Source organism: Nilaparvata lugens, chromosome 5 (assembly GCF_014356525.2).
Source record: "Nilaparvata lugens isolate BPH chromosome 5, ASM1435652v1, whole genome shotgun sequence".
Lineage (NCBI taxonomy): Eukaryota > Metazoa > Arthropoda > Insecta > Hemiptera > Delphacidae > Nilaparvata > Nilaparvata lugens.
Window position 1 is genome coordinate 31858572 of NC_052508.1, and position 144179 is coordinate 32002750.

The window sequence follows — 144179 nt, forward strand, 5'->3', positions numbered from 1 at the left end:
GCAGCTCACAAAATTTTTGCCAGTCTCCATTTGGTGACCTATAGATACCTAACACTGCTACCTCAAATTGATCATCAATTTTTAACCTTAGTCCCGTCACCTCTAAATCCATCTCAACAGAAAATCTCTTAACAAAATCCAGTTCATAAGTTTGGATATGTTTAGCATTGCTAGTGAATATACATACACCACCACTTCTATGAGCTATTCTACAAAATTCTGATCTCAGTGAATAGCCTGGAATCCTAACTTGATTTATTTCCTTTATTTTTAAGCCATGCTCTGTGAAAATAACAATGTCAGGATCCTCCTGTTTAAGAAATACTTCTAATCTGTCAATTTTGTTGCGAAGATACTGAATATTTTGATGATAAATACTAAAACCTTACCATCTTGTGCTACTCTATCTCTAGCATTTGTAGCTATTTCCCTTTCCCTGTTTTGAGCCAATTTACTAAAAAATCGTTATTTGTTTTTTTGACTGTTTTTAAACCAGAGGATTGCAAACGGCTTTCAATCAGCTCTGCCAATCTATTACAAAAGATTACTTTGCCAGATCGATTTAGATGCAACCCATGATTAGTGAAGTTATGTCTTTTCAGCCTTTCATTTAGAAAACAAATCCCCAGTTGTTTAGAATTCTTATTTTTTAGGCTGTTGATTGTAATATGGATTGATTTGTTTGTCGAATTGATTGCTTCATTTAATTCTGGCCTATCAAACCTATTAGTAATAGTACTTATTATTAAGTTTGTTTTTTTGCTGAGTGGCACGATTTCCTTGATTTTTTCTGTTACTTGAGGAAGATGATTCAAGTTAGGTTCATTTATATTATTTGAGCCACCCAGTACAATTAGATAGTCATTTTCATCAAAGTCTTTAGTTTGTTCCCTAGCTGACTCTACAACTGCATTAATTGATGCACTTGGCTTGAAAAAACATTGGACATCAAATTTATTTTTTAATCTTTTATCAAGGAGATCACTGCAATCATGTCCATGACTGGACGTCAGTAGCAGAACTCTCCCTTTCCTATCTTTATTTCCCTCAGCTATATTTTTGGTTGCTGTCTTCAAAACCTCACTGTACGTTTTATTTCGACCATTTTCAGAGCATTTCCCATCATTTAGGTTAGATTCTATTTTTTTGCATTTGGACGGAGGTTCTATCATACATTTAGTATTATCAAAATTAGATTTTAGTTTCTTTATTTCCTCCGACATTAGACTACATTGATTTTTTAGATTTAGTATTTCTTTTTTATGGTCTTCATCTTGTAATTTTATAATCAGTTCCAAAGATTTAATTTCTTCTACCATCCCTAACCTTTCTTCCTCAGACGTTTTTAGAGTTACTTCTAATTGGTTTTTTAAATTAGTGTGGCTACTTTGTAGTTGAGCAACTTTTTCGGCTAAAGTAGTTTGAGGAACTGGGGTTTTTGGTTTTGGCGTTTTTGAATTTTGGTTTTGGGAACGCGTAAGTACTCCCGCAATGTGTACATTTCTATTAATAACCTTCGGTGTTCTATTTGAGCTCATCTTCCTATCTAAGAGATTATATTACTTGCAATAATAATAATTGTTTTATAAATGATAGGATTTCAATTTGGTTATAATTTTAGTCAAGTAAACTATCTATGTTTATTTTTAAATCTCGAAAACCTAACCTCAAAATAACCTCAAAACGATGTTTGGCTTATAAAATAGAAAATTAAGAATTAAAATCTAAAACAAAATGATAAAACGTGATCAAGAAACAATTAATAATGAAATTAATACAAAATTTGTACTTATCCGTGACTATTTATAACACAAAATCTTCCAAAACCCAGGAGCGAAATTATGTATGACTTTCATTCACAACCTCAAGGTCATGTATTAGCTAATCAGCTAATTAGCAATCAGCTAATGATGTTAGATGCAAAGCTATAGCTCAGTTGAAAAAGCATATTGCAGGAAAAGGGTATTTTTTGAAGCATTTTCCTCAAATAACTAGTGGGGGGAGAGTTTTAATCCCACCCCCTTTACCACCACCATCATCATATGGAGTGAGTTTATTCTCCCAAAAACAAGTTAAGAAATGTAGAACAACAAAGAAGAGTAGGAAGAAGAAGAAGAAGATATGAATATTGGAGGAGAATTGAGTAATTATGATTTGATTGATTGGTCGAAATTATTACAGATTCCGCTAAGAGGTATATATATGCTAGATGCATTACCCAAAAAAAATTCTAAAAAACAAGAATGCCATTGTGAATTTAGCGAGGGAAAGCAAGGATGGTACACATTGGGTTGCATATAGAAAAGTCGGCTCCAATGTTTGGTATTTTGATCCAATTGGAAATTTACAACCGCCATACGAATTGGACAAATATTGGAAAAAATAAATTGGAGTAAATATATTTTATAATGTAGAGCACATGCAACCATTAAATAGTGATTTTTGTGGTCATCTTACATTATTGTTTCTTGCAAATCAGTTGTAATTAAGTGTTTGTGGTGAACACACACACACACACATTACAAGATGGTTGTTATTACATTAAGATCTAACACAAGTAACCTCTACGAACATTTACAAGAAATTATAGAATTGGATAAAAATTGTGAATGGGAAATTGGATTGATTAATTTTTGTAGCTACAATAGTATTGCAAACGTTAACAAAGGAACAAATTCCAGCTTCAAATATGGTGATAGATTAATTGAGCTGGATACGGGTGCATATGAAGTTGAGGATATTATAAAATCTTTGAATAATAAATTGAATATTGATGAGAAGAAGAAGAATAAACTTATTATACGTGCAAATGCAAATACTATGAAGATTGAAATTCATTCTGATAAAGCCATTGATTTAACACGTACTGATTCGATTGGTAAGATACTTGGTTTTGATAATGTTGTTTTGCAACCAAATAAATGGCATTATTCTCAGCATTTGGTTAACATAACAAGCATTGGTAGTATTTTTTACTCAAGTGTAATTTAGCATGTGGTAGTTACTCTGACGGAAAACAAAAACATATAATCTATGAATTTTTGCCAAACATTCCTAGCAGCTATTTAATAAACGAAGTACCATCCCCGATTATTTATGTACCTTTGAATACGCATCGAATTCAAACTATTAATGTAAAGGTAACAGACCAGAACGGATCGTTTATTGATTTCCGTGGAGATATAATGACAATTAGGTTGCACATATGTGAAAAACAAAAGTAAATGTAATGGGTTATCTTGTTTTCAATCCACGTTCGAATAAGACATGTACACACAATGTTATTAGAGAGACGAACGTGAGAGCGTCAACACCTAAAAACAAACGTGCTTTGTCGGCTAAAAGTGCAAGAATATTAGAAAAGTTAGGTTTTATAGTTGATTGGCGGAATGTTAGGAGGAGGAGGAGCTGCAATTAGTGAAATTCTGGACGTGGAGAAAGACCTTCAGTTTTATAATGATATAACCAAATTCCAATTTCACACTCATACAGTTTATTCGGGACAGAAAATAAAAAACTCTGACAAGGCACATATTGGCATAAATTCTTTAGATGTCTATTCTTTACCTTGCAAATCATTTATATTTATTGAGGGAACAGTTAACTGTACAAAACCGGGAACAGACCCGGCTGATCCACCAGTTGTGGCAGACTATAAATTAAGCAGTAACGTAATCGGCAACCTTTTTGACAAAATACGATATGAATTAGCAGGTTAGCAAATTTATAAATCAAGATTGATTGGATTAACATCCACAATTAAAGCTATACTAGTGAAGAATACGCTCGATAAGAACACATATCACTTGGCTGGTTTTGACAGAGCAGGATATGAGCTAACGGATAATAAATTCACTTTCTGTGTACCGCTGAAATTAATCCTCCCGTTTTTTGAAGATTTTCAAAGAATAATTTTAAATTCGAAACAGGAACTCATCTTATTGAGGTCACCGACAGACCTAAATTGTGTTGAGTCCGCAATTGGAACAAGCGTTAGTGTGAAAATTACAAAACTGCAATGGAGAATGCCCTACATAACTTTAGAAGATCACGTGAGACTGAAATCTTTGAGACTGCTCGATGCTGACACTCCACTGAAATTAGGTTTCCGGCATTGGGAAATTTGTGAATTACCAAATTTGCAAAATTCACTTAACCATTCTTGGGCAGTTTGCACCACATCGATTTTTGATAGTCCAAAATACATTATAATTGCATTTCAAACCAATCGTAAGAATAAAATTAAAAAATCAATATCTAATTTCGATAGCTGTGGTATTTACAATGTTAAAGTATATTTGAACAGCGAGTATTATCCATATGAAAATCTGCTAGGTAAAAAGGAACTATTATACCGGATGTTTTTGATGTAGAAAAATCAATGCAAAACAAAATCATTCAAGTTTCAGATAGGGTCAATGAGGTTAATGAAAGAGTAAATAAAAATAAGATCATTGTTGAGCAACAAAATATGACACAAAATGCTATCAATGTAGAAAATAATGAAAGTATTAAGCATGTTGAAAAAGAGGTTGTAAAATTAAACGAAAAAGTAGACAAGGAAATCAAGGTATTATCCTCTTTGAAAATAGATTGTCAAGAAAATACAGCTGCTATAACTGAGGTTAGAAAAAACATACCTAAATAAAATTAACATGTCAACAAAACCGATGTGTAATCATACTGGTAACAATAGTAATTTCGATAGGTTTGAATTCCAAATGCAAATTGACAAAAAGAATCCAATGCATTTCTTAGTAAACTTGACCGAGTATCTTGAGAGAAATGAAATCACAAACTGGATCAAAATTAAGGGTATTTTGGAAAACAATTTTAATTCAAATTTTGCTCATCGTGATTGGTGGATTTTCATCCGTTTTGATGTAAATAACTTTGAAGAATTTAAAGAGAAATTCATTGCTAGAATGTGGTCAGACGACATTCAGTCATCTGCTAGAAATGATTTGAGATTTGGAAAATATAAGCCAAACTTATCTAAGAATCTTACTGAGTATTATATTTCTCGTTTCAACATTGCTAAGAATCTAATTCCAGCCTTAGATAAAGATACTATTTTCAAGTTTTTGAAAGGTCATTTTGATGAAACCATATCTACAGCTGCTATTATTCGTAACATTAAGACTAGTGATGAGTTTATTTGTTTGTTGAATGAGTTTGACAATACTGACACTTACAAAGTAAACAGACAAATGCCCCGTGATCATAACAATGCTCAAGCTGGAGGTCAAAATAAAACAATAAGTTTTCATCAGAGTGAACATAGGGATGATAGAAATAGGTCTCAGAATTCAAATGGTGTGATTTTTCATGATAATAATAAGCAGTATCAAGGAGGTAGGAATTATTTCCAAAATCGACGGTACCAAAATGGACCAAACAATAATGGTCATAGAGATCAAAATTTTCAGTATAATTTCAGAGATAATAGAAATCATCAACTTGTGAATTCAAATCAATCAAATCCAAATCGACCAGCTAACAACTACCAGTTAGATTTCAGCTTCCCACCGCCAGGTTATATGCCTGCTCAAACTTCAAATCAGACGAATGCAAATCGTCCAAGACATAATGTTCCTTTAAACTAATAATGGGACGACGAAACGACAGCCCTGCTCTCCCAGTTAAGGAAAGGTCAAATTTTGATATAGCTGTAGACATGAATAAAATAAATTTTGAATCTGAAACTTCAAACAGGTTTGAAGTAAGAAAGCCAGAATTAATCAGTCAAATTCATGTGCAAGAAAATAGTTGTAAGAATTTAAGTAATGAAGTAATGCCGAGTTATCAAGAAAGTCATATTAAAGCATCAAGTGTTAATATGGTACATACTCCAGAAATTCAGGTAGATGAAGATATGAGTAAATATGAAACTGCTTGTCAAGAAGAACCATACATGATAGGTTGTATTTTTAATGAACTATTGGAGGAACAAGAGAATACTCCACCTACTGGATATGATTTAGCAGAAATAGAAGTACAAATTTTCAATAAGAAATATCAAATGATTATTGACACTGGCTCTGAGGTAAATGTAATTAATGAGAAACTTGTCGATGAAATGAAGAAAAACAATCTCAAGTTGAACTTAGTACCAGCTCCTAATGTAAGTATAGTTGTAGCTACTGGTATGAGACATAAGAAGGTAAATAAACAGATTATGTTAGAGGTATTTTTTGATAAGTTAGAATTGCCAATAGTTTTTCTTATAGTTCAAGATTTAAATTTAGATATTTTGGTGGGTTGTGATTTCTTAAAAGATGCTGGAGCAATTATTGATTTTAATCAAAATATGATATCATTGAAAGATTGTTGTTTTCCATTTATAAAAGAGGATACATTGAAGTACAATAGACTTTTTCATGTTAACATAGTAAGAGACCAAGAAACGTTTGATACTTTATGGAATCAGCAGATTGATAATTTAAGATTACAGCTAAGCGATGAATCTCCTGAATTGGTAAACAAATTAATTGAAGTATTTGAAAATAACAAAGATATTTTCTCTGATAGTCCTGGATCTGCAAAAGACTATTTATGTCAACTTAAAATGAAAGATGATGTGAAATTAGAGAAGAAGAGTTATCCGATTCCATATCAGTATAGAGATCAAGTCAAGAAAGAATTAAAGAAAATGTTAGATCAGAAAATCATTGAACCAGGTAGCTCTGAATATACAAGCCCTATGGTAGTAGTGAAAAAGCCAAATAATGAAATTCGATTATGTTTAGATGGAAGAGAAATAAATAAGTACATAATAAGGGATTTTACAGAAACTGAACCAATAGATAACTTGATCATTCGTTTCAATAAGTGCAACTACATTAGCAGTTTTGATCTCACTCAAGGTTTCAATCAGGTAAAATTAACTGAAGATAGTAAAAAGTATGTAGCTTTCAATGTTTTTGGACAGACTTATCAATATACACATCTACCATTTGGTTTGAATATTAGTGGTTCTGAATTTATCAAGTGCTTGTACAAAATGCTAGGTGAAGAGGTTTGTGAGTTTACTATTGCTTATATTGATGATCTTGCCATTTCTAGTATATCTCTTCAACAACATATCAGTCGAATTGAATTATTATTCAATAAGTTAAGGGAAAGTAATTTGAAGTTGAAACTGAATAAATCGAAATTTATTGCAGATAAGATAAAGTATTTGGGTTATATTATAAGTAAAAATGGTATTGAAGCAGATGACTCTAAGCTAAATGCTATTCAGAAATTTCCCATTCCTCAAAATTTGAAACAATTGCAGTCATTCATAGGTCTCTGTAATTTTTACAGAAAGTTTCAGAAAAATTATTCATACTTGACAAATCGTTTTAAGCATCTTCTATGGAAGAAAAATAAATTCATTTGGACTGAAAAAGATAATGATACCTTTCAAGAAATTAAAGATAGGTTCATCGACTGTGTGATCTTGAAACATCCTGATTATAACAAAAATTTCATTTTGGCCACTGATGCCAGTGATGTAGGAATTGCAGCTGAGTTATTTCAGGAAGGTGAAGATAAGGAACACTGTGTCATTGCATATGCTAGCAGAAGCTTAACGAAATCTGAATTAAATTACACAATATGTGAGAAAGAATGTCTAGCTGTATTATTTGGCTTGATGAAACTTCAAAATTATTTTGGTAATCAAAAAATAGTTGTCCGTACAGATCATAAAGCTTTGACCTTTTTAAAAAAATGTAAAATAGGACATGGTCGTTTGGGAAGATGGATTCTTGCATTACAGAATTTTAATATTGAGTGGGAATTTGTAGCAGGAAAGGATAACATTGTGCCAGATATCATTTCTAGAACTGATTATGAAGGTAATTTAGAAAATCGAAATTCAAATGAATTCAAGGTATTAAATATCATTAAGAGTGATAACAAGTTGATCGAAATAGTAAAGAAGATCAAAGAAATTCAAAAAGATGATGTTTGGTTAAAAAATGTAAGAGAAAAGTTAGAGACAGGTAATTTGAATATCAACAAATTTTTTAAAGTAAATGATGATCTTTTGTTCACTAGAAAATCTGGAAAGAATAGTTTTTGGAAAGTTTGTGTGCCTTCAGCACTGTATGAAGAATTGATAGTTGAATTTCATGAAAGATTAGGTCATGTAGGTATATCAAAAACATGCAAATTTATTGAAGAAACTTTTTACATAAAAGATTGTTACAGACTTGTTACCAAAACTATAAGATACTGTAAGTATTGTCAACTTGTAAAAACATCAAATGAAAAGAAATTATTAGAAATGCATACCATAATTTCTGAGAAAAAACATCACAAAGTGTTCATTGATGTTTATGGAGAATTACCAGGTGGCAAGTACAAATGGATGTGCATTATTCATGATGGCTTTACTAAGTTTACAAAGTTGTATCCTATAGTTGAGGCTAACGCTCATAATTTAGTAAAAGTTGTTGAAAAATATGTAAATGAATTTGGTAAATTTGAATATATAATCAGTGATAATGGTACTTGTTTTCAAAGCAGATTGTGGAAAGAATCTATGGAAAGATTAGGTATAAAATATTACTACATTTCAGTTTATCATCCACAGGCAAATCTTAGTGGAAGACCATTGAAAGAGGTCAATCGCATATTGAGAACTTACGTTCCTGTAAATAAGCATAATATTTGGCACAAGTATATTGATAAGGTTGAATTTGTCATCAACAACAATTTTCATGAATCAACTGGTCACATACCCATGGAGCTTATGATGAATCATAAATTGGCACATCTTGTTTTTAAGTATATCAAATATCCTGTAGAAAATAAGTTTGAACTTGAAGAAGAAGGTATCAGAAACAAACGAATACTGTACAGAATAAAGAATAGAGGTGTCATCAGAAGATTCAAACAGAATATACATAATAAACCCAAGTATAAATTCAAGGTTGATGATCTAGTTGTAATTCAAAATTACATTTTGTCGAGCAAGCTGAAGAAGTTTTCTGCCAAGCTATGTCCTAAATATCGTGGACCTTACATAGAAAGAGATGATCTCAATAAAGGGTGTTTCAAACTTGAAGAGATAAGTACAGGTAAAATTATGAGTCAATCAATATATGATGAAGAAATACCATCAGAAAGCACACAATGATTAGGAATCCTGTGTTATGCCAGGATTCAGAATAGCATAATCACTACGCAGTGTATGGTAAGAGTCCATAATTGTGTCTTTTTTCTTTCCTGTAGCCTATTTTTCTTGGCCCTTAATCTTTTCAAATTTCGATTCTTTCCTGTCTTTGTGTAATGTTCAGTAAAATTCTTCTATGATGCATATCTTAACCAATCTTGTCCATAGTCATCTAAATTTGTATTCTTCTGAAATAATTTTGGAAGTTAAAATAGTAGCTTATTTACCTAATCTTTAAATTGTTGATAAAACTTAACTTTTCTAAAATCTATCCATTGTAGTGTAAATAATTGTTTGCTTGCGGTATATTTTTTCATCATGTATTACATATTTTAATCATGTCTATTTTTTTTCAGGTATCATATTAGGTAATTAGGTTTTTCAGAGCAAATTATGTCCCATTTTCTCATCTTTCATTGCATATCGTGCCATAAGCCATATGTAATTAGGTTATAGTTTTCTTCTGGGCTTTTAACCCATTTTGCATTTTATTTTTTTTGCTGTCCAATACTTTGGATTTTTGGTAGACAAGTAGGTGTGATTCTTTTAGAGGTGTGGGCGTGAACCACATATGGCTGGACTCGATTATCTGACCTACTTGTTTGCGATATAAAAACTTTAAGACTGCAACATCAAATGTTTGTAAAAACTTTTGCATAGGTACTTTTGTTTTTGTGGTCTGATATACTAGAGTCTAGTATACTAGTATACTAGTATAAAGTTCAGTACTGACATGTAGGATAGGCTCTAATTAATCTTTCTCTTCTTTGTATTATTTAGGAAATTTATTTACCCAATTTTCTTTTTCTCTTATTTGTATTTTTTAGGGAATTTATTTACCCATTATCCATCTTGATCATCTTTGTATTGTAACCTTGAAATGTTTGTACTTATTATACAGTCTTCAAATTATGAAATTATTTAAAAAATAAATGGTTCAATTTAGAACATGCTGAAATCTATTCTTATGTATAAATTATTTTGTTATAATAAATAAATTTTAAAATTTGAAAGTATTAATGAATTGTGTCACCATATATATGAGATGTATTAATGAAAGTTAACTTGAATAATAATGTTTTCATTAAATAAAACCCATTTCCATGGGATATTTACCCATTATCCATCTTGATCATCTTTGTATTGTAACCTTGAATTGTTTGTACTATTATACAGTCTTCAAATTATGAAATTATTTAAAAAATAAATGGTTCAATTTAGAACATGCTGAAATCTATTCTTATGTATAAATTCTTTTGTTATAATAAATAATTTTAAAATTTGAAAGTATTAATGAATTGTGTCACCATATATATGAGATGTATTAATGAAAGTTAACTTGAATAATAATGTTTTCATTAAATAAAAACGTCTTGTTATATTATTAATTAAAATGAGTTAAAGGTTAAAATTTCTCTAAAGTTTTTGTAATTGATGTCTCCAAATTTCACAATTTATGTATTGCTGACTGTATAATAAGATGTTAACAAATTTCATTTTATATTGATTATATACTTAAAAATAATTTTCATGTGTATTAGATTGTATTGATAGCCTAATCAAAATTTTCCTTTTAGTTTATAAGCATTTTAAGATAACAGGTACACAGCACAGACATTAACATTGAAATAATTATCACGTGAATCTCGAAATCGACAACAAGTGAACGCCATGAAGAGTGTTAAGAACATTTGGGTGATTTTCGAACTAGTGTGACTCATCAATTGAATATCTACACCAATATCTACGCTGATGCCTACAACAATGTCAACGCCAATATCTACACTAATATCTACACCAATAACTACGCCAATATCTACGCTGATGCCTACAACAATGTCAACGCCAATATCTACACCAATAACTACACCAATATCTACGCTGATGCCTACAACAATGTCAACTCCAATATCAACGCCAATATCTACACTAATATCTACACCAATAACTACGCCAATATCTGCTCTGATGTCAATATCTACACCAATAACTACACCAATATCTACGCTGATGCCTACACCAATATCAATGCCAATATCTACACTAATATCTACACCAATAACTACACCAATATATACGCTGATGCCTACACCAATATCAATGCCAATAACTACGCCAATATCTACACTGATGCCTATGCCAATATCAACGCCAATATCTGCTCTGATGTCAATATCTACGCCAATAACTACGCCGATGCCTGTGCTGATGCCAATGCCAATATCTACGCCGATGCCAATGCCTGCGCCAAATCTGATGCCAATGCCTGCGCCAATGTTGATGCCAATGCCAATATCAACGCCGATGCCAATGCCGACACCAAAGCATACGCCAATGACAATGCCAACGCGTATTGCTGACCTTGTATCTCAAACTTCAACACTACCACATTACCTGGAGGTAATTGCCATCCATGTTCACGTTCGCAACTTTGAATTCAGAATAACAGTCACAGTATCATGAAAGAATTGATTCAAAAATCCTCTCCTAAATTATTCCTGTATGCAGAACTCTAAACCTTGAACACTGAAAATATCAAAAAACCAAACCTTACCTAAATTAATCCTCACCTAAATTAATCCTGTATGCAGCGTCTATCTCTTTTCCAAAAAACAAATTACATTGTCATTTCAAGCCTGAAATGTACATTGTATAATTACAAATATGATACAAAATTTACGTGACTCTGTATCGAGTTTGGTATGCAGCCATCTACTACAAGCATGAGGCAATGCTAATTGAGATGTCACCTGTATCGAGTTTGGTATGCAGCCGTCTACTACAAGCATGAGGCAATGCTAACTGAGATGTCACCTGTATCGAGTTTGATATGCATCAGTCGACTTCAAGTATCAGCCCAACACTACATGCATCCAGATCAGCCCAACACTACGAGTATTCGGATCAGCCCAACACTAACGTCATCACACTGGAGTCACACTTAACTGAAAATCATACTGAGTGCCTTAACGGACTGTTTTCCAAAATTTGCATCGATAAAATCAACCGCGTCAATAGTGAAAGAAATGAACATTTTTTGATTTATTGAAATTTTATGTGAAAATTAAATGTAACAATTCATCAATTCATTTAAAAAAAAATATATAATAATAATTTTTTTTATTCAACATACTAAATTTCTTTTATGCAATAAAAATTGAATTTTTCTATCTATTAAATTTATGTGCAATTTCAAAAAACTATTCTTTATATATTAAACTTTCTGTTGAGATATTTTCCTTTAAATTATAAAGCTAAATCAAAAGTAATTTTGATACTTTGAAATATTGTTTGGAAACATATAACAAATGCTATTGATGAATTTTTATAATAATTTTCAATTATAGTTGACATGTAATGTTTTTATAGAAAAATTGTTACTGTTCTCAAATTTAATTTCAACAATTTTCAAACAGTAAAATTTTTTATGTCAAGAGGGGGGTATTTGTAATATTACATTTTTTCTCGATTGGAATCGAATCTTCAATTCGAGATCTATAAAACTTTATAGTAAATATCAGAGTCATCGATATACGGACAACTTTTTGACTGAGAATTTATCGTAAATGATTGTGTTGCATGTTCAATGGTATCACTGAAAAAACAAACTCTGTAAACAGAGTTAACAGAATTAACAGATAATATAGATGATATATAAAATTTAAAATAACAGTTTCAAAATAAAGTTTTATTGAGAACAAATATAAAATGTGAATTCTAAACTTGTAATTTATAAATTTTTTGGTGACGTGTCCGTGACATCGACACTGATTTTGAGATGTGGTTTTTGTCCTGACTTGTAGCTTGGCTTCCTCTTCTCTCTCTAAAAATATGGCTGGCTATGTGTGTTGTAATTTGTGCTCTCTGAATATTTTTCTGTTTAAGTGAATTATTAATGTTTTTAATTGAGTTTTGAACAGTTTTATGGTGTTCTAAGTTTGTGTATTTTGATTTGTGTGTATACAAGCCTCTAGCCATTGTTTTCAACTATATAAACTGGATAAGTATTTAGCTCGTAGTGACTAGATGGACTGTGACCATTAATAGCATCTTAATATTAAATAAAACTGTTTTATTTCATTTTAAATAATATTAATTATTATTAATAATAATAAATTATTATTATTTAGCTCGTAGTGACTTTAGATGCTTGAGTGTGTAAGATATTGTTCTTTGTGTATTTGTGAAGTATATTGCCAAAATTCTTCTGAAGATTATAAGTTCATTTGCTCTAAAAACTGGATTTCTCATTCATAGGCGATAGATCCATTCATAGTTTATCAAGAATCTATTACATTGGAGCCGATAACTATCCTTAGGTTAATAGGTGTGAAATGCTATCCAACCGATTTAGGAGAAATTGGTAGCACGGCAACAGGTATATTCCTTTTTAAATTGCGCGTCGACGTATATACAAGGTTTTTGGAAACGCATTTCAAGGATAATATAAGAGGAAAAAGGAGCCTCCTTCATACGCCAATATTACCGTAAAAATCAGACTATAGAATTTATTCATCATAAATCAGCTGTCTAGTGGACTATAATACTACCCGTTCAAAAACTTCGAACATCTTGAAAATGTATCTTTCCATCAATGGTTGAGTTCAAAGCCACTAATCGGTGAGTCAACGATGAAATCGGTGAGTGAACGTGGCTCTGAACGAACCACTGATCGTTCTAACTCATCAGGAAAAAAAATTACATCACATCCGGTTCATTCACTGATCTGTTCATCGCTTTTTTCCACCGATTACTTTTCTGTTCTTTCTGAACGTAAACAAACATCATGGATGAATTTGAAGTTCTCTATGAATCGAATGGACTCTATTATAATGTTATTGGAACCAGAGAATTACATGATTACTTAAAGTCAAGTAAGTATAGTACATTGTTTTTTATCTCTACACAAAATATCTCTATGTTTTTCAGTATCATGTTATTTTTTATGGTTAACAATGCAGGCCTATAAATGGGGTTAAGTGAGGCTATAGTCTGTTAGACCTATTTTATTATTTTAAAACCCATGGTAAGACATGGACTGTGACCATTAATAGCATCTTAATATTAAATAAAACTGTTTTATTTCATTTTAAATAATATTAATTATTATTAATAAATATTAAACTTAAACTCATATAGGTCCTACTATTCTATTTATTTTACAACAAATCTCATTGCCAATGTTTTTTGGGTGAAATAATATTTATTATTATTAATAGATATTAAACTTAAACTCATATAGGTCTAGGCCTATATGAGTTCTATTTCTTTTACAACACAGCTTATGGCTAATTTATTTACCATGTTTAATCTATGATGATGCTATGCATTTGTATAAATGTTTTCTGCAATAAAGAAATCTTGAATGTTTTTTGGTTGAAATAATATTAATTATTATTAATAAATATTGAACTTATATAGGTTCTATTATTTTATTTCTTTCACAACACAACTTATGGCTAATGTTTTTTGGGTGAAGGCTATTCTTAGGCTATGTACACATGGTACCGTCGTACCGCGCGGTGCGACGCGCGTCCAAAATTCTGCAGTTGTACACATGCAAGCGTTTTATACGCGGCGTCCACCTCCAGTTTAGCAATGGAAGTTGAAGAGGTAACATGTATGTGGCTTGTGTATCGTAGATAGAAAGCGAGAAAACGAAGGCAAAGAAACTTTTGTGTTCACCCTATTTTGACCAATAGATTAACGCATGGTGCTTTTGTGACACTTTACCCAACTTTACCATGGCACTTTTACCTAACTTGAGGAAATACAAACCCAAATTTTTTAACTATTTGCGAATGTCGATTTCATCTTTTGACGAGTTGTTGGAGATTGTAAAAGACGACTTGGCATCAAGTTCTTGTTCTGTTCTTGTAATCAGGACCTGCCATATCCCATATGACACGTCGACTTTTTACTTCTTCTATAAACAATTCTGTGTCGAAATTGTTCATTTCCATGACTGCACACTGAACAGAGTTGCTGTAAAATCACTACACAAAACAAGTGAACTAGATCAAAACTGGCGTCCGACTGCTTTCATGTGTACAGTCCAACTGACTGTAGTGTACTGGGAACTGCGCTGTCGCCGCGCGGTTCAGGTTGAAAGTTTGGGCGGCGCAGTGCGCGGCGCGTCCAGATTTGAGTGAGCTGTGCATGTGGACGCTGCCATTATCTCCATTGTATATCGCACCGCGCGGTCGGACGCGCGTCTCAAACCGCGCGGTGCGACGCTACCCCCCAAGCTCATTGGTCTGCTCTTTCTAAGCTGAACATGTAGTATTTTGGTCCTTGAGTCGCCAATGGCTTTCACTTGTTTCTCTATTAAATGAAATCATCATACCTTTGCTCGAATCTTCAACACCACCCGTGGACCCAGCAACACCCTGCACCTCCAGGTTTCCAACATTTTCCTTAAAAAATGTTTTTGCATTCTCAGGACCTAGAGAAAAATAACTCTAAGTCAAGGCGGGTCTGGGGGCCCTCCCCCGGCCAGTTTTTAAACCTTGTAGATAGAATTGTAAGTTTTAAGATTGTTTTGACTACACGTACATAACTAATGTTAGGACTCTGCAACCGAGCATTAACAATAAATCTATTATTATATAAGTCTTTTATTATTATTAATATTATTAACAAACGAAGATAATTTCAAACATTTCTTAAAACTCTTACCGTCTCATATTCTTCACTTAATTGTTGTTTGACTTACTTAATTGAGGCTTGATTGCTTTATCTTTGACCAGCAGAGCTGGATACTGTGTCAAAATTTGAAATTTGAAACTAGGAAAGTTATAGCCTATATTTGCAATTTAGTTTGAAAAATTTGAAACTGTGTAACACATCTTAAATTTTGCATTCAAGGCGTGGATCTAGTGGAAAATCCAGCACTGGACACTAACCATTGTTACTTTGTATAGAACCACTGTCGGTCCCGGCTGAAATATGACAGTTGTAAGGCCCATTGATGACTTGTTTCAAATGTAAACTTCTATCCAATTTGAAAACTCACCATTTGTATTTATTTCAGGTTCTCCAGAATTCAGATGGACGCATGAAAAGATTACCCTGCTCCTAGCAGGGTATAAGAGAAGAAAAGCGCAGTTTCACGATCCGAAACAGAAGAAAAATAACCTTTGGAGGGACATTGCCGGAGAATTCCATGCTCTTGGGCACACTTCGGTGACCCATGACATGGTCGACAACAAATTTCGGAATTTGAAAAGAACTTTTACACAGATAATGGACAATCAAAACAAGACAGGACAAGGTGCGATTAAGTGGGAATTTTTTGACATGTTTCTAGAAATTTTTCACGAGGACAAGTCTGTCAACCTGGATAGGTCTTTAATAATTTGTTTGTTTGTTTGTTTTTAAAGCTTCCCAGAGACTCTAATCAGAGTATAGGAATTGTCAAAAATTTATAATACATACAGTATTACATAAAAAGAAGAAAAAAATCACACAAAGGAACCCTCTCTACACACAAACTCTTCTGTGGTATAGAATACTCCAAGCATCAAAAAACTTTTTAAATCCTTTTCAAAAACATTGACATCTTCACAATTTTTCAAGTGAGTAGGAAGCTTTCTAATAAATTTAAGGCCCATATATGTAGGTTTCTTCTCAAAAAGAGCTGTTCTGTGATACAGTGAAGCATAGTCTCCTCTATTTCTAGTATTGTATCCATGCGAATCAGCATTTCTAGTCATTGTCTGTCTTCTAACATGCATAATCACCTCATAGATATAAATAGAGGGAACGGTTAGTATGCCTAATTCTTTAAAGTGGTTCCTACAGGACTCTAAAGGCATAATACCTTTGATCGCTCTAACAGCTTTTTTTTGGAGCTTGAACACCCTCTCCAAATTCTGGCACGACCCACCCCACACAATAATGGCATAGCGGATGTGTGACATTATGAGTGAGTGGTAGACTGCCATTGTGAGTTTGGTATCATTCAATCTTCTTATTTGTCGGAGTGCAAAGACTCCAGATGCAATCCTCCCACAGAGCTGATCAGTATAGAAATCCCAAGAGAGATGCTGATCCAGAGCAACCCCTAGGAATTTCACGAAATGAGGCTGGTTAACATTTTTTCATTTATCTGTACATTAATAAGTTGATCTGGCCTGGAATTATTTCTATGTTTAAATAGTAAAAAATGGGATTTTGATTCATTAATTCCTAATTTGAGTTGAGAGAGGTACTGGGCTATGGCATTAATGTTCAAGAAAGATTCTATTTCTAACACACTCGCATCCTGAGAGCTGCAAATGTATGATGTGTCATCGGCATACATTAAAACTCTACCCTGGGATATAACTTTTGGCACATCATTTACATATAGCAAAAACAACAAAGGACCAAGTATAGAGCCCTGTGGTACACCAGCCTTCACTGATACTCTATCCGATAAGTAATGAATTATCTTCCCTTTCACTTCCCTTGTTATTTCCACACACTGAGACCTATCCAGGAGATAGGACCTGAACCATTCCAGTTCAACATCTCTCACACCCACCAACTCCAGCTTCCTTAACAAAATTGAATGATCAACGCAATCGAAAGCTTTGCTTAGATCCAGAAAAATTCCAACAGCTTTCTCACCCTTATCCATCATATCAATTATATCCTCAAAAATGGATACAATTGCCGTCTTTGTGGATCTTTCTTTCTGAAACCCATGCTGCTCCTTGGCCAGAATTTGATTTTCAGCAAGATGTTCAACAAAGCGAAACATCATACACTTCTCAAAAACCTTACCAATAGAATTCCCAAGAGTAATAGGTCTGAAATTATTTGCAACGTTTCCCTCACCGCCTTTGTGAATGGGTACTAATTTTGACTCTTTTAATTTATCAGGGAATACACCGTACTTCAAAGATTCATTTACCAAATGGGTGAGTGGATCTAATAAATATTCTTTACAAGACTTCAACACCATAGTGGATATCCCATCCAGACCAGTTGACTTTTTACCTTTTAGACTATTTAATATCTTATCCATCTCCTCTCTTGTAAAAGGAGCAGCTATGAATTTATTCACAATAATTGTTCTGTCATCATAGGAGTCAGAGAAAATGTTGTCATTTAATTGTACAGAGACATTATTCTTTATGCCAGCCTCCTGAAAAAATGTATTAAAATAGTTGGAAACCTCAAAACCTCCTCTCAAAACCGTTCCCTCTTCTGTTACAACTTCGTCTATATAACAGTTCTCATTCCTCCGTTTCAACACACCCCTCTCTTCATTTATCACCCAGTCATAAAATAGTTAATTTTCCACACTTGACTGTCTCAAAAAGTATTCCCTTGCGAACCTGATTGCATCAATAAATTTGTTTTTGATTGAAAATTTACTATTTTATGACTTTTTAAAACTGTCCTTCCTCTTTGCCGCACCCGTTATCATTGATTTGAACTTCAATTAGCTGATTCAGTTAAAAGTATACGGAGTAAGACGAATCCCCGAGCAATAACAATTTCTAAAATAATTATTTCATCTCAATTCCGGTTTCAAAATTATGCAAATATTTTTCCCCCATTCGACAGTAAAGACTTTCTCTAAAAGCTATCCTGGTTGACAGACTTGTCTTCGTGAAAAAATTATAAAACATGTGAAAAATCGCATTTAATTGTCCCACTTGGTATTAGAGAAGATTAAACTTTATAATTGTAACTTTTAAAAAGCATGAAGTATGGAAAATAGCTCGAATAGTTTGACCAGATAAATTCACCAAGGCCCTAAATTGTAGAGTGAGTTAGCAAATTCTTGTTCAAATATTAATTATGAATCATTGTGATAAAGTCTTAGTTTGAGAAATATTAATTGGAATTTCTGTCTAATGATGTAATTTTGAAACAAGTAATTGAATAGGTAACCGGATTGTTTACAGTGAATATTATGATAAATTCGGCCACATCATCAATTGAATGACTACTGCGATCTTCTAAGCGAGCATGGGCTCAGACTCTAGATAATAATCCAGATACATCTTATGACACCTTCTTATCAACTTTAAAACATCATTATACATGCATAATAATATCAAGTTTCGATTCAAATAAAAGTTTCGTCTTAATTAAAATGTTTTTCTTCATTTTTTCAATAAATTTCCATTGTTTTATTGAAAATTTAAAGCTAATTTTTGCTTTACCATCAAATGCTTTGCAACTCACAATCTTACAATATTCCCATCTGGGAACTGGTGGATCATCCACTTTTCCAAATTTTAGAAAACATTAAGCTATATTATTTAGTGGCCAAACTTGTTTAATAGCAGTATTATTCCAAGTAAGTATTAATACTGTCATTGAATGAAAGTGCACTTCAAATAATATAAGATAGTTTTTAATAATAGCTAATTATATATTTTTTAAATTATGGTGAAGGCTCCATTACAATAGAGGTGCCTTTCATTATTACAGTATACAATTTAATGAAATTCAACACTGAGAAAATGTACGGTATTTATTATTATTTCCTTACATAATATTCTATCTTTTTAAACAAAAATTTCCAAACACAAATCCAAACAAAACTCTTCCTTCACAATTAACTCTTCCTTCATATGCTTAAGGTAATGCCTGAGCAATAGCATTTCTTTTTAAATTGGCCTGGATATGATCATGTTGATGTTCAAGGACATTGGGTTGTTCATCTTCATCGTTTTCATACTCGTCATCACTTAATCCATCATTTTCTATAACAATGTTGTGAAGGATACAGGCTGCAATGATGGTAGTGGTAATCAAGCGTGGAGTAGTCAATTCTAATAAATTCAATCTCCTGAATTTACCTTTCAATCGTCCAAAAGCGCGTTCTATTGTTGACCGAACAGATGATAATTTTCTGTTGTAATTATGTTGTATGTCATCTAAGTGTCCATTGTCTTGAAATGGTGTCATAATGTACGGCAACAAAGGGTAGGCACAATTGGCAAGTAGGTGGCGTTCATCTGAGAACACCAGCTGGTGATGATCGTTGGCAAGAGCTTGCCCTAGATCACTAACTCTAAATACCCTTGCATCATGTAGTCTTCCAGGGAAGCCAGTGGCTACATTGATAAATTTACAATTTTGATCACAAACAGCTAACAAATTAACTGAATGATATTTGTTTCTATTGTAATAATCATGTGCATTATCTACTGGCTGTTTAATTTTGATGTGTGTTGAATCCATGACACCAATTATTCCAGGAAATCCATGAGATCTTACTTGAAATACCTGTAAAAGGCCCAGTATGAGAGTATCACACACACAACATAGATGCTTAAACAAAGTCAGAAAAAATCTACAAGTTAAATTATGTTTTACAAATGTCTGAATTTCAAACCACTAATTAATATTTTTTTTCAAATTATATGTAACTATTAACAAACAAATCAATGCAATAGCGCATCCGAAAAAGATAAATACAGCCTTTAAATAAGGTACCCTCACATACGTTATGAGCTGTTAAAAAGCTTCAAGATGTCATAAGCCCTGTCAGTGAGTGATTTATCTGAAAAAAAAATTATATTTTCAAGTGTAACCGTTGACTGAAAATGCCTAATAGACGTTTCTCACTATTATAAAATGGAAAGCCAAAAAATGTTAGGCCCAGGCTATTTTTGAGGCGAATAGATAGAGCGTCTATTAGCAGATATCTGTGATCATCAGTATAACTTGTGATGTTTCAAACTGTTTTTCTGGATTAGGCCAAGTAATGTGGTTATTAACTATTCCAGAAAGTGCAGATACAATCTCTGTGTAAATTTGATGTGCGGTGCTTTTGGAAAAGCTGAATCTGTCACCAGCGGCCAAGAAAGATTCAGGTTTGCTTAGCATCCAAACAACAAAATGTACTTTCTTTTGAAGAGGAACAATAAGCTGATGCCCTCGGAGAACTTGCCCAACTTCTTGGATTAATACCTGCAACGTAAAGCTCAAATAAAAGACTTAGGAAACCTACAATATTATTTATTTTGAAATAGGATGTAGGGGACTGTTTGTGGGTCACTATTGTGTTAGTGTTAAAAATATGCCAGAACAAAGAAACGATCCACAAGTAAGTTAAGTAATTAAATGATGCAAGCAATATTAATTGATGTTAAAACTGAACCTATAGTAAAAGAATACCGTATATACTATCTAATAATTTTAATTCATATTGGATCTTGGACTATTGAAAGGTAAGCATAACATCTTTTTATTGGTAAATTTTGAAGTATCATTTATGTGAATTGTATTAATAGACGTTTAATATGCTATAGTGTACTGCTTTCATTACAGTATTTTACCAAAAATGCTTATAACTTTACCTCCATTGTTTGCGGAGACATACGAAAATGACTTTTAAAATTGTCAAAATTGTATAAAGGAATAGTTTCTTCAAAATAATTGTCGTTTCTAGGTCTGTTCCTTCTAATATTATGAAACAGATTCGGCTGTTGCAAAGGCATAGCCAGGTCCAATACTGCGGGAATAACATTTAAAATATTATTAACATTATTATCTTCCAAAGCATTTAAAACAACTCCAATCACTTGATGGTTTTCCATTTTAATTGATTTTACAAATGAAATAGGTTAGGGTTCTAGTTTTGTTTAGAAATATAAAAGCAGAAGAGACATCAGCTGTCATGATCATGAAAACCCGTTCAAAGCCACTAATCGGTGATCACTGATCTGTGATCAGGTTTTTTACTGAATGTAAAAAAAACACGATGGAATTGAACAGTGGCTTAGAACTCAACCATAATGTTGTAGACAGTTGCAGCCAGACCTGATAACAGCGCTCACACTCACATTCCGGGACGACACGTCACGGTTCGATAGGACAGAAAGCTCTTTATTTATTTAGGATTTTTTCTAGACATTTTAAATTGATAAATTTTTATGAATTTTTGAGAAAACATAACAACAGGTCAATGTAACTTATTGAGCGGGAGGTCTACTGTTCACAGAACTACTAGTATTTGTTCAATGTAAAAAGCATTAAACGGTGTACACACGTACGTTTGCCTCGGGTATGGGCTTGCATTCGCACGTGTGGACACTGTTCGCTGAGGCATGTGGGCGAACCGGAACCCTGTCAGTATTTTGGCGTGCTCAAAGGCGCCTCGGGCGAGCATTGAATGTACGTGTGGACGCGATTTTGCCATACGGGTGAGGCAAAACGTAAACATTGAAGGCGTCATAACCTAATTCCAATGAATTAGGTTAATGAATGACAAATCAAATTGTGATCCAATAACTAATTTTAAATTGTAGGATTTTTGTAATTTTGTAGGATATGTGGATTGTCAAATATTTAAATAGAAACATGCATGGAGTATATAATTCGTATCATGATTAACAAATTTAGAACTGCATAATTTAAGTGAAAAAAGTTCCTCTACAGGGTTCCTACAAGAAAGTATAGCTCAAATATTATTTTACTGTGGCTATCAAATCATCTTGTGTTTGTTTCATGTTATCAATCAGAGTTGTTAATTAAAATTGTAATCTTCAATATGATATTGTACGTTTTAGATAGCTAGGCTATCTATAGAGAGATTTATTCAAACTTTGAACTAGTATTCCCTTGAAGGTAAATCTTGAAGCTAATCTTCTGGAGAATCTTGTTTTGTCATGTGTATGAGCAGAGTTAGTTTAAAATGGGCAGCAATTTAGTATTTGATTCAATTTATGGCTAATTTCCTTAAAGAAGACTGTCAATTTTGTGAGACAGTGTTAAGTGCTTTGATTAAGTCATCAAAACTTCTGGAATTATTGTAGAAATTTTCTTTTTTTGAGATTCAGAATAGATATTGGAAACCAACAAATGAATCGCCTAATGCCAAGAATCTCAAAGTTAGAGCCAATCGTTCTTGTGGAGTTATTGATTCCCTCATGATGATATCATTATTGTTTAGATAACTAGTTGAATTAGATTCAGTAACTTATATTAACAAGATAATATTTTGACAACCTAATAAAGTTTGAACTGTCAATCTTATGTCATGTAGCAATTTATTTCCTTACTTCAACCTACAATCGTTTAACCCACCAACATCGTTTGTCAAGTTTTATTTTTGATTTTATTATATAAGTCATTGAAATAGAATGATACTGCTGCAATTTGTGATAACTATCTTCAATGATGAAATGACGCCATTGTTGTCATGTGGAAAATCTACATCTACCATGTCTTCGTTTCGTCTGCAAGCTTTTTGAATGCCGAGGCAAACGTGGATCGCGTCCACAAGGACGTACAGTGAATGTTGAGGCATATGTACATACGATTGTTCGCGCGAATCTGTACGGACGTGTGTACAAGGCTTTAGTTGAATCACAGAGAAGAAAGTAGTCCTTCTACTTTGTGGTTGGATAGGCGTTTGATTGCTAGTTTCCACTCTGTATCTATCTATTCTGTGACGATAGAGCAGAACCGAGCCACCGAGCACTAGATTTACAACAAGAGATTCAGTTTTACTTTGTGGTTGAGTTTTAAATATTGGTTTTTATTTCTTTAAATCTTACTCAGACTCTGCTACATTGTATATTTAAAAAAGTTTTTTGTTTTTTATTTTATTTGACTTCAAGAATTCTCAAATGTGTTTCAATGGTAACATTGACCATTTTGTTGTCAAAGTGTGGAAACAAACACATTAACTCTGATGAAAAGCTTTCAATATGAAAATGCCGGAGGAGTCCGAGTTACTTTTCTTCGATACTTTTTCCCATGAAAGTTCTGAGGTAATATTTTACAATCACTAATACAAATTCTAATTTATTAACTTGAAATCTCAATCATCGGCTTTATTTCCAAGTCCATTGATTGAAGCTGCCACATTTGTTTAATTTAATTTGTTAACATTCATTTAAAATTACATTTTGTTAGATAAATTGAAAGAAACATTTGTTTTAAAAAATTTAACTAAACTCATTATACAAATTCATGTTTGTAGCCTACTAGCCTAGCCAAACTTTGGGTTTATATAGGTTTTATAAACTTAACTATTCAGATAAATGTTACTTGATAGTTAGGCCTACTTGAATCTAATCAGATCTAACTTATATTTTAAATATCTGTAAGCTTTATAGTTTATTGCATGTAGTATGTAGCATGTAGTCTACTGTATTATATTTTATATAAGGCATTTCTGTTGTACCTAGCTTAGTACATAGCTTAGTTAATTTTTTAACAACTCAAGGCCTTACCCAATGTTTTTTGTCACGTCTTTCAAAACTGTACAGCTGAGCACTTGTGCACTGAAAAGATATGCATTTCACTTGCATCACTTCCTTTTTTTGACTGTCGTACCGATATCTTTAAGCGCCAGTTGGATAGCCTACTCTACCATTGAGAATTAGCCTATCAATGAGCATCAAACCATTGCTTCACTTTAAGAAATTTTTGCAATAAATCCACTAAGTGAGATTCACTTTAAAAAGTCAGTAAAAAGTTAGGGTTAGTGGAAAACGATTGGTTTCGAGGTCGCACTGATGAGCTTTCGATAAAATAAGTAAAGCTCTATTTGTCTGCTACTCCCGTTGTAGGGTATTCACTCTTGCCGATTACTTACAAATTACGACGAGCGCAAGAATGTGGATTGCTATTATGCCACCTCTTTCTTTCACTCCGATGTTTGTGGAGAAATAACGAGTGTAGACGAGAGACACTGTACCACTGATCTTGATGAGGCGCTCGTCTTTTCGTCACATTGCAGTGTGGATAGGAATAAATGGAAGTCGCTCGTGTTGGCAATTTGGCGAGCGACTCTTCAACAGTGTGGCCTAGGCATAAGTGGTCATTAATTAATTTATTCAAATATGAAGAGCCGATTGCCTCGAAATATCATTTATGAGTTCGAAGATCGCTTCCTGGTGGCTCAAACCCCATCTAAAGCTGAAGGTCCAATCATCATCATCATCCCACGCACAAGTCTAGCTCATGTTTACATAATCCTAAAAAAATAAAATGAAAAATAGGAACACAATGTTGCCACTTTCTTTTCTACCGCCTTCTTATACCTTATTCTTCATTCATTACCCACACTTGTGGGATCAATGGCGTCATGTCGTAAATAAAAATAAAATGGATACTGATTGATCAAGATTTTAGTGATAAATTTAACTCAAACTTAGTTATCATTCAAGGGATCTTTAACTAATGGCAATTCAGCCAGAACGCATCTGAAACAGGTCATCACTATAGAACTCCTAAACCTTATAATAAACCGTGGCTCGCAAGAAAACTGTCACAATTCTGTGGAACACGCTAAGATCCAACTGATTTACTCGTGCAGGCAGCCTGTTGATGTTGCATACTGCTGACTCCTATAGCATACCCGTGATCTCCGGAGGTGCACCCTGGGGATGTCAAACAGCTCTCGATGTCTAGTGTTCTGGTCATGTACATCAGTCCCAATAAACAAATTGTGTTGATTCTTCTTGACGTAGGCTAATTACATAAGACAGAGAAAAAGGAAGTGGCTGACTACTGTTAGAATACCAGCCAAACAAAAATGGGCTTTCAATGTGCAAGAAGTTTGCTTGCAGTAATCATCCTAGCAACCCGTTTTGTAACTCAAGCACGTCCTCAACCTTGGCTGAATAACCCCCACATTAGTATAGGTTACCATATATGGATATATGGCAGTGGAAAAGTGCATGTATACATCATAACTAGGTATGCTCCCGCCACATATCTCATCAGCTTGTGCAAAAGGAAACAGATTTGGGACAGTCTCTTATGTTATGTTAAATGCTATGTTTGAAGGGACGGATTCAAGGATCCAAAGGTTCAAAGAACGCCACACGTCAATCGGAGCTTATTGTGTTCCCAAGTACGTTAGTTGGGCAAACCAATACCTGTCTGTGTCCTTTACAATATACAGTAGTTTTTCTCTATACTAACATCCCATTTATCACCTGGTTGGTTGTAGCCAAACAGAGCCCTTTTTCATGCCCCTAGTCTCTCGCAATCCAGTGTGATAAGCTTGGCAGTCTCTTAAGACTGATTGGTCTTCGTGACCTACGTGAGTTCCACTCCTGGCCTTCTTTGTAGGTCCTTCCGCTTAGTGAGGGGTCGCCAAATTGCCTCTAGGGCACCTCGTCACCCTCGACTCAGTCTCTTGGCCTACATTTGTGCCTGGAGTTTCGAGTTTCATCCACCTCTGGTGTCTTGGGGTTTTTCTCCCCCCGAAACTTTGCAGGGCCATAAGACTCACCTCTACCAAGAAGTTTTGCATGAAAGACCGCCCTTCCTTGAGCAGTGGTGAGGTTTGGTCTCTCCACCCGCAAACTCGTGACATATGTGAGTTCCACTCCTGGCCTTTTTTGTAGGTCCTTCCACTGAGGGATTGGTCACCAAATTGCCTCTAGGTCACCTGGCGACTGGCCACCCTCAATCAGCCTCTTGCACCTCCGAAACTTTGCAGGGTCAATAAAGCCTCAACTTTTACAAGAAGTTTTGCCTGAATGGCCGCCCTTCTTCGAGCAGTCGTCTGAGAATCTTATCCTTCCTCTTTAGTTTGGGTGGTGTGATTGAGCTTACGTCATCCATGTCGTGATCAGTAGTAGCCTTTTCAATATTGATAGCCTCTACATAAGAGTGCAACGGAACCTCCTGTGTTCCTGAAGCATCAATTTCAGGTTGAGGAACCTGCCCTGTTGGTCAGATCCCGATGGATTTGAAGGCAAGGCAACTTCTGGTTTGTTCATGTGGTTCCCATGAAGAGCTGGGGAAGTGGAGTCAACCCAAACAGAGCCTCGCATGTCCAGGCAAGGCTAAATACTACAGGAGGGCGCCTGGTATGCAGCAGGCACCGTTAGAGACACCATATAAAAGCACAACCCATCAGCACGGTCGACATCACACCTTGGGTTGGCCGAATAAGAATATGACATTGTATCAACATATTTTACAATATTTCTGAAAACTACGGGAGTGATGTGCACATTCACTCTACATGTTTTCTTTCACAATAATTTTTTGAACTTATTCACTGCGCATTAATTAATTAAAACTAATAATTTTTGTTTGTTTTACAGGAATTGAACTTGGATCTTGTCCAGTTCACTAAAAATGTTTGCATAACTGAAGTTCGAATTATACCGCTGGGTGCACGAGTTCAAGCAGATTTTCCCGGAGGCGTGAGACTTGGGTAGGTTTTATAATTTATTTTATGTTCTGTAAATTTGGCAGTAGAATAGAATTGAACATTTGAATATAATCCCAATCATTCAATCACCTCATCAGTGCACCAGAAGAACAATTTTTACAAGATTATTTTTTCCCACAGAGCCACCAATCCATCACAGTTTGAGATTGAATTTTTCGTGAACGATTTGACAAAACCAGGAGCTTCAGTATTTGAGAGTCTTGGTGGTGTAGAGTACAACCAGAATGGGAATATTCATCTGGATTGTGAACTAAGGGTAAGTATCCAAAAAACCTTTTTGATACATAAAATTTTTTTCACTCATTCTATGTCCAAAGTCCAATTTAAAATCTCTTAAAAAAGTCTGATTGTCAAAGAGTATTTTTAAACTAAATTCCCTTTCGTAATATATGATTTGGGAAAATCAGCTGGATTCCACCTATCAAATTATACAGTTTTATGAATTATTGTATTGAGAGTCAATCTTTGTACAATCTTGAGATTCGAAGGAACCACATGTTTCACCACTGTTGTATCATAATCTGAATTTCAGACTAGAAACCATTTTTATTAATAATCAAATGTAAGAGTTCAAAGAGAATATTGATTGTGCTCCAGTTTACAGCGAAAAATATTTCTTTTTAGGGCCGGTTTCCGAGCTCGGGATCTATAAGTTCTGGACTTACAGAGTCCGGGACTGAAATAAGCTCTCGGGTTTAAATCAACTTTCTGAGTCACGGGTTTATGTTCTAAACTCCTGGGTCTTTTGAGTTCTCGACTTATTTGAGTCCAGGACTTTAAGGCAGTAAACATGAGGGAAGTTCTCAATATTTTGCTGTTGTATTGTTGGCATTAGGCCTATAGCAAAACAGCTGATTGCAGCGGGATAATTCAAATGCTCTCCAAACTGTTTTGTGACAATTATTTTGTGAAAATACGTTTCGATTTCTTTGCATTGTGTAGATCTATAAATTCAAAGCAAACCTAACCTTTTGAGATATGAATAAAAAAATATGCATTTAATTTACGTTATGCTATTATTTATCATTGATCCTTGCCATTGATTTTGGAATAAAAATTTAAAGTATGTTTTGAAAAAAAAACTGGAATAATAATCTATTATTGTTTTATTATTATGTTGAATATGCCATTGATTAATAATATTCACATTGGGAGATGTGATGATGGCCATTCCAAGGTAATCCTTGTATTATTTTCCTTGAACATTTCTAGGTTATGTCATACAGTCGTAAAATAAGGTTAGTGAGGTTAGTTTTTTAAGCATAATATTATGAAGAACTTTATACCAAAATAAACTTGCAAACTATAAATTATGAATTTAGATGGACTAATTCAAATAATTTAGGTATTCCATGACATTTATTTGTCCATTCATCTACTCCAAAACAATAACTGAATTGTGTTTGCTCAGTTAAGTCTAGAACTTGAATTTAAACCCTACCCCAGTCGAGGGCTTAAAATCACGCTGTTTTAAGTTCTGGACTTGACGATTTTTGATAAATCCTTGACTCGGAAAGAGGCGAGAATCTAATTCAAGTCCTGGATTTATGAGCCCTTCACTCAGAAAGCGAAATTATAAACTCCAGGGTCTAACGTGATCTCTAAACTCTAGGGTCTATTTGAGTCCTCGACTACGTTAACGCTCTGACTCGGAAAGCCAATTTTCTGACTCCAGAGTTTAAAGTCTAGACTTAACTAAGTCTAGTCTAAACTTAGCTAAATCCCGAGCTCGGAAACCGGCCCATAATAGAACGATGGCAAATATTGAGAGGCTTCAGTAATGAAGTGAAAATGAATAACAGATTGAACATAAGTTTCTTTTTTTTCGAACTGCTTTGTTACTCGTCGCCAGCACACAAACCAAAAAGGTTTTGTGGTAACGCAAATCGAATTAACAAAATTCAATCAATTATTATTTTTTGTAATTTTAAGTGATTTTTTCAATATATTATGAATGTATATATCATAAATGGTGAAAAACAAAGTTTTATTTTTGTCACATCCACATTTATATGGTTTATAAATCTTTGATTGTTCAATTATGGAGAAATAATCCAAAATGTGAATTCGTATTAAATAAATTTGATGAAATGAGTGGTTGTTAGGTGCCGACGGATGGGCTGGTGCTGCGTGGTTGGTACACTACGATCACACTGGCCGTGTACGGCTACCTGGCGAAGGCAGTGATCCCCGAAGTGCCGGCAGCAGGCTCGCGCCCCCCGCCCGATGCTGTCGGGCCCGCCTCCAATGCGGCCACCGCTGAATGGGTGCAGCAGCATGCACAGGTAAATCCACTAGCCTATCAAAGTCACCATTGCACAGGTAAATCAACTAACCTAATCAATCAAATAAATCAATTGCACTTTGCTCAATATTAAGGATCCAGTTCACCTGCAAGAAATAACTGTGGGCAGACTTGATTTGTTATTGAATTTAATATTATTGTTGAAATTAACCTCCATTATTGGACTATTGTTCTAAATATATTGTTATGAATTTAGTTGAAAAGTAACGAATTTCTCATATCAGATATCATCTGTATAATCTATCAATTACCATTTTGTTGAATATGAAATTTCCAATATAATCAAGATTCATTCAGCTGTACTCATAGTAAGTAGGTTTGTGATTTTATTTTTATAATTTTCAAATAAGTGCAATATTTCTCAAGTTTTCTTACTTAATAATTATTTATTTATTTTTACATTGATAGATACAATATAATTCTTAACTATGAATGATTGGGAAAGTATCATGAGGCTTAAAGCCTTAAGTCCTTTTCGAAACTTGGATAGAAATTGTCTAAAAATAGATTATGTTCATCACTTAATACGTTTTGTCCAATTTTGAGTCCAAATAAACTAGGAATTCAAATAAGTTGAGAACCAAATTAAATAAAAACAAGTTTTCAATGTATTGGTTGATTCTTATATTTGATACATTCATACACTTCCATACATTCTATTTCTTACGTCAACCTTCAAAACTCAAAATTTTCCAAAAAATTTCAAATTTTATAACCCAATATTAGACAACATTAGCTTTTTGTCAAATTTTGGGAGAGATGGTACAGGCTCAACCTAGTTTTTCCTCCATGGTCATGATCATTATATTATGATAATAGTGCTTTGTACAATAAATAAACAAATTTTTGTCAAACTTATTAGTTAGATTTAGAATTTCTGAATTGATTACGCTCTGCGATATTAACATTTGTTTGTTGATTCAACCGGGCAGCCGGTCAAGTGAATAGCCACTGTTGACAATGTGACAACTTATAAAAGTTTCTGTTGACAACTGAACAAGAAATATCTAGAATAACAAGAATGTCTAGCATGCTTCATGCTATAATAGCATATCATAATAAATAGTCATTTTACTATATTTTTATAAACGTTTCAATCTTCTACTGTGTGTTATTCCAGGTTGGCGAACTAGCGCCAGATCCGTACATGGTTGAACCTCCAAGAGATCCGTACAATGCCTCTTACAATGATGACAACTATGCCCATCCCCATCAAGACTACCCTTATCAGGATCAGTGGTCTCAGGTAAGAAATATCTATCATAAAGAGCAGTGGTAACGCAGCGAATCGGCAACCCTACTGTCCTATCTTTTCTACTGACTATTAAGTGGATCTCAATATAGTTTATTTTATTCCGATACTAGCAGGTAACCCGTGCTCCGCAAGGGTCTATTTTAAAACTTGACAAACTGAAAATTTGACGTAATGAAATCTAGAAGAATTGGAAATAGGCTTATAAGAATCCTCGGTTGATTAAGAATCTATATGCAACATTTCAATTAAATCAGTCCAGTAGCTGAGACGTGATTATGTGTCAAACATAATTTCCATATTCCGTACGTGTATAAGCCAGTTCTTTCCTTTATTATAGTATAGATTATTATGTTGCTTACGCCTGTGATCTGTATAAATGTCCTGTAACATCTGTTAAGCTCTCTATTTTTCATGCGTTTTGTATGTAATTAAGATTATTTTTTTTAAGGTTGCGTTTGCCTATTATAGATTTATTCTACATCTTTCTCTTCGAAATTAAATTTTCCACAAGTTCTGTAAAAAAATATTTTGTGTTTTTTGCACATCTAACTTAGTAAATCTGCTTCAAACCTTAAAGGAGCTTGTTTTTCGGGACCAAGTTTCACGTATTTCGTCACATATCTTGAAAATTACTGAAGCTAAAGGTTTGGAAACGGTTTTATTCAATTTCTCAGTTCATTTTACAGAACGCACGTTAAACTGTACATCTTAACAGCTAACAAATAGGCTTACCCGTAGGGCTTCGTTTCAGCAGGGGCACAGAGATTAAGACGAAATCTTCCACACTGTATAACTTGGTAACTAAGCATTTTCGGACCTATGTTAAATAGAACTTTTTGTCTTCTTTTGATGTGAGGAATCACGCCCTGACTTATGGGCACCTTTTCAGAACACTCTGTATAGATGAATCTGAAATATCAATAACCGTATTTATGAACGATCCTTAATCTTGGTTGCTTGCAGGCTTTGGTGGCTTGGCAGCCATCTCCTAGAAAAGTTCTGATTGGTTACTAGTCAGTAAATGCGTATTTGGCTTAGAAAGTTCTGAAAAGTGATTTCTAAAAATACTGTATCTTAATAATAATATTTCTGATAATTGTTGCAATGACGTTTTTAAGGGAGGACACGCAGAGCCGGGCTACGATGGAAGCAAAGATGGCTACGAGGGAGACAGCATGCTGGCGTGGGAGGCGCGGGGGGGAGACGAGAAGATGCATTGGACGGGGGGAAGTGGGGGGTCGGCAAGTGGAAAGGACAGAGAGTCCAGCAGGCATCGTGGCGACCGCGATTATAGGTTGGTAGACACTAATTTTATAAGGATAATGACTTTTTTAGAAAATGCTCATTTATTTACAAAATATATTACGGTTTTAGTCATAAAACCAAACAGGCTGATTGCGAGAAGATAACGGACAGTATTAATGTTTGCATCAGCGTGTAGAATATCGTGATAGGTCTAAGGAAGTGGTTCTCAAACTTTTTACTTCAAGCCCCCCCTGCATAATTCAGCTGTAAGCCGGACCCCCTACATGTATAAGCATAGACTTCTATACATACATATTTTACACTCAATTTAGTTGAGTTTTGCACATTCTATACATAAACAAATGTTGCAATAGTTTCAATCATAATATAACAACAAATTCTATACAAACAATAAATTATTTATTCAGGTACTACAGCTACTATAGTACATAGTTGTTATTTTTGTTTCTCATAGAAATTAACAATACAAAGAGCGTCAGTGTGAAGGATGAGCTTGTTTTTTTCGCACAGAGCTTGTTGAAACGAGGTGTCAGCTCCGATAAGGCTACTCTGAGTTCCTGGGTCACATCCAGTCTTGGTCTATATTCACTTTTCATGGCAGCTAGAGCAGAAAACCCAGTTTCATACGGGTAAATTGTAGCAAATGGAGTCTATATCTTCAATGCCTTTTTACTCAAAATTGGGTGTTCCTTTTGCACACCAATCCATAAGGATGTAAGAGAATATCCTTCAAACTTCATTTCAAGCGCAAAGTCACTTTGGAGATCAATGAGGTTGATCTTTTTCTATCATGTTGAGGAAGCACTTATTGATTGAGAATTTGAATTTGACAATACGGTTGATATAAATATTTTATGAGTAAAAATTACTCGCATATAATTTAAAAAATAGAAAGATTGCTTATCGTGATTATTTTAGAAATAAATTTAAAACATTTTTCCAACCAAGCTTTGCGCCCCCCCCCTGAGCATTCATCGCGCCCCCCCCCTTGGGGGTCGTGCCCGACTCTTTGAGAACCACTGGTCTAAGGTGTTAGGTTCCTGGGACAACTTTTAGAAGCGTATACTAATGGAATAATGGCCCATATGAATAAAACCAGAGCAAATGCTCATGAGCAAGAGCATGGAGCATAAGGTTTTGCTCATGAGCAAAAGGTAGAAGCAAAAGCATTTGCTCATTTTGATATGAATAAGCTTTACCTTATACTCTTATCTTATGCTCCTGAACTCTGGTATATTATACGTGAGCTCACGTATTTTAAAGATTTTTCATCAGCTGATTCGCTTTTGTAGCCTTAATTTGTATTTATAGCTCACGGAAGCGCTAAATATGCAAGTAGGGGGCACCGCTTTTGTTTGCGTCGTCTGCTCTGTTTTCTATTTAAGAATAGAGTTTTAGGTTAGTTGAGTTTAGAATTTTGAAATAATAGCGTGAAAAATGTCATCTCTATAATAATCTTCAGCATATTCTTATAATATCAATAGCTACTTATAATCGTCTACATTCTCATCTTCTTAAATGCCTATTTCCTATTTTGTGATGGCTATCTTTTGTATTTATTCTTTTGTAGGGATAATGGTGATATATAGCATGGTTGAATCTAAAAAGAGTTTTATAGTTCTCAACTATTGGCTGTGATCGCCATTTTACTATGAGCAAAAGGTGATAAGGTCATGCGGGAGATGGACCCAAGAGGCACAATAATATATAAATCAAAGCAAATTCATGCCTATGCTGACGATATCTTGTTGGTGACCCGGAATCTGGCTACACTTAAGGAGACTTTTTAAAGATAGAGCAGGAAGGAAAGCCACTAGGACTTAAGGTGAACGAATCTAAGATTAAGTATATGCTAATGTCAAGTGTACAGGCCCGAAGAAGAAGAAACGAACCAGTTAAGATAGGACAGTTCTTGTTTGAAAATGTGAGCAGTTTCGTTTACCTAGGCACAGAGCTGAATGTAGAAAATAAAATGTCTGAAGAAATAAACAAACGAATAATCAGTGGTAATAGAGCATATTTTGCAAATGTTAAAATAATTAAGTCCAAGCTGATAACACGTGACACTAAAATAAAACTCTATAAAACAGTAATCAGGCCAGTAGTTACATATGGCAGCGAAGCATGGACATTTACTGTATGCGAATAGTGCCAGGAATGCTAGTCGAAGTGGAAAATTTGAATCGATCTATCGGCGCGCCAGTTTTTCAGCTGTAGATCGTGAAATTACCTACGATTCTTTCCAAGAAAATCTCACTACACTATCGATAAAATGAAATATTGAATGATTTAGCTGAAAACTGACAAACATATATAATTTCTCTTCTGAACATTCAGTAATCAATCAAAATCTTTTCAGATACCACAATCTTTCCTAGACACCGATTGGGTTTTGATATTTTTAGACAATTATTTCTATTTTTGTCAACTTTATTATATTCCAGTATTTTCAAGCATTTCTGGAACAATTCTGTACTCTATAAATTTGGTCTTGTCGGTGATATTTTTTCATAAGACACGTAATTATAATTCAATATCGGCAATAATTATAACTGCAGAAAATTTTTTCAATGCGAGAGGTTTTAATAAAAGCAGCGAATAAAACAATCTCTCTCTCTCTCACTCTCTCTCTCATTCTCTCTCACACGTTTCACTCTCTCTCACACGAGTTTTCCCTTCATAATAGCCAATTCGATGAATCATTGATTTGAAACAGAGCCACCGTTCTGTATTATTATTATTGTTAATAATAGTATTATTATTCTTATTCAAAGAAATTCAACAATAGCATTCGAAATAGATATAGTCAATTCTTCATCTACCTTTTTTCACACATCTCTTACAACTTCCCTTCACCACCAACTTTCTTATGTAACTTATTTTAACTATCTATTTTATTTCAACTATCCTCCAACTTATAGGAAATACTGACAAATTTTAGTGAATCACACTCCTCTTCCTTCTCTTTCTTTTTTTTCTTCTGTTTTTTCCTTTCTTTTTCATCCTCTAATTCTATTTCCTCTTAACTTTTTTGTTGAACTTCTTCATTATATCTTTTCCTTTTCTCAACTGCACTTTCACTTTCATCTTTCCAGTGGAGTGTTAGTGAAAATTATATCCATGATAACCTTTTCCAACGATCATGAACGGTTTAAACTTGGCCGATTCAAGTAAATATAGAAAAATATTGTATTATCGAATAGATTGAAGATTTGGTGTTGAAATTGAAGTGAACATAACCTACATAATATTTGGACGATTTGTGACAAAATCAGGAAATTGAATAAGTTTTGGGCAATAGCCTGTTTTTTCTTTTCCGACTATTGTATTATTCGCTCTATCTAATAAATAAATAATAAATAAAATAAATAATAATAATATTACAAATTGCATTTTATCTTCCGACCGTTCATTCATTTTTGTTCTGTGAAGAATTAATTGAAGTTAGCTGTATCGTTGATATTATGAATAATTATGAACCAACGATGATGATGCTACAAAAATGATTACGTGACAGCTGCAACCCTAAACTCTAGACTAACAATGAGAAAGAAAGAAATGTACAACACTATTCATTCATTTATTTTGTTTGGGTCATCTAAGGACCACAGTAATCCACCATTAACCATTATCATAAACGCTATAATTATTATTATTATTATTATTATTATTATCATCTACGTTGGTCTCCCGCTTTCGCCTCCAATACTCTTTCATCCTCGCACTCTGAGCGATTCGTCTTTCTAACGACCAAGTTTCAATTCTGGGTTCTTCTGGGAAAACATCAACTTTAAGCTGATTCCGTAGCCCTGCTCTGATTAGTAAATATGCCACTGTTATATTTAATTTTTGCATATCCTTCTTAGACTCTAAAACCCTTTTCAAGTTGTATCTCCACTTATTTTCTTGGGGTTCATGGAAGCTATTTACAGTTCCACCACATGACAAATTGAAGAAAATGAGAATATTATTTTCCAAGAAATATCTTTCTTTTTCTGGGTCATTGTAAACTGATGGTACAGAATAGCATTGTTCCTGACTTGTTATTTTTCCTGGGGAAGTGTCACCGAAACCCTTTTATTGTCTAGCTTTACTGCTCCTACACATGTCGTTTATTGTTAGATGTCTCGGGAATTCCCCAGGTTAGTTAGGCACATTTTCAATGTCTGAGTTGATGTACAGTACAATACATGTCTACTCTATTTGTATCATGAAATTCAATTTCAAACAATGATGAATTTATCATTGATGAATATGAATTCTCATCTGAATTGATAAGAACATATTATATAAACCCATTCTAAAAAACAGATTTTACATTCCCTATAATCGCAATTACGGTTAAACGCTTTTAGACTATTGAAATTGAAATTCATGATCCAGATAGAGTAGACATGTATTTTTACTGTATATCAACTCAGACATTGAAAATGTGCCTAACTAACAGGATTAAGGATTTATATTATCTGAGCTAATATCACGACGACTCAGGTAACGTTTCTCTTCTCGAAATATGAGCAGACATGGTGAACTTGAAGACTGCACAATACCAATACAAATGAATTTATTCTGCTAACTGACAACATCAATCTAATTATTATAGACTCAAAGAACTGGGAAGAACTGAGATGTGTTTTGATGGTTAAGTGCAGTTGAATCTATCCAAAAATACTATCAATACTCTCTCTCTCTCTCTCCAATGGCGCTTCAGCCCAAATCGGGCTCTGGCCTCAACCACAAATACGCCTCCATCCATCTCTATCTAACGCCGCTCTCTTCCATCCCCTCAATTGTAACATTTCATTAGCATCCTTCTGCACTCTATCCTCCCATCGCTCCCTTGGTCTCCCTACAGATCGTCTTCTTCCAGGCTGACCAACTAACACTTTCCTTGGCACTCGTGTTTCAGGCATTCTTTGCACATGCCCTGCCCATCGGAGGCGCATCAATTTTATGTGGGCCGATAATTGGGGCTCTGCATAAAGCTCTTTCAATTCAGCATTCGTACGTATGCGCCATTGTCCATCCTCGCAAACCGGTCCATAGATTCTTCTCAGAATTTTTCTCTCAAACACATCCAAGATACCGGCTGTTCTGGCTGTGATAGTCTAAGCTTCACTACCGTAGCAAACCACCGTTCTTATTATACTCTTATAGAGCTTTATTTTACATATCCGGTGTACATTTTTATTCTTGAGTATGCTCAGTAATGAGAAAAATGTGCGATTGGCGGCAAGGATACGTTTTTGAATTTCTTTTTGCTCCTCATTACAATTGGTCACACAACTTCCTAAGTACGTGAAATTGTCAACTACTTGGTAATTCTTCCCACCATATTCCAGAAATGGCCCAAGCCAATTCCTGTTACGTCTTGATTGGTTGAATACTTTAGTTTTGTTGACATTGATCTCCAGACCAACTTCCGATGCGCTTTGCTCCAACTCCAATGCTATGTTTTTCACGGCTGCAAGAGACCTTCCAAGTATGCCTATATCATCCGCATATCCAAGAATTTGTGTTGTCCAATCTATCAATACTATCAATACCGTTCCAACCTATTCCGCTTCATTAATTCCATACACTTAACTCTTTATTATGCATCATCTTCATTGTTGATTGTTTATCATGCATTGTTTATTATGCATCATCTTCATCTTCATTGAATTCGTAGAATTCTTCATAGAATCTCTTTTGGTATCATAGAATTCGAAACAGAGTTTGTGGTAACTATAATCACAATCAAGAAGTTAGTCTTGACGCGGAGTTGATTTCTAACCATGGTAAGTTGGAACATTTTTCAAAACCTAGATTTGAATACCGAAATCAGTCTAAAAATTTACAAGCATTTAATCTGATTCCTTGTAATGATAACTTGTCAAATCATTGCAGTGAAGAATTATTGAGAATTGATGATCAAAAACTTGAAAGTATTAATGGTTATGTCAGTTTAAAATCTGTACCCCACAATCATCTGCACATTGGAAATGGTGAAAAGAAGAAGGAAGAGGGTAATGATGGAATAGTGTAGAGGAAAATGGAATTGAATCAAGTTATGAAATTAATGAAAAACTTGGAGAACGGAATGAGAATTTACAAAAAATGAGGAGGGATGAGAAAGATGTGGAAATTGAAGAAAGTCAAGGTATGAATTTAGAAAGAAATGAAAAAGAAATATTGGCTAGTATTGGAAAAAGTGAAATTGATAAGAATAATTATAGAATTAAGAATATGTATGAGTTGATGCATACTCAACAAAGAGAAGAAAAATAATGAAAAAGCAATTCAAAGTACCTCAACAGCCACAGAAAGTCAGTTCTATCAAGCAGTGTTGCGTGTAATGCAGTGTTATGTTTTGTTCACGTTCGTTTCATATTGTGTGTTTTGTTTATCTTTGTTTTATTTTCCATGTTTTGTTTATGTTTGTAATCCTTTTCATATTCATTTATTTTATGGCTTGAGGGCAAGCCAATTTGTCAGAATGGCCGAGTGTTGGATATGAGATTGTAGCGATGGTAATTCTATTTTGAAGTATCATCATGTGATTAATTCCATAAGTAACATCGTTAATGAAATCACTAAACAATTTAGTTTTTACGAGAAAAACTCAATGTATAGATCAAGAAAATGTAAAATGTGAATGTGTGAAATTAATAAAAGTTATTGATTTGTAACAGGATATTGATTTTTAGAATAATATCCTACATCTATAATGTACTGAGAATTTGACATCCAAGAATCATAAAGGTATTTTCGCCACACTGCACAGAAAGCAGCTTTTTTCCAGTCCCTACGTAGATCTGAAAGACCTTGTTTGCAGACGACTCTCGTCTGACGTCAGAAAAGGGTTTCTTTTCCGGTCTAGGCCAGAAAGTGGTCTCTTTCCAGCCGGTCATGGAAGTCCGTAGTTAAGTCATCCGCTAGATCGGGCGAGTGTCCACTTCAGCTGAAGTCGCCATGATTTCAGTTCGAGTTTCAAATCAAACAAATCCAGCATTCGCTTCGCAACCAGTTTTATTCAATTATTTATTGTTGATTAGCGCATTCCAAATTTTAAAAAATGCTTGAAGATGACGACGCCCGTGATATTCCAAGTGAAATTTTAAAAGAATCTGAAATCCTGACTGCAAATCTTCTACCACTAAAATCGAGAGATAGGTACGATAACAAGTATTCTTTATTTTGTATTCTTTATTTATTTTGTCAGCAATACCTGTAGTGTGGCGAAAAATATCGTTCGCACCACGGGCAAAAATGTTTTTCCGGCTCTCAATCTTTTCTAGTCCTCGGCCTACGGCCTCGGACTTAAAAACCGATTTCGAGCCGGAAAAATCTCATTTTCTACTCTAGGTGCGAAATATACTATTACGAGTTTGAACATTTCGTATTTTATGAAGAAGCAACTAAGGTATATTTACAGTTGTAAAGTTGCAATACTTATTCATAAGATGGAAGGAATAATGAGATATAATATATTATTCAATTGCTGGTAAATCCATACTAATTAAATGATAATTCTTTTGGTGCTGTCTGCCATTCTGGAGAGCTTAGCGCAGGCGACAGTTGAGGCCTCTTTTTCAGGAGTCCTCTACGGTCGCAGGTCTCGACTGTCGAGTCTGTACAAAAATTTAACGCAGGCGACATTTGAGGCCTCTTTTTCAGGAGTCCTCTACCGTCGCTGGCCTCGAATGTCGCAGGTCTCTACCGTCGCTGGTCTCGACTGTCGCAGGACTCTTCTGTCATTTGCCTCGTTTGACATCGACCCGTTTATTGATACAATTTTGAGTATAAGATTTTACTTTTGAGCAAATGCTCAAACTATTTTTTTGATGTGCACGAGCAAAAGGTTTTGCTCACGTTTATTCATAGAAAATGAAGCAAATGCTCCATATTTTAGAAGTATAAGCAAATGCTCAACTTTATTCAATGGCCCAATGATTGAAGAAATTGGCAGTTATCTAGAAGAATATTTGTGTGTAGTAGTGTTGATCGAGACTCCTTCAACTATTTTTGTTAGTTGCTAATAATTTAACTTGTGTATTGCGGCCTCAGCTGAAGCTTCAACACGGATACGGATAACATTATTTATTTATAGCCCCCCCCCCCAAATTGTAAGTAACTTACATTGTAAAAACCTCGGATTTACCGTCGGTAAATTATAAACCCTCCTATATAACGTCAAGAAAATTGAATCGAAAACTGATAAGACATCAACATCTTTTAAACATGACGGATGAAAAAATTATTTGAGAGGACTCCAGAAGAAAATTAGAGACTTCTTTGTACAGTAGGACTTCTTTATGATCGTGCTTATAAGTTGTGAATTATTGTCATTTCCACTTTCGTACTTAGACATTAGGGCCTATGTTCGTTCATTTTATACTTTATTTTGATTTGTAGACTTGAGATTTTAGATAAGATTCAGTTAATATATATGTTAAAGTATGTATTTACTAAATAACCTTTTCAATGTTTTCTCGGTTTAAAATCAAGATTTTAAAACCTTTTTTGTGTCACTCTGATATAGCGTCATTAAACGTTTGGCCCCTTAAATGACCGTATAATCAAAATTCCACTGTATTTGGTTTGTTCTTCATAGCATTACATCTAAGATCACTAATTAGGTACTGTATTATATTTGTTTTCAGAAAAAACTTGTTCATTGATTGTTCAACTTTTATGCTGCAGGGATCACAGTCGCGACCGAAGTCCGCCGTACGAGCGTGGAGGCGGCTATCACCGCGGTGGTGCGGGAGGGGACATGTACCCCGGGGGCAGTAGGGGGGCGAGGGGTGGTTGGCGGGTCGACGGAGGCGGCAGTGATTGGGGAGGGGGGAAGAGGCCGCGTTCCCCTCCCCATCCCCCGCCTGGGGGAACCCCTCGAGGTGGGGCGCACACCCCGCCGCCCCTGCTTCATGCTGAAGAGAAGGGAGACGCGAGGTCCGAGCATGGATCCATGAAAAGAGGTAATATTCGTTAATTTCTGTAGTAGTCTGTTACGGAATAAGCATATCTGTTTCTGTGGGGTGGTCTAGTGGAGAAAGTGCTTGCCTAGCAGCCTGCAGATCCCGGGTTCAAACCCAAATATGAACAAACGTTTTTAGTCAGGTAACTCCCATGTTATCGGATGGGCACGTTAAGCTGTCGGCTCTTGAGGCCTATTGATGGCTCCAATTATATACTCAGGAAAGGTGAAACTTCCGTCAGGGAGTCCCGACCAATACAAAAGTCATACGAATATTAGTAAATTTAATTTTCTACTTTTGTTGCTTATGATTCCCACAACTCTACCAAGGTTCTAACCCGACAATGTAGGGTTACCTTGGTAGCTTGAGGGAAGGTACTGAAAATGTCAGATCTATTGGGATCAAACCCATCACCGATACAGCAAAGCAGACTGAAGTTATGACGCTTCAGTCAACTAGGCTTCGTCGGCTTACCTATTTGGGCTATCAAATTTTATTGTAATACAGTATTATAAGTTTTATTTGAATAATTATAAAAATAGAAAGAAAACATAACATAAAAACATAACAGGTTGCTTCAGGACACCCTACTAATATTCTAAGGACACTGTTCCTGGGTAAGAAACATATCTTAATATTTTCATACTGTCCGAGAGTTCCCAGTTACTCACACAGCCGCCATTTTGTTCTTTCACACAACATTTTTATTCTAAAAAATGGCTGAACATACATAAGTGAAACTTCTCACAAACATTTTTGACTAGTAGACAGAGCTACAAAAAATGTTTGACTTTTTTCAAATTCATAAAACAAATGACCGCCATCATGTTTTAAGAATTTGAAAAATTGTCATATTCTATCTAATCTATCTAATTGGCAACTGCAAAAACAATCCACTTCTGTTTTTCTGATTGACAAAGTTGACACAATGGCCAAAATATCTCCAGTTAATATGCACGTTTATAAGAGTGTTTCTATTTTATGTGTGATGTGTTTTATATAAAAAATACATTATGGTAAACAAAGCTTTTTATTTTTTAAGAGCAGTTTAAAAATCATTAAATCCCAATGTTTTGAAGTTTTCAACAAGCTGTAGAGGTTGATTCATTTTTCATATTTTCATCCTCTCAACTGTATATTTTTATGTTGTAGAACCAGCATCATCGCCAGCTTTCGAAACGTTTTCGCCGGGCGACGTTGAGTCGATTTCGGAGGGGGAGATCCCCGAGCCGGAGGGGGTGGAGGGGGGTGTCCCCCATGCAGCAGGAGGAGGAGGAGGGGGCGCCGAACTGGGAGGGGGAGGGGATGCTGGCGGCACACCGCCTCATCATCCACATCATCCCCATCAGCTGATGCACAGTCCGCCGTCACATGACGAGCCGAGTGTCGATGGCGAACAGTTCGAGCCGATCCTCAGCGACGAGGAAATCGCTGACGACTGCGACCAGCAGGTATGTCTCAACTTCTTCTTCGATGGCGCTACAGCCCAAATCGAGCCCTGGCCTCCTCAATACTGCGCCTCCATCCATCACGATCTCTTGCCTTCATTCTCCAATTCCTGATACGAAGAAGTTATGCAGCATCCTTTGAGATCCCATCCACCCATCTCAGTCTTGGCTTTCCCACCGGTCTTCTGCCTCCCGGTTGTCCCATATATATTTTTCCGGGAGACCGAGTGTCTGGCATCCGCTCCACATGCCCTGCCCATCTTAAGCGGTTCAGTCTGACATATACAGACAGGGGCGGCTCTTTATAAAGTGCAGCTAATTCATTGTTGTTTCTTATTTGCCATACACCCTCATCACATACAGGTCCGTATATTCTACGCAGCATTTTCCTTTCCCAGCGGTCTAGATTTGCTGCAGCCTTGGATGATAATATCCACACTTCACTTCCATAAGTGACCACTGTGCGTATTATAGTTCTATATATTCTGATCTTTATGTTCCTGTGGACGCTTCTTGACTTGAATATCTGCAGCATAGAGAAGTATGTTTTGTTTCCTGCATTGAGCCGTTTTTGTACTTCTTTCATCTCATTACTGTCATCCGCTATGTCAACTCCCAGGTAGGTGAAGTCATTCACTTTTTCAAAGCTATACTCCCCCACTGAGAGGGTTCTTCTGTTGTGATGACGTCTGCTTTGGTGCATGAACTTGGTTTTTTCACAGTTTACTTTTAGCCCTAGCTCATGAGCTGCCCTTTCCAAGTTCTCAAACATCTCTGTGACTGCCGCTACCGATCTTCCCGCTAGGTCAAGGTCATCTGCATACCCTGAGATCTGTTGGGTTTATTTATTAATGTACCACTTGTGTCAGCCAAAGTCTCCCTTATCACCCTTTCCAATGCCAGGTTGAAGAGCACTGGTGCCAGGCCGTCTCCTTGTTTCAGTCCTGTCACCTGACAGGTGGTCTTCTTCATTGTTGCTCTGATAAGTCTTACAAGTTTTTTTGGTATGCCGAGATCAAGCATTATTGTGTAGAGCTTTTCTCTGTTGATACTGTCATAAGCCTGCTTGAAGTCTATGTAGAGATGATAGACATCTATGTTAAATTCCCAGAACTTTTCTGCTATTTGTTGGGCAACAAAAAGCTGGTCAGTAGTTGACCTACCTGATCTGAAACCAGCCTGATACTCTCCTAATATTCTCTTAGCATACACATCTATCTTATATTTAATGATTGAGGTGAAGGTCTTATGAGCTGTTGATTGATTGATTGATTGAGTACTTTATTTATGTAGATTACAATATATACTGGCTTATACACTTATATACAATAGCTTACAATACAGCAAAATTATAGATGAATTTACATAATATAGACTAAGAAAATAATTATTGAACTATATATGATACTAGCAAGAACCCGTGCTTCGCAAGGATCTATTTTAAAACTTTACAAAATGAAAACTTGACGTAATGAAATTTTGAAGAATTGAGAATAGGCCTATAACCATCCTTGGTTAACTAAGTATCTATAAGAAAAATTTCAAGTAAATTAGTCCAGTAGTTCAGACGTGATGATGCGTCAAACATTATTTTCCTATCCCGTACGTGCATAAGCCAGCTCTTTACTTTATATAATTATTATAGATATAGTTGACGACTGCAAGAGATAGGACTGTGGAACAGAATAGTGGTGAAACTATGATAGCGCCAGAAGTGTCTCAAACACAATAGTAGGTACTACATGATTTTTTTGAAAGTGATTTGAAAAAATGTTAAAACAACAGAACTGAATCCTTATCATTCTACCTTCATTTAGAGAAGCTTTTGTTTGAGCCGAATGGAAATCTATTTATAAAAAAATGATTGTCTGTTTGTGTGTTTGTTTGTATGTTTGTTTGTTCCCTGTAGACTTGAAAACTACTTGACTTACGGCATGAAACTTTGGGAATATGTTGTGTGAATATTGGGGATGGTTCCTGAACAGAAATTTTAATAGGGGGGCTAATAATAATTATTTATTAATCCAATTTACAGACAAATATTTTCGAAATTTTCGGCCGAGCGGCTACTGAAGAACGAAAAAATGATCATGATTCAAGATCATATTGTGATAATATGATTTAGCATCTAAAGTTACCAGCTGTAATAAACATATCACCCTGTGATAAATTATTGTGTACTGGTATTAAAACGGTAGTTTGGAGTTGAAGTGTAGTTGATTGGTACCAGCTGTTGATAATGGTTCCTTAGAAGACCTATACAAATAATTATCACTCCCCTATCATTGAGAAACTGGAAAATGTTGAAAAAAATTATTCACCTAATGAAAGAGAGTATATATATTGTATAGTATATATGTATAGTATTCATATTGCATTCATTAATTACTGAAGAATGAAAGAATAATTTAATTTTTTTTGAATTTAGCTTAGCTTATATTTATCCTAAAATGGAAAGAATATGGAATTCTGTGTGATTCATCGTACATCGCATATTTCCTGGACCATATATCGACAATCTACAGCTATGAAAACATTGAATATTTTTCTTTGAAACACTGATACTGTATAACCTTTTTTTTAATTGAAAACTTTACTGATAGATATTACTACCAATTGATTGAGAAGAATATGTTTTGGGAATAATGAATGCTGCATGACTAAGCACATAGGAAGTCCGTATTGAGATGTAAATGAACATGTTGATTGTCAGATAAATTTCATGATTCACCAAATAAAGTCAAGTGTAACATGAGATACATTGGCGGTACGAAGTTCGCTGGGTAAGCTAGTTGTAAATTAAGCTTTATTATTAATAGACAACGCTCAATCACCAGGAATATTATAAATCTGTAAAAATCTGTAAAAATCCACGTAAAACACGTGGTAAGCTCGCGCTCTCAATCAACGCAAAATCAATTCGATCAGCAAATTGATGAAATTGTTTCAAGCTTTCCAATGATTACAACATATGTTAGAATATCATGTGTCAATTATCTCAGTTCCATATGGAGTTCACCTTACCATAAGCTTACTTAATAGGATCCTTTTTCATCCTTTGAAATCCTTAGAGGCAAAATATCTCAAAATTCGTTCTTAGTGCGCATCTAGCATGTTTGAAGAATATTTGTGCAAAGTTTCAAGTCAGTAGGCCAATTAGTTTGAGCTGTAGTGTGATTTTACATCAACATTTTCGAAAAGTGCCCTCTCCTGAACCCCCCTGTGCTCCTGATTGGAATTTTTCTGCATAGATCTGATTTTTTCCGTACCTGAACGAAAAAGTTTCTCATGACTTTGCTGTTCAATGAACGGTTAAAAAGTGAAAATTTTGGGGGGCCCAGCTCCCTCAGGGGGGGGGGCAGATTTCTGAAAATCCTTTTGTAGTGGATGTTTTGAGGCTACAATAAACAATTGTGCGAAATTTCAAGTTTTTAGGCTTAGTAGTTTGGGCTGTGGCGTGATTTCAGTTTGTCGGGGCTTAGCCTTTTAGATATAGGTGGAAGAAGAAAAAGAAGAAGAAGAAGAAGAAGAAGAAGAAGAAGAAGAAGAAGAAGAAGAAGAGAAGAAGAAGAGAAGAAGAAGAGGAGTAAGAAGAAGAAGAAGAAGAAGAGAAAGAAGAAGAGGAGTAAGAAGAAGAAGAAGAAGAAGAAGAAAAAAGAAGAAGAAGAAGAAAAAGATAGATTATTATGTTGCTTTGGCCTGTGATCTGTATAAATGTCCTGTAACAACTAAAGGTGCGTCCACACATGCCGAACCGAACCTCGAACCGCGCAGCAAACCGTGCATTCCTCCGAACATCTTGCCTTCCAACGAACATGAGCATATGTTTCATAATGTTAAAAATCAGCTGTTAATCATTCGCCGTACCGAACTCCGAACCATTCGCCGTGCCGCTTGCCTCTGTTCTAACTGCTCGCCTCACCTAACTCCGAACGCTGAACATTTCAGCCAATCAGAGCCCTCGATTAAAATTCGCCGTGCAGCTCGCTCCACAATATTTTGGCTATCCATCACAAGTAGAAAACATGCGAACATGAATACAGAAGTATGGGCAATTTTTTATTTGATTAAATTCATGTTTTGAAGAATTCATTGTTACGAATGATAAATTGATAGGAGCTTATAAATATTTTCTAATTCAAATGAAATAACTTCTGAGAAAAATAATGATTGGATAAATACCAATATTGAATTATTGTTGACCAAGAACTCAGTACATCGACAATTCATTCAACTAATTCTGTATTGATAAAAAAAAATTATAATCATTTTCTCTATTGATAATCAATTTCATCAACTAACTGAAAAAATATTTCAATTTCCATGAATTTATTAATAGAATTATATTAATAGAATTATATAAATCTAAAGTGTAGGTCATATCTAAATTCACAAAGAGTGCGATTCTTGTTGGCAAGATAGATGTTATTCAATGCAGAAATCATTGTTATTTCACTAAAAGATAGGATAAAATGAATAGTTCTCTTTCAGGGGGAGTTTTGACATCCCACAAAACTCATTTTTCATTTGAAGAAATAATATCAAAAAGGTGCATAGGACCTTACTTTTTTGTTCAGCTTGCCAAAATACCCCTCATTTCAATATTAAAATTTTCGACTGACTGTACAGTGAGTCAATCATTCTATCAAGGCTTGAATAATTTTGAAATTTTAATTGAATAAAAATGGTAGAGAATAATTATCATGTAGATATCAACACCTTTATTTAAAGACATATTAACTGCATGCGTTTTCATATTGCCGATACAGCATTGATAAAACTGTAGACGTTTATTTAGCAGTCACAAAAAACTGTTCTAGCTGAAAAATTAATAATACATGCCACGTGTACGCTTATACATTGCATCAGGAAAACGATGTTCAAAACTATGGTTTTCCTAAACATATGTTTTTGAGATAATTCCTTTGATGCAGCTGTTTCACATTCACCATTATAAATTATACAGAGTTTGTGAAAATAAAAATATTTATTGATTACCAAAACAATACTATTATTATATTAATGATAATAATTAATTATTAAAACAATACTTTTATTATATCAATAATAATAATAATATTATTAAACATATTTATCAATTATCAGAACAATATTATTGAGGTTGAGCGGAATCAGGTAGAAAGCAATAATAGAACAGATGTTCTTTTTTGAATTTCTATCATATTATTTTGTCATTTCCAATGATTACAACATATTTTAGAATATCTCATGTCAATAAATAAATTATCTCATTTCCATATGGCACTCACCTTACCATGTTCATAACCTTACTTAATAGGATCCTTTTTCATCATTTAAAACCCTTAGAGGCAAAATATCTCAAAATCCGTTCTTAGTACGCGTCTAGCATGTTTGAAGAATATTTTTGCAAAGTTTCAAGTCTGTAGGACAATTAGTTTGAGCTGTATTAGTTTGAGCTCAAATTTTTTTTCGTAGCTGAACAAAAAAGTTCCTCATGACTTTGCTGTGCAATGAGCGGTTAAAAAGTACAAAATTTTGGGGGGGCCCCAGCTCCCTCAGGGGGGCAAATTTCTGAAAATCCTTTCTTAGTGGATGTTTTCAGGTTACCATAAACAATCGTGCAAAATTTCAAGTTTGTAGGCTCAGTAGTTTGGGCTGTGGTGTGATTTCAGTCTGTAGGGGCTTAGCCTTTTATAAGTATAGAGAAGAAGATGAAAAACAATTTGTAATATAATAACTATAGATAATAATCATATTGTTATGCATCTACATAAATTGGCGGAGCTTTGGACATATCAATGTCCATTCTTCGGAAAGAATATTAAAAATATCCTCCCCACTAACTCTCTACCAAATAGAGTTGATAGGAGAGATATGCCTCTGTAATTTTGGGTTCAAGTCTATCACCCTTTTTATAGATGGGGCATATGATGCTCATGTGCCAATCCTCAAGGAGAATTTCAGTTTCCCCACACGGAGTTTATAAGATGAACCAATTTTGCTGTTGATGAGTCACCTCCATACTTGAGTAATTCCCCTGGAATTCCATCCATCCCTGGGGCTCTGTTACTTTTTATTATTTCCAAGGCCTTGACAACATCATCAGATGTAGGTGGTTCAATGATTATTTCTTCATCAAGGATTTCTAGTCTCTGGTCTGACAGACAGCTCATTGTGATCTGGGTTGGGACTAAGCAGCTGGCTGAAATAGGTCTTCCATCGCTCCATAATGCTATCCTTATCTCCAATTATTTTTCCATTCATACCTTTACAAAGAGTTGTTTTTGGCTTGTATCCTTTCTTGAACAAGTTCACTCCTCTATATGCTTCACGAGGGTCCTTTTTCTCAAAATCCTGTTTGATTTTGGTGACCTTGATATTGTAATATTCTCGCTTTTTCTTTTTTATCACACTTTTAGCCTCTCTTCTTAGAATTTCATACTGTACTTTTTTTGCTCTGGTTGGGCTCTCGGGCCTCGTACAGCCTCCCTACATTCATCATTGAACCAATTTTCCTGTCTCACCCGAGAACTATATCCAATAGTCTCCTCTGCTGCCTGACTCATAGCCTTGTTTAGATCCTGCCATTCCTCCTCAATTGTCCTATTTCCCTCCTGTGCTTGAAGGATCCTCCAGTGCCTGTTGATATTCCTGCCTTTCCCCATCCTCTTTTAGTTTATCTATATTCAGCTTTGGTGTCCTCTGCTGCCTTGTTTTGTCTCTACTTGGGATTCGGCATCTGAAGTCGATTCTCACCAGATAATGATCCGAGTCGCAGTCTGCAACTCTTGACGTTTGTGATGCTGGAAGCTGCTCTTCTATCATCCAAGACATGATCAATCTGATTATGATGCTGACCATCTGGTGATGTCCATGTCCACTTATGAATGTCTTTCCTTGGGAACTGAGTTGAGGCCACTATCATATTTCTTGACATTGCAAAATCCAAGATACGCATTCCATTATCATTGCTATCTTCATGCAGACTATGTGCTCCTGCCACTTTTCTGAATACCATCTCCTTACCAATTTTAGCATTCATGTCCCCTATAACCATTTTAATATCATTTGAAGGGACGCTGTTGTATGTCTGTTCCAGCTTGCAGTAGAATTCATCCTTAACAGCTTAATCTTTGTCTTCACTTTCGGCATGCACATTTATGAGTAAGAGGTTGAAAAATTTTGTTTTCAACCTTAGGACGCATAATATTCTCTCGTTCACTGGCTTGAAATCTATTATATTAACTTTCATGCTATTTTCGACCACAAATCCAACTCGAAGTTCATGTCTATCTCATTCCTTTCCACTGTACATAACAGTGTGAGACTGGGTGTCAAACACTCCCTTGCCAGGCCATCTCATTTCCTGTACAGCAAGTACTTTCAATCGATATTGTTTTATACATTGGAGTAAATCTTTCAAGGCACCGCTCCTGTACAAGCTTCTCACATTCCATGTTCTAATAATCAAGTTCAAGTTCTTTTTCCAAAATTGTTTTCCAAGTATCCTGTCCGTCCGAGGCTCATTTTGAGGTTTCGTAACAAGCTGATTTTTTTTACAGGGTAGGGTCGTTGGCCCCACGCCCAACCCCCAGCCAGGAGGACCAGGTAATTTTTTCGGGTGTTCTTCCCTAGCCTTTGGCAGCCCAATGCCGAACTACAAGGCAGCAGCTGCTGGTTTTGGTCCGCCCCGGGTATTTGATTTCCCCGGTACTCCCTATATCTAGGAGGCATTCCCCAATCCGCCACCTAGGGAGGCGCCCGATGGGAGACCAGCAACTCCACACGTGTAGGCCTCAACTATAGACTACTAATTCTATACTTTCAATCCCACTAGAATTTGTTGACTGCTGGGCGATTCGAAAAAACTGCATTATGCTGAAACCTTTGATTTTTGGTTGTAATGTTACATAATATTGATAACTGTGTGTTAAGGCTGTGCATAAGGTTTTTGGGAAACTTTTACTAGTGATTTTTTTCGATTTGGATACTAACAAGAACAAATTATGAAAACAAACAAATTTTCTCTGGAAAAACATACCGTTTATCATCACTTTTATACCACTTTTTTTTAGATATAGTCCAGTCAATATAGACATAAAAAAGGGGATGTGCTTGCAATTTATATTGCAGTTCTGATTTCTTAATATATTACTTGGGTACATAAGAGAAGTCCAGAACCAATTTCTCCATGCAAAATTTCCTTGTGCTAGATACAGGGTGGCCCGAAAACCTCGTATTTTTGGCTCAGTTTCCAGTTTTCAGCTATTTCTGCCAAATCTCGTAATCGGACAGAAAATTTGCTCTCGCCTTTTCTTTGGATTATAAAATTCTGAATAAAATGAGATCATTCGGAACTCTCTATCTCCTATGAGTACTGAGTAATGATTTTTCAAAAATGAGTGAAATTTGAAAAAAAAATCAATTTTGACGAATTTTAGTTTTTGATCAACAATATATTCCGATTGTTACCATTTAGATGTATAATTCAAAATCCCTCTGGGCGTATTTTTGTGCTCCACAATCTGAGATCAGGTAGAGCGCTCTATCTCATATAGATTTCCAGGCACACCTGACAACAATGTCCTTGTATTGTGAAAAGCACCTAATTTTCAGCTTCAACCATCATCACCAACTACATTGTCCTACATTGATATTTCGCACAATGACATCAGTTCATGAGATTATGTTCTATGAGAATTACCCGTTAGATGCACTTCATTTCAGTATTTCCTAGTTGAGAGGCGCGTTTAAGGACACCTCAAGGATTAAAATTGCAAACACTTCATTCTTCTCGGATCGTCAAGGCGGTCCAAAATCATGCATCCTGATTCAAATTTGGTCGAAAACTTTGAATCAGGATGCATGATTTTGGACCGCCTTGACGATCCGAGAAGAATGAAGTGTTTGCAATTTTAATCCTTGAGGTGTCAAACGCGCCTCTCAACTAGGAAATACTAAAATATCTAATAAAAATAGATAAAATATATTAAAGTTGAGAAAAGAAATACAATACAAAATAATAAGAACTAAAAAATACAAAAGAATAATCTATCCTGAATATAATTCAAAGAACAAAAGTACTGATAAAAATCGAGGTAGTCAGGCCAAGTTAACCAATAGTTTAAATATAACAATAATATAAACAGATTAAAGCAAAGGCAAATGAATTAGGCTTACATAATTTAGCCATTTGATTAAATTTAGCAAATTGACGATCTTCAATGAATGAATGATTTTCCAAGTGTATATTTGCTTTTAGAGATATATCGATGTTTTTATAAGGTATACTCATAGACCTTAATGATTTTCATTGATGTATTTAACAAATTTAATAATTAACAATGCTTATATCTGTGGTGATAAATTATAACCAATTCTTCTATAAGGTAATATACTTCAATTGTTTTTGTCAAAATGAATTAAAAGTGTACCTACTGGATCCAATTTTAAGTATTTGCTCCAATTAAGTATTTACTTAAACAGTGACGTTGTAAAGATCTTCCAATCTCTCAGGGCTGAAGGAGAGAAGACATTTTTTCAGGTTTCCTTTTATTAGCTGTATTCTATTGCAGTTATTGTATAAATTTTTCATCGGAGAAGGTAGAACATTGAAAAATTTAGGAGTCAGGAAAATAAAAGATTTTTTAAATAAAGTGCAGTTTGGTCTGACACCTCGGATACTCATCAGCCTGCCTTGTATGATGAGGGTCAGTTACAGTATCACTATAATCTATTGACACGCCATCATTCATACTTATCAAATAGAATATAGAGTGCACCTTACATATATATAGATGTCTTACCGGGAGGATGCCAAGTTTATCGAAAAGCGGGAAAGAACTGTCACGAGGCCCCACTCCAGCAACTACCCTTATAAATGAGTTTTGAAGCTTGATTATGGGTGACATAGTTGTGAAGTAAGTACTGCCCCAGCAGCTTAAACCATAATTAATTCTAGCATGAGCAAAATAATAATAAACCTCTTTTAATGTGTTGATATTGCAAATACCCTTCAATTGATACATCGTCCTGAGGTAAAAATGTAAAGATTTTTTAAGACTTGAGATGTGGGCCTTCCACGTTAGATTATGGTCAAGGAGAGACCCAAATATTTAATTGTGGTCTCACCACCAACTATTGGGCAATTGCAGCAATCATGGCTGCAGTTGCTGGCGTGAAGGCGAAGAGGAACAGCAGAACTCTGAGTACCAGTGAGACTAAACAGGATGTAGTTGGTCTTCTGGACATTCATGGATAGCTTATTGCAGGTGAACCATAGTGTCAATTTATTAAGGTCATGCTGAATATCCTCCCTAAGCTGATCCTGAGTGTTTGTGTAGGCCAACGCAGAGTCATCAGCAAAAGCAGTTACTTGACCTCTAAATTCACCCTTGGACAAGTCATTGACGTAGATGAGAAATAAAATGGGTCCAAGTACTGAGCCTTGCAGTACTCAGTGATGGATATATAACATGATTTTTGGGTATTGGTCTGTGTGTGTGCGTGTGTGTGTGTGTGTGTGTGTGTGAGAGAGAGAGAGTGCGCGTGTGTGCGAGTGCGCGCGCGCGCGTGTGTGTGTGTGTGTGTGTGTGATTAAATTTGTTAAATACATCAATGAAAATCATTAAGGTCTATGAGTATACCTTATAAAATCATCGATATATCTCTAAAAGCAAATATACACTTGGAAAATCATTCATTCATTAAAGATCGTCAATTTGCTAAATTTAATCAAATGGCTAAATTATGTAAGTCTAATTCATTTGCCTTTGCTTTAATCTGTTTATATTATTGTTATATTTAAACTATTGGTTAGCTTGGCCTGACTACCACGATTTTAACCTAAAATTGAAAATAAGCTCCAAATTCGAGAAAATGTGATTATCCAATTGCAAACTGTTGGCAACTGTTGATTCTATTAAATGATTCACTATGAAGAGATAGCAGATCTCGTGTGTCTCCAGCGTTATTGACCTGTCACCAGCTGGCTCAAATCTTTGAATAGTATACTTGAGATGCGCGGGAACACTAGCGTCAGGTGATCAATTTTCATAACGGCAAGGAAAGTTGTGTGAGTGCGCCACACCAGATTTTTGCTTTTTATGCCAGCTGTTATTAGCTTCGATTTCAATCATGTTTGACATTTTCGCTTTTTATATCCTTTGTTATTATATGTGAAATAAACTCTCATTAAATGAAATCAGAATCATTGAAGTCAATATTGTACCAAGCGAACAATTTCTGTTTAAATAATAATTATGTGTGTTTGCGGATATGTAGTATGTATGTCTGACGAATCTCGAAAACGCCACTAACATTTTTTTATTAAATCAGGAATAGAGTACGTTTGCGATAAAAAAATTATTTTGGAACAGGTCTCAACTCTGGGAAAAATCGCTGAAGCTCTTTCAGAAATGATTATTTGTCCCTCAAGTAGCAGCTGATCATAAAAAGTTTCCATACTTTGTTGAAAACGTGAGAAAAAAAGTGAGCAAGTGAAAAAGATTATAGCTGATGATAATAGCTTACTAGCAGGGCACCCGTGCTTCGCTACGGGAATTAAAAGATTAAATTATCTTTGTTAAACATTTATAATCTAAATCCTACCAAAATTGTTATAATCGTTTTTGAGACTACGCCACAACTTGGCATGAAAATAATTGAGTCAAATCATTCGAATAATTAATTAATGTGTTGGAAGTGCTCTGTAGAAGAGTAGTATAATTGCAGCGAATTTTGTAGAATATTGGGCGGGGCTTAAGAGCCGACCCCTACTTCATTCATTGATAATTAATATTCCCCGTTGACAGTTATCAAATTAGCAGTGATCATGTTATTTTTGTTTTTGCTTGATGCAATTGAACATTAAATTCCAAATTAAGTTGATTCGGAATTTGATGACTCTGGTAGCATCTGGTGGTGAAACATGGATCTCTTGCTTATTCTTGGATTTTTGGCATAGCTTGTCGCTTACTTTTCGTTTCACTTATCCAAAAGTGTAAAAGCAGCCAATCCACTGATTCTTTCTTCCATGGAAGTTCATTCATAATAGTTAGTATAACATATTGTGGCTGATTTCTTATGTCCTAATTTTTACTATAGTAAATATTAAAGTGGGTTTATTTTTATGTGAATTTGCATAAATCTGAATAGAGTGTATTCAATCACTTTGATTATTGACCACCATTATATGATTTCTTTCTTTGATCTTAGCTTAACCGGAAGCTTAGGGATGAAAATTTGAATGTAAACTAACATGCAACTCAATTTAATTTCTATCTAAATTGACAACTTTAGTATTTACTTGTGATCTATCAAAATCAATAGGTTTGTCTTGTACCATGCAATGACATCACGAAAGGAAATAGGAGCAGCTGATGGAATATTATGTTTTTTTTTCGATTTAGTTTTTAGTTGATTTTGAAACATGAAAATATCAGGCCCAGTGTTAGCACAAAAGCCTGTTCAATCGGGATTGAATTTCATGAGAATTAATCAGAGCAGGGTTTTTTTTTTTAGAAGGCCTCTCTTATTGGTTCTCGTGGTATTTAGTCCGGATTATGAATTAACAGACAGTGCAACTGGCTCTCTCAAGGCCATGGCTGCGTACAAACATAGAGCAACATAGGAACCAATACAATAGAAGCTGAAAAAAATAATCACCTCATTAATTTATCACCTCACAATGAACATCACATTCAACTGCCATATGTTTGGAGAGACCGATTTTAAATTTCTTTTACTATCATCCGGTCAATTTCTGAATATATTCTTCCAGATGTTCCATGAATACTGCATTGTTTTAAAAAGGTCGTCAAAATTGGTAACTCAACTACAGCTATTTTAATCTTTTTCATTTGCTCACACTCTCTTACGTTTTCAACAGACTATGGAAAAGACTTTTTCCTGATCTGCTGCTACTTGAGAAACCAATAATCATTCTCAAGGAACTCCAGAGAGTTTTCCCAGAGTTGAGACCTGTTCAAAAATAATGTTTTTTGTCGCAAATCCACTATATTCTTGATTTAATCAAAATCGTTGGAGCCGTTTTCGAGATCTGTCCGACATACATACATATCCGCAAACACACATATTCAAACAGAAACTGCTTTCTTAGTATAATTGACTTCAATGATTATGATTTCATTCAAGGAGAGCTTATTTTACATAATAATAACAGCTGGCATCAAAAGCAAAAATGTCAAACATGATTGAAATTGAAACAGTAGCGATAATTAACATTATTATCTTCATCTGATCTAAAGTAACCAGATTATAGTAAGATTCACATCAATGTGTCAGCATTGTTTGAATGGGGAGCATTGATTCTATAAATGAGGAATACTGACAGTCAACGAACTGTTATACATATTCTCCAATATTTTTATCGAAAGCTACCTTCATCTATTTTCTTCGGTAGAACAATCAATGTTTGAGGATAATTGATTCATGGGAAAAGCGCCTTACTTCTATGGGAGATACTTTCACATTGGGAAAAGCAACAACAGCTATTTGATCGTTTTAATAAATAACCCATTTCTTTCGCCCAAGTTGAATTTTGGCCGAATTTCTTCATTCTATGCAAACAGATTCCACAACGGAAACTTCTGAAGTTTTAAAAATATCCTCCATATATCATACTGAATTATTAAAATTTCATCAAAATTGTTTAAGTAGTTTTCGCGATCTGTCGGATATACAAACAAAATTAGTCTTGATAGAATAGGATCAATTGATAGAAGCAACTCTTGTCATAAAAGTTTGTTTTATGAAAAATAATAAAAATCATCCACACTCCCAGGAATAGCTCTGATTAAAGCAGCAGTGCCCAATCAATTTGTTCTCGATAAATGCATTTTAATTAGTTCTTCAACTTGGTGCCAACCTAATGAAGTCATCTCAACTTAATGCCAACCTGACAAAATTATTAATTTAATTGCCAGTTAACAACTGTTTTGAAGAGGTACTCTCTCTAGATTATAGTTCTATGGTAACATATGATATGGAAATTTCAATTATAATTAAGAGATCAGGAGAAGAAGAATATACATGCTAAAAGACGAACTTTAAACCCTTAAAAACCACCCTTAGTGTTGAGATATCGCCAAAATATTTCTTAGTGAGCACCTAGGACGAATAAGGAAGCTATATTCCAAGTTTTGTTGCAATCCATCCAGTAGTTTTCCAGAAATCGTGATCAGTGAATCAGTGAGCCAGTGAGTCAGTGAGATAAGAATTTTATAAGTATAATAGCTGTAGTTGAGTTACCAAATTAGCGATCTTATTTTAAAACATTTTAGTATTCATGGAACATCTGGTAGAATAGGTACAGAAAGTGACCGGATGATAGCAAAATAAATTTAAAATCGATCTCTCCAAACATGGTAGTTGTATGTAATGTCATTGTGAGGTGATAGAAATGTGACTAATTTCTTCAGCTTCTGTTGTATTGGTTCCTCTGTTGCTCTATGTTTCTACGCAGCCATGGCCTTGAGAGAGCCAGTTGTCCTGTCTGTTAATTCCTAACCTGGACTAAATACCATGAGAACCAATCAGAGAAGCCTTCTATAAAAAAAATCCCTGCTCTAATTAGTTCTGATGGAATTTAATCATGATTGAAATTGGACAGGCTTTTGAGCTACTGGACCTGATATTTTCATGTTTCAAAATCAGCTAAAAACTAAATCGAAAAAAAATTTCATCAGCTGGTCCTATTCCCTTTCATCCTATACTATTAAACGAGCAATTTCTGTTTATATGTTTAGATGTTTAGATGTTTGGATGTTTAGATATTTAGATGTTTATATATTTGTTTTTACCAGATCTCGAAAACGGCTCTAACGATTTTCACGAAATTCAGAGCATAGTAGGATTATAATATAAAAATTCGATTGTACTAGGTCTCATCCCTGGGGAAATTCGCTGAAGGACATTGGAAGGATAATTATTATTCATTCTTGGAAAAACAGTTGATAATAATTATTTCGTCGTCTGTTGATGATGGAAGTGAGTGAGCGAGTTCATGTGTGTGGGACTGTGTCAAAATTATGACTCAGCTGTTGAACTTTTGTAATCATTCAATCAGGTACTTGGTGCCGGTTGCAAAAAAAGCCGGATTATTTTCAATCCTGATAAATTCCAGTGGATCCATCTTTTTGAAATGGTCTTCTCTGATTGGTTCACGTGAAATTAATCAGGATCAAAATTCAACCGGCTTTTGTGCAACCGGGCCTTTGTGAGGGAAAATTTTGCATTCTTCTGGGAATTAATCTTAATTTACTGTGATTAGATAGAACATTTCTGTATGAACTATGAATGATATTATAATTTCTTCTTTCGTAATAATTTTTTTATGCTTTTGTACTCCAGAGCTAAGCTCGGTCCCCGATATTGATGTCATTACATGACACAAGACAGACCTATTGATATTTATATCAATGAATCACAAGTAAATACTAAAGTTCTTAATTTAGATAGAAATTAAATTAAGTTACATGTTAATTTACATTCAAATTTTCATCCCTAAGCTTTTGGTTTGAAGCTAAGATTTAAGAAAGAAATCATATAATGGTATAGTCAATAAACAAAGTGATTGAATAAACTCTATTCAGAATTATTCAAATTAACATTAAAATGTCCACTTAAAAATTCCCACTTTAATATTTATGGTAGTAAAGTTTGGGACATGAGAAATCAGCCACATTAAATGTTAGACTAATTATTATGAATGGACTCTTATATATAAATGGACTTCCATGGAAGAAAGAATCAGTGAATTGACTGCTTTTACACTTTTGAATAAGTGAAACGAAGAGTTTACACCAAAGTTATTAGCAAAATGTGAATATTTGATGAACATATGTGTTAGTCAAGTTCCGTTCAATCTAATAGAGTCCATAAGGATTAAGCTATCAACATTTTGCCAATAACTACTCTGCGTTTAGAGAAAGATTTATTTTCAGATGTAGTGGATCTATGTATTTGCGCCTTCGGTGTAAACCAGCTTGAGCGGTAGGCTATGCCAGAAATTCCAGAATAAGCAAGAGATCCATGGAGTCAACCAATCCCAAATAGATTTGATTTGGAATTCTATTTTAAATTGCATCAAGCAAAAGCAAAAATAACATGATCACTGCTAATTTGATAACTTTCAACGAGAAATATTAATTGCCAATGGATAAAGTCGAGGTCGACTCTTAAGCCCCGCTCAATATTCCACAAAATTCGCTATAATTAGTATACTATTCTACAGAGCACTCCCAACACATCAATTAATAATTCAATAATTAATAATTAATGATTAGACACAATAATTTTCATGCCAAGCTGTGGCCTAATTTATTTATTTATTACCGATAGAGGGCAGATCATAAGATGCTCCTAGCAAATAGTAGGCCCGTGATACAAACATTTGAGCTGAGTCTCATCTCTGAGATAACTTGAGAGGAAAATTTGATCATCCAAGTGGCAGCTTTTGAAACAGAAATTTTCATCGTTTGTTGAAAACTAAAGAGAGGAAGAGAGAAAATTAACAGCTGTGGTTATAACATTCAGCAATATAATTTGAAAACATTGCATGATTCAATAAAAATATTCCCTGATGTCAAGATGAGTGCATAAGAGCAACTGGGTGACACCAAAAGGCATCGCTAACTTTTGATTGCTTTTTACTTTCCTTGCCCTATTACCATAGGTAAGGAAAGTATTGCTTTCCGAAAAAAACTAAGGTACCCCAATTCCTGAATTTCTATACGTTTTAAGGTCCCCTGAGTCCAAAAAAGTGGTTTTTGGGTATTGGTCTGTGTGTGTGTGTGTGTGTGTGTGTGTGTGTGTGTGTGTGTGTGGTGTGTGTGTGTGTGTGGTGTGTGTGTGTGTGTATGAGTGTATGTGCGTCTGTGTACACGATATCTCATCTCCCAATTAACGGAATGACTTGAAATTTGGAACTTAAGGTCCTTACAATATAAGGATCCCACACGAACAATTTCAATCAAATACAATTCAAGATGGCGGCTTAAATGGCGAAAATGTTCTCAAAAACAGAGTTTTTCGCGATTTTCTCGAAAATGGCTCCAACGATTTTGATCGAATTCATACCTAAAATAGTCATTGATAAGCTATATCAACTGCCACAAGTCCCATATCTGTAGAAATTTCAGGAGCTCCGCCCCATCTATGCAAAGTTTGATTTTAGATCTCCAATTATCAGGTCTCAGATATAATTCAAACGAAAAATTTCGAGTGGAAAAGATTGAGCATGAAAATCTCTTCAATTAATGTTCAGTAACATTTTCACCTAAAATTGAAAATAAGTTTGAAATTTGAGAAAATGTGAATATTCAATTGCAAACTGTTGGCAACTGTTGATTCTATTAAATCATTCACTATGAAGAGATAGCAGATCTCGTGTGTATCCAGCGTTATTGACCTGTCACCAGCTGGTTCAGATCTTTGACTTGAGATGCGCGTGCACGCTAGTGTCAGTTGATCAATTTTCATAACGGCAAGGAAAGTTGTGTGAGTGCGCCACACTAGATTTTTAAAATACGCAGTTGAATGACGTATATTTCAACAGAATTGAATGTGTTGTTCAAACTGAGGTGATAGCAGCGTAACTAATCATCACACTTACTGACAACGATTTTTGGGTAACTAAGTATTATAGAAATGTATTTGAATGAAACTTGAAACGGTCCTATATACAATAACATTTTCATCGAGGGAGTGCACCTTTTCGGATGCAAAATTCTATGACTGTGACGAGACTATATTAATTTATTATTCAAGTTATATTAAATTTAGCAAGCAATTTTTGTTTGTATGATGGATCTCAAAAACGGTTATAACGGCTTTGGTAGAATTCAGGTTATAAATATTTTACTAAAATAATTTGATCATTAAATTCCCGTAGCGAAGCACGGGTACCCTGCTAGTTCTTTATAAGATTCGGTAGTTGAATCTGTATTATCTGGTATAGTAGATTAGTATCAAATATCAACTGTTCTTAAGAGCGTATCAGCCTTGATAACATTCAATCATTTTATTGCTCAACTAATAATCGAAATTACCCCAAAAGATTAACAAATTATTGACTTTATATTTTATCATCGAGTAAGAAATTGACCACTATGATTCATCAGGCTATAATCTTATCAAACTCCATATCTATTTAAGAACGTGTCTCATTTTTATAATTTTTAACAAGTCTCAGCACAATTAATTCCAATGTTAATGAACATATCAATTTTTATAAATATTATTACTACTATCTCAAATTTTTCGAATAAAGCTGCAAGTTGAAATTAATTGGATTATTAATTTAAACTTGAGTTAATCTTGCAAAGTCATCAGCAATTTATCAACTAAGTTCCATAGCTTCAATTTGATGTTCAACAATTTCAGTTGCTCAGTGTCAGTTTTCTCAATTTCCTGATTTCAAAACATTGTAAACTATTATTATATGTGAATTAGGATGAGTGTCAACTGCAATATAAAAAATAGTTTTTGTATCGAATAATGTTGCATCTCAAGTTTCAGGATATGGATTACGACTTCAGTGATTACCCTGATGATCCTCTAAAGCCATTGAATCCCTACGCTTTCGAACTGCAACCTTTGGCGGTAAGTTTTCAATAATTATTACATACTCTTCCATTGCCCGTTAATTGGGCGTCATCTGTTATCAGTTGAGCTGCTGTACTGCTATGCAGTACTCTCTACTTTTACTACTTTGAAGATGAGACCCAGTGCAATGTAAGCGCCCGGACTGTACAAATCATGTAAGCACGGTTGTAAAAGTCCAATTTGATGAAAAATACTGGTTAAAATTATTTGAATGGAACCTCAATATAACATAATCTCAAGGGATCAAAACCAAAACTCTCTGTATCGGGTTTTATTCTCTAGAAAACGATATTTTATCTCGAGGGCTATATTTACAGACGATTCTTAAAAATTGTTCTCAGCTAAGCACGCTTCGGTAAACCACTGAGATTCTAGTAGTCTGTTCAACGGTTCTGATTAGCTCCTGAATTTTGTTGCTAGAAAGCAAAGCATGGTACTTGACAGAGACAGTTCTAAGAAATTGTTTATAAATACGTCCCTGAGTGTTATGTGAGAATTAAATCAATGATCTCTGAATTTAATATTTCAACGAATTAAAAAACATATATTGTATTTGTATTGTATGCATAATCGCACAGGCCTAGTTTTTTCATGTGTTTTATTTTATGTATATTTATAATTATTATGTAATAAAACATCCTGTCTGTGTACTGAGTAGATTATTGTATGTTTTGCAAATATATTCATTAATAACAATTATTCAATAATATTAATAAATTAATTATTAAATTAACTTTCTAATTTAAATTTATCAATTAATTTATTAAAATATCACTTTCTAATAGAGATTTGCTTTTCGTGGTTCAACTTACTGTGAATGCAATCGGTTTGTATACTTTTCATATGGTTTGTTTCTATTACAGTGCATGCCTGACCCATCAGTATCAGCGGTGGAGTGGGAAGAGAAGTCGTTAGCCGCCAAACAGTGTTTGACAGAGAGAGAGCGCCCGCAACTGGAGAATGTGATCGCCAACGGACCTGCCACTGAGGAGGCCGTCATGACGTCATCCGCCACTAAGGAGGAGTGGCTCCATCTCGCTGAATCGGTTACCACCTCCCTTCACAGCAGTCTGCCTCACTTTCATAATAAATCTGGTGGGTACAATTATTTGTAGCAATTGTTGTGCAAGTGTGCTATATTCTTTTATTGATTCAATGATACAAAATTATTATGTAAAATAATTTGGATGAGGATCAACATGCACAGCCCAAAACTGTTTCTCCCTCGAATTTTGACTCATCAAAATAGTCCAGAAAATTGGTTATGTTTTTTCACTCTATATAATTTTGTCTAATTTTCTCTCCAAACATTTGAAACAATAAATTTTGAATTTAAAAAGATTAAGATCCAAATTAATAACAAAATTCCTTTTACTTAGCACTCAAAACTGTAGAATAAATATTAATTTGAAATATTTTGTTCCGAAAATTGAAAACAATCTTCTGCACTAGAAGCACAGCTGTGCTGTATAATATGGAAACTCTGAGGTAGCGGTTGCACCAAGCAACACTGTAGAGTCTGAGCTACAATCTAAAAAATGTAAAAAAATGAAAGCACTTATCAAACAGATGAGAACTCCAAAGATGTGACTCCAAGTCCCGATTCCACAAACGCCTGTTAAATTTTAATAATGAATAAATGCCACAAGAACCAATCAGGGAAGAATTTTCTGAGAAGAAGGCTTCTCTGATTGGTTCTCGTGGCATTTAATCATGGTTCAATTTTAACAGGCTTTTGTGCATCAGAGCCCAAAATATTTAAATGGTAGCTATCATGATAAACTTCAGGAAACATGTATTTTCTAAATGTCAAACGTTAATTGAGCATGCTCAATTAGAAGAAGATGAAAGCACTAATGAAACACATGAGAATATTGTGGATTCAAACTATTTTCACAGTAATCATCTCGGGCAATTTGAGTGATCTTGTGTTAATTTTTGAATGTCTAAAATTAATAATGTAGGAATAAATTCCTTGTATTTTACCATACTATATGAATTATAGACAATAAGGTATCTTATAATTATAATGTATTAATTAAAAACTATAATTATGAACTAGATATGAATTGATAGCCTCTACCTTTGACTTTGTTGGCTTTGTCCAAATTCATTTCTACTCGGAGAATTATTTTAACTACAACTAGTTTCATGAATTACCCATTCAAAGGATCCTCAGGCCGTATTAAATTATGAACAGGTCAATTTGCTCAGGCTACCTTTTGTGACCTCAGCAAGGCATTCAATTGTGTCGACCACACAATCCTGCTGAATAAACTTGGCTCTACGGTATGAACAATGTAAGCCTCATGTTAATTGGGTCATACTTATTTGACCGTAAGCAAATAGTCTATGTAGGTCATACTAAATCTAAGGTAAAAATGATCAAGTTTGGTGTTCCTCAGGGCTCTATCCTTGGACCTGTACTGTTCACCCTGATGATAAATGATCTTCCATTATCAGTGACATCTCAGTCAATGCTTTACGCAGATGATACCACTTTTTTCAATTCAGACTCAGATTTTCAAAAACTCACTTTAACGATGGAACATACTTTAAACCAAGCGAGCATATGGTTCAGGGCAAATGGTTTCCTATTGAATAAGAATAAGACTCAACAAATGATTTTTAGCTTGAGAGAGATTCCAACAGATAATAGCGTAAATAATATCAAGTTTCTAGGTATATATATCGACGAAAAATTAATATGGAAGCCATATATTGAGTATGTAAATAGTAAATTGTCTAGGGTTATTTATTTGTTGAAGCAATTAAAAAATTATGTACCTGATAGCTATGTAAGGTCAGTTTATTTTGCATTTTTTCAAAGTATTCTTTTATATGGCGTGTTGTTTTGGGGTAGCCATGTTAGCAGTGTGCTTTTACTTCAGATAAAAGCCATCAGGATATTAGCAGATGCGCGTAATAGTACTGAGCATTGTAGACCTTTGTTTATTAAGTTGAGAATCTTAACAATAATAAATCTTTACATATACACTGTTTTAATACATGTAAAAACAAAGGTAGAGAAATAGACTGAATAGACATAATAATAGACTGAATATACCATTCCAAAGGCTTTCAAAGTCAATGAATAGCTACAATATTATAGGTCTGAAACTGTACAATAAGTTACCTCTAAGCTTAATAAATGAGTCTACAGATAGATTTAAAATGAAACTTTTCAACTGGTTAGTGAAAACACCAATGTATTCTATACAAGAGTTCTTGGATTCCGATATGATTATTGATGTTTGATTCCTTGATTGCTTAAAGCTTTTCTTTCTTGTTTTAACATTTTGACAGGGCCTTGTTTGTATAGTCATGAATATTTGAATTCTTCTGGGTTTACTTTAGATGTAGTTATGTTTATGTGTTTATATATGTATATCGTATATTCTTTCAATTATATTAACTTATAACCTTCTGACTTGTATAATGTTAGTATAGTTTTGACTTTGTCTCTTGCCAACGTTGCTTAATGACAATAAAAAAATTTATTATTATTATTATTTATTACACAAGACTTGGTCACATGTGGGACACCAGTGGTGTTCGTGTGCAAAGCAAGATGAGGCATCAATGAGGTGTCTCCATTGGTGACTAGGCTGGTGGCCCTAGGGCTATAAGAACTTGTGACTCGCTCGGACACTTGGTGTTCACAGCCTGGTGCCCTAATGTAATTCGGGCCTAATTAATATTCTTTTACCATCAATCCTCACACTTCATATCATACTAGGTTCATTTTGAGATAAAATGGTATTAAACAATATTCATCCAAAATACATTTCCATAAAGTATATGACCAATGTAGAATGTAAATAAAACTGTTGATTATTTTGTTTCAGACGTGGTGACTAAATTATTGACATGGGTGGACATAGGCTTGAGCTTTGAAGCAGCTCTCAGCCAACCACAGCCCGGCTATAAGGTACGACACATAAAAGCCGGCGTCCGATTGGTGGAGGCGTTGGCCCAGTGCAGCGAGGAACTGGTCAATCGTATGATCAACGAACACAAAGTTCATAGAAAACTTATAGACCTATTCCATAAAGAGTACATGGCGCTTTCCATAAAACTCATGATACTCAAGTCACTAGATGCCACTCTACGTTATGACAAGTCAGTTGAAAAGTTCTTAAATGAGAAACTAGGGGAAGACGAATTGACAGGTTATCAAAAACTGCTAAATATGATACAGGGAAAGCAACTGGCTCGCGTCAAGTTCGCAATCACTTCAATACTTCAAAAGTTGCATGCTTATGAGGTGCTTGATAAGCTGGACACCACCGCAAAAGCCTTGGAGGAACGTTTAAAAATGTCTGAGGATGATTCTCAGATGGACACGTCGGAACTCAATATTGATATCGATGATTTAGTTGTGTCCCTAGAAGAAGTTGTAAGGATCTATCGCGATGCACCGTTCTTGATCTCACAACCGAAACGATTCATGCCTGTTTCGGCACAGTTCGATATTGGCGCTACCATCAATTCAGCTGATTCATATTCATCGCTTTTCACTTACTTTAAATATCACAATATTCTTGTGACTTTTGTAACACTACTCACGCATCCAGCAACTGCATGCGATTGTAATGTGGTGATGCCCATACATGAGATGTTGGGTGCATTCTTGGAAACCAATAAGGGTTTGAGGTTTTTGGCTTCGAACCCTGAACCCACAAACCAGTTGGCTCGTATTCTACTTGGGCCTTCACCCGACAATAGTGATGAACACACTGAGGAACCTACTTCACATCTTCTCGGATTGCATTTTGTCAACCGTTTATTCGCATTGTCGTTTATTGACAGCCTTCAATCACACTACAATGAAAATGTGAATGTTGATTGTGATGAGATTTTTCATAGCTTACATTCGTTGTTTTGTCTCACATTTACTGCTATCGGAAAATCATCGGTTGTGCATGTGCTAAGTCAAGATGACAATTTTGATGTTTTGTTAAAACTAATGAAACTCAAGGTTGAGAATGAAACTAAGATTAAAAAATCCCCCGGTAAGGCTTATATTTTTGATTTAATTGTGCTGACTGTGAAACATTCCGAGTATATGCCGTTCCTACAAAAATATTCTCGTGATCTTTTGGATTCAATCAATAAAGACAACATTCAAGAGTTGAATGAGCTAGTTTCTTGGTTGAAGCCTGTAGAAGATTCTTCAGCATTCTCGTACGATGATATTTCCCCACTTTGTGAAATTTTGAAGAGCAATGTCGAAACTGCCACATGTTTGTCAGGAGAGCTAGTCACTACTGTGAGGATGCTCAAGTATCTTGGCATACCACCACGCGACAGTGATCTGTCTCCTTCAGTGCCCGATGCTTGCGATTACAATGAGTTGAAATTCAAGTGCGTGATACTGCAGTTGTTTTCTAAGGAAGGATTGACACATTTGATTGGGTGTTTGACGAAGATCTGCGAACACTACGAACAACCTGCTCTACATGCGGCGAAATTAGTTGCAAGACAAGGATTGGCACTCACTGATTTTTTATTACCTGCTGTGCAATTGATAAGGCGAATCCTAACCTACGTTATCAAGTGTCGCAATACAGAATTCAAAGATTTAACTGCGTTGCCAGTCTTATTGCAGACGTACACACTAATGCATTCAATACCTGTGAATGCACATATACATAATGATGCTCAGTGGGTCTGTAGAGACATTATTGAGACGCTACTAGCGTACACACAGCCGGTGTCTTCGGAGTCGGCCACGGAGAACGAGTCTTTGACAAAGAGTCTGTGGACGTCGATGGCTGGCGAAGTGTTGAAGTACGCGACAGCTTCTCCATGCCAGTTTCTGTCGGGGCTTTCGATTCTGTCGGAACTGGTGCCGTTGCCACTGCCTGTGCAATCGCGGTCGCCGTTGCCTGCGGATGAGATCTCGGTGGCAGTGAACTCGCGCAAGCTGTGGTCGGCTCACCTGCACCCGCTGAGTGGCCTGCTGCAGGAGCTGATCGCGACGACCAGCGGCAGCAGTCACAATCAGCTGTTGCATCAGCTGAAGACGGTGTGTGTGCAGTTGGCCGACCTGGCCGCCCCAACTGCCCTCACCGTCGCCGGTGCAGTGCTCGATGCCATTGTCTCCGCACTCACGCCACCCGACCGGCCTGCTTCGCCCAACGCTGTCCAGGTAGGTTCATCCTATTGTAGAAAATTTTATTCATGCGTGTTTTATTCGTGTCTAGTATTTAAGAATATTGCAAAATTAAGTTTTATTTTAAAAATTAAATATATATTACTATGGTAAATTAATTGCCCTTTCTTAGACACACATAGATTGTAAGGTAAAAGCATTCTACGAACATTAAGCCATATTAGGCTGGCCACAAACGGCAGAACATGCATGTACATGCACTCATACACATGTTCATCGTGCATGTTTTGTCATCAGCGAGAGGCTTTTAACATAAAATGAACAACCAATAACCATAAATAGCCTACTGGTAAATTACAAATTATAATTATATGAAAATAATTCAACCTTAAATAGAGCAGCAAAGAGAAAATAAACAAAACAATCGGAGATACAAAAACCTAACTCGTTGTGATGTCGCAACAGTGTATGACGACACGTGTGTATCAACAATGTATGTTCTACCGTTATTGGTTAGCGTTAGCGAAGAATAATGGAGACTATTATTATAAGGTAGAAGCATAAGGTCATGTTAGAAATAGTAATTTCTAGTAGCTATTGTTGTCAAATTGTATTTATTCAATCTTTGTCATGAAATTTATATTTATTTGTCAAAATTTATTCACATTGGGTAAAATAAATCAATGTATTTGAATTCAGATTTGCATTGAGTGATTATGTGGATGAGTCAGAAAGCAGAAAGTTTGTATTTCTTAGCTGAATTACTTTGGATATTTCATAAATCAGAATTTTCACGATATCAGGGATTATTGAGTTCAATAATTCTTGTAGATTCGGTTTTTAATCCGTCTAAATAGACATTTCTGGTCTGGTTTGGACTAAAAATTGGACTCAAATCGAATTCAGATGAGATGAACAGTTGAGATGTTTTGTGTGTTATTGAATAGATAAATCTAATTCAGTGACAGCACACATACGCTGCGCAGATTGAAACGGACCAAGCCCTTGGAATTGTGTTGTGGAGTGAAAGTGCCAAAAGTTAATAGTGTGAATGTGTATCTATAATACATGACAATTTAGTTATATTTTTATTTTAATATTTGTCAATTTCAAGTTAGTTGCTAGAAGTAGTAGTCCTTGTGAGAACTACCTATCTCATTAATTTAACTCTCTATTATATTAGAAAAAGAGCTCATTAGTCTTTTTAGACTGGATTGCAACGTATAAAAAAAGTTTCCAATGATTGAAAATTATAACAATAAGCACGACAAAAAAAGCTGTATATTTGCTAATGATAATTTTGCTGATAATATTATGCTAAGGAACTGAATTTCATCATGTGATTGATATTGCTGATTATCATCAATGGTTTTTAGCCTGGTCACTCCCGTCTTATCGGAATGGCATGTTACATCGTCGATCCCGGCTGATCTCATTAGTTTCGTTTTTGTATTATTCTGTATTATACATAGTCTTCCCCTTTCTATTATCTCTACTATATTGTATGATTTTTATAATTATAAGCAGTGTATTACAAGAAACTCTCGCTTCATCTCCAGCATCATTATAATTATCCAGCTCTTACTATAGTGAGGTTCTCGTTATAATGGCAGTGAAGAAAGATGGGAGAACAAGGTTGCCAAATCTATACAAGCCTATTATTTGATTTGAGATTTTCATGCTTAATCTACTCCACTTGAAATTTTTTGTTTAAATTGTATCTGAAGCCTGATAATTGAGAATCTGAAATCAAACTTTGCATAGATGGTGCAGTGCTCCTGAAATTTTTACAGATATGACTTGTGGCAGTTGATAGAGCTTATCAATGACGTTTCTAGGTATGAATTTGATCAAAATTTGAGCCGTTTTTGAGAAAATCGCGAAAAACCCTGTTTTTGACAACATTTTCGCCATTTTAGCCGCCATCTTGAATTGCATTTGATCGAAAATGTTCGTGTCGATTGTGATTGACTTATGCCAGTTGATAGGGCTTATAAATAGCTATCCATGGTATGAATTTGAAGAAAATCGTTGGAGCCAATTTCGAGATAAACGTGAAAAACATGGTTTTTTAGTAATTAACCGCCATTTTTTCCGCCATCTTGAATTGAATTTTATTGAATTTCTTATTGTCGGGTCCTCAGGGTATAAGGACCTTAAGTTTAAAATTTCAAGTCAATCGGTTAATTAGGAATGGAGTTATCGTGTTCACAGACATACACACACACACACACACACACACACACACACACACACACACACACACACACACACACACACGTACAAAGAAGATATATTAATCAATACACAGTCGCTATAAGTCGCTCCAGCCAGCCCCCCTCACAAAGCTCATGACAGCCGCACTGAACTGGGATTGGCGCTGAATTGCCCTCAACTCCATTGGTAGCGAGTTCCACAGTCGGCAGGCAGTTACATGAAAAGACCTGTTATAGACCACCGTACGATGCCTAGGCACACTCAACACAGACAAACTATTTCTAGTTCCACCTCTCCCAGAAATCTAAATTTAATACTCAAATAATCAGGGCTCTTATTGGCGATTAGTTTAAATAGAAACATAAGTATGCGGTAGGATCGAAACCTTTTGAGCCTGAGCACGTTAAGCTGAACGAAGTAGGGAGTGATATGTTCACCTCGATCTAGATTATTAACAAATCTTAAGCAATAATTTTGAGCTCTCTGAAGCCTATCAGACAGTGCCACAGTCATGTCATGGGAAAGGTCGGAAAGATTAGGGTCTTTACCAGCATCAATCTTACCTGAAAAGGTAGAAAAGGGCTGATCTTCTTCAGAGAATGTATGCCAGCAAAGACCCTATTACAAGTGCTAGTAATGTGTTCGGTCCAGTCGAGATGTCTGTTCATTAAGACACCCAAATCTTTTACTGTATTACAGTACTCCAACTGTTGGTCATTTATTGTATAATCGATTATTATTAAATCGATCTGGCAAAGTAATCTTTTGTAATAGATTGGCAGAGCTGATTGAAAGCCGTTTGCAATCCTCTGGTTTAAAAACAGTCAAAAAAACAAATAACGATTTTTTAGTAAATTGGCTCAAAACAGTGAAAGGGAAATCGCTACAAATGCTAAAGATAGAGTAGCACAAGATGGTAAGGTTTTTAGTATTTATCATCAAAATATTCAGTATCTTCGCAACAAAATTGACAGATTAGAAGTATTTCTTAAACAGGAGGATCCTGACATTGTTATTTTCACAGAGCATGGCTTAAAAATAAAGGAAATAAATCAAGTTAGGATTCCAGGCTATTCACTGAGATCAGAATTTTGTAGAATAGCTCATAGAAGTGGTGGTGTATGTATATTCACTAGCAATGCTAAACATACCCAAACTTATGAACTGGATTTTGTTAAGAGATTTTCTGTTGAGATGGATTTAGAGGTGACGGGACTAAGGTTAAAAATTGATGATCGATTTGAGGTAGCAGTGTTAGGTATCTATAGGTCACCAAATGGAGACTGGCAAAAATTTTGTGAGCTGCTCCATACACTTTTGGAAATTACAACCGCTCGTTTCACAAATGTTATAGTAGTAGGAGATTTCAATACCGATTTTGCCAGGCAGGATAAAATGACAGAGGATATTAGAGATATTTATTATTAATATGAATAATTTAGAAATTAAGGTCCACGAATATACAAGAGTAACTCGAACTTCACAGACAATTATTGATAATATCCTCACAAATATAGAAGGTTGTAATGTCAGGTTAGGTAGCTCAGATCTATCAGATCATAACTATCAAATTTTAGATGTTAAGTTGCAGGGCCAGAATCCAAGCAGAAAAAAACTTTTGTGAAAGAAATTCAGCAATATGAGTTAGGAAATATAAATTGTTTGAAGCAGGAACTGCTTCAAGAAAATTGGAGTAGTGTTCATAACAGTTGTAACCTAAATTACAAATATAAGCAATTCATTGATACTCTAAGATTTCACATTAGTGTATGCTGTCCGATAAAAAAAGTCAAAGTAAAAAGTAAATTAAACAAAGTAGATGAATGGATAACTGAAGATATTCTTACTCAAATAAATATTGTTAGGGAAGCTTATGAGGAATTTAAATTAGTGAGGGATGTTCCGAGTGAAGTCAAATACAAATGTCTAAAGAAAAACTATGCAAAAGAAGTGAGGAAAGCTAAGTGTAAGAAAACAGCTGAAATATTAACAACTAGTACCAATTTTAACTCTGCTGTTTGGGAGGTAATTAATAGAAATAGGAGAGCAGCTCAAAAAGATACAGTTACTAATGTCCCTAGGATAATCGATGAACATGGAAATTATATGGATGATAGTATAGATATTTGTAACTTTTTCAATAAATATTATCAACAGGTTGCATATAATTTCCAAAAGTCACTGAACACTAATACTTATAATACAACTACATTAAATGCTGAGCCAATTGAAAAGGTATTTAAATTTCATCCATTATCAAGAGATGAGTTGTCAAGAATAATAAAAAATTTGAATAACAAAAAAACAGTAGGATTGGATGGGGTCTCAAGCAAAATTTTAAAAGAATGTGAAAATGAATTACTGGACCCTTTATTGCATCTCCTTAATACTTCACTAGAGCAGGGTATTTTCCCTGATGATCTGAAACAAGGAAAAATTTTGCCAATTTTCAAGAGCGGTGATTGTGAAAGAGTTGAAAATTATAGACCCATTAGTATTCTAAATGTAATAAGTAAAATTTTTGAAAGAGAAGTTTTAAATAGGTTATTGATGCACCTGGAAGAAATTAATTTCATATGTGATGAACAGCATGGGTTCCAGAAAGGGAAATCCACTAAGACTGCAATAGTATCCCTTGTTGAAAGACTAATAGATATAATAGATTCAGGTGAGAAGGCAGCCGCAATATTTCTTGATTTGTCCAAGGCTTTTGATTGTGTGAACCATGGAATATTATTGGAAATACTAAGAACTGTAGGTGTAAATGGTATAGAACTAAAATGGTTTGAATCATATCTCATAGGTAGAAACCAGTGTGTTGAGCTTACCAAGGTGGATGGGAATGAAATAGTAAAAATTAAATCTCAAAAACTGGAGGTCCAGGCTGGAGTACCTCAAGGCTCAATTCTGGGTCCCTTACTGTTTCTGTTGTATGTGAACCAATTACCAAAAGAGTTAAAAGATCACAGAGCTCTGTTGTTTGCTGATGACACATCGCTTATCTTCAACAATTATTTATTAGATAGTCTAGAAATAAATGCTTTTACTGGAGTACAGTCAATTGTCCAATTCTTGAAGCAAAGGCAATTAACAATAAATAGTAAGAAATGTCAATTCCTACAATTCAAAAGTAAATATAATTCAGTAGAGGATAGAGAAATAAATGTGTTTGTAGAGGAAAATGAATTAGACCAAGAAGAGAAAGTAGCATGCTTGGGAATTTTATTGGACAGGAAATTAACATGGCATCCTTACATTGAGAGGATATGTAATAAGATATCATCTGGGGTATTTGTCCTGCGGCAGCTTGCTAGGCTGAATGATAAAAAACTACTGTTAACTGCTTACCATGGACTTATACTATCTCATATTAGGTATGCTATTTTAGTATGGGGTAATTCATCTCAACAAAATATGGACAGAGTGTTTAAGATTCAAAAGAAGGCACTCAGATGTATAGAGAAAGTGAATAGGTTAGACTCTTGTAGGCCTTTATTTAAAAAGCTTGGTCTATTAACTGTGCCATCTTTGTATGTATATGAAGTTGTAATGCATGTGAAAACGGGTGGTGTGATCCAGAATTCAGATGTTCATGAGTATAATACGCGAAACAGAGCAGATTATCATATAATGGGTCACAATAGTAGGTTATTTGAACAAAAACCAGATTATATTGGTAGGAAATTTTATAACAAGCTACCTCAAATCTTGAAAAGTAATGATGATTTGAAAATTTTCAAAAAACAAATGAAAAAATATTTAGTTGATAGAGCTTTTTATAGTGTACAAGAATTCCTTTCAAACCTAAACTAGGTTGAACTACTTAGTGTTAGAATTATTATGTAATAACATGACTTGTCTTATACTCCATGACTGGAGTCTTTAGGACGTAATCTAAAAAAAAAAAAAAATTGTCACAAAAGGTCCATTGGCATAGTCAAGGTTAGGTAAGCGTCTATTATGTCCCATTACTATTGCTTTTGATTTGTTTTCATTAATGTTTAAACCATGTTGTGATGTCCATTCCGTGATGCTGAGTAAGTCAAAGTTCATTTTGTTAACAGCGTTGTCAAAGTCGTCAATGTCAAAATGCAAGTAAATTTGCAGGTCGTCAGCATACATGTGATATTTAGTATTGGTCAGGCTGTCAGGTAAGTCATTAATGTATAAGCTGAATAACAGAGGGCCCAGCACCGATCCCTGTGGCACACCCCTATTTACCACCTACCACCCAGATTGTCCTCCATTTGCCAGTACACACTGCTGTCTATCTGCTAGATATGATCTAATCCAGGCAATGCTGCTGGCTGAAAATCCCAGATTAATCAATTTTTAAGAAGAAGAGGATGATATATTGAATTGAAGGCCTTACTCATATCAATCAGTACCATCAGAGTAAGCTGTCCATTATCCATAGCCAAGCGTATATCATCTGTTACACATAAAAGGGCACTCATAGTACTGTATCCCTTCCTGAAGCCTGATTGGAATTTATTGAGAAGGTTGAAAGTTGAAGCATGACCATTAATTTGTTCATGTGCATATTTTTCTAGCCCCTTGGACATGACAGACAGCACTGCAACTGGACGATAATCAGATGGAGAGGAAGGATTGGAAGTTTTATTGAGAGGGATGATTTTGGAGGTTTTGAATTCAGCGGGGAAAACAGAAGAAATGAGTGAGTGTTATAGAGATGTGTGATGAATGGAAGGGCAATAGGCAAAATAATTTTGATAAATTTCATTGGAAGCAAATCAGCACCAACAGCTTCACTCTTGATGGACAAGATTGCATTCAGTAAATTGGCTTCAGTGTCCGCAGCAAAGTAGAACTCATCCTGCCTTCGAGCTGTTCTGTACTGGTCTGTATACTCTTGTGCCATATCCAATGTCCCCGGAATATCCACAAAGAAATCATTCAATTCATCAGGTCTGTGATTCAGTATCAACCTGTTCCTATCCTTGCCAACTCCGAGTTTCCTCAGTGTTCGCCATTTGGATGCTGTCGATCTACCAACTCAAGAGTGCTGCGGAAGTATCGGCACTTGGAGTTTCGAAGTTGCTGTTTGCAGTGATTCCTTGCTCTTTTATACTCGGCAAACAGCAGCGGGTCACGTGAGCGCCTGGAAAGTCTACATAATCTGTCTCGCTCCTTCATCAGCCGCCTGATCTCAGGACTAATCCATGGCGCTGGTACTCTTGTTACGCGCCTCACCTTAGGAGGTACAAACTTGTTGAAGAGGTAATGTGTATACTCATAAAACATTGTCAGCATTACATTAACATCATTTGTAAAGTAAAAATAGTACCAGGGCAGACCAGACGCCTCTCTAAAAATGTTCAGGATAGTTAATATTCTTGAAATCTCGATAATGAATCAATCTTGGCTCAGGCTTGGGAACTTTGATGGCATAGACACAGTAAATAAGGTCATGGTGTGACAATCCTGGAGCCGGCATCTGTCCAAGTGTTCTGACCGCATCCTCATCTGAAACAGCAATCAGATCCAACAGGGTGTGGGAGGCTGAGGTATGGTGAGTGGCCTTCAGAGGCAACAGGGATAAATTACAGGAGTTGAAAATTGTCATTAATTGATTTTTCTCAGGTGAATTGTGTCTAAGTAAGTCCGTGTTAAAGTCACCCATGACTATGATATGTCTGTAGGCAGCCATACTCTCAATGAGGGAAACTTCAAACTCCTCCATAAACCCAATGTGCGGAGGTCTGTAGCACACAGCACATAATGTGATGCTTGAAGAGCTTGATGAGTTTCTGTTTTCCGCCGTGTCTGTTCAAATGAAGCCCATGTCTTGTATAGTCATTGATATCAAAGTCAGTCAAATCTAGAGGTGTCACATTATCCCTTCCATTGATTTGTTCATGTGATCATGAATTCATTTTTCTGATATTGACGTTCAAGAGGGGTCTATCATATCTATACACGGTATATTGGAGATAACGACGTCAGTGTAACTAGCAGTATTGAATACTTTTTCCAATTTCAAGTCTGTAATTTGTAATGATTTATCTGTTACATCGTCAGTACCAGCCAAAATGATAACCTTATCATTCATGTTAAAATCTCTCGTTAAATCATCGATGTAACAAGTTACGGTATTGAATGAACATCCCGGTTTTGAGAGTACAGTCACCTCATATCCATTATGCCTTACTTCTTCATTAAGATCCCAACCAATATCTCTTCCATGACTATCTGACAATATTGATACTCTCTTATTTTTAGTTTTCCTTTTTACTTTCCTTGCCCTACTACCATAGGTAAGGAAAGTATTGCTTTCCAAAAAAAATTAAGGTACCCCAATTTCAAGTTTTCTATACGTTTCAAGGTCCCCTGAGTCCAAAAACATGATTTTTGGGTATTGGTCTGTGTGTGTGTGTGTGTGTGTGTGTGTGTGTGTGTGTGTGTGTGTGTGTGTGTATGTGTGTGTGTGTGTGTGTGTATGTCTGTGAACACGATAACTCCATTCCTAATTAACCGATTGACTTGAAATTTTAAACTTAAGGTCCTTATACCCTGAGGACCCGACAATAAGAAATTCAATTCAAGATGGCGGAAAAAATGGCGGATGATTACTAAAAAACCATGTTTTTCACGTTTTTCTCGAAAATGGCTCTAACGATTTTCTTCAAATTCATACCATGGATAGCTATTTATAAGCCCTATCAACTGGCATAAGTCTCATTTCAGGGAAAATTTCAGGAGCTCCGTAATATTCTTGAGAAAAATGGCGGATAATGACTAAAAAGCCATGTTTTTCACGGTTTTCTCGAAAACGGCTCCAACGATTTTCTTCAAATTTATACCATGGATAGCTATTTATAAGCCCTATCAACTGACATGAGTCTTATTTATGAGAAAATTGCAGGAGCTCCGTAATATTCTTGAGAAAAATGACAGTTACTAAAAAATAATTTTTTTTCACGATTTTCTCAAAAACGGCTCTAACGAATTTTTTGAAGTTCATACCCTGTATAGTTATTTATTAGCTCTATAACTGACATGAGTCTTTTTCCTGGGGTACTAATGAGGGGTTCACCCAATCCTTGAGAAATGGACTTTGTAACCTCCTTCTCGTGCATGAGGTAGGTTGGTACACGGTTTTTACTTTTTCTTCTTCCATATACCGTGGGTAGGTAGAGCAGTTTATAAAAAAAGAACATAGTCATAGTCAAGATATTTCATCTGTAGAACAGCTGTTTTGACGAATTTCAAAAAAAAAAATCATCGAATTTCACAATTTACATAAAGGAAAAATTACTCTGAAAACAATTGTATATACACTTATACAGTAGTCTGATCGTAGTTGCAAATATGTTGCCGTCAATCGTCATTATGTTATTCCCCTAAATTATTCTCGTTGTATAATGAGGCTTATAGTTCAATGAGCAAGGAAAGTTGTGTGAGTGTACCACACCAGATTTTTTATTTTGTAACTCTATGAACTACTTTGCCCATCACAGCATCTTCACCACTATTCATAACACCACATTTTTCAGTTTGTTTCTCCATAATTCTGTCATTAATTTCTAAATGCTTTGTATATTTTTTACGGTGATGAGAGCTTTTCAGGTCTCCAAGCTCCACGTTCAAAGATTTATTCTCGATTCTTAGAACAGTATTTTCCGCCTCCAGAACCTTCATATTCACTTTAATCTGATCCATAACAGTAATGTGTTCCATTAATTTCTTGTCAACATCAATGAAATGATTTACTGCATCATTCCATTGCTGTTTCATTGTACTCATTTTGTCATTCATATAGGAAATTTCTTTTCTTAGAGAGTCTAGCATTTCATTGTTATTATCATGAGGTTCAGTTGGGTTGTGATGGACGGGAGAACTCGAACCTATTGGGGTGCCAGATGTGCTTACATTGAATACGCTTGAAGCGGTCAGTAACATATCAGAATCCTCCATGTTGGAAGACTTGTCAGGTAGGGAGATATTCTCAAAATTAATATAAACAGAATCATTGTCAAGAGGTCAAGTGTCATGAAGCCCTCCACTATTAGAAGAATCTAGTGAACTAGATTGTTGATTGTGTTTCAGGTTTGGGCCGGTTGTTAGATTCAGCATTGAGTCAGAACGTATAGAAACCTTACACTTTTTGACCAGACATTGCCAAATTATTTCACCTGCAGTTGAGGTTCTATCCTTTCTGAATTATAATTTTTTAAATAGACAGCAGAATCACCCTTGTTGGTAGTCGTTTCCTCCAGTTTCATGATGAATAAAAAAAATGAGTTGTCTTTTAGGATTTTAATATATCAAATATTGGGTAAATATATGTGAATGATTGTGACTTGATAGATACTTAATCCTATAGAAATATACTAAGCTAGAGCTGCGGAGGGTAATAAAGAGGTATAGGTACGGTTGTTGGTAAAAGTTGCTGAAAACAGTGAATGACAGTAATTCTAACTAAACTCAAAGTTAGGAAAATTAGGATATACCTTACAATTAATAATTAAATGCTTTTTCTAAATCCAGAACATAAGTGAATGTCTAAACGTTAGTTAGAAACTATACTCCTTTGAAGATCTATTATTCAACAATTTATGTTATATATAGATGGTTTTTTTTTAAATTGTTTATTATTTATTTACTTATAACAACTGAGAGCAGTGAGAGAAGAAGGTATAATATCCTGCTGTAGAAGAAGAGAAAAATTATTATTCGCCTTTTGAATAACCCCAAAATAATATCTACCGGCTTTTCAATCAGAGATAGCAGAAATAAAATTCCAATCGTTCACAATTTTTGGTGAATCGATAAATGAATTGAAGATAACTATTTTTCTTATCAAGGAAGTCTGATATGGAATTACGAGATGCTTTTCTAAAATGATAGAAGTACAAAAGACAAATGAAAATGTGCAACTGGTAGTGATATATTTCGCCTTGCACAATTATAATTCGCCTTGCACAATTTTGTTACACAGCCAAATATGACTGATTGAGTTTAATTCACAATTAATAATGTAAAACAGGGTGCCTACAAGGAAATCCGACCAATGCGAGTACCAGGTAAAACAGCACGTGTGTAGACAAATAATCTATCCTGAGACGAATAAAAGAAGAAGTGAAACAGTTGATTTCCGAAACGAAAACAAGTAGTGTAATCTTATCTGAACAGCAACAGAGCTCAATCCAATACAACCGTCCGGCACCACGGCTAATCTCCGACACCAATTAAATACTGCCATTATAATGTGGACCTCACTGTAGGCTTAAAATGCTCATGTCAACAAGTTGTATAGATTAAATAAATGAATATCGTGGTGGCGATCGAAAATGTATTTGTAATTTGCAAACCTGTTTGTGAATTGTCGTAGGTTCTGAACTTGCTGGCGTACCTGGTGACGCACGCGTCAATCAAGGCGGCGTTGATGCACCTGTTGACGGTGAGAGCGGCCTCGACCACCAAGGCGGCCGCCAACAGTGAAGAGCACCGCTATGCCTCTGTCGTCTCCTCCTTCTCTCACATACTGCGAGCGCCCTTCATCCTACCCACCCACGTTCAGGTAACTTGAATTACTTTGCAATCCACCGCTAAAATACTAAATTAAATAGTTTAATTAAACATTGTGATCACAAACAGACATTATCGTAAATTCCCCATTATCGTACGTCAACATATCGTACATCGTACAAGAAGCTTATTTGTCGTACAAAACAGTAATTATCGTACATTTGGCAACACTGTAACTCCTTTCACTCAACTTACTGTAGAATCGATGCTAGTTAACGGTGACAAATGAAATGTGCAACTGGTAGTGATACACCGTACACAACCAAGATCTAGTTGTTGAAAAGAGAATGGATGCTAGTTAGCATGTGAGCAATTGAAATTAGTAGCTGGTAGCTGTACAACGTACACGACCCAGATCCAGTAGTTGGAACCTTTCTAAGAGAATGAAAAACAAATCAAGTTTCCTGAGTTGGACTAACGCTTTGTTCTAATTTCAAAAAAAATTACGGTTCTGTATTGTATGTAATGAAAAATCAAATTCATCCTACAAAGTTAACTTTCAAAAGACAAATGATTCACACAAGCTTTCAATGGTTTACAACGTTAAACTATAGGTTGCAATAAACTAATCAGAAGAGACTAATCTTCTAGAAACTAAGAAGAGAAGCGTGAAGAGGAATTGATGGTGTATATCTTTCATTTTGAATCTTGCACTTGAAATTTTTCCTTAGTAGACGAACTAGGAGATGGCTCCTGACCAGCATTTTTGTGTCGACATCTAGACAAACAAAAAAAAACATCTTTTTGTTTTTCTTTTTTCTTCGTTACTTTGAATTATTCATGCAATTCTCACCAGCGAGCAAAAGAATTATTTTGTTAAAGACTATAGGCTAATAGTTATTTTCTTTTCAAGTTTCACTTCTAAACGGTAGACTACTATAAGTTATCAGATAATTGTTTTTTGACTGAATAAATGAATAAGTAGGGTGTTATGGATCTGTTTTTCAATCATGTATTACGCTTTCTACCAAAATAATATAGCTCATCTTATGGAAGGATGGTCCGGTTTCTAGGATACTTGATGAACCTTTAGATTTAGCATGGATTTAATGTCCATTAGATTCAATAATGTCCAAGAAACTGGACCTAAAGGTAATATGATGATAAAAGGATGGAAATTGAAAATTCAGTCTGTATCATTTGGAAATAGCTTGATGGACTTGTATTTTCAGGCACAGGAGTGCGTGATATCGATTATCCAATCGCTGGTGGACCCCGACCTGACACTGCTGCCCCCGCCGGTTGGAGGGGCGGCACAGACCACGCCCACCGAGGTGTACCTGGCCAATGCGCTGCCGCCTCGCGACCTGCTCGCCCCCCTCTGCGTCGCCATGGTCGAGCACCTTACCAATGAGAACCAGACTTCCATTACCACGCTGCAACCTGTGCTCAGGACGTTCATCATGCTCGTCGAACACGACCTAGGACTCTATCACTTGAAATCGTCAGTATACTAACAATTTCAGTTGAATAGTTATTTCCAAAATAAAATATGAATTAGTTATTTGTGCAACTAGTGTGCAAAGTGACAGTTTGCTGCTCCGAAAGAAACGTTTACGCACGAACCGTAGACGAGTGCGGAATGGTTTCTTGAGTGCAGCAAAGGAACTTTGCACTCGTCTTCCACATTGAATTTTTCCTAGTTACCATTGAATATGAAAAGTGAGTAATTATGGGTAAAATGTCCAAATTGTAATTTTTTTTCAATAACAACCTTAATTTATTAAAAAATTAATTTCAATTAATAATTAAACTAATCCAATCAATTTGAAAATTTAAATAAATTTCAATTTCTAAATAATTCATCAACCAGTCAATTTATAAATAGAAAAATATCATTCAAAATAATGAATAATTATTTATAATTTTCAAAATGTATAACTGAATATATTATAATATTCAATATTAATATTTATAATATTAATAATTTATTTATTCCTCATATATTAAATTAATTTATTATTCATTTTAATAAATTATATTATTTTGAATATAATATAAGTATTTATTATTAATTACCGTATCCAATTAATAATTCTACCAATTTAAATTTTGTAATTTTCAAATTTTTAATAATTTTTTAATTAATCTTGAATATTCATTTTTGTCAAAATTTCATGAATAATTTTCATTGAAGTTGAAAATTCTCAGCAAAAGTTATCATTTTTATTTATACAAAAATCAGAAAAGGATACAGATAAAACAAATTTGCATTCAAAATACACGCCAACAATGACAACAGCTGAACCGACAAGTGCGCGATTTAGCGGAAAGAATCGTACCTAAGTTTGTTTCATCCAGCTAAACACATGATTCAGAAATTTAGACTCATGATTAACTCAAATTACCGAATAAATGCTCAAACTGAAAAAAAATTTTATTCAAATATATTAGCCAACAGAGGATATTTATTGTAGTATTCCAATGTTTTATTATTATTCTAATAAAGAAATGAATTTTAGTTTTTGATCAACAATATCTTCCGATTGTTACCATTTACATGTATTGTTCAAAATCCCTCTAGGCGTATTTTCGTGCTCTACAATCTGAGATCAGGTACAGCGCTCTATCTCATATAGATTTATAAGTACACTTGACAACAATGCTCCTTGTATTGTGAAAAACACCTAATTTTCAGCTTCAACCATCATCACCAACTAAATTGTCGTCACATTGATATAAGTTCATGAGACTCACTTCATAAGTTCTATGAGAATCACCCGTTAGATGCACTTCATTTCAGTATTTCCTAGTGGAGAGACGCGCTTAAGGACACCTCAAGAATCAAAATCTCAAACACTTTTGAAACACATTTTTTTAAACACATCTTTTTTCCAAACACTTTTGACACAATGCTCAGATTTCATCGTACTACACTCCATTCTTCTCGGCTCGTCAAGGCGGTTCAAAATCATGCATCATAGGTCGAATCATAAGTGAAATTCGGTCGAAAAATGGAAAATTTATTGTTCAATAATTAATTTATTTGAGCGGGTTGTTTGAATTTTCACAACTGGTATTTTATTTCGTCTTTGTTTCGGCAAATTGATGAGATATTGAGATATTTTATATTTTATGTGTTGATCATATATATTATCTATCTGTGTTTTTCATAGCCAACTTGTACTTATGGTTTCAGTTGCTTGGACCGGCAGCAGAGAGCGCTTTGGCAGGCAGCGACCACATTGTGCAAGTGCTGGACAAGGGACGGCGAGAGTCTGGCCACTCTCTCGGCGCTGCTGCAGCTCACTCACTGTCTGTTGCAGCCGTCTACAGACGGCAACTGTACTGCTCTGCAGCCGCCTGCAGACGGCCACTGCACCGCCACTGCACTGCCTCCGCGTACGCTCGCTCTCACCACTCGTCAGCTGGCCGGCTACCTCGGCTGGCAACACTCGGCAGCATCTGACCACAACTCCAACTCCAACCATCCACTCTCTCAGCTCGACAAACTTGTCAAGGTGTGTTCTATTCTATGATCAGACATTTTTTCATTGAGAAAATTCCTTCCAACGACACATGAGAAATTCTCATACATAAATCTCACATAAATATACACATGAAAACAAAAAAAAACTAAAACATGATCATAGGCACCGTAAATTAGATTAGGCTAGTATACGTTACAATGAGGATGATCCTCACATGACCTCTAGGCTGGTGCGTGGGTAATGAAACGGATGATAAATACACATATACTTGTGTATTGATGCTTGTGTACAGAAAATCTTCTTTTACACCCTCATGTCAGAAATAATGAAACTTTTAAACAAGTTTTTCTAATTGAAATAATAAGACGTTGATGTTATCAATACCACTATATTTGTTCAAAAATTAATTCACACAACATTGACAACATCAACGTCTTATTTTTTCAATTATGGAGAAATAAATGAATGTTTATTTCCCAAAAAACCTAAAACTACAACATCAATTACACAACATATTAGATAAATTTTATTACAATTACATACAATAGTTACAAAAAATTCTTATAATGTGTCCTCTACTTGTTTAGTTTTTACTTTCCTTGCCCTACTACCATAGGTAAGGAAAGTATTGCTTTCCAAAAAAAATTAAGGTACCCCAATTTCAAGTTTTCTATACGTTTCAAGGTCCCCTGAGTCCAAAAACATGATTTTTGGGTATTGGTCTGTGTGTGTGTATGTGTGTGTGTGTGTGTGTATGTGTGTATGTCTGTGAACACGATAACTCCATTCCTAATTAACCGATTGACTTGAAATTTTAAACTTAAGGTCCTTATACCATGAGGACCCGACATTAAGAAATTCAATAGAATTCAATTCAAGATGGCGGAAAAAATGGCGGATAATTACTAAAAAACCATGTTTTTCACGTTTTTCTCGAAAATGGCTCTAACGATTTTCTTCAAATTCATACCATAAGTAGCTATCTATAAGCCCTATCAACTGAAATGAGTCTCATTTCAGGGAAAATTTCAGGAGCTCCGTAATATTATTGAGAAAAATGGCGGATAATGACTAAAAAATCATGTTTTTCACGGTTTTCTCGAAAACGGCTCCAACGATTTTCTTCAAATTTATACCATAGATTCATAAGCCCTATCAACTGGCATGAGTCTCATTTCTGGGAAAATTTCAGGAGCTCCGTAATATTCTTGAGAAAAATGGCGGATAATGACTAAAAAGCCATGTTTTTCACGGTTTTCTCGAAAACGGCTTCAACGATTTTCTTCAAATTTATACCATGGATAGCTATTTATAAGCCCTATCAACTGATGACATGAGTCTCATTTCTGTGAAAATTGCAGGAGCTCCGTAATATTCTTGAGAAAAATGACAGTTACTAAAAAACCATGTTTTTCACGATTTTCTCAAAAACGGCTCTAACAATTTTTTTCAAATCCATACCCTGTATAGTTATTTATTAGCTCTATCAACTGACATGAGTCTTTTTCCTGGGGTACTAATGGGGGGTCCACCCAATCCTTGAGAAATGGACTTTGTAACCTCCTTCTCGTGCATGAGGTAGGTAGGAACACGGTTTTTACTTTTTCTTCTTCCATATACCGTGGGTAGGTAGAGCAGTTTATAAAAAGAACACAGTCATAGTCAAGATATTTCATCTGTAGAACAGCTGTTTTGACGAATTTAAAAAAAAACATCGAATTTCACAATATTTACATAAAGGAAAAAGTACTCTGAAAACAATTGTATATACACATATACAGTAGTCTGATCGTAGTTGCAAATATGTTGCCGTCAATCTTCATTATGTTTTTCTCCTAAATTATTCTCGTTTGATATTGAGGCTTAGGTTTATTTAGCGAACTATATTGGAAATTTTAAGGTAGGGTTATAAAAAGGGCACTTTGTTCCGTGGATGTTTTTTTACAAGAGAAATATTTGATCAAAATAAGGGGAAAGGTTTTTAAACGAAAATAGATGTAAAATTTTAAATAGTTCAATGAGCAAGGAAAGTTGTGTGAGTGTACCACACCAGATTTTTATTCTGTGTGGAAATTGACCTACTCCACTATGGCGTATCATGTTCTAGAGTAGGTTTTGTTTGTTTTTTTTTGGGCGTATTATTAGTTAGTGTTTAGTAAGTCATTAGGTGGTTAGTTGTTGTTTGAAATAATATTTTCTATGTTCTGTCTTCCTTTGCTCATCAACCAATTGTGTACTATTGTTTTGAACTTTCTAGGATGATTAATCTGTTTGAAGTTTGCAGGAAATAGATTATATAATTTTGGTGCTAAATGATTGAAATTTCTCTGGTATAGTGCGTTCCTTGCAACACTGGTGATGAGAAGATTCCTGTATCTGGTGTTGTGGTTGTGGTTTCTGGTTTGAAATGTTGAGTTCTTGTGTAATCTGCATAGTATCTCCTTGGAGTAAAGCTGTCTTGGATCCATTACGTCAAACTCATTGAATAGCTGATCTGATGAATATCGTGGAGGCTTCTGGTTGATGACTCTCATGATCATCCTTTCTGTACCCTGAGGAGCGGTTCGATGTGCAAGAAGCTTGCACCTCCCCATCCCACAATCCCATACAGCATGTGGGACTGTGCTAGAGAGAAGTAGATAACTCTTAGACATCCCTTGTCGACCAGTGTCCTCAGAATCCTGAATCTGTAGATGGTCTTCCTCAGTCTCCCGCATAATTCATTGAGATGATGATCGTAGCGCAGGAAAGAGTCCATTGTAACTCTCAGGTATTTCTGTGACTGTTTCCTGTTAACTGTGTATGAAGTGTCATTCCGTTGATTCTTGATTACTATCTCATCTCCTGTTGGCTGTCCATGTTGAGTCGCCGAAAAGGTCTGAAAGAAGGTTTTCTCATGGTTCAATGTTAGCAGATTTTCACTCAACCGAGACACCCTCTGAAGTCCAGTCTCGGCTTCTCTCCAGGTCATCTCCCAGGTCGGTTCAGAGAACACGAGAACAGTATCATCTGCAAAGGTGGTGATTGATCCATTAATTTCCATGTTGCATAATGGATTTATGTAGAGAAGAAAAAGAATTGATCCTAGTACCGTTCCTTGTGGCACTCCAAACTTTACAGTCAGCTTGTTGCTTATACATCAATTGACTCTGACACATTGTATTCGGTTTGATAGATAGCTCTTGAAAAGATTCCATGCGACTCCAGCCTTGAAAGAAGAATGCCAAAAGAAGATACGCCCAAAATCAGCGTTTTTCTCAGCTTTTCTGCGTTTTCTCAGTCCTTTGACTTTCTGATGGAATGAAGCATGCTCAAATGAAAAATGCAGGCAAGCGAAGCGAGCCCGCTGATCTCATTTTTGGACGATACAGTCGGGGGTCCAAGGGGTGGAGCCCCCTGGCTAGATGGATATGGCGAGCGAAACGAGCCTGACGGCTAGTACGCTAATAATAATAATAATATCAAGTAACGTGTGGCTGGCTCGGGTCTAGTGTCAAAATTCTGAGGTCGCACTTGATCAGTTTCAGGGCCTCTGACATGACCTAACGACTGTTTTTAGACCTACGGCTTCAAGTGTCTGAATATTAATAAAGCCAGAATTTTCTCATACCATACAATCAAAAGTTTTTCTAACACTACAAATAATAGGCTAATAATAATAATAATAATGACTATTAAGTATGTATAGTATATATTTTGCAATATTATTTACATGAAGAAGGAATTATCAACTTCTGATAAAAAAGTGAAGAATGTTAATAACTTGCAACGACAAGAGGTGGCCAACAGCCACAGCACAGCTATTTGACAAGAAGACATATGGTGATATATGTGTGTAGATGATTCAAGCTGTTTGTGGCGCTGCACAAACATATTTGAAAACAAGGTTTAGAAGTATTGTGTTATGGATTGTACATAGTCACTCATTGACTAATATTGTAGAAAAATGCATGTAGATTAAACCTCAATACATATTCCCTATCAATTATTTAGTAATTTAATTATAAAAAATAAAGATGTAAAATTAGCCTAATTAGTATGGAAGTAAGTTACATTATTAAGTAATTAAACCAGTGGGCATTTATTTTAATTTTTGATGGTGATGTCACACTTGAAGATATTTTTCATCAGTTTGTATCATTTTATTTTCTAGTTTATTTATTTCTATATTTCGATTCATATTAAGAAATGTATTTTACTTTGTTGAATTTTTATATCAAAATAAATTTCTATTCGATCATCTCCTGAAACAGTGCTCAAGTCCTAATTTTCTTTTATATTTGCATAGAAATTTGTCTAATTTTTATTATTTACTTCTTATTTGTGTTTTAGGAAAATATTTCAACTGATGAAGAGCAATTGGATAGTGTACGTGATAATTTGACGGCTCTTATCAAAATGATCGATGAAGAGGATGAAAATCCACCTGAACAGAAAGGTAAGTAACGCTCTCTGAAAAAAAAACAATCCTAGCTCTCATTATTTGTTTATTTATTTATTTATTTATCACATTGTGTACAAGTACTTAACATGAGGAAAGGCACAACAGGTTCATGCCCAAAACTGTCCTATTTCCAATTTATACTATAATGTCCAAATCAAAATGTTGGTTATGTCACTTTCACTTTTCAAAATACAATTTACGCTCTTCAATACTCAGATAAACGAGCAAATTTTGAATCAAAATCATATTTAGTCTAAAATATCAAAAAAATCTAGAACAGTAACTTATTAATTATTTAAAAATTTTGAACTAAAAACTTCACACTACAGAAAAAATCATATCTGTTTCATATCTTTTCTCCACTTTTAAAAATTAATGAACAGCATGACAGTCGCACATTTATCTCGTTACTCGTACATTTATGTTTCATTTTTAGGCTAAAGTATTGTGCGAGTCGCAGATGTGTGAACATGTCTTGAGTCTGTGGTTTATTAAATGGCTCATTTTATTCAGTATCTCATTATAAATTTAATAAGCTAAATTGTATTTTAAATATAATAATGCTGTATTGTATAATAATATTGTATTGTATAATAATATAATATTGTATTTTAAATTTCCAATATAAATTGTATTTTATCCTATGATTGTCCATTATAGACATGAACGTTAAATCATTTAATAATTTAATACATTGAAAAAGTCAAAGAATGAAAAATCAGTTTTTTAATGTAAGTTACGTAATATTCTAACTAGAATAATTAACTTCATAGTACTTACTTACTTACTTTCATTGGCGCTACAGTCCGATGTGGACCTTGGCCTCCTGCACAATTCGCCTCCAATCGTCTCTCCTCTCCGCCACATTCTCCCATCCTCTGATGCCCAAAACACGCAAATCGGCACTCACATCCTCCAGCCATCTCCTCCTGGGCCTTCCTCTTCTACGCGTACCAATCATTTTACTTTTTAACAACTTATGCGGTAGTCTGCAGTGCTCCATTCTCTGGACATGCCCCAACCATCTCAACCGTTGCGCCTTTATAACTCGTGAAATTGGCAATCTCTTCATTATTTCTGATGCGCCACCCTTATTCTGTCCTGACTGGTCACATGATACGCCTTACAATTTTTCTCTCAAAAACACGCAATGCTTGCTCTTCTCTACTAGTTAGCGTCCACGTCTCAGCACCATAGGTGGCCACTGGTCTGATCAGTGTTTTGTATAGCCGCAGCTTAGACATGCGTGATAAGAGCTTTGACTTCATTAGTTTCATGTGGACAAAGTACGCCTTGTTTGCAGCTAAAATCCTGCTTTCCACGTCCACTCGTACCTTGTTCTCACTATTGAGAAGCGAACCCAAGTACTTGAACTGCCTCACATTTTGAAGCCAAACTCCTCCCCCACATTCCAGATCACCAACATGTCTTCTTCTCCCGTTTGCTGACATCATAAGATATTTAGATTTTTCTATATTAATCTCAAGACCCAACTTCTTACCTTAATTTTTTAGAGTTTGGAGCATGTCAACCACACCAGCTTTGCTTCTTGATATAAGCACCATATCATCTACGTACGCATATGCTTGCTTGGACTTAGTTACAATACTGCCGCTTGTCTGCAATGCTTTAAGAATAACATCAAGTGCCAGGTTAAAGATAACTGCCGAGAGTGCATCACCCTGCCTTACGCCTCTATTCACTCTAAATTCTTTACTTAACTTGTTATCTATTCTGACACAAGCTCTTGCACCTTCCATTGTGAGTAAGGCCATTTTTACCAACTTTCTTGGTAAACCACACCTGGTAAGTACTGTAGGTAACTGCTTCCTGTCTACACTGTCGAACGCCTGCCGGAAGTCAACAAATGCAATGTGCAAGTCTACATCAAACTCATAGCACTTCTTCATTGTCTGCCTCATTACAAATATTTGGTCCGTTGTCCCTCTGTTGTTTCTGAACCCACACTGAACTTCACTGAGTTCTTCCTCTGCATATAACGTCACTCGCTTAAAAATAATTGTGGAGAAGATTTTATAGGCTATGTTGAGCAGTGTTATTCCCCTATAATTATTGCACATGAGTTTGTCCCCTTTCTTAAAAATAGGGCAAATTATTCCTCTTTTCCATTCATCCGGCATTTCCTCACTTACCCATATTCCAGTTATCAGTTCATGACATAATCTTGTTAGTTTTTGTCCCCCACACTTATATACCTCAGCAGGTATATAATCACTTCCAAGTGCTTTATTACTCTTCAGCTTGTCGATAGCCTCCTGCACTTCCCGCATGGTCGGCGGCTCCACTAGAGGCTCAGCAGTCATTATTTCCTCGGCAAACTCTCCATTATCTCTCTCTATACTCAGCTGCTCCTTGAAATATTCCTCCCACGTTTCTAATACTTTATTTTCTTCTCCAATTATTTGTCCCTCTAGGTCTTTACATAACTTTAATCTGGGTTGATACCCTCTCTTTATTGTATCGACCCTCTGATAGAATCCTCCTACATCATTCCGCAGGTACGCCGTCTCAATGTCTTCTAATCGCTTCTTTTGCCACTCTCTCTTTTTCTTCCTGCATATCTTGCTTGCAGTTCTTCTGAGTTCCTTGTATCTCTCTCTTTTAAGCCGCGTTTCCCTACCCATCATATCTCTCCATGCTTCATTCTTTCTTTGCAGTGCCCTACTACATTCTTCATTGAACCATGCTCCATTTCTTTCAATTCTTTTTTCTCCCACAGTGTTTTCAATCACCTCTGTCATGGCGTGCTTCATATCATTCCATGCTCTGTTAATTTGCTAGTTTTGTTAGTTTGCTATTAAATTCTTCAGGGGTTTCCGATAGTTTATTTGGGAGCCGTCTTTCCATTTCTTCCTCAAACCTTGTCCGACACTCCCCCTGCCTCAGTTTTTCCACGTCCCACTTTATCCTTCTCTCCCCCTTAGTAGCTTGTGCAAGCGCCAATCTTTGTCTGAGAACTGCTCGCACCAAATAATGGTCGGAGTCACAGTTCGGGACTCTTAATGATCTCACATCTGTGATAGATGAAGCATGTCTTGCCGATATTAGCACATGATCTATCTGGTTCACATTTTGTGTTCCAGGTATTCTCCATGTACCTTTATGAATATTTTTATGAGGGAAGCATGTGCTCTTGATTATTAAGTTCTTCTCTACCGCAAATTGAACTATTCTTCTACCATTCTCATTGCATTCCTCATGCATTGAGTATTTTCCTGCTACTGGCTTCAGATAAGTCTCCTTTCCTACTTTTGCATTAAAATCTCCCAGTATTATAATGGTGTCATATTTCGGTAGTTTATCATATTCTGCGGCTATCAGGTCGTAAAAACTATCTTTGCCTACTTCGTCGCTGTCCTCCGTAGGCGCATACACTGATACCAAAAAAATATTTCGGAACTTTCCTTTCAATCTAAGAAGGCAAATTCTTTCGTTAATTGGGGCCCAACTTAGGATGCTCTTTTTCCACCGTCTGGTAATAATAAAACCTACTCCACTCATTCCAGACCTTGCCTCTGTTCCACTATACAGCAGAGTGAGATCTTTTTTGTCTATCCTACCTTGCCCTTGCCATCTCATTTCCTGTATTGCGACAACATCCAATTTAAAATTCTCTATTTCCTTGGCAATTTCGTGCATTTTTCCCGGCTGTAACATAGTCCTAACATTCCAAGTTGCAAGTCGTATATCCATGTCCTTAAATCTTGTTTTGGCTTTTCCATTATAATTTCCGTTCATCCTGTCCGTCCGTGGCTCATTGTTTGCTTTCCTAACAACTGTTTTTTCATGGGTTGGGTTGCTAGCCCCACGCCAACCCCCAACCTGGAGGACCAGGTCATTTTTTCGGGTTTCCCTCCCTAGCCTTTGGCAAGCCAATACCAAACTACAAGGCAGCAGTCAATTATCTGTTGGGGTTTTCTTCCCTTAGCCTTTGAGGATCCTCTGATCTCCGTCTGCAAGGCAGCAGCCGTGTTTGCTGGTTTTGGTCCACCCCGGGTATTTAATTTCCCCGGTACCACCTATATCTAGGAGGCATTCCCCAATCCGCCACCTGGGGAGGCGCCCGATAGGAGACCAGCAACTCCCACGGGAATTAACTTCATAGTGAGTTGTCATTTTTGTGCTGTGCAAGTAGTATGATTTGCTCGTTTCGAAACATATTTATTTTTAATCGTTCTACTTCATATGCTTCATCATTAAAATTGATATCTCATCGATAAAATTAATCGCTCTCATTTCATCCTAAAATATTATTTTAAACAATCCTTTAATGTTATCCTAGAATATTCCTGAGTCTTAGCTGGCATTTTATTCCACTCAAGACTCCTATTGTTCTCTCCCCATTCATAGATATATGATTTGTAACTGTATTAATAAATTAAAACGAAGAAAGTGTTGAAGATGAGAGAGTGTATGTTGGCAGAAATGGTGGAGCCGCAGCTGCCAGCCGCCGAACCAATGCTGGCGCAGTTCGCAGCCCGTCCCGTGTTCGTGGTTGGGGAAGTGGATGAGGAGCGAGTGAGCGCCACCTACTACCTGGCAGCGCCACCGTTGGACGAGCACGATGCGGCCACAGGCGACCAGTTGCACGCAGTCTGCGACTTGCTTGAGGTGACACGAGCCCACCTGCCCGACTGCAACCTCGTGGAGCGAGTGGCGCAACTGTGTCGCCACAAGCCGGCACCCGGCGACCTGGTGGCCGCCACTGCGCCGCCACCTGCCGCCACCGCCGCAGCCCAGGCCAAGAAGCGCCATCACGCCACCCTCGCACAGCCCGAGCTCAACGCAAAACGCCCGTTCGGTCAGTGTGCTACTTTATCATGTTATAGTTTAGCTTCTATTATAGTTTTGTACTTGAATTTATTGTTTCAATAATATGGCCTTTATTCTTTCTTTCTGTACTTGAATATATGAAAAATGGCATGGGTAAATGGACGGTCAAGGGAGAACAATACAAACTTGATGGGACCCTTTGGTAGGTAATGGGTGCTGATACATAAGCATCTCTTGTGGTTCAACTTTGTTGGTGAGGAATATAACACAAGTGTTTCCTATCTACCTAGCACACTATCAACCTGTGTCGTCCTACAAGTGATTTTCACTTATGCCAGTTGTTTCATTTCCTCTACTTATGCCTTAGTTGTTTTGTTAGAGTTAATAGAAGTTATTTATTCTAGGTTAAGGTACATCTCTTCTCTTCTTCTCTATATCTATAAAAGGCTAAGCCCCGACAGACTGAAATCACACCACAGCCCAACCTACTGAGCCTAAAAACTTGAAATTTTGCACAATTGTTTATGGTAGCCTCAAAACATCCACTAAGATAGGATTTTCAGAAATTTGCCCCCCTGAGGGAGCTGGGGCCCCTGAGAGATGTGAGTTATTCCTTATATTTGATCCAAATGGTTATTCATATTGTAGTAGTCGGGGTCACTGCAATCAAAAGTTTTTTATTCTGTAGCTGATAAATTTCATACGTATTTTTGAATTGAATTACTAAAACGTATTGATCATTGATTGTCCATAATGTATCCAGTGTCCATAGTGGAAGTGATTGAACTACTCAAAATCAATGGCTTACTGGTCCCTCACAGAATTTATAGTATTCCTGGTGATTGAGCCTGTCTTTTTTCAGCGTTGACTATTAATAATAAAGCTTTATTTACAACTAGCCTACCCGGCGAACTCCGTACCGCCAAAAGGTCAATGTATCTCATGTCACACTTGACTTTATTTGGTGAATCATGAAATTCATCTGACAATCAATATTTTTATTTACATCTCAATACGGACTTCCTATGTGCTTATTCATGCAGCATCATAGCCACCTCTAATACAAGGCCCCGGCCTACGATATTGCAACGTTGCAGAGTAGGCCTAGAATCTAATACATGATTGGTGGAAAAGATCAGCTGGTATTTTTTAAAATCTTTTTCACCAATCATGTATTAGATTCTAAGCCTACACTGCGACGTTGCAATATCGTATTAGAGGTGGCTATGGCAGCATTCATTATTCCGAAAACATATTCTACTCAATCAATTGGTAGTAATATCTATCAGTAAAGTTTTGAATTGAAAAAAAAAATAAAAATAGATAAGGTAAATCAGTGTTTCAGAAATGAATTCAATGTTTTCATAGTTGTTGATTGTCAATAGATGGTCCAGGAAATATGCGATGTACGATGAATCACACAGAATTCCATATTCTTTCCATCTTCCATTCTTGGATGAATATAAGCTGAGCTTAAATTAAAAAATGTTCAAATTATTCTTTCATTCTTCAGTAATTAATTTATGCAATATGAATAACTCCCTTTCATGAGGTGAATATTTTTTCCAACATTTTCCAGTTTTTCAATGAAAGGGAATTTTCATTATCATTTTTCAATGATAATTATTCGTATAGGTCTTCTAAGGAATATCTACAGCTGGTACCAATCAACTATACTAACTTCAACTCCAAAATACCGTTCTAATACCAGTACACAATTTATCACAGGGTGACGTTTATTGTACAGCTGGTAACTTCAGATGCTCAATCATATTATCACAATATGATCTTGAACCATGATCATCTTTCCGTTCTTCGGTAGCCGCTCTGTCGACAATTTCGATAACATAGGTCTGTAAAATGGATTAATAAATAATTATTATTATCATCCCCCTATTAAAATTTCTCTTAAGAAATCATCCCCGATATTCACACAACATATTCCCAAAGTTTCATGCCGTTATGTCAAGTAGTTTTCAAGTCTATAGAGAACAAACAAACATACAAACACACAAACAGACATTCATTTTTATGTATATAGATTTTCATTCGGCTCAAACAAAAGTCTCTTTAAATGGAGTTAGAATGATAAGGTTGACAACTTTTAGTTCTGTTGTTTTAACATTTTTTTAAAAATCATTTTCAAAAATTTCATATAGTAACCTACTATTGTGTTCGAGACACTTCTGGCGCTATCATAGTTTCACCACTATTCTGTTCCACAGTCCTATCTTTTGCGGTCGTTAACTATATCTATAATAAAATAAAGAGCTGGCTTAAACACGTACGGGATAGGAAAATTATGTTTGACGCATCATATGTCTAAGCTACTGGACTGAAACTAACTTGCAATTTTGCATGTAGATTCTTAATTAACCAAGTATGGTTATAGGCCTATTTTCAATTCTTCAAAATTTCATTACGGCAAGTCTTCAGTTTGTCAAGTTATAAAATAGATCTTGCGGAGCAAGGGTTTCTGCTAGTACTGTAATAAACTTTGTACCTGTTGAATTTTGGATTGAATTGATTGTTCTATTGTGTTGGATGCGTGCAGTGGAACAAGAATAACCCGATTACCACAGTTCTACCACAGTTGACAATATCATCTGGACAAAGTTTGAGACCATAGAGCAAATCTTCTCAAAAACAAAATATTCAGAAAATGAAATTTGAGATATTTGAATTTATGCTATCACATTCTACTTGACTTTCTGAATCTCAAGAAATTTGATTTTCTCCTAGGACGAAATTTAAGCTTCATATCGTATTTTTCTATCAACTGACCTGCAACGGACAAATAATTAGTTTTATTCATGCTTCACTGCACTCACCCAACAAAATAGAACAATCACAGGTTGACAGTGTGTCAGGTAGATATGAAACTCTACAGTAACTATATAACCATAGTAAGGCCATTGAATGTCACGCTTTTGATTGACTAGCTCGACGTGGTACAAATCCGTCATTAAGACTCCAAACAATCTTTATAATCCTATCTTATTGCATTGAAAATTTGCAACTTATCACTTATTTACTGATTGGAAACCTATTTTAAACTTCCGATGAGTTTTGTATAACATTTTCGAAGGGAAATTGATTATACTTCAGTATACAGGTAGATCAATAAAGGTAATTTTAAAAACAATAATCAAGCTTGAAACAACAACTTTTTTCCCTCGGGCTTCTCGCGGACCACTTCCAGAGTTTTCGCGGACCATTTATTAGGAACCACTGATCTAGATTAAGCAGAAAGGTAGATTTCAATTTGAATATTGTATTTCCTCATCCAATTCATTGGATCGAGCTTCTTATAATATAATTTCAATTTATTTTTGTGGCTCAATTGAGTATAACATTTTATGAAATTTTAATCGTGATTAAGTGCTGATTAAAGACGTCTTGACTTTTATGATTTATTCTCCTCAGTCCTGAGAACCTTATCCATAACATGCTCAATCGCTCAATAGCTGTTGATATACTATGATTTGCAATACCACTAGCAGTAGTCAAGATTTGAAATATCACTTTATTTTTTCTTTATTATTTTATTGATTCACAATCATTTTTTCAAATAATTTGATAGAGGATCAACAGGCACAGCCAAAAAATGTTTCTCCCCCGAATTTTGATTCATCAATAGTCCAGAAATAGTCCAGAGAATAGTCCACTTGATATCTCTATATATAAGAATGAATGTCTGTGTGTTTGTTTTTTGTTCCCTATAGACTCAAAAACTACTTGACAAACGGCATGAAACTTTGGGGATATGTTGTGTGAATATTGGGGATGGTTTCTGACCGGAAATTTCAATAGAGTGGCTAATAATTATTAATACATTTTACAGTCCCATGTTTTAAATTGCTGGCCGAGCGGTACCGAAGATAATAATGTTTGACATTGAACATATATGATAATGTTTCAAGATCACAAGAAATTAGCCCTCTTTTTCCAAGCCTGAATAACCGAGTGCATTAAGACGTCTGTACCTGATGCTGTAAGTTGCAGGTTCAAGTCCCGTCAGTCAACTTTATTTGCTCTAGGTTTTCTACTTTATTAATCGTTCCTATTTAATTTTTATCTTCCAATATTTTAGGTTGGACTTCTATTAGAAGTCAACAACATAATAATGCTGTTTCCCGTATGTTCTGTGTTTGACCTGCGAATAAGTTGATACACATGCTATGACAACATAGTAATTAAAGTTTTGTTGCTTTTAGAGACATTCAATTTGTGAAGAAAAAATCCATCAACGATGCAACATCAACAGAGAAAATTAATTTCTTCATGAAAGTAGAGAATTTAATATATATATATATACATATATCAAAATGTATGTCTGTATGTGTGTTTAATATTGCATGAATTATACAGTTTTGATGTATTAATAGTATTTGAAAGTTTATAAAGTGATAGAATTGGAATTGATATTATTGAAAGTCGCTGTTACTCAAGGTTGGTATGGAAACAGCTATATCTGATATTTAAATTAAATTTAATTGTATCAAAATAGGCTAGTGAGCTTTATTTTTTCCTCCTCTTCAAAAAAGTCAATAACTTCAATAATCTATATTTATATAAAAATGAATATCAATTTTTTTTAATTCAACACTTTACTGATATATATGACTACCAATTGGTGAGAAGAATATGTTTTCGGAATAATAAATGCTGCATTACTTAGCACATAGGAAGTCTGTATTGAGATGTAAATGAAAATATTGATTGTCAGATCAAATTCATGATTCACCAAATATAATTCAAGTATGACATTAGATAGATTGACTTTTTGGCGGTACGAAGTTCGCCGGGAAAGCTAGCTAATAATAATGGTTATGGGTTTTGTGTTTTCTTTTTCAATTGCTCACTTGGTGAGAAGAATATGTTTTCGGAATAATAAATGCTGCATGACTGAGCACATAGGAAGTCTGTATTGAGATGTAAATGAAAATATTGATTGTCAGATCAAATTCATGATTCACCAAATATATTCAAGTATGACATTAGATAGATTGACTTTTTGGCGGTACGAAGTTCGCCGGGCAAGCTAGTTAATAATGATGGTTATGGGTTTTGTGTTTTCTTTTTCAATTGCTCACATGTTTATTAAATTAATTTAATGAATGACTAGATCAGTTGGCTCTTCCACAATTTATGTTCAATGTTGTGCTTTAATATTATCTTCAGACTTCTTGGCTGTCAACTAATAAAACTGACTATTATGTTATCCATTGTCATGTGAATTTCATCATATTTCTATGTATGAGAACTTCATCATTTTTTGTAAATGGAACAAAATTTATTACGGTGACATAATATTTCAAAAGTTTATTGCTTATTTTTTGGAGATTCAGCTTTCAGCTTACGTTACCTACCTTTCATTTTTACTCGCTATTATCTACCATTTACTATTTCAAAGTTCCAAAACTAAATTGGGAATATAAAAAAAAAACTTGAAAGAGAATATATCAAAGTTATTCAAAGTTATATCGAAAAAGTTACATTTATTTTAAAAACATACATTTCAAATGATGGTTAGCTCAAAGATAATGATTAAATAAATAAAATAAGTAAATATTAACGTATATGACCTAATCCGTGCCACAAATTGTTTAAATAAATGAACAAAACCAAACGTTCTATCTTATTAAAATAGTCTTAATAGTTCTTTTTCGTGAAGCTTTGAGACGCTGGTAGTCAACAGTAATCTGAGTTAACAAACATCGGCTTAAAATTTGGAACATAAATGACCCATACCTTAGGATATGCTCTTATGATATCTTCTCTCTATGAATATACTAAATGAACTAAATGATGATGATAAGTTTGGTTGAAAGATGAATGAATGGAATGTTTGTTGTGTTGTTGCAGTGACACCGATGCGAGGCCGCGGTGCTTTGAGAGGCGGTGGCGGTGGAGGTGGCGGGGGGCCAGGTGGCGGTGGAGGAGGTGGCGGTGGGCCAGGTGGTGGTGGGGGCGGCAGTGGACCAGGAGGTGGTGGAGGCGGGGGGCAGCGCGGAGACATGTTCCGGTCGCGGCCGCCCAACACGTCGCGTCCACCGTCGCTGCATGTCGACGACTTTGTCGCGCTGGAAACATGCGGCCAGCAGCCGACTGGCCCCACCGGATACAACAAGATATCGATGCGTGCTGCACAGGTACCAAATTCAATCATTTACACACACATACACAACATACTATACAAATGAATACATGCAAAACAATAATAACAATCATATTTTAACAAATTGAGAACTGTACAAAAAAAGGGGGAGAGGATTGAAGGTTTTTCCAACTATGGCTATCCATGTACTAGGAAAACCTTCAATTCTTGAGAGGGTAGAAAAGGTACTAGTATAAGTGTAAAGAATCTTGGCATGAGAGGATGGGATGAAGGAAGGTAATGATGGGATGGGGAAAACGATAGGACCAGGTGGTAGAAGATAATTTGAAAAACTATAGGATTTACTAAGGAAATATTGCCTCCTCATCTTCAACTGGTTGACTCAGTCGTTAAAAAGCTAAACAACCCCCGAACCACTCTCCTCCTCCAACCAGACCTTAGGATTATGGCTAGGTTTAGAGATGAGTTACTTGATTGAAGGTTTAAGGTTAAGTTAGAAGTTGTTGCTCTTCAAATGTCAATATGCTAGTATTACATCTATTATCCGATCATTTAAGAATTTTGAATAAGGGTTTTTATCATTGTAGTTGGCAAAACGCCCTCTGGAGCGTTAAAGGCTGTTCCCCATTTGCATTTGTAGTATCTCGTTGAATAAACCAGTCACTACAATAAATTCAGCCAGATTTAAAATCTCTATTCTATCTAAGGCGCACAAATTTCATTCACACAACGTGTGTCGCATAGGGTATTATCATTGCAGATACATAGTTCCGAAAATCAAGTGACGAATCAGTGTGTGACAACATTAACATTTTATCAAAATTTTTGGAGAGAAATAGTACAGGCTCAGCCTAGTTTTTCCTCCAATGTCATAATTGTATTATGATTGTAGTGTTTCATACAATAAATGAATAAATAAATAAAGTTGAGTTTATTTCTAATATTAGCTGATTCGTTTGTTGACTTATGAATTACAAATAATTTTATATCTTACAACAACACGTAGTATACGACCAAACTGCTTCAATTTCTAATTCTAAGCTTCTAAATTGGTTTGTGAAATCATCAATTTGCTGTTCATTTTTAATACTGAATGGTGTAGTATTGAGTGTTATTCAATAAAGGTAAACTCTTTGTGTGTGTTATCTTTTTCTCTTCTATTATTTTTCTTCATCTTCCTTTTTAAATATGAGAGGTTTTATTGCTGGGCCTATAAAGATTAACCAAATTCAATTAATTTACCATACTTTTATACAGAGTGACACAGAATAACGGAAACTTTTAAAAACGCCATAAAACATTAGTGGGAAGGGCAAAAATGATTTTATTCAAATTAATGTAAGGTTCAAGACTTGCCATTTGAGAATTATTAATAACATCTACCACTTTTTGACAATTACTTCTTCAAGATGGCTTCCTCCTGAACTAATACACTCTTGAAATCTGTATTGAGATTCCTGAACGATTAGTAATGATTGAGAGCTCGACGAGAGCGGTCGTATCGGAGTGGTTGCTGAGTCAGCTGTGCAAAGTTTAAACGTTCCGTAACAAAATATTTCGTGCTAGTGAACCGTGCTGTAGTGAATATTTTATTCGAAGATTTAAAAATGTCTTGTTTTATTTGCTCTAAATCCGTTCGGAATTCAGGTGAGCTGATTTCATGTGTCGACTGTGAAGCGAATTTTCATATAGGATGTGTGAAAATGACCAAGGACGATGCGGACTACATAAAGAGAAACAAACAAATTTGGAGATGTAGCAGCTGTTCCTCTACACGTCGCAAAAGTATGGTGAGTGAATCGACAACAGGAAACAAGGACGTGACTCTCCAAGAACTCGCAGGAGTTCTTGAGGTAATTGCAGGAAATCAGACGTCGATGAAGGAGAATATTAAGAAAATGGAGTTGGAGCTTGGGAAATCAATTGAATCATGTCATCAGGCGATTAACGACATAAATAAGAAGTTTGATGAACAAAACAAGCAAATTAGCACATGCCTCATCAACATCGATAAGCTTTCAACAGAAGTAGCTAGCCTCAGGAAAGAAAATGCAGAACTGAAGGAACGCGTCGAGGATATGGAACAATACTCAAGATCGAACATGCTGGAAATAAATGGTATACCCAAAAAACAGGATGAAGATGTAACAGAAATCATTTGTAGAATGAGCGAAGCATTAGGACACAAAATAAAAGCAGATGCAATCGACATTTGTCACAGACTTAAACAACGAAATGAAAACCTACCTCCACCAATCGTTGTCAAGTTCGTTCGTAGAACAGACAAACAAGTAATATTGAATAAAAGGAAAGTTACGAGGCAGTTTTCTACAAAGCAGATGGGAGAAACAACGGACCATCCAGTCTATGTGAATGAAAGTCTAGCACCTACTCGAAGAAGGATTTTCACCATGGCGAGAGAGATCTTCAAAAGAGGCGACATCAAATACCTATGGATCAAGGAAGGGAAGATTCTAGCTAGGAAAGAAGACGGAACACCAGTTATTGAACTCAAGAACAGTGAACAAGTGAAAAAGTTGAGCGTCAAATACCTATGGATCAAGGAAGGGAAGATTCTAGCTAGGAAAGAAGACGGAACACCAGTTATTGAACTCAAGAACAGTGAACAAGTGAAAAAGTTGAGCGTGATAAGTGCATCTAAGCAGCCAGGTAACCAAGAAAATAACAGTGTCAGTACCGTAAATAAAAATGTCATCAGAGATAAGTAGCAGAGAAACACTAATTATTCATCAAAATATACGCAGTCTGCGAAGTAATTTCGATTTATTCTTAGTGCAAATGAGGAAATTAGAAAACAACCCGCTAATAATAGTCTTGACAGAAATATGGATACTAGAGAATGAAATAGACTTATATCATATAGAGGGCTATTCCGTACATGGTAATTTCAATCATAACTACAGAGCAGGAGGAACTTTGGTTTATATAAACAGTGAGATAACGTTCAAAACAAAGACAATAGTTTTTATTTCAGCGGACTGTGTACATATATCTTGTTCATATAATAATTTTGAATTTCAGTTGTTGGCTGCTTACAGGTTGCAATCAAACTCACCCAAAATATTTCTTAACGAATTAACCTTGTACTTAGAAGAAATATTTAATATTAACGAAAACAATGAGGTCCCTTTCTTTTTCACGGGAGATATAAATATAGATCTTTTTCAGAACACCAGAATTATTGACGATTACAAATATTTAATGAATAGTTTTGGATTTGAATCACTCAATACTGATTACACTCATAGGTCCCGATTTTCCAACTCTTTAATAGATCATCTTTACTTAAAATCCGGCAAAAATAGAACAAAACTGAATAAAATTAATCTAATTCCAGAAATACTACATTTAGATATAACTGATCACAGTACAATCATACTTAAAGTTGAAGGATTGAAGAGATCCAACGAAGAAGCAGATACAAATTATAAAAAATATGCCTAATCAATTACCGGAAGTTGAATAATATTTTATCATCGATTGATTGGGATAGAGAAATACCAGCAGTATCAGTTGATGAGGGATGGGAAAATTTCATTGGACATTAAAAAGCGCTATCAAAGATTCACAAGAAAATCTTCTTTTAGAAAATAACTTGACACAGAAATATAGGTCGCCATGGATAAATAGTTATCTGATCAAGCAAATAAACTTAAGAAATGAGTTATACAAGAATGTTATCAAACAACCTAATAATGACGACTTAAAACAAATATACAATACATTCAAAAATAACTTACGTAATGAACTGAGAGAAAGAAAACAATATTATTATTCAAAACTGTTTAGAGAAAGCCAGGGAAACATTAGAAAGACGTGGAAAACAATTGACGCGTTAATAGGATTGAAAAAAAATAAAGAACCACTAAAACTGATTGTTGATGAGCAGGGAAATAGCATACATGATAGTAATAAAATTTCTAATTCGTTTAATTCTTATTTTCTAAATGTTGTGAATAAAATGAATGATGAATTAGAACAAACCACATTGCAAACTAGGGAAGAGTCTGCTAGAATATCAAAAATAAGGTTTCCATACAATTCTCCAACAAATTCAATTTTTCTCCACCCTACAAATCCGGAGGAAGTAGCAAGTACAATAAGAAAATTGAAAAATAAATCTTCGCCAGGTGTAGATGGGATAAGCACAAGCATGATTAAAAAAACTTACATGAATTATTTGAACAAATTAACCGATCTAATTAACCTAAGTATTGCCAAAGGAAAATTCCCAAGCATGTTCAAACACAGCGTAGTTATACCTATTCCTAAAAAGCCAAATTGTAAAAACATAGATCAGTTCCGCCCAATTTCACTTTTACCGGTTTTTTCCAAGATTTTAGAAAAAATATTCAAGATTAGACTTGAAAACTTTTATAAAAATAATAACTTTTTTAGTGATAACCAATATGGTTTCCGTGAAGGAAGAAGTACAGAAGCGGCAATTAAAAATCTCATTTCAAAAATAAATGACAGTTTTAGTGTCAATAATAAGTGTGCAGCTCTGTTTCTTGATATATCTAAAGCATATGATGCAATTGATAAAAACATGCTTCTAAAAAAACTTGATTTATCAGGAGTAAGAGGAATTGCCAATGATTGGTTAAGATGCTACCTATCTAATAGGAGTCAAAGGGTCAGAATTAACGATACGTTGAGTGAACCCGGGGACATTACCATAGGTATTCCTCAAGGATCAGTGTTATCAAGTACTTTATTCCTGGTCTTTATTAACGATTTGACGGATGGTGACTTACAGGGAAAGATTACATCTTTTGCAGACGATACAGTTATATTTTATTCGGCCAAAACAAATCAAGAACTTAAAAATAAATTAGAAATGGATCTTAAGCACCTTAGGTGGTGGTTTTGCGAAAATAAATTAACTATCAACACAGACAAATCTAATATAATACAATTTAATCTTCAAAACACGGATCAGGAGTTAACTAGTATTTACTTCCATAAATTAGATTGTGCGCAACAGGTGAATAATTTATTGTGTAACTGTGAAACTATAAAACAAGCACGTACAGTTAAATATCTGGGCCTCATATTGGATAGTAGGCTCACTTGGTCAGATCATGTACAGAAGATAAAAAATGAGTTATTTGTATACATAAGGAAGTTCTATTACCTCAGACAGTTATGTCCAAAAGAAGTATTGTTACAATTATACCATGCAATTATTGGTTCTAGAATAAATTATGGAATAATATGCTATGGGAGTGCATACAATGTTCATATTAAACCTGTGATTACGGGTCAGAAACATATATTAAAAATAATTTGTAATAAACCTAAACAATATAGTTCAATGATGCTCTTCAGAGAACTGTCAATATTATCAGTGAGACATTCTTTTCTATTCAAAGCATTGCTGGATTTAGCTGAAAATAATTTCGATATTCAACAGATGAGAGAAAGAATAAACCTCAGGAATTCACAGGACATTAACCTCCCAAAACCAAGATTAGAACATTCCAGACGACACTTCAAATACATAGCTATAAAAATATTCAATTCACTTCCAGTAACAACAAGGAAAATAACGTCACGTCAGTTATTTAGAAAAGAAATCAAGAAATTCATTTTACAACTAGACAACCCGAATGATTTTTTTACTAAATTAATATAGGTCTAAATTTAGTATAATTTACACATTACACGACATGAACACTGCAACAATCAAAGATCATTGAACTCACAAATCCCGTCCGGTATGCGTAAACAGTAAGACAGTATCAAATTTCAATCACTGTATCTTTCTTCAAAACGCATTCATTTATGGTATAATTACATCAGCACTTTGAAAAAAAACGAAACGTTAACTATGAATAAAATTGAACTAAATATGAAAAAAAACAGCAACCACTCCGTACATAGTTTTAAGTTTTGTGTAAGTGTGGAAGTTGTGAAAACGTTTGATTTGAGATAGCTCCGTAAACAGAAAATCGCAGGTTGTCAGATCATGGGACCAAGAAACGCAGATGGTGCAGCGATCAATGAGGAATCGTCAACACAGATTTCAAGAGTGTATTAGTTCAGGAGGAAGCCATCTTGAAGGAGTAATTGTCAAAAAGTAATAGATGTTATTAATAATTCTCAAATGGCAAATCTTGAAATTTACATTAATTTGAATAAAATCATTTTTTCCCTTCCCACTAAAAATGTTTCATGGCGTTTTTAAAAGTTCCCGTTATTCTGTGTCACCCTAAAGTATGTAACATTACATATTGTGTCCCATTAAATGCTGTTCTAAGTTTATCAAGTGACATAATTCAAACTTAGTGAATTTACTTTGGATTTGTTTCAGGATATGATGGCGACAAGAGCTCGCGGCGGCCGTGGAAGAGCATCCTATGGAGGAATGGAGCGTGGTGGGGGCCACTTCTTTGGGCAAGCTCCTCCCTACAGACGTGAAAATGGTAAATAGATCATTTCTACCGTATTCATATTAGTCGCTTGTTTACAATGTTCATGCTGTACTATATTTCTTTATGCACAATGTTTATATATTATTTATCAGAATTCATATTTTTATGGCACTTAATAAACATTGTACGTCTTCTAATTATACTCTGAACGGAAACGTGTCTTTAGACAGTAATAAGCGATTTAATTTTTTGTAGTTCAACAAGATTATATATTAGTATGTAAAATTGAGATAAATTTATTTTATTTTTCATAGGGTTATATTTATTTCATTTATATAAAATAAAAATCATATGTAGCCAAAATCATATTAATTCAATATAAAACAGTGAATTGAATATTTGAACTATTTCTTGGTATAATTAGATTTAAATAGAAGAGAATCACATCAGAAACCAACAAATGAACTAGAAATATCCTATTTTAATATTCGAAGAATTTGTAAACTATGATTTAAATACTGTAACACTGATAACTTATAATAATTGTTTAATTGTGTTTTGGACAATGCCTTTCCAATTTCTGTATTTATTTAAGAGTTGGCGGTAGTAGTCGGTAGTATTACATTTTGTCCCTCAAGATGTGTTTCCTAAAAATCACGATTTGACTGTTTCACATTGCTACTGTGCAGTCTTCAAGGCTGAAAAACTATTGTTTCTCCCTTATCATATATTAGAAAGGGGTTAAGAACATAACAAATTAATATCAATACTGTTATTTTTAAAAGACATCACAAATTCTTAAATGGTTACTTTTTATTTACCCAAGATACAAGGTCCTGTTTGAGAGAGATCCTTTTGATGAGGAGACCATCAGAGTAAGGAGAACAATTGATGGAGACAATTTCAGAGAATCATATTACTAAATGGTGTGCAATGGTAGAGAGCCTTGATATGAAAATTAATAGCAGACGTGCTTGGAAGCTCTTCAAGAATTTGAATGGTGATGGGACCCAAGCCAAGACCTCTTTCTTTCTATCCTGTGTCAGCAGACCAGGTGGCGAGTCAGTTGCTTTTGAATGACAAGACAGGTGGGAAAAAGGATCATATCCTAATAAAAGCGATCGAACAACAGAAACTCACCTTCTCAGGGAACCATTCACTTAAGATGAACTGCCGCAAGTCATAGCTTCCTTGAAGACAAACCGTGCTGCTCTGGAGTGGATGATTTGAGGAGCAGATCAGAGCAGATCAGAAATTTTGGCCCTAAGGCAATGGAGTGGATCACCAGGCTCATGAACTGCTGTGTGAATAGACTCCAGATTCCTAAACTGTGCAGAAAGTCTATGGTGGTAGCACTGTTGAAGCCGGGAAAAATGCCTGATAGTCCAAAAAAATTCCGTCCAGTGTCTTTGTTGTGTCATCTCTTCAAGATTCTTGAGAAACTCTTGCTAAGAAGAATGATCGAAACTATGGAAGGAAAACTAATTAAAGAGCAAGCTGTTTTTCGGGCTGGAAAGTCATGCTGTGGCCAGGTTTCAAACCTCACCAAACACATTGAGGATGGTTTCGAGAAAAAAGGTATCACAGGGGTGGCATTCATTGACCTCACTGCAGCATATGATACAGTGAATCATCAGAGACTAGTAAAAAATATATATGATCTTACTGATGATTTCAAACTTGCCACACTGATCAGATGCTTCCTTCAGAATAGGCGATTCTCAGTCAGCCTCCAGGGGAAGAATAGTAGGTGGAGAAATCAAAAACATGGTCTACCCCAGGGTGGTGTACTCTCTCCAGTGCTGTACAATAAATATACAAATAATATTCCCAGGCCTAGAGATACAAGGCAATTTATCTATGCTGATGATACAGCAGTGGCAGCACTGGGTCAAACATTCGAGGAAGTGGAAAAAAAGATCACAAGTACTCTGGAAGAGCTTTCCAGATATTATGAAAGTAACCACCTCAAACCCAACCCAAGTAAAACTCAGGTCTGTGTTTTTCATTTGAAGCACAGTGAAGCTGGTAGAGAGCTCAATGTCAATTGGAGGGGAGAGCAACTACATCATGCAACACCAAAATATCTGGGAGTAACCTTGGACCGCACCCTGACATTCCGGCAGCACTGCACCAGCACTAAGGCTAAGGTTCACACAAGGAACAATATCATCAGGAAGCTTGCCAATTCCAAATGGGGAGCTCAACCAGCCACACTAAGAACATCGGCAATTGGTCTGTGTCTGTCAGCAGCAGAATATGCAGCACCTGTTTGGAGCTCCTCAGTGTATGCTAAACAAGTGGATACAGCAGTAAATGAAACAATGAGGATAATAACAGCATGTCTAAGACCGACACCAGCGCACAGGTTGTACCCTCTTGCGGGAGTAGCACCACCCAATATCAGAAGAAAGGTTGCTACAGACATTTAGAGGCAAGTGCTAAACAGGCAAGTGACCCACGCCATCCATTATTTGGGCATCAACCTGCAGTTGGACGGTTGAAATCAAGGAGAAGTTTCTTGGCAACATCCCATGTCCTGCAGGGCTCTTCTGAAGAAAATCGTGTGGAGCAGTGGAGGGATTGCCATTTCGGGAAGAATTGCCTCCTGGTCATGATTTGGCTTTTCTGACTTGGAAAGCTCTCAATCGTTTAAGGGTAGGAGTGTCCATATGCAAAACAAACCTGCAAAAATGGGGTTTATTGCCAGCTCATGATATCTTCTGCGAGTGTGGAGCAATTCAGGAGCAGGAGCACTTGCTTGTGTGCCCTCAGCTTGATGTCCAATGTAGAAAGGAGGATCTCTTTGAAGCAAATGACAAAGCCCAATCGGTTGCAAATTTTCGGAAACATGCAATTTGAAGATAATGTTTGATCAAATGTTTATATATATTTTTTATTATTATTGTTTTTTTTCACATGGGACCTGAGTATCTAAAGGTGCGTACAGATTTACGCGCCGCGAACATGAGCAATTCACTTTTAATCAGCTGATGCCAAGCTTTTTACTTTCCTTGCCCTATTACCATAGGTAAGGAAAGTAATGCTTTCCGAAAAAATTTAAGGTACCCTAATTTCATGTTTTCTATACGTTTCAAGATCCCCTGAGTCCAAAAACATGATTTTTGGGTGTTGGTCTGTGTGTGTGTATGTGTGTGTGTGAGTGTATGTGTGTGTGTGAGTGTATGTGTGTGTGTGTGTGTATGTCTGTGAAAACGATAACTCCATTCCTAATTAACCGATTGAGTTGAAATTTTAAACTTAAGGTCCTTATACCATGAGGATCCGACAATAAGAAATTCAATAAAATTCAATTCAAGATGGCGGAAAAATGGCGGATAATTACTAAAAAAAAAAAACATGTTTTTCACGTTTTTCTCGAAAACGGCTCTAACGATTTTCTTCAAATTTATACCATGGATAGCTATTTATAAGCCCTATCGACTGACATTAGTCTCTCTTCTGGGAAAGCTTCAGGAGCTCCGTAATATTCTTGAGAAAAATGGCGGATAATGACTAAAAAACCATGTTTTCCACGGTTTTCTCGAAAACGGTTCCAACGATTTCCTTCAAATTCATACCATGGATAGCTATTTATAAGCCCTATCAACTGGCATGAGTCTCATTTCTGGGAAAATTCCAGGAGCTCCGTAATATTCTTGAGAAAAATGGCGGATAATGACTAAAAATCCATGTTTTTCACGGTTTTCTCGAAAACGGCTCTAACGATTTTCTTCAAATTTATTCCATGGATAGCTATTCATAAGCCCTATCAAATGACATGAGTTTTTCTTCTGGGAAAATTGCAGGAGCTCCGTAATATTCTTGAGAAAAATGGCGGCGTACTAAAAAACCATGTTTTTCACGATTCTCTCAAAAATAACTTGACCGATTTTTTTCTAATTCATACCCTGTATAGTTATTCATCAGCTCTATCAACTGGCATGAGTCTTCTTTCTGGGAAACCAATGGGTGTCCACCCCATCCTTGGGAAATAGACTTAGTAACCTCCTTCTCGTGCATGAGGTGGGTAGGTAGCGCAGTTCATAAAAAGAACACATAGTCGAGATATTTCATCTGTAGAACAGCTGTTTTGACGACTTTAAAAAAATGACGACTAAAAAAAATCATCGAATTTCACAATTCACACAAAGAAAAAGTACTCTGAAAACAATTATATATACACATATACAGAAGTCTGATCGTAGTTTCAAATATGAGCAAGGAAAGTTGTGTGAGTGTACCACACCAGATTTTTATATCTGTATCTTACCCTTTCTGTAAAAATACAGATATAGTCAGCTGATTAAAAGTGAATTGCTCATGTTAACGGCGCGTATATCTGTACGCACCTTAATGATTGCTTGTTTGGACACGGAAAGTAAGTATTTACCCAAAAATGTTTCCAATAACTTCAATTTCATTTTTTTATTCAATTATTCACACAGACAAGGCAAATACAAAGAAACAAATATACAATAAACAATTTGTACCAGTCTTGTGTTGTACTATGTACCGGATTCGCCACATTGTCTAAGGTGGGTACTGGATTGCAGATAACCAGCAGGCGTGGCATGGGGAGGGAGGATCGGTGGTGAACACAGTGAGCGGTGGACCCCCTGGACCCTCAGGTCCGCCTCTGCACCAGTTCCGGCCGGAAGGTCCACCCCGCTTCCCCCCGGGTGGAGGCGGCGGCGGTGGCGGCGGAAGAGGCGGAATCCGCCCGCCGCACAACTGGGAGCGGTTTCCGGGGCCTATGCGCGGCCCGGGACGTCATATGCGATTTTTCACTAGATAAACTGTAACGTTTCTGAACTGGACTTGATGTATAGCGTGTGTGTGATGAACTGGACTAAATATTACCATCCTTGAGTGAATTCCATTTAAGAGAGAAATATTTCTGTAAGTTTGTATCATATTCATCAATACCCTTATCTTTCATACTAAACTATTCAGTTTAGTTTTAATATTCAATTGCGTAACTTAGTTTTACAAGATTTCACTTCTGACTCACATGTTGCCCTTGCCAGAAGGGTCTTAGAATTGAAAAATGTATTTTCCGAGCTCACACTGATAAGTAAGCATTCATAAAGTTCATGGGCATTCATCACATTCATAAGTCTCACATTGATATCCCCTTATAATGTTTCTTGGAAACTTGAAGCTGATGTCAGACAATGTAGGTTGGCATTATGACTGATCTCGTTTAGAGTAGTATAATTGACTTTATATGTATCAGAAAATAAAAAAGATGCTAAAAGGTAATTGGTCACTACATTGTCACTAACTGTTTGTTAATAACTGGAAATTTATAGTCAACAACTTATCAATTTACAGTTATTGATTTTTGTGACCAAGTCCATTTAAATATTATATTATTGTATTTATGAATGATTACAGAACTCTTAATAATTTTTGTTGTGAATGAATTACTATAATTTCTGCAGTAGTCTGTGCAATGATGGTTTGAGTAATTGGCTCAAATATGAAATAAATGAGTAAATTTTGGAATTCCCAAGTCTGCCCTGAAGTAAGACTTTCGTCCTTATTCACATCATCAAAATAACCTTACCAGTATTGTTATATAACACAATCTGCTTATTATAACACCACCTCAAATACAGACTGGTTGCTGAGGAATCATCTACGAAATGACTTTACATGGCATAGCTTGTAATATAGTAAACTGAATGACTGTGGTGCAATATGAGCCATTTTGGTAGCCTATGTGAGATTCTAAACATTCAGTTAATTTTATAATTCTTACTTGTATTTCCTTGTATTTACTTACAAGTAGTATACTTGGGTTGTTCAGAGATTTATTACAACTTCTCAAACATTTTATGTGGTGTCTAATGTGTCTAAGCAGAATACTTGGTAATTTATAATTCATTATAACATATTATTGTAACAGTCATAATGAGGTTCACTTTGAGTTGGGTTGATTGAGGGCTCAACAAATTAACATACCGCCCACAGCTTAGCAGACACAGCAAATATTGTTTATATTGAAGTCTGCAATATTCAGACTTCTAATACCAAGTCTTTAGACGTCCAAACTGAATAATACTGGATAGTGTTAACTATTCAGTTTATACTCATTTGAAGTGGTACGAGCTGGATCATGGATGGAGGTTGTGTACGATGTTTCTATGTTGTCTACTACAGTATACTGTACATAACTATTCCACCTCACCATGTAGTCCAGATTCCCTATATTTATATTGTAAATATTGTTGTCAGCTACTTAGTTTTAAATATTTGTGATGAAATATTGAATATTACCTGGATGTTTGGTAGTGCGAATTAAATTTTTCAACTACTAACAAGTATCTATTTTTATTCAGTTTTATAGAATCCTTTGTTTCAGAGTTGCGCTATTCCTTGAGAATGATATGTTTACAATCTCTTATCATATTCTCTCAACTTGAATCCAGTAACTGTGAGACTCATCTACTATTGAATGTACGTATATTTTAGTTGGGAAATTGAGTAATCAAATGTATGATTCTATTAAGTCAATCGTGAACTTGATCATTATAAAATTATATTTTTCAAACTTTCAAGCAAAAGTTACAATAATATATAAAAATAAATTTCAATCTTACTCCGAAATAGACTAGGTTAAGATTGAATAGAGAAAATGGAGAAGTCTGAGGTACCGTACTGCATTGAAATATACGAGAAATATACTCAACTTCTAAAAAATTTCTTTTACAGGTAATCTTACTTTGAAATCTGTAAGTATGTTGAGCAAACGTGCCAGACTTGACTTCAAAACACGATTTTCAATAAATGCCAAATATTAACAAAAATTATGAATAAATCACAAAACATTAAGGATCTGAAGTTTTGTATGATTTACCGTACTGAACTTGATGGAGGATTGAACTTGAAAAAAGGTAATGCAAATTAAAGTAAATTAAGATTTTTGCAAGTATATATTCTATTTTATTATTCTAATATTAATTTGAATATATATTTTTTGTAAATATCGCTAATCAAAAGTGAACCGAATTGTAATAAAAATTATTTCAACTTTTACCTGTAGTAAAATTCATAAGTTTTTATGGACGGTACACATAAATTCAAGACATTCGCCCAATGGATCAATACGGTATTAATTATTTATGGACGATAACGAAGAGAAATAATTGGTACGGTATCTAAAAAAATAAAAGACTGAGCAATGAAACATTAGTAGAGTTGTCTATACTCGGTTTTTTAGTGAGGCTATAATAATGGGAGTACAGTACTTGATTTTTACATTGGTGTTGCTATCCTTTTAGTCCAGTCAACGAAGGGTTGTAGAGGAAAAATTTTGGAATACAATTGTTTACCCCGCAGTTCTGTTAAGGGTAGTAAGGAGGTAAACATATCAAAAGTCCCTACCTCCTGTGCTTTTAGGGGTTGGGGTGGTTTTACCATTTTTTTGGTTTCTCGCATATAACTCGAAAACTACCGTATGCATCTTTCGTACATGACTATTTCATACAAAATTAGAGATTACATAATTTCCTACAATGGTGGGACCTAACTGGTCCAAACAAGGCTGCTAAGTCAAAAATTGTGTTCAAATTACTCCCTCCAAATATACCCTTTTTTAAACATTCATTGGCTAGACTATTCTCTATTATTCGATAAAGCAGATAGCTCTATCCTTTTCTACCTCTGCAGAATTGCTAGAACGTATCAATGTAGAAGTATATTTAATAAACAAAATATTAAATCGCAATTAACTTATGAAATTGTATTACTTAATCATTGAAAAATATAATTTCTTTACGAATAAAATCTAATTTATTATTTTCAACAAAAATGAACAGTTAATACATATTAGATGTACCGGTATCAGATATCCTCTTGATGTAGGCTAGCCCTACGTGGATATCATGTGAGCACGGTTGTTGTAACAATATTCACTGTTCCAATTGTGAATGATGAGGATTATGCGAATTATCATGAGAAGTCAGTCTGTTATAACAGTTTGTTTCGCTGGTTTGCTTTTCTGCGTTGTGTTGTGTCGACTCTGTAAGTGTGTGCATAGAAGTTATCGTAGACACATAGGGTATGTGGTTACGACATGCATTAGGGTATGCATAAATGAGAAGAACAGGAGCAAGTGAGGATCTCACTAGCTCGAATGGAACTCCTCAGTCCTCAGCATGTAGCTGAGTGGAAGCACAGCTCTCCGGAACTGCAGAAGCATGGCTATCTGGGTTGTTTGGCTCTGCAGACATGGAGGTCTGGCAAGGAAGAAGCACGGCTGTCGTCCGGAACTGCAGAAGCATGGCTATCTGGCAGGGAGGAAGCGTGAGTTGTTTGGTTCTGCAGACATGGAGGTCTGGCAGGGTAGAAGCACGGCTGTCCGGAACTACAGAAGCATGGCTGTCTGGCAGGGAGGAAGTGTGTCTGTCCTGAGGTTTGGCTGAACAGAGTATTGTTCGATTTAGAGGTTTGAGACATCGTTGGTGGGGACGCGATAAAGCCCACAAGGTTGAGGATCACATGCTGCTATTCCTAATTATTGTTCAAGTTTCGTTGGATTCAGGAGAATCCAAATTGTTTGTTATTTGCAAGAATTGAATTTGGCAATTTAAAAAAAAAATTGCTCAAAATAAGAAAGAGCAAGTTAAGGCATGTACTACATTGTAAAGAGGATAATTGTGTACAGGATTGAGAAAACTGAATGAAGAACCAAATCAAAGGTTTTACACACAATCGTCTACCACCTTATAAGGAAATCTGGATATTGGAGACCAATATCCCTAAGGGAGGATAGTGATGTGTAGGCTAGGCCCTAAGTGGATATCATGTGAGCACGGTTGTCAAGGTGACTGTTTTAGCAACGAACATTTACAAGTAAATAACTAGTTGTTGAAGTTAGAGTTTTATGAGGAGATTTATGAGAGATGTTAAAAGATGATGTTTTATTCTATTTTTAATCTTGTTCAATGTAAACTTTTAATAAATAAAGTGTAAATTACAAAAGCACATTTACAACACTCTATAAAAGGCAGTGGCAAGACAGAGGATCAGCAACGCTGTTTTCCTATCTTACTCCACTGCCATTATAACGTGTACCTCATCATAGGAGCCAAGAAACGATGAAACACACATGCGCGTGATAGAGTGAAGAAAGTACTCCAGTCAAGAGGTATGGTAGTGGGAAAGGGCCGTTTGGGGAATTAACACCGAACACGCTGGATTTTTCGTGCAATGATTTTGGAGTAATGGACAGCTTAAAACAAAACGTTGACCCTCTAACCTCGGAGCTTTTTTACAGGATGCCCCAAAACCCTCGAATATTCGACTCCTCCAGTTTCCGGGATTTTTGCCAAATCGGGCCATCGGACGGAAAAAACGCGCAATGCTATCCAGAAGGAAACTGCAAATATCTTCGGATGGTTTGGGTAACGCGGAGTATAGTAGAATATTTGACAATAAATTCTCAAAAACATTTCCCATACCGGTACGGTAATTCCTAAGAAGCGCTGTAATCTGTAAACCAGCACTTCGCCAAATAGTATTCCCTTTTCTTACCGTTCTAAAAATAGATAATTTTGCAGTCAGTTGAATTAATTCCAACGTAAGACTTATACAGGGTGATTCTTAATTATGGTAAAATAATACGGTTAATACGTGATAGTAGAGGTAAAAATAAGAAAAAAGTTCTTATAAACATAATTATATCCATAAACGCTCATTAGCGAGCTATACAGGGTGAAAGATTTCGCCCGGAATTCCTCTGAAGAAATACACTGATGCTGAATTGTTTGGGGACTAGTTTTTGAAAAACTTGTGGCGGATTCATATGGAAAAATATCTGAAAAATTGAATAAAACTAGTCTGGAAGCTGTAGTGTGAGTAGTTTTTGAGAAAAAAGTTGAAATATGCAAAAAATCTAAGTAGAAAAACACAGACTTCTACGTTTGATGCCCAATAACTTTCTTTAATGACCAGTAAACAAATAATTTTTCGCAATAAAAATTGAAGAGAATTTAATTCTGAAAACAATTATGTAAGCTGTGTAAATTAAATTTGAATAAAAGTTGAATAAAAGGTATTATTATGTAGTACATTACACCACAAAAATTTGCTGTTTTATGAGGAGAGAACTAATAACTCATAGGTTGTAGCTGATAGCAAACAAAACATGGATTTGAATAACAGCTGTTCAAAAACAGCTGATTCATTTTGTTTCAAATAAGAAAATATTTAAAAGAAATTATCAGCTGAAAATTATTTTCAGAAATATTTTAGCTCACTGTTGAACAAAACAACAAACTGTAAGTTAGGCCTACTGTAACCGCGCTGTGTATTTTGCTTAATCTATTAACCAGTTATTTGTAACCATTTCACTTTGCTTTTGTGATAAGTGTTAACTTTTTAAAAAATGGCAGGTAATTTTAGACATTATTCATACTCCGAATTAGCTGACATGCATTTAATGTATGGGATGGGACACTGTAATACTGTAGTACTGAAGCAAGACGTTTGTATCAAGAGAACTTTCCTAACCGACTATGTCCAAGTTCAAGATTTTTGGCCACTATTCATCAACGTCTGTCTGAAACAGGTTCTTTGATGTCCAAAGAGCACATTTATGCAGGCAGACCCCGATCTACTAGGACTGTTGAGTTAGAAAGTCTTAATGAAATTTATGAACATCCAGAGAAGAGCACTAGAGAATTGTCAGTGCAGTTACATGTCAATCAATCTATTATTTGGAGGATACTAAAAGAGCAACGATTACATCCATACCACCTCCAGAAAGTTCATACTCTATTGCCACGAGACTGTATTCCCCGTGCTGGTATTTGCCGATGGTTTTAGAAAAACCTGTTAACCCAAACTCTCTAACAACCGTTTTATTTACCGTTCAGGCACACTTTACAAGAACAGCTATCGTTAACGTCCACAACCAACATATTTGGGCAGATGAATCAATGCCATCAATCCTAATCGTCCACAACATCAGTTTTCACTTTTTCAGTAAACATTTGGGCAGGAACCATAGGAGATCATCTACTTCTGTTCGAGCTTCCTCCCAGGCTTAATGGCATAATCTACTCAAACATTTTGAGAGAGGAGCTATTTATCTTACTTGAAGATGTACCTCTTTAGTTGCGCCAAAACATTTGGTTTATGCATGATGGAGCTCCAGCACACTCCCTGTTGCTGTTCGTGAACACCTGAATCACAGCTTTCCAAATCAATGGATAGGCCGAGGTGGGCCAGTACCATGGCCAGCTAGGTCACCACATTCCCACAGTCCTTTGGATTTTTACTTTCCTTGCCCTACTACCATAGGTAAGGAAAGTATTGCTTTCCAAAAAAATTAAGGTACCCCAATTTCAAGTTTTCTATACGTTTCAAGGTCCCCTGAGTCCAAAAACATGATTTTTGGGTATTGGTCTGTATGTGTGTATGTGTGTGTGTGTGTATGTGTGTGTGTGTATGTCTGTGAACACAATAACTCCATTCCTAATTAACCGATCGACTTGAAATTTTAAACTTAAGGTCCCTATACCATGAGGACCCGACAATAAGAAATTCAATAAAATTCAATTCAAGATGGCGGAAAAAATGGCGGATAATTACTAAAAAACCATGTTTTTCACGTTTTTCTCGAAAATGGCTCTAACGATTTTCTTCAAATTTATATCATGAATAGCTATTTATAAGCCCTATCAACTAGCATAAGTCTCATTTCTGGGAAAATTTCAGGAGCTCCGTAATATTCTTGAGAAAAATGGCGGAAAATGACTAAAAAACCATGTTTTTCACGGTTTTCTCGAAAACGGCTACAACGATTTTCTTCAAATTCATACCATGGATAGCTATTTTTAAGCCCTATCAACTGGCATAAGTTTCATTTCTGGGAAAATTTCAGGAGCTCCGTAATATTCTTGAGAAAAATGGCGGATAATGACTAGAAATCCATGTTTTTCACCGTTTTCTCAAAAACTGCTCTAACGATTTACTTCAAATTCATACCATGGATAGATATTCATAAGCACTATCAACTGGCATGAGTCTCATTTCTGGGAAAATTCCATGAGCTCCGTAATATTCTTGAGAAAAATGGCGGATAATGACCAAAAACCAGGTTTTTCACGGTTTTCTCAAAAACGGCTCTAACGATTTTCTTCAAATTCAAGCCATGGGTAGCTATTCATAAGTCCTATCAAATGACATGAGTTTTTTCCTTGGAAAATTGCAGGAGCTCCGTAATATTCTTGAGAAAAATTGCGGATAATTACTAAAAATCCATGTTTTTCACGATTTTTTCAAAATAACTTGACCGATTTTTTTCAAATTCATACTCTGTATAGTTATTTATCAGCTCTATTAACTGGCATGAGTCTCTTTTCTGGGAAACTAATGGGGGGTCCACCCCATCCTTGAGAAATGGACTTTGTAACCTCCTTCTCGTGCATGAGGTAGGTAGGTAGAGCAGTTCATAAAAAGAACACATAGTCGAGATATTTCATCTGTAGAACAGCTGTTTTGACGACTTTAAAAAAATGACGACTAAAAAAATCATTGAATTTCACAATTTACACAAAGGAAAAAGTACTCTGAAAACAATTATATATACACATATACAAAAGTCTGATCGTAGTTTCGAATATGAGCAAGGGAAGTTGTGTGAGTGTACCACACCAGATTTTTATCTTTGGGGACACTTGAAAACCATAGTATACAATACTCCGATTGATACCATTGAAGAACTCCGATTAAGGATTTTGAACGGAATAGAAATGATAAAGCAGACTTCTAAAATATTTTAACGGGTCCGACAATCGATGAGAAGACGTCTGAACATATGCATTAAGAACAACGGAGGTCACTTTGAACATCGTCTTTAGTCTTTTGGTATAAGTTCAATTTTACCTCTACTATCACGTATTAAATTATTTTACCATAATTAAGAATCACCCTGTATAATTAAAAACTGATTCATTGGTCATATTGTTGGTTAAAATTTTGGTCTCATGTCAAACCAACCTATAGAGTCTATTCAAATCGAAAACGTTTTTTACCGTCCCAAGTTTTAGTAACTACAAAATCAATATTTTTGTATATAAAGTCTATAAAACTCCTACTTCTATCGGCTTTGCTATAAATATATCTATAATGATGTAATTTTCACTCCACTGTCTGACTTAATTATTGAAATAGGACTTTGACTTCTGTACAATATGTTATTTGAATAGCTCGTCGAGGTTCATTGTCACGCATTTTTTCATTTTCTTTATTTTTTATGACTCAAGTTATTAATCGTTTACTACCACACAATTATTGTCATCAATACAAAAATCAATTAAATTGATGAATCATGCTTCAATGCAATCAAAGTACTTTGAAGCAAAACATTTTCTAGCAATAAAAATCAGTTACTTTCTAGTTGATAGAACTCCCTCCACCCCACTGGCCAATGACTGATTTCTTTGTCAGAAGAAGCTCAAGCCTTGAAAATGTAATGCAGATACATGTCAATCAATCTATTATTTGGAGGATACTAAAAGAGCAACGATTACATCCATACCACCTCCAGAAAGTTCATACTCTATTGCCACGAGACTGTATTCCCCGTGCTGGTATTTGCCGATGGTTTTAGAAAAACCTGTTAACCCAAACTCTCTAACAACCGTTTTATTTACCGTTCAGGCACACTTTACAAGAACAGCTATCGTTAACGTCCACAACCAACATATTTGGGCAGATGAATCAATGCCATCAATCCTAATCGTCCACAACATCAGTTTTCACTTTTTCAGTAAACATTTGGGCAGGAACCATAGGAGATCATCTACTTCTGTTCGAGCTTCCTCCCAGGCTTAATGGCATAATCTACTCAAACATTTTGAGAGAGGAGCTATTTATCTTACTTGAAGATGTACCTCTTTAGTTGCGCCAAAACATTTGGTTTATGCATGATGGAGCTCCAGCACACTCCCTGTTGCTGTTCGTGAACACCTGAATCACAGCTTTCCAAATCAATGGATAGGCCGAGGTGGGCCAGTACCATGGCCAGCTAGGTCACCACATTCCCACAGTCCTTTGGATTTTTACTTTCCTTGCCCTACTACCATAGGTAAGGAAAGTATTGCTTTCCAAAAAAAATTAAGGTACCCCAATTTCAAGTTTTCTATACGTTTCAAGGTCCCCTGAGTCCAAAAACATGATTTTTGGGTATTGGTCTGTATGTGTGTATGTGTGTGTGTGTGTGTATGTGTGTGTGTGTGTATGTCTGTGAACACAATAACTCCATTCCTAATTAACCGATCGACTTGAAATTTTAAACTTAAGGTCCCTATACCATGAGGACCCGACAATAAGAAATTCAATAAAATTCAATTCAAGATGGCGGAAAAAATGGCGGATAATTACTAAAAAACCATGTTTTTCACGTTTTTCTCGAAAATGGCTCTAACGATTTTCTTCAAATTTATATCATGAATAGCTATTTATAAGCCCTATCAACTAGCATAAGTCTCATTTCTGGGAAAATTTCAGGAGCTCCGTAATATTCTTGAGAAAAATGGCGGAAAATGACTAAAAAACCATGTTTTTCACGGTTTTCTCGAAAACGGCTACAACGATTTTCTTCAAATTCATACCATGGATAGCTATTTTTAAGCCCTATCAACTGGCATAAGTTTCATTTCTGGGAAAATTTCAGGAGCTCCGTAATATTCTTGAGAAAAATGGCGGATAATGACTAGAAATCCATGTTTTTCACCGTTTTCTCAAAAACTGCTCTAACGATTTACTTCAAATTCATACCATGGATAGATATTCATAAGCACTATCAACTGGCATGAGTCTCATTTCTGGGAAAATTCCATGAGCTCCGTAATATTCTTGAGAAAAATGGCGGATAATGACCAAAAACCAGGTTTTTCACGGTTTTCTCAAAAACGGCTCTAACGATTTTCTTCAAATTCAAGCCATGGGTAGCTATTCATAAGTCCTATCAAATGACATGAGTTTTTTCCTTGGAAAATTGCAGGAGCTCCGTAATATTCTTGAGAAAAATTGCGGATAATTACTAAAAATCCATGTTTTTCACGATTTTTTCAAAATAACTTGACCGATTTTTTTCAAATTCATACTCTGTATAGTTATTTATCAGCTCTATTAACTGGCATGAGTCTCTTTTCTGGGAAACTAATGGGGGGTCCACCCCATCCTTGAGAAATGGACTTTGTAACCTCCTTCTCGTGCATGAGGTAGGTAGGTAGAGCAGTTCATAAAAAGAACACATAGTCGAGATATTTCATCTGTAGAACAGCTGTTTTGACGACTTTAAAAAAATGACGACTAAAAAAATCATTGAATTTCACAATTTACACAAAGGAAAAAGTACTCTGAAAACAATTATATATACACATATACAAAAGTCTGATCGTAGTTTCGAATATGAGCAAGGGAAGTTGTGTGAGTGTACCACACCAGATTTTTATCTTTGGGGACACTTGAAAACCATAGTATACAATACTCCGATTGATACCATTGAAGAACTCCGATTAAGGATTTTGAACGGAATAGAAATGATAAAGCAGACTTCTAAAATATTTTAACGGGTCCGACAATCGATGAGAAGACGTCTGAACATATGCATTAAGAACAACGGAGGTCACTTTGAACATCGTCTTTAGTCTTTTGGTATAAGTTCAATTTTACCTCTACTATCACGTATTAAATTATTTTACCATAATTAAGAATCACCCTGTATAATTAAAAACTGATTCATTGGTCATATTGTTGGTTAAAATTTTGGTCTCATGTCAAACCAACCTATAGAGTCTATTCAAATCGAAAACGTTTTTTACCGTCCCAAGTTTTAGTAACTACAAAATCAATATTTTTGTATATAAAGTCTATAAAACTCCTACTTCTATCGGCTTTGCTATAAATATATCTATAATGATGTAATTTTCACTCCACTGTCTGACTTAATTATTGAAATAGGACTTTGACTTCTGTACAATATGTTATTTGAATAGCTCGTCGAGGTTCATTGTCACGCATTTTTTCATTTTCTTTATTTTTTATGACTCAAGTTATTAATCGTTTACTACCACACAATTATTGTCATCAATACAAAAATCAATTAAATTGATGAATCATGCTTCAATGCAATCAAAGTACTTTGAAGCAAAACATTTTCTAGCAATAAAAATCAGTTACTTTCTAGTTGATAGAACTCCCTCCACCCCACTGGCCAATGACTGATTTCTTTGTCAGAAGAAGCTCAAGCCTTGAAAATGTAATGCAGATACAGGAAATAATTAATAATATTTGATCAATTAATGAGAACATTCAAAACCTAAAAAAAAATCAAGTTTTAGTTTCAAGTGTCAGTAAACACTTACGGTACTCAGTGAATTGAATGAGTACATTGAATGTATTGAATGTCAATTGCATGCTTTTTATTGAATGTTATTAAAATTAATTGTAAATTGAATGTACAATGTACAATTGAATGAGTACATTCAAAATTTAAAAAAATGAATCATCAAGTTTTAGTTTTAAGTGTCAGTAATCACTCACGGCACTCAGTAATCTACTCACATCTTCAACACTTTGAACAGTAAAATTTGATATGTCAGATGTGCTCATTCGTTGCATTTCTAAGATGTATTAATATCTTTGAATGTGAATATTTTTAAAAATATTTTAGATATTGAAATGCGGTTTTTGCCATTCATTTTCTTTTAACTTTCTGTATTAAAATCATGTATCACATGTCCATCATTCCTTTTAAAAAATGACGTTAAATTCATTGTGGCGTACCAACATGCCACTTTCATGCCACAGAAAAGTAGCTTTCCCAATTCAAATAGGATCCCCAATGAGACCTATCGTCAAATTATTGTTGTAAGAGAAATATCAAGGTGTTTCAATAATTTTCATCAAACCTGTATGTGGTGAACAAGGGTAAGAGGGCTATTACTCAAGAGTATTATTATTAATTGTATATTACCTCCTGGAATAAGAAACCGTCACAAAACTAGATTTTTGTATGCCGAGATAATTCAGGCAAAATAAGATATTAGGCATCCCTAGGGATATTTTTTATGGATACATGCATATCCCTGGAAATCGACTGAAGAGGATCGTACATATGAGGGCTGTTTGCACAGTAAACGCTTCAAGTGAATTGAAGCTGGTAGATTAGGCCTACGAAATTAACCATATTATAACAAACGAGACTTGATAAGGATTGAAAAAATACAATTTCGTTTAAACTGACACTTGAGTTATTTTCCATCAACTTAGCTATGCATGCTATCAGCTCGAAAATGTAGCACGTGCTCTTATTCTAAACTAGATGCCAATATTTTGTTTAGTAGGCTACTTTGGGGAGTAACTGTGCAAGTACATTGTCACAATGTCAATGTGTGAGAATTCAATATTCTATCTGCGGAAGGTGCTGTCGATGTGTATTATCAATGCTCGGCCGTTCTCGTGCTTCAGTTCAGTGTCAGCACCCGACTTGCATTGAAATCTAAGGCCAAGGTTCAGCAGCTACCAGCTATAAAGCTAGTCAGTACCGGTAGACACACCAGTCACCTATACCTATATAATAGTAGCTGTATAGTGCAAGCACGATTGTTTACAAGTTATTTCATCAACTCAACGACAAACTCAATTCAGCAAGTTGTTGCACCTGTTTTTGGAACTAGCTACAGAGCAAAGTCAGAATTATTGCCGTACAACTCACGGAACTTGCCATTCAAATCAAACCGGTTAATTTTGTTCATCGGAAAGTTCATTGAGATGATAGCGAATCTGAATCGACCTTCCGAACGTTGGATATTTCAAAACCGAGTCAGGAAGTTTCTTTTCGTTGTTGGATGATATGCTAAGCCTAAATTGCTTAAAAAATGAGCTGCAGACTCGAATTTACTTCCGTTATTATTGAGCATACTATTCTTTTAAAATGTTTAAATGCTGGATTATAACATCTTCAATCCGGTTTTCGAATCAATTTAAGTATTGTTACCTCCTAGTAGCATCTTTAAACTCATCGCTTTCAAAAGAGTCATAATCTTTTTAAGCTTACTTCTAATAATTTTGCTATTCGTCAATTTAATCTGAGCAAGTTTGTGCCAGATAACTTATCCTTGACTGTTATCATTCAGTTGAACATAGGCCTTTTGCAACTTTTAGATTTCCATTTGTAAGAAATAGAGTTAAGATCAATCCCATAGCTTTGTAGTTATTGAAACAAATATTTTTAAAACTCAGAACTTGCGCATGCCTACCCAATACAGGGATTCTTCATTATCTAGTGATATAGGATAGCTGTGATGATAACATATAGATTTTTTGTTTTTCTTTGTGCCTGACTATATTCATATTTATTGAATTAAACTATAACCTACTGGCCTATATAATTTTCATTTCTATGACTCATCTGATCTGTGATTTGTGAGCTAAAAAGCACCACTGAATTAAAAAACGGTTATTCGAGTGCTGGGTCTTCTGTTTATCAATAATTGAGAAACCTCTAATCAAAAAATCAAAAAGGATATCTTCGATTTGATGGAGTAAAGTTTCTACACACAATTATTGTTCAAAACGTGTCAATATAATTATAGGAATCAGCCTTGTGGGTGGGGAGTGGGGAGTAATGAATTGTATATGCAAATTGCAGACTCAATAATATGCGAGTTACACTAGGCTACAGTTAAAATAAATAACTAACAGTTCGTAATGGAATGTGAAATTGAAGAAAATTGATACACTTTAAAAACATTAGATTCGTGTTGAATTCATAAAGTGAGCTTCTACTTTTCAAGTAGGGCTATATCTATTCGAAAAAAATCAATTGATACAGTTGACTCTAATAGGTTGATAAAAAAAATGAATTGATGAATTTTTAAATATGGATAGTATTTAGTATTTTCATTATCTTTTGATAAACTAGGCTATTGCAGTTTTGTCATAAATTTTGAAAGTTTTGATACATAGGCTACCCGTATTTGTCACGCAGTAAGTAATCAAGCAAGCGTAACCAACATGAACATGTTACTTGTTGATTATAAGTTTGCTAATGATATGATTAGGACGGAAGCCAGCGACATATATAGCGTTGGACATTTGTCATTCAGTAAGCCTAATATGACAATTTTCCAATTTCTCAAGACCTAAAAGCCTTGAAACTATGTAACTCCCATCAGAGTTAGTTTCGAATAAGACCGTAGGCTACTATCAATTCCACCAGACGTTTTTTATGTTCCTATGACTGGTCAGGATAATTTCTCAATATTTATAACTTTGCATTGTTCCTGCTCCGTTAATTTTCGTCACTGTCAGAGCGAGGTGGTTGTTTAAGAAAGAATAATAATTGTAAGAAATCGTAATAGCTTATTACGTGGGATAATGTCTTGAGCTATATTTTTGTCTGTTGTATTGAGATTGAATTTTTCTCCCATTATTAGCGAATGAAATTACTCTTATTGAATCATTGTTATCAGATTGACGTCTTAGTAGACGTGTAATTCGTCTCAGATTTTTTTGGTAAGCCTACTACACTTCAAATATTACATTACATGTATTTTGTAATATTACAAATTTTTAAGTTACATGTTCCTATAACATTTGAATATTATATTATAATAATTACATTACATGCTAATGGAAAGCCTTACATTACATTACATTGCATCCCCAATGCAAATATTACGCTAATATTCTTTGTGAATATTTAAAAATAATTAATTGCCTATATAATTAGTTGAAAAGATATCAGAATAAAAATATCAGCCTTATCATAGAAGAAAAATTGTATGAAAAGAATGCTATCATTAACTTTGATAATCTGATTTATTTTTATTTCTTTACAATGCAAATGACACTAATGTAATAACATTGGTAGGTGGATGAAAAAATACGGTAGTCCTTGTGTTATTTTTCTTCCAAATTTATAGCTGACAAAGTCCAAGATAAGGATAGAATTTCACGTGTACAATTTTTACAAAATTTTAGTTCCAAATAATCATAAAAACTTCAAATTTTGAATTTAGATGGCTTGAATTAATAAATTGATTATAAATATTACACTCAATTACCACTTGTAACGAATAATATTGAGTTATTACACAAGTTGAGTAACAATACCCAATCATTTTCATCAATTTTTCTACGCTCTGATAATTGGATTTTTTGTGACGTACCTAACTTATTAATAGTCAATGTTTTTTATTTTCAACCAATTCCTTATAGAGTCCAGGCGCTGGCTTACATTGAGCATACATGAGAGAGGCAGAGAATTTGACTTCGGATTATTGTTAGGGGTTCTTTATTGTATATGAAACTCGATGTCGTCACGTCCCAGGGTGGTCGACATCTTGGAGGGGAGGGGGGTAATTTGTAAAAAACGCGCGCTTGTAAAATAGCCTGTCCTGCAGTTACTATTAATAGTACAGCTTTTAATTTTTTCTCAATATTATGTACACATAACTGGCTTTCAATGTGGTCCTGTACATTTTTGCGATAAACCGCATAGTTTTTCCGTAAAAAAATAAAATATCTCGAAAAATGTATTTTTTTATTATGGACTTTTTGTTATTTCTCGAATATTCAAGTCATTAGCCGACTTAGAGGAAAAGGCTCCCAATAAACGTTGTAGGCCGTTTCTTTCTGAATCCAATGATATATATAGTTTGGGGGTTACGATCATAGATGCGGCGGTGGGAGGGGGATAAGTAGCACTGTTACACTGCGGCGCGGTCCTCCCCCATGATTAATGCGCGTAATGGCCTGTCTATCGCATCGCTCCTACTATCGCATCAGTTTGGTCTATGCATCCAAATTATTTATTTCAGGAACGCTATTTTATGTATTTGCGGTCGCTGAACACGATTTTTCAACTCTCAAGCCTCAATAATTGATTATTCTCATCATAATATACAAATTATGGTCAAAATTACAATCTTCATCTCAGTCTGCAAGGAAACTAAGAAATGACTGTTTGAAATAAACGAAACTTGTGTTTCAAGAAATATATTAAGATTGAATAATAATAATATTTATATGTGTTTATTGTTTTTATTTCAAATAAGTTTATTGTGATGCGCAGCAGGCTAAATTATTATTTGCACACTGGCCACGCTTACTTGATGTAGTGGTCAGTTCATTTCCATGAAATGTTTGTGGAATTTCTTTGTTCTTTATGGTGGAAATGGAATTCATCATTCATTCATTATCATAATGATTATGTTTAGTATGAAAATGTTAATCTTTCGTGAATCTTCAGTTTGTCGTGAACTTTTGAGAAATTATATCCAATATAATAATAGATATGTGTCAAATCAAAATGAAATGAAAATTTAAATATTCATTCATATTATTTCTAAAAGTATTATCATAATGATATTTCCACTAACTTTCGATTGATTCATCTATTATGGTATTCCCGTTCAGACTGTTTTGAAATGGTAACAAGTTATTCAGTATCAAAATTTGGGATTCGAATAGTTTTGGGCCATGCCTGTTATTCTTTCCCAAACATATTTATATGATTTGTAATTTTATCCACAAATGAATGAATGAATGTATTGTATTCCTGCACGTAGCTAACGTATGGATTATTCTTTTATAGGTTCTTGCATGTCTAAATCTCTTGCATGATTAATAAATCTCTGCCACAGATTTAGAAATCAAGTCTCGATGGTTTGGAGAGCATATTATTGGAGTTATTCTTTTACTCTGCTGCTTCTAATATGTTCACTACCTTTGTTTGATTTTAGACCATAGACATGAAAAGCTATTTCCACCTGTATCACTCTATCTTTATTGAGAATTTTCATAACTCTTCTCATCACAAAGTACCGTATCCATAATTTTGCAGCGTATTGAAGTTTTTAAAAGTGAAGTAGGAGTTGAATTCAGGAGAGCCATGTCATCATTATGCAAATTTGTCAATGATATTCAGGGATTTGGTCAAATCAACAACTAGTTTCACTTACAATTTCATGGGCCAAGTGAGATTAAGAGTTTTTTTCAAATATCCATCAGATGTTGACAGAGATTGCGGTTATTGTAGAAATGCATGCTGCACTAAAGCTTCAATGCTGAATTATCTTCAAGCAGCTACCTAGTAAAAATACAGAGATCAGATCTTTTTGTTCTAGAATTAACTAAGACTAGGATTTTTGTTTGATTGCATCGTGGAAAATGAAAGAACTCTGTTTCTTTTTATAGGTGAGAATACACTTTTACAAATTGCCATAACTATGTTCAGATAAAATTCGTTGGAGACCGAATAACTATTTCTTTCTATACGTTCAAAAGAGAATCACACACTTCTTCACTTGCTTCCAGACCATTGATAACATTATGCAGATTCTGTTGTCCATCAGAGTCTTGAAGAAAAATGTTATGTTCTCTTGAGAAGGTTATGCTTCTGGAAATCATTCTCATCTCTCATTATTCTTGTTTTACTTCATTCAATTACTTTCTTCACAATCTCCAGTGGTATCCATAATGAATTGAATTGAAAATTGAATTGAACATGTTTTATTGGCAGAAATATAAAATTACAACATCTTAGAAAATACATAATAAAAGCAATACAAATTTTACAACATGAGTAAATACTATTACAAAATAAAATGCAATGCCAATTGAGTATTTGCATCTCGAGGTACTAAACCTGTTTGAGATGGTGATATAAAATTGATTACAAAACTATAGCGCTAATAATGATGTCAACATACTTGAAAAGAATATCTTTGATGGAAGATTTATTTATATAGTAGCAGCCATTTTAGGAAAGCCTTTGAAGAACTAGCTATTCCAATCACTCAGTTTTGGATGATCGAATGAGGGTTTGCTCCAAAGCATGATCGGTTGTCACATTTATTAAATTTTCAAGGTTTCATTTGACAGAGAGTCAATGTATTGACTGTATAGAGTTAATGTTCCCTTATTGGAAATTATTTTCTACTTCTATGGGTATTTTTTTTAATATTTTCTAGATATAACACAGACTCCATAACATAGTTTGTGTGATTGAATGAAAAAAGTATGGGATCTTTTCTCGTACAGTTTCTATGTGCAATACCAGAGTCCTTCCTCATGAGCATGAATACCATTCAAGATAATTTAAACTATGTTACAATAATCAGTCATAAATTTCAAGTAGTCATTGATTTTGCATTGTGATTCTAAAAAAATCCACAAATAGCTCCTGACTTCTTTCAAATATACTTTGACAATCTCTCATATTTGAACCGTTCATGAGTCCTTGTAGTTGTTTCATTGAATTGATTGCTTGCTCTCACACCTTAATAATACTGATCTCCCCTCAATAGATTCCCAACAGTATTCTCTCCAAATATTTCAAATTCAAGAAAGATATCTCCCATTCCACTTTCATTCGAGTACCACCCCAAGACAATCAGTCAAACTCAGCCAGATGAAAAGTATCTATTCGTAGATATAAGTTACAGAAATCAGTTGATAAAGCTGCGTTTACACCAATTTATAGATTCTATTAGATTGAACGGAACTTGGCAAACACATATGTCCATCATGTGTATGATAAGCTATGTTCAATCAAATAGAATCTATAAAAATTAAGTTATATTAACATATCGTTAATACCTTTGGTGTAAACGCAGCTTTAGAGTTGTATTTCCTTTGTAATCAAAAATTATATCACATGGGAGTAATTGGCATTATTTGGGCTTCAACTGTAAATTAATATTAATAAAAAATTTTACTCCTGTTATATACGGTGCTCTATATGGGGTAGCCTATATTATTTGTTTAACTTACTCCATTTCCACAACTTTCGCAATTCCAAAGTGATCATTGAACTAAATCGAATAATTATTCTCTCTTAATGGAATATCAGTTTTTTATCGACTGAAAAACACAAATAGGATTCCTAACAAGATGGTTTATCATTACAATGTAATCATACATAATGATAATGAGATGAAGTTTGTAATTTTGACCATAATTTGTATATTATGATGAGAATAATCAATTATTGAGGCTTGAGAGTTGAAAAATCGTGCTCAGCGACCGAAAATACATAAGATAGCGTTCCTGAAATACATAATTTGAATGCATAGACTAGTAGGAACGATGCGATAGACAGGCCATTACGCGCATTAATCATGGGGGAGGACCGCGCCGCAGTGTAACAGTGCTACTTATCCCCCCCCACCGCCGCATCTATGATCGTAACCCCCAAACTATATATATCATTGGATTCAGAAAGAAACGGCCTACAACGTTTATTGGGAGCCTTTTCCTCTAAGTCGGCTAATGACTTGAATATTCGAGAAATAACAAAAAGTCCATAATAAAAAAATACATTTTTCGAGATATTTTATTTTTTTACGGAAAAACTATGCGGTTTATCGCAAAAATGTACAGGACCACATTGGAAGCCAGTTATGTGTACATAATATTGAGAAAAAATTAAAAGCTGTACTATTAATAGTAACTGCAGGACAGGCTATTTTACAAGCGCGCGTTTTTTACAAATTACCCCCCTCCCCTCCAAGATGTCGACCACCCTGGGACGTGACGACATCGAGTTTCATATACAATAAAGACCCCCTAACAATAATCCGAAGTCAAATTCTCTGCCTCTCTCATGTATGCTCAATGTAAGTCAGCGCCTGGACTAATAGGCATAATTTTGTTCTTTCTCAAATTGGTTCAGGAACATGAAATAACGCATCTTATCAAAGCTATAACGCATCTATATAACAAGCTTTGATGCATACAACTGGGGATTCAGGTCTCACAAAATGTCAAACTATGAAGCGATAACATAACAGCGAAAAAATGAAATAAATAACTTCATACTAGCATCATTTTCGTATATGTTGAAACTTCTATCTATAACTGAATGAAAAAAGTAGGCTAAATATGGACACCACGGTCAAATTTTCCAGAAATTGACCAAGAGTTATTTGTGAAAGCTCTTGAAATTATGTGACACACCTACAAATAATTCATGTGGCGATAACTTTATAGATTTGTGATATTATTTTTCTATTTATCTTTTATATCATTCACACCCCCGTTCCGCCCTTGAAAAATATTTAATTCACCCTCCAGGTTACAAAATATTTGTAAATTTTCTATTATCTTACTCGAGTGAGATTAATTTTCAAATCTGTTTACCATTCATCACCAATCCCTGTTGAAAACTATGAATTTTTTCAAGTCAATTTCGAGTAAATCGTGACAAGCTGACCACCTCGGGCGATGGAGGATGGATTATCAAATTTCGTGTAAAAACTACAATTCCGAATGCCAAATTGCAGTGAGAACCAATGTCGGTGATTATGATGTAAAGACAGACAAAAAACAAGGAAATAAGAAGTGGAAGGAGTGAGTGTAGGAGATACGATTATATTGATAAAGGAAGAAGGAGAAGTAGAAGAAGAAATAAGAAAACCGGCCCTCTGGTTTCTTGGCCTCTCTCAACATTCTGATAATTCAGTCCAGTCTACTTTTTAACTTGCCGCCTTTAGTTAAGCTCTTCTCTCTATTTGTTTTATTTCGAAATTTCTACTTTTATTTTATATTAGGCTACTCTCTATTAAGTGTTCTACCACTCTTATATTGTTTCTGTTTGTGTTGTTCGTAACTGTTCAAGTGTCATTAAACTTTGCTGCGAGTTTGTTGTGAATATATGGAATTGGAATTCGGTGAGTTCATATCTTATTTCATTGTTATTTAAACCTCACCATTTATTTATTCATCTAGATTACATTTCAACTATTCCTTTCATCAATATAAAGTTTCAAGTTCTATTTTATACTCGGACAGTTGTAATTATTTTTATTTGGAATGAATTTTCTTTTACTTTTCAACACATTATTTTTATAATGGATCCTTGAAATTAAAAGAATTTGAGATTATTCAAGAAAAAATATCCTAATAATCTTATCGAATTGATTTCAATATTATGAAAGATCTTAATAATAATTTTCATAATTTCGTTATGTTTTAAAATGTTAAAATTCAAATTAAGTTATTTTTATTCATTGAATCAACCTCGAATTTTAATTAAATTCAAGATTGACGTTGATCATGTATCACAAATGTGTTCTTCAATAGTAAGTTAAAATTATTTATTTTATTTTTTCAATGATACACAAAAAACAATAATTCATAAAAATGATTTTAATCATTATGTTTATTTATGTTATTCCTTTATTATTGTAAAAGAATTTCATTTATTCATTTCATTCTAACAACTTGATAAATTATACCAGTTTCAGAATCCAGCAAGCCTAATAAAGTAATTATTGGAGCTCATTCAAACAGTTTATTTAATTAAAAAAACCTTCTTCTGTCCTACATAATATCAAGCCTTTAGAGATGTACCTAAATCACTCTTATAAATAACTCACCTGATACGTATTGTACGTATCTTTCCTTATTCTTGCATATTATTTTATTCTTTTACTAGTAGGTAACCCGTGTAAGTGTTTATTTTGAATCTTGACAAACTGAAAACTTGACGTAATAAAATTTTGAAGAAAATAGGCCTAAATCCATCCTCCGTTAATTAAAAATCTATATGCAAAATTTCAAGTTGATCAGTCTAGTAGTTGAGACGTGATGATGCGTCAAACATAATTTTCCTATCCCGTACGTGTATAAGCCAGTTCTTTACTTTATTATAGTATAGATAAATATTATTATGAATAGATGGAGAATTTATCAGTCACTTTGAATGAGAATAACTTTTGAACAGTTTGAGATATCGATGTGCAGTTTCACCTTTCGTTTTCTCTTGAAAATCTGTATCGAAATCATGTATCATATGACCACATTCCAATCTAAAAAAATGAAGTTGATTCAAAATGGCGGTTCCAAGATGACGTACCAAAATTTTGGTGCAACAGAAAATAAGTTTTTATTCGAATAGGATCTCCTATCATTCCTATCTTCTAGTTTCCTTTTTAAAAGGAATGTTCAACTGTTTCCATACAACAACTGGAAGCATGAAAAATTAAAAACTTGACAAACTGAAACCTTGACGTAATGAAATCTTGAAGAATTGAAAATAGGCCTATAACTATTCTCGGTTAATTAGGAATCTATAATACAAAATAACTATTCTCGGTTAATTAGGAATCTATAATACAAAATAACTATTCTCGGTTACTTAGGAATCTATAATACAAAATAACTATTCTCGGTTAATTAGGAATCCATAATACAAAATAACTATTCTCGGTTAATTAGGAATCTATAATATAAAATGTCAAGTTAATCAGTCCAGTTTAGACGTGATGATGCGTCAAACACAATTTTCCTATCCCGCACGTGTACAAGCCAGTTCTTTACTTTATAGTATAAATAGAATATGATTTTGAAATATCCGCCTAAATGTTGGGAAGGCCCGAGCTTACACGGTCCTTTTTTTAAACTTTCTGGAGCCGCCTCTGTGTTTGACTATTACGACGGCTCAGTCGTATCTATATATCTTTTATAAGAAATTTTTTATGAATGTGTATCAATATTTAAATGACATTTCGCATAATATAGTTTCATCTTTATCACGACTGTTAGATCTCTGAATAATTCACGGTACCAATATTTTATTCGAACTGCAAATTTTCTTTGTCACTAATTTGTTTTCGTCAAAACTCATCACTAGAATTGCTTTTTTAGATTATAGGTAATCTCAATTTTTAATCCCTAAATTCATTATTAGACCTCCATTTTGTTGAAGTTGAAGCCTACATAAGCTCAAGGCTTGTGCGTGATTATTGAGAATAAGTTATTATGAAGAGACTTCTGTGGAAGTGGACCTACAGCTTTAGGTATATTTCCAATAAATGCACCATTTGACTATTAACTCTTCATGCTTAGTGAACTATCACCCAGTCAATAACCAAATAATTCATTTTCCAATCAAAAGTTGATGTAAGAAGTGGATGATGCATTGTATGTTGGACAATATTTTCACCCTTTAATCTTCAACTTACGTCACAAGCTCTAGTGGAAGTGGCACTGCACTTAAATATTCATTTGAACTGTTATGTGAAGCCAGAAATTCATGCTCGTTCTTGTTAATCGATATGTCGAGAATTGAAAGAAATAAGCCAATGTAGGCCTGTACTGTATCAAATATTATTTATGTAGGAAATCAGATTTCCATGAAGGAAATGCATGCATACACAGGATATGATGCACAGTCTAGAAGTTAGACCTTGACAGATTCGTTACATTTCCTCATCTTGAAACCGAAATCCGTCCACTTAATTACCGATCACGTTTATAATTTTCTGAAACTACATTTGTACAATAATATCTGTATGCTGACTGTAAAACCACCTTAAATCGCCACAAGAAAAACTGGTTCTGATGAAGACATTAATGGAACAACAAAATGGTTCCTGGGCCACTCGTCAGAATTCAGTTACGTTCAACGTAAAACTGCCATCTTCTATTTGTATTTTAAAAGTTTTTTTGTCTTATTTGATTGTTTTTGAATCATTAACTTGAAGCATAGCCTACTAGAAATTGTTCTATTTCCTAGTCTCTAGTAGGCTATGATTGAAGTGAAGCCCTACTTTTCTATGAGTTTTTGTCCAGCTGGACAGAAAAAGAATATCGTGATTCAACCTTTGATTGTTATGGGTGTGCTCACACATTCTGAGAATGAAAATTGCCCATCAGAAATAGTCCGGTCAACGAAAGATTATGAAGGGAAAAGTTTGGAACATAATGTTAGACCCCACATCTCTTTTAAGGATAGTAAGGGGGTAAACATATCAAAAGTCCTCACTCCTACCCCCCTGTACTAAGGGAGTGGGGGTGGTTTGAAAGTACGTATTTTGCTTTTTTTGCGCATATCTCGAACAATATGCGTCTTTCGGAAATTTTTGTCGAATATAAAATTAAAGCTTACAAATTAGCCTATAGGCTATTGTATACAAGTTCCATTTGTAACATTTTTCAATATCTCTCATATAGTTTTCTAAATATGAGCTTTCAAAGGTGTCACATTTTGAAGAAAACCCCTTCCGGCTCCGGCTTTTTCATCTTTTTGGCCTTATAACATTTCAACGATTGATTGAAAAAATCCGTTCTAATCATTAGATTATAGAGCATCATATTCTCTTCAATTTCATGTATTAGGTACGCTATTTCATTATTTTACGCATCTCCCAACGAATGTTGCAGCCGTTATAGTGTTGAGTGTAAAATCTTCAGTTTAACTATACCAATTGACAGGGAGATATGGAGGGAAAGTTTTGAACACAATATTTGACTTTGCAGCATTGTTTGGACTAGTTAGAAGGTAAACATATCAAAAGTCCTCATCCCTACCCCTTGTACTTAAGGGATAAGGGTGGTTTGAAAGTTGCGTTTTTTATTTCTGGTTTACACGCATGTATCTTGGAAACAATGCATTTCAGCGACATGCCTAACTGGTAAAAAATGAAGTTGGATGAATTTTCAACAAGTTTTGTTTTGTAGAGTTTTGTCATATCTCCTTTAGTTTTCGAGATATTCACTTTTAAAAGTGTAAAATATTTGAAAAGACAGAATATTGTGATTTAGATATTCATTACTGACATGTTCGCGATCCTATACAGAGAAAAAGTTGATTCTTGTCTTCAAAGATATGTGATAAGTCTTCAGCAACTTGCTGAATTATAATAGGTTTGATTTTTTTAACAATTTTTATTGTGATTTATTAAAATAGTGGCAGACATGGCCTATGACAATGCTTCCACTCCTACTGGCAAAATTTGCCTGTATGCTAGTAACATTTATATTTGGAACCTTCTGCCTGCTTGAAATAATTTATTTTTTTAATGCCAACTGAATAAACATTTTTCACAAGGAAAATATTTTGTTTAATTATTTATATTTTTGTAAGTGTTCTATAAAAAGTAATCAGATGTTGCTGCTGCATGTACTTATTTCCGTACCGTAATAATGATAATTATTCCAATCTAACTATATTGACCAGTAATATTTGGAAAATTAATAAGATGTTAAATCAATTAAAGTGTGGCCTTCATGCCTTTTTCTTTTTTGGTATTCATGATAAAATAATGAATACACGGTATCGGTTACTTGAAGCCTTAATTAATGACTTTGAGAACAATTTAGAAATAAGAATATAATTCAACTGGTCCTCTCCAATAGGCATACCAATTAGTTGGGCTTCTTCTCATGGTGCCTGATTTGATGGCATCTACTGATTTCTTATTCTAAAAACTTCTTCATTGCTGCTTCTCATTTTGAAAAATTGGTGAAAATTTATTTTCTGCTGTATAGGCAGTCTACGAGAAAGAAGCATATATTACGCATGTAGTTGTGTTATAATGGGTCGAAAAAAGATAAAATTAAATTCAACATGACATAAAATTATTATATATTATGATCATAAAGTGTCAGTAATACAAAACAGGATTATTCTACTGTTCCACTTCATTAATTCATAAAAACATGTCGCAATAATATCGCATTATTCTGGTCACTTTCATCACTTGAATTCATGATCAATGATCTTGACTTGGTCTTATATTGCTGAGTTAATTCACCTAGAATCTGATTTGATGAGGTTGATTGCATTCTTACGTGACTGATTATTTTTATGAAGTTGTTAGGAAGTGTAGACCTAATAATTTTGCGGTAGGATTACTGGATTACCTTTATGCAATTTACAACTTCAAGAATCTAATGATTCGATCTGATTATGTTAAGATGTAGTACCAATCAGCTAGTCTGCATTAAAACCGCAAGCGAAAGCTGGTCTCTATTTACAAGTATTCATTCAACATTCTTTGTTGAATAAATTTGTTTTATTTATACTGAAGATAATAATTTTCATTTTCTATTGTCCAAAATTCTATTCGGACAAATACTGTCCTTACCTAATTTATTAACAAAGTAATATTGTCAGGCAAGTTTTTAGTAAAAGATGGCGTTAAATATTACAAATTTTCTATTTAGGGTTGTATGTATGTATCTTGTGGGGGGGGGGGAACAAGCGCCTCTCGCCTGCGTATACCCTTGTTCCCTGCCTTGATTAAAATTTGATCTTTTATTGCCGTATGACTAGCTAGGACAGATCCTCAATCCTCAAATAATTCTCATTTGAAAGTCATGGAATAAAAATTTCTTGATTTTCTGCATTTCTGGTCACTTATTAGTTAGGCCTATTATGGAAGATGCATTCAAGGAAATTAATGTTATAGCATGTTGTGAACTAGGAAGAAGTGTCTGTTGTGAGTAGACGTGCTTTTGAAGTCTCCGTAAGAAAGTCATTTTGTGAAGGATATTGATGGCGATTTGTGGTGAAAGTTAGAAATCATATGTAGTTTTCTGTGGACATCTCAAAAATCGAGTGAGCTTTTGTGTTAGAGTGATATATCAGGCAAAAATCATCATTTAAGCGTTTTTACGGACAGGTATTTTTCTGTTTTATCGTAGTAGAGCTTTTATTATTTCGAATCATGGGCAAGAATGATAATGCGGTAAGGTCAGGCCTACGATCGGACAGCGATAGTGATAAGAACATCTCAGATAAAGATAAACAAATTCCTTTCTCCGATCTGTCTTTGGATGACAAATTAGTGACTATATTTAATGAAATAAAAAGTGTGAAAGAAGAGCAAAAATCTATTATTGTGTCCGTCGAAGACATTTGCCGAGATTTGAAAAACCATGACGTAGCCATATCAAATCATACAAAACAATTAGACAACCTGAGTGTAGAAATTACTAATCTTAAACGCGATAACGACAAGCCGAGCTAAATGACTCTCTACAGTATAGTAGGAAAAATAGCTTAGAAATAACTGGCTTGCCGATTAATAAAGGAGATTTGTCTGCTGTATTGAAAAAACTGTTTGCTTTCCTCAAATACGAATTCTCACCTGATATGATTGATATGATGTACCCTCTCCCATCCAAAAAGGATAGTAGCAGCAGTATTGTAGTGAAATTTGTAAGACGTACTGATGCTCTTGCTGTGTTAGAACTTAGCAAAAAGGTCAGAGGTTTGAAAGCTTGCAATTTGGGATTCAAATCTCAGAATCCTATTTTTATCAATCCATCCCTAACTGAAGCTAATAGGCAATTGTTTAATGAAGCTCGAGCAATGAAAAAATCCCATAGTGTCAAGTATGTTTGGATACAGAACTGTAAGATACTAGTGCGGAAGGGTGACGGTGATAGAGTCCATGTTATTAATAGTAAGAGTGATTTGGATGACCTGAAGAAAAAATTTGAAACAAAGACTGAAAATTGAATTGTCTAATTCTATTTCAAGAACTTTTTGAATACGAAGAATGAGTCTCATAATATTATTTAATTTCCGTTGAACCTATTATTTCGATTTTCCAATGATTTTCGTTTAATTTAACATTTTAATTTTGTTTCCTTGTTTTTAGTTTCTATTGAAATGTATAAAGAAAAAATTAATTAATAGTTATTACCAATAGAAAAGTGAATTTATTTTGTTGATAATATGTTGTTCTATTTATATCTTCTTATCACAATAGTTAGATGAAGGATTTTTTTTTCGAGCGTTTCATTTTCAGCTTTGGTAATGTATTGGAGAAGCTAACAGCCTGCGACTCTATAATAATTGGCGACATAAATATTAATTTATATTGAATAATAACAACGATATGAAATCTGATAGCTATACCTTGAAATGTTAAGCTCATATGGGTTCGACCAAATAATCGATATTTTTACTAGAGTTACAGATACAACCGCTACTTGTATAGATCACATATTTTTCAGGTCGCAAAATTATTGTCACTTTATCAAGGGTGCCGTAATTGAGACTGATAGGAGATCATAATGCCATAACCCTAACTCTTTGTTCTAATAATACTTATCGACATAACAATATTGTACAAGAAAGAACGTTTATTGACTATGAAAGTCTGAGAAATCTATTAATTTGTCATGATTGAAGCGATGTTTTGTACCACAATGACGTTGATTATAAATTTAATAATTTTTTGAAAACTTTGCATACCGTACTTATATTGATGAGTCAAGATCAATCAAGGTGATTCAGTGTGGAAATACAGGCTTGCGTAAGCTTAAACCCTGAATTACCGATGGTTTGTGTGTGGCTATACATTCTAGAGATAAGCTGGTCAAAAAAGTAAAAAATAATCCAAATAACATGAGAATGAAGTCATCTTTAAAATCTTTTCCAAAGAATATCAAATCTTGGATTAAGTCTGAAAAATACAAGTACTACTCATCAATAAATGAGTTGCCACCAAGTGGTCTGTATTGAATAAGCTATGTGGTAGTTCCAGTAAAAAAACGAGAACGGTTGAGTACAATCATGATAATACTGTTATAACTGAACATTTAGAATTTGCCAATCTGTTCAATTCTTTTTTTGTTAATGTTCCTAAAAAGGCAACTGCTTTAATTTCTAATCCTTGCAATCAAACTACACAGGAATATAATGATTTTTTCCATTCAACCACTTGTCGTGATTCTATCTACTTCGATCCAGTAACCTATGAGGAATTTAAATGCCACATACAGAATCTAAAAGAGGGAAAAGCTCCTGGTGACGATGGAGTTTCCTCGAAACTTCTAAAAGCTGTCGCCACTTCTGTGATTCCGATACTTGTGGATATCTTAAACTGCAGCATCTCCAGTGGGAGATTTCCAACTAAGATGAAACTGGCCAAAGTGATTCCAGTTTTTAAAAGTGGTTCCAGGTCAAAATTGAACAATTACAGGCCCATCTCATTGGTATCAGTTTTCTCCAAGATTTTAGAGAAAATATAGTGAAGAAAATGGTCATAAATTTCTTGAATTCTCACAAATTTTTCTACTGTCGACAATTTGGTTTCCGTGAAGGAATGAGCACAGAAATAACACTTGATAATTTTATGTCTTCTATTTATAAGAGTCTTAATTCAAGGGTTACTCCTTTTGTAGCTGGTCTTTTCCTGGATATTAGAAAGGCCTTTGACACAGTAAACCACTCTGTGTTGCTTGATAAGTTGTGTAGGGCGGGTATTAGAGACGTGGCTAATGAATGGTTCTGTTCATACTTAAGTGATCGATCACAATATGTCACTATTGGTAGTACTAACAGTCAAGTCTTGGGAGGGGACTCTGGTGTTCCACAAGGTTCAGTCCTGGGTCCAGTATTATTCCTCATTTTCATTAATGATCTAGGAGTGGCCATAGTCGAGTGGATCAGATGTTGGCTTCATGATTCAGAGGCCCGGGTTCAAATCCCGGCCCGGGCAAGATATTTATCTCGGGCCACTCCCGTGTTTCGGATGGACACGTTAAGCCGTCGGTCCCGGCTGCCAAGAAAGCAGTCGTTAGGTCATGTCAGAGGCCCTGAAATTGATCAGTTGCGACCTGAAAACTCTGACACCAGACCTGAGCCAGCCAGGTCACTCGATATTATTATTATTATTAATGATCTTTTTTCTGGTAAATTTCATGGAATGCCGGTCTCTTTTGCGGACGATACTGCATTGTCTTATTGTAGCAATAATAAAGAAACTTTGAATAATATTGTGCAATATGATCTTGTTAAACTCCTTCTTCGGTTCAACTGTAATCGTCTTTCTCTAAATGCATCCAAGACCAAATATATATTATTTACACTGTCTAATTCTTGGCAATTACATAATCCGTTGAAGTTTCATAATAATACTTGTAATTATAATGGTTGTGTTTGTGATGTTGTGTTGCAAACACAGTCAACATTGAATATTCAACATTAAACATTCACCTGGTCTCACCATATTTCCAACCTTAGAAATTATCTAATTATTATTTTGAAAAATCGTTTGTGTTTTTAGGGCCAAAATTCTTCAATCAGCTACCCCTTGATATTAGACAAATTAAATATTATCATTCTTTTAAAAAGCAAATTTGCAAGTGGCTGTTATCACAACCGCCTGATTCGATTGAGAGTTTGTTTGCTATTTTAGGTTAATTTTTTATAAAGGTATAAATAGTTAAAAAGGAAACTAAATCAAGAGTGCGCTAATTGATATTGTTGGAGTGAAAGTAGTGTGAATGTGTGTGTGAATGAAGCATTATAAATTTTTTTTAAGCTGTGCTCCTACTTGCATGCGAATTATATTATATAATTCAGCAAGTAGTAATTTTATTGTACAAGAAACTGTCTTTTCTTCCTAATGTCTATTTGTTTTAAAGCTTACTAATTTTTTTGAACATGTAATAATTATTGTTATCTGAAATTTTTGGATGGATATTGTAAGCTGTTTTTAATGCTTTGTTTTATTGTCAATACAAATTATTTGATTTGATTTGAAGTGCTAATACATTTATGAAAAATCTTAATTAGGTAGTACCTACCGGTATATTATATCATTGCATTTTGATCAAACTCGACCAGTACGGTAAGTATTGTTGAGCTAACATAATACGGTGGTTTCAAAATTCTCTATGGAAATCATGATGATGGTGCTGAAGAAGAACTTTACAAAATGATTAATTTGATATCATTTACCAATGATAAATTTTATATCCTTCAAAGCAGAGTAGCCTAGCAAGTTGTTAGCAATTAATATACAATTAGCAATTAATACACAAAAGGAAATTTCATCATCCATTTATTTATGTACCGTACAGTATTCTCTAAACTTATTCTTGTATAGCAGCTGCAATAAATGATTGAACTAAATTGTTGAGAGGATTAAATTTATTGTATATAGGCTACTTATTTAATAATAATTATTACTGTATTTATTATTCAGAAAATAAGTAGCCTATCATACAATAAATTTAATCCTCTCAACAATTTAGTTCAATAATTTATTGCAGCTGCTATACAAGAATAAGTTTAGAGAATACTGTACATAATAATAAATAATAATTATTATTATTTATTTAATCTCTGAATAAAAACAGCATGATTTAGCCATTCGATACAAATTTCCTTATCTTGGAAACATCAACAGGTAGTGAATAATATTTTCTGGGAAAAATTATTCACAATCAAAAAAATTAAAAACCAGTTCCATTCATATGTCTCACAAACTTGAATACTTCTTTTCAATTGAAATTCCATGCAATAAGACAATTCCAATCTCAGAAGTAGGTAGTGTGTTATTCTGTTCACTTATGACGATGGTTAATTTTAGTTGACGATGGATTGATTTACTCACATAATTCGCAGTAAAACAATATCTATTTATTTGAAAATAGATTGGGATTATACAAGTGAAAATTGGCTAAAATAGCGATTGAAATTGATTACGTGATTCAATGACTTCCAGAGTAAAATTGGTCAATTTTGCGATGTATGATCTGATAAAAAGCTATGAATGCAATTGGAATAGAATGCTCAGATTTGATTAAATTAATGTTGATATTTTCCACTTTTTGTACAGTAAGTTTTTTGCTTGGTTTACTTCCAAACAATGATCAATGAATCACATTATTCTCATACATATTTCAGCGCGCCTCTACTATTATTGATGATACTATTTATCGCTCCTCCATCAAATTGATTGTTCGACTTATATATGGATATCAATATTTGGTTAAACGTAAAACAATTTGTATAATAAGAGTATCTATAATTTCATTCTTAATTACTATACACAGAGTGATTTTTTAGTCCTGTTACCCTATTTTAAATTTATAGTTTGGTAATTCATTTCTAATACCGTTAATATTAAAAATGAAAATTTTGTTATGACTCACGAAGTTCAAAGTTGCTAGTCCTACCGTACTCAATCGGTATAGGCCTACTTATGGCAGTGCTACTTGATTATCCTTGAGCGGTGTAAAATTTAGTGAGCGATTCCAGTCGTATTATACCATAGAACAGAACATTAATATTACCGTATGGTAGTTAAAGTTAAAGCGTTTATAGATGGACATTTTGAACTTATTCTTTAATAATATTTGTAGTAAATAAGAAATGAGTAATAAAATATTATATTTATTCTATATATAACAACTATACATAATTATATATCACAATTAATTAACGTTTTATAAATTAATCAAAAACTGGGTGACAGGACTAAAAAATCGCTCTGTATAGTAAAATATCATTTCATCGACCATAATTATAAATGGAAGATTTGAACTCAAGATTTGAAGAATGAACTCAAGAGCCATTGTGAGAGAATATATATTTTTATGTAACCCTTGAGTACGGTATACAATAATTAATGATAATATAAAGGTATTGCGCATGATAAAATCAATGAAGACAAGTAGTATTGCTGCCGGATTGTTATTATTTTAACAAAAACAAACATTCAGATGATTGAGATCTGCAAATAAAATCAGCTTTTCAACAAGTTCTAGCGGATAAGGTAGCGTCGAGTCGAATAGTACGCGTGATAATGCTAACCTTCAAACTCTAAAAACTACGCTTGTACTTTTTAATATCAGTAGTGTAAGATTGCTCAATATTGAGTAACCAATATTTAGGCTATTCAGGCCCCCCCTTAATAATGAATATGAAAAAATACCTAAAGCTATTTGAATTTTTGACGGTAAAGGTATGTTTGATGACGGCCTGACTGTAAAGTAGAAAGGGCGTTCTGCACAGATTACCCTCTGAATATGAGCAGCAAAACTGGTTTAAAGTATATGCCTACTATAATATTGTTATATTATTATAAATAATTAAATTATGTATTTTATTCTTATAAAGAGTGAGAATTCGCTATTTTGTAAAATTGCCTATGGTATCTAATTATAGAGAACGGATACATCAGGTATTCTTCACTTCACTAGCTAGGGAAGTCGACCTTTTTTACTCCTAATTTAGGTATGCTCACTTTTATTTGGTCACTATAGTATTTCACTTTTTGGCCAAATTGCACTGTTCCCCATACATTTCACACGTTGTAACACTTGAAAAATATTATATTTCATCATAAAAATCTGAAACTTCATCTAATTTCATCCTGATACTCTCTAAATATTTCAGTTTACACCCATCAAATTTCATTTTTAAGTATCTTGGTTCACCAGTTTCTGGTAAATAAAATGGTACCGATTTTAAACAGACTTTGCTAATTAAAACTATTAAAAGATAAATCGATACTTCTTTTTCTTCATAAAGAACAACCATATTACATATAGAATGATCTCTTCTGCTGTTATAATAAAAATTTTCCAATTTTAATCCATTTTTAAAATAATTTTGTTTTAGGCAACTACACATGATTGTCTAATCAGTATATTGATGACATGATAAAAAAACATAAACAAAACCATACATATAGGCAACCTTGATGAGTGGAGAACGTTAACTTAAGAATTTATATTAATATATTTCAAATGCAAAGATAAATTGTAGTTCCAAGTCAGACAAAATATCATCACATAGGTAATCAAATCTATGTGGAAAGTTTTAAGAAGCTACTTTATATATTCTACCACTCTCCTATTGAGGCTTATCAGATATAATTATTCTTTATTTTTCCTTTCCATCTGCAATATAAATTCGATTCTAGAAGAAGATAAACTTCAGTAACTGTTTTCATAAGAATGCTTATCATATCTCTTATATTGAGTTCTAGGTCTATATGAGTAACTTGCTTTACTCCAACGACCACCGTGTAATTGAAAGGTAGATGAATGCGGGTTTCTTTCAATCATTAAATAATGTGTATCCAATGTTTTTTAGTATATAAAACTAGTTGCTTCGAAGCAAATCAATCAATACAGGCGTATTTGATGTGTAGTGTAGGACTACTTCAACTATGATCAAACCGGCTTCACTAATGTTATCTATGTATGTAGATTTTAAGCTACCTGCTACCGCTTATCCACTGTCACCAATCAAGAGCCGGAAGTAAACTCAAATATATTTGAAACCGCATAATGATCCACATAATACTGGACTCTAATAGGTAGACCTTGAAAATGGAACAAGTTATAAAGTCACAAACTTCCATCACCTATTCCAAACATCTATATATAGTAGCAGGCTACCGGTAACTATAAGTTTCCTATGTTATAGGATTTATAAAATCTAAGGCTATCACTGTATTATAAGTACCCATAACTATATACATACTTATTTTACATATAAAACACATTATATTGCATTATCAACGTTTTTCCTCACAATTCCGATAAATATAGTTTATCACATAAATAAACTGATAATTGACCTACCTACTAATTTGGTTTGAATAACATTGATCGAAAATGTGCATTAAAATTAAATATCGGGGCCGAGCTTCGCTCTGGAGTACAAAAGCATAAACAATTTATTACAAAACAAGAAATTTTAATAACATTCATAGTTCATACAGAAATGTTCTATCTAATCACAGTAAATTGAGATTAATTCCCAGAGGAATGCAAAAATTTCCCTCACAAAGGCCCGGTTGCACAAAAGCAGGTTAAATTTTAATCCTGATTAATTTTAAGTGAACCAAATCAGAGAAGATTATTTCAAAAAGATGGATCTACTGGAATTAATCAGGATTGAAAACAGCCCGGCTTTTTTGCAACCGGCACCAAGTACCTTATTGAATGATTACAAAAGTTCAACAACTGAGGAACTGAGTCATAATTTTGACACAGTCCCACACACATGAACTCGCTCACTCACTTCCATCATCAACAGACAACGAAATAATTATTATCAGCTGTTTTTCCATGGATGAATAATAATTATCCTTTCAATGTCCTTCAGCGAGTTTTCCCAGGGATGAAACCTAGTGCAATCGAATTTTTATATTATAAATTTATTTATTTATTCATTTACAATGCAAATGAAACTAATGCAATAACATTATAGAAGATAAAATAATAAGGTAGTCCTTGTGCTATTTTTCTTCCAAATTTATAGATGACAAAGTCCAAGATAAGGTAAACCTACTATGTTCTGAATTTCGAGAGAATCGTTAGAGCCGTTTTCGAGATCCGGTGAAATACAAACA

The 144179-nt window shown here is 34.8% G+C and overlaps 2 protein-coding genes across 3 annotated transcripts; one reads left to right on the forward strand and one right to left on the reverse strand.

Annotated features, from left to right (window-relative positions):
• Positions 1 to 18646: 18646 nt before the first annotated feature.
• Positions 18647 to 21931, reverse strand: LOC111049774 (putative nuclease HARBI1). Its single transcript, XM_022335938.2, has 2 exons — positions 21478 to 21931; positions 18647 to 20401 (listed from the first exon to the last, which is right to left on the reverse strand). The coding sequence occupies exons 1-2, from the start codon at positions 21715 to 21717 to the stop codon at positions 19748 to 19750; spliced, it is 894 nt and encodes a 297-aa protein (XP_022191630.2). The 5' UTR covers positions 21718 to 21931; the 3' UTR covers positions 18647 to 19747.
• Positions 21932 to 23556: 1625 nt separating this feature from the next.
• LOC111049712 (protein virilizer) lies at positions 23557 to 110573 on the forward strand. Of its 2 annotated transcripts, none has more exons than XM_039428175.1 (19): positions 23557 to 23895; positions 27196 to 27308; positions 27447 to 27582; positions 29432 to 29611; positions 30752 to 30877; positions 32005 to 32180; positions 40838 to 41115; positions 42268 to 42566; positions 61080 to 61169; positions 62036 to 62267; positions 65021 to 67326; positions 78863 to 79051; positions 80232 to 80503; positions 82199 to 82520; positions 86823 to 86928; positions 91379 to 91756; positions 97597 to 97883; positions 104187 to 104298; positions 108804 to 110573. In XM_039428175.1, the coding sequence occupies exons 1-19, from the start codon at positions 23833 to 23835 to the stop codon at positions 109043 to 109045; spliced, it is 5907 nt and encodes a 1968-aa protein (XP_039284109.1). In that variant the 5' UTR covers positions 23557 to 23832; the 3' UTR covers positions 109046 to 110573. The 2 variants fall into 2 exon arrangements, with proteins under 2 accessions (XP_039284109.1, XP_039284110.1); XM_039428176.1 differs by having other exon boundaries at positions 61086 to 61169; positions 108804 to 110465.
• Positions 110574 to 144179: the final 33606 nt, after the last annotated feature.

Coding starts and splice junctions, on each gene's coding strand:
- LOC111049712 (XM_039428175.1), top strand. CDS start 23,833: ATGAAAATGCCGGAGGAGTCCGAGTTACTTTTCTTCGATACTTTTTCC. Junction 29,612..30,751: donor GGGTGCAGCAGCATGCACAG/GTAAATCCACTA, acceptor GTGTTATTCCAG/GTTGGCGAACTAGCGCCAGA. Junction 82,521..86,822: donor AGCTCGACAAACTTGTCAAG/GTGTGTTCTATT, acceptor TTTGTGTTTTAG/GAAAATATTTCAACTGATGA.
- LOC111049774 (XM_022335938.2), bottom strand. CDS start 21,717: ATGGAAAACCATCAAGTGATTGGAGTTGTTTTAAATGCTTTGGAAGAT. Junction 20,402..21,477: donor TGTCTCCGCAAACAATGGAG/GTAAAGTTATAA, acceptor GGCCTTTTACAG/GTATTTCAAGTAAGATCTCA.